Genomic DNA, 144,179 nt, shown 5'->3' on the forward strand with positions numbered 1-144,179 from the left:
CAGTGTTACAGGTTTTTTCATCTTTTTTCTCATGTTTGAAATTTTCTGAGCAGATCTTACATCTTCCAAAGTATGAAATAAATGTCTGCAGAAGTCATGCAATTCCTGAGCATGGTGGTGCATACCTGTAATCCTGGCACTCAGGAGGATTGTTGCAAATTAAATGCCAGCCTGTGCTACAAAGGAAAACCTTGTCTTAATAAACAAACAAACAAACAAACAAATAAACAAACTAGTGAATGAGTGGGGCTGGGAATTATAGATCAGTATGAAGGCCCTGTGGTTCAGCACTCAGTACCAGAGGGTTGGGGGCAAGTTGTAGAGTTTTTTTTTAATTTTTTTTTTATTTAAGGAGAAAAAGGGAAAAAAAGCAGAAAAAGGGTACAAGTTATACAGAATTTCATAAAAAAGATAAACAGTAGTAGATCACTAGTTCATGGATTACATATTGTCATCTTAGAAATATTTGTTCAAGTTACAAGATTAAAGCATATAAAGTGGACATTCAAACAGCGAGACTGTAAACAGCTCTGTTCAATGATCCAACAAAACTCAGTAATATCATTGTCTATCTTATACACTTAAATTTACATGCAGTCATACCATTTAGAGCACTTTCTTTTCCTTTCTTTTGTACAATGACTATTACACATTTTGGGTTTTATTGCTCCCACAGTTCTTATTGCTTTTTTTGGAAGAGAGTAAAACCAAATGTGACTTAACAGAACAGAATCAGTTAAATCAAAAGGGTGGACATAATAATGTAAAAACATAATACAAGGTGATCAACAATGGTTACCATAATGCCTCCTGCTATCTCTAATAGAACTGCCTATATCATTAGTTATAATAAAATTGAACAAAACAGTAAAGAACAAAACCAACAAAACCAAAACGTTGGAGACATTACAGGTCTTCAAAAGTAGATAATAGTCGACCAGTATGGGCGGCATAATGAATCCCACTATCTTCACAGCTGTTGCCTAAACTTTCGAACCTGGTACTATCAAGCAAAACAGAATAGAGGAACATCAGTCAAAACAAGATGGTGAGAGCAATACAGGGCTTCAAATCAAGTTAATAGAACATCAAAGTGGGTTACTATAATATATCCTGCTTTTTAAAATTTATTTTTCCTTTAATTAAAAGGATAAAAATAAAAAAGTAAATAATAAAATGGAGATTGAGATAAAAGAGGGCATAACAACTACACAGTGCAGATCAATATATAACCATTTAAGCAAATTAGTGTTTCACCACAAGATAATCCCGACATAAAAGTAGTTACCATATTGTCTCTTTCCTTGAGATCTTTGAGTATAACTTCGTATACTGTAGCATCAAATATATCAACACAATATATAACCATTCAAGAGAATGACAGTATTACAGGGTATTTAGAGTCAACTAACAGATAATGAACTATGGTTTCTGTATAATCTCCTTGTCTATAAAAGTTTTTGTTTATACTATCACATATAATAAAATCCAATAAGATACAACATGTTAAGACCTATGGAGACAGAAGAATAAAAGCTTGATGGGATTTCAAAACAAGATGGTACTAAATCAGCACTAGCGTATTATAATGTCTTGTTTTCTCCAAAATAGCTGTTCCTACCATCCAATCTTCTCTGCCTCATTTCTGTTGAGTTCTTTTCCTGTCATTAGTTGTCAGCTTGTCTTCTTTTTTTGTTTTCTGCTCCATTCATTGTGGCCTCTCTGCCACTATTTCTGGATTCTTCGTATTTTTCTTTTTTAGAATATCCTGCAGTATTCTCTGAGGAGTTGAATTGGTGGTTGCATATTCCCCTGGTTCCTCTTTATCCTGAAAGCACCTTGTTTTTCTATCAATTTCCAGGGATAGTTGTGCAGGATATCTCAGTCTTGGCTGGAGGTTATTATCTTTCAAAGCTTGAATTATTTCTCCCCATGCTCTTCGTGATTTGATGGTTTGTGCCGAGAAGTCTGTTGTAATTCTGATGGGTGTTCCCTTGTAAGTGATTTGTTTCTTGTCTCTGACAGCTTTTAATATTCTGTTCTTATATTGGATTTCTGGACTTTTGATTATTATATGCCTGGGTGTAGCTCTATTTGGGTTGTAGGTAGCTGGAGTCCTGTATGCCTCATATATCTGAGTATCTTTACCATTTGCTAAATTAAGGAAATTCTCTTGGATTATTTCTGTGAATAGCTCTTGTAGTCCATTTTTTTGTGTCCCCACTTCTTCTCTTATATTCTTAATTCTTAAGTTATAGATCCTCTTATCATCTTCTAGTTTTTGTATTGTGGCTGTTTTTTTTTTTGTTGTTGTTGTTATTTTTAAGAAGTTTTTCATTTCATGCTCCCATATTACAAATCTGCCCTCCAGTTCAGATAATCTGTCCTTAGTTTCTTTCAAGATGTTATGCCAGTTTTCGATAGAGTTTTTAGTTTCCTGGTAATCTCTTTGAACCTGCTTCACGTATTCTACGTGTTCTCTATTTTCTCCATCAAATAATTGTCCCCTCTTTTTCTGTTCTTCCATTCCACCATCTGCTTTTTCTTGGGTGATGCTTAGCATTTCTCTGACTATTCTGCTTATGTCTTGCTTCAGGTCATTAATAACTTCATTCCTGAACTCATCTATGAGGCTCTGGAGATAGCCTTTTATGTCTATTGTTGGCGTGTCTGCTATTGCCTGTTTCTCAGGATTGGGGGCCGAGGAGCCTTTCTTATTGCTCCCTCTTCCCATATTCTTTGTTCCTTATATATGCAAGTGTATATAGGAGGCCCAGCTTCCTTCCCTGTAGGCCACAGTCTGACTGAATTGTGCTGGCTAGGTGTTCCTGCCCGCTGCAGCACACCAGGGAGTTACGGACCAGGCAGCCTATGCGGGGCCGCCCCTCCAGGTCAACCTACCGAAAGGCCTCACTGCTAGGGTGCACCTTCAGGTGCTGGGATCTGGGTTGTGCTAGCTTACAGGGTCTCAGCCAGCAGCGTCACATAGGCTAGGCACTGCTCACCAATCCTGCTTGAGAGGGGGATATGTGACTGAAGTCACTGCAGCTCCCTCTTTCAGCAAGTCTGCCGGGTCCCAGAATGTCCTCTGGTGGCGCCTCCTAGACCGTGGGAGAGTCCCAGTTTCCCTCACTCACCGGTGGTCGATGCACGGCTCCCCGTCCGCCCACCTCTTAACTCCGTTCACCGATTCCTGTTCTCGGTGCTTTTGCACATCTCTCTCCCTGCCGAGCCGATTCAGATGCAGCCTCAGAGGCAGGAAACCCAAATCACAGCTTTCAATGGCATGGGCTCCAGCTTCCACACTCAGGCTTTATCTGTTCCTGTTATAGCACCAGATTGCATTCCCAGTTGGTATCTCTCAGCCCAGTTTGTTCTTGGGTCAGCAGGGTATATCTCCTCTTGGTTAGGATTCCTCCCTCCGCACCATTCCTGGATTCTAAGCTGGGTCTCGGAGAGAGCCTGCGTAGCTGCTGCTATCTGTCTGACATGTTCTCTGGATCAAGTTGTAGAGTTTCAAAAATAGATACATTTAAAATTTATACCATTAGTACACTATGATGGACCAGACTGAGAAATACCAAAAAATTAATCAAATTGTGTTGTCTTTGTCTCCTTTTTTTTTTTTTTTTTTGTCTTTTTCCTTTTTATTGGTACCGGGGATCGAACTCATGACTGCCTGCTTGCAAGGCAGGTGCTTATGCCGCTGAGCTAAACCTCCAGGCCCTGTCTTTGTCTCCTTTACAAAAGTATATTTAAGGGCTGGCCTTACATGTAGCCTAAGGGAAATAAGTGATCAGAATACTACTGTAGAGATAAATTTCACAAAAGGTAAAATCATAATAATTCATGCAAATAAGAGAACTAGTAATATGTTAAGTTGGTTCAAAGGAGAATCTGAAGACAGATTCTTACATAGGTAATTAGAAATGCTAACATGTAAAACTGGCCAATATCTACAGGACATAAAATGTAATATTTGTCACTTCTTTCACATGGTGGAATTGTGTTTCACTTAACAAAATTCTTTTGTCAGCATGCACAAGAATAATTTGCATTGTCATCAACTTTCTCTATTAACAAAGTTATAAATTAAACTGGATGTGATGAGTCATATCTGTAATCCCAGCACTCTGAGAGGCTGAGGCAAGAAGATTACAAATTTGAACCCAGCCTGGACAACACCTTGCCCCCTGCCCCCAAAAACCCTGAGGATGTGCAAAAATATTTTTGTTCATTTTGAAATTTTTTATATTATGTTCTGAGGATATAAAAATCTTCTTGGGCTGGGGTTGTGTCTCAGCAGCTGCACAGCACCTGCCTGGAAAGTGCAAGGTCCTTATTTCAATTCCTAGTAAAAACAAAACAAAACAAAACAGCCTTCTTATCAATATCTTACCTCTGACTTCCATCCCATTGAAAATTCTGGTTACAATGCAAATATATCTTGTAGTGGTAGCCCAATCTATAACATCAGCTATTTGGGAGGTTAAAGTGGGAAAACAAAAATTCAAACCAGCCAGGCATAGTAGTACATACTTGTAATCCCAGCACACTTGGAAGGCTGAGGCAGGAGAATTGCTATAGTGAAAGATCCTGTCTCAAAAAAAACAAGTTCAAGCCAGCTTGGGCAGTTTAGTGAAATGCTGTCACACACGTGTACACACAAAAGAGAGAAATAAGAAAGGGACCCTTCTCCACTGTTGGTGGGAATGCAGACAGGTGCAACCACTGTGCAAATGTGTGGAGATTCCTCAGAAAATGAGGACTAGAGGTCCTATTTAACTCAGCCATTCCTCTTCTGGGTAGCTTCCCAAAAGAATTAAAAACATCAAAGCGCAGTAATATGATCTGGCCTGCGGATCCATCCGTGGGGTGTACCTGGAGGTGGAACGGGGCTTAAAGACATAGGGGAGACAAAGAGAGATGGAAGCAAGTCGAGAGAATCCAATCAAGCCCCCAGTTTATTCTGGAAGTGATCACATCTTTTATAGGCCAAGGGCGGGAGGTGGGACAGGAAGAGGCTATGGGGATGAATACAACAGGGTCACCGTCACATCCGGGTATGTGATGTAAGCAGGAGAGGATTATGGTTAATGTAGGCAGACGCAGTGCCCATAGGAGAGAGGCAGGGAGGCAGCAATGGGCTGTCGCTCGGCTCCCTACAGTAATGTAAGTGTACCTGTGTTTATAGCAATACAATTTGTAATAGATCTTGGAAACCATCTAAATGCCCATCAACTGAGAATGAATAAAAAAGATGTGGTATTTTTATACAATGGAGTAACTCGGCCATAAATAAGGATAAACTGAACACTTTTATAGGTAAATGGATGCAATTTGAGAACATACTCATTAGTGAAATAAATAAGACACATGTGTAAACATCATATTGTTTCATTAGTGGGAGAAGCTGAGAGAAAAAACATGCATATATGTATATGTATATAAAAATAGTGAAGATAATTATGCTACTGATTTCTTTGAGTTTACTGAAGAGAAAGATTTGTGCTGGTATTGTTTGGACAATATGTCGTTCTGTGGGTGAATGATTTGGGGATGGCAATGTGCAGTATATGTACCATTGTTGCCCCATGTTTTGAAATTTTGTTGTAGTTTTTTTCTTCTTTCTGTTTCTTTTTATCCTTGAAATAAAATAGATTTGGAAAAAAATAAAAATGAATTAAAAAAATTTAAAGAAAAAGAAAAAGAAAACAAAAGAAAAAAAGCTGGGGCTGTGGTTTAGCAGATTCAGTCTCCACCTCCAAGTGGATGTGGTGGTACATGCAGGTGCACCACCACACTCTGGAGGCTGAAGCAGGAGGAGCCATGAGTTCGAGCCCAATTTGGTTTACATAGTTCAAGGCCATCCTGAACCATGTAGTGAGGGCCTGTCTCAAAAAACGAACAAAAATTTTTAGAAAAATTTTACGGGGCCGGGGATTTAGCTCAGTGGCATAAGAGCCTGCCTGGCAAATATAAGGTTGTGTGATCCCCGGTACAAAAAAAATTATGTTCTGGGGACTTTTTTTTCATTTTGTTTTCTGTTTTTGTGACAGATTTTTGCTATGTACTTCAGGTTGGCCTTGAACTTACTGTATAGCCCAAGCTGGCCTGGAACTCTTGGTAATCCTCTTGCCTCAGCCTCCCGAGTGGTAGATTTGTGCCACCACTCCTGAATCTAAAAGCATATTTATTTATTTATTTATATTGTGACTACTGGGGATTGAACTCAGGACTCATTTTCTCTCTCTCTCTCTCTCTCTCTCTCTCTCTCTCTCTTTCGTACTGGGGAGCAAACTCAAGACCTGGCGCTTGCCAGGTAAGTGCTTGTGCCACCGAACTATATGCTCAGGCCCAAAAAACATTTTTAAATTCAAATATATGTACAGAAAATAACAGGTCAATACTATCATTTGGATTATGTAACCAGATTAGCTTTATTTATTTATTCAGGTACCAGGAATTGAACTCACGGAACCAAGCAGGCACTTATGCCGCTGAGCTAAACTCCTAGCCAAATTAGCTTTATTTTTAATTAATTAATTAATTGGTATGGGGATTGAACTCATGACCTTGTGCTTGCCAGTCAGGTGCTTATGCCACTGAGCTAAATCCCTATTCTATTTATTTTTTTGAGCCAGGGTCTCATTGTACAGTTCAGACTATCCTTGAAGTCGCTATAGCCTAGGCTGAATTCAGCAATCCTTGTGCCTCAGCCTCTGGAGTGCAGGGATTAAACACACATGCCACCATGCCTAGAAACAAAATAGCTTTATAGTTATGCTGTGAAATGCTGGCCATGGGAAAGCCCTGAGAAATATCACAGAAAAGAAGAAATCTATTGTTATGTATCAGCCACTGTAACAGTGGTGTATTCTTTATTTAGGCTGGATTTCAATTTGTGAACCTTTTGCCTCAGCCTACCAGAGGGTTACAGGCATGTACTATTATGTCTGACTAAGCTAAGAAATTTCTTTTTGTCTTTTTGAGACAGGGTCTTGCTATGCAGTTCAGGCTGGCCTTGAGTTCATGTTGTAGCCCAGGCTGGTCTCGAACTTGCAACAATCCTCCTGCCTCAGCCTCCTGAGTGCTGGGATTACAGGCATGAGCCACCACACCCGGCTTTAAACTAAGAAATTTCAAATTCTGTTTCCAAATTCCAAATTCTGTTTAAAAATAATGCATTAGGGACAGTGACCCAGTTCAGTGGTAGCCTGAATGCTTAGTATGTACAGGCCCTTAGGTCTAGTCTGGTCACCACACAACAAATCAAAAACAGTATACAAAAGCTAAGATTGGTAAGGACATGATTTAAATTTTGTATTTACTCTTGACATATTTAAATTACTGAGTTTTAGATTACGAAGGATGAAGCTTAGAATAAAAAGAACATGTAGTTTGTTAAAAAAAAGTTAGCTTGGGGCTGGGGATTTAGCTCAGCGGCATAAGCACCTGCCTTGCAAGCAGGCAGTTGTGAGTTTGATCCCTGGTACCAATAAAAAAAAAAAAAAAAAAAAAAAAAAAGCTTAAAAAAAATTAGCTCAGTTTAGGGGAACAAATTATTCTGTTTGTAGCTGGGTGATGACAGTGATTATGAAAGACCTGAGATACTTGATCATTTGTTTGTTTTGGCTTTTTGTTTGCTTTGTTTTGACGTTTTGAGACATGGTCATCCTAGGTTCAGGCTGGTCTTCAAATCACTATATGGCCCAGGCTGTCCTTGAACTCTTTACAATCCTCCATCCTTAGCCGCCTGTGTGCTGGGATCACAGGTGTGCACCACCATACCTGGCATACCTGCGATACAAGAACAGAGGCCTGAGTGGAGCCATCTGGAGGTGAAATAGTCTGGCAGAGGAGACAGTAAACACAACTCTCCCGGCAAAATGGAGTCATGTGCTCAGTGTATAGTCATCCTCCCTTACCTGCAGGGATGTGTTCTGAGATCAAGGCCAGAAACTGTAGATAGCACCAAGCCTGCATATATTTCCCATACACATATGTGATAAACTTTATGGTTGGCATTGTGTGAACACCTATAATCTCAGCACAGGAGCTGCACAGAGAGTTTATAGCTGCACAGAGGCTCCACCACAGACCATCGGGAAGAGATTCAGCAAGAAGATAAACCAGCCTTTCTGTGAACATGATGCTTGTATTATTTGATTGATTTTGCAGGCCTGGGGCTGGTGGTTTGAGCATCTATTTGGAGGATGACAGTGTGCATTGTGGCAAGTGTGGGGGATTTCCTCCTGTCTTGTTTTTTTTTTTTTTTTTTCTTGGTACTGGGGATTGAACTCATGACCGCCTGCTTGCAAGGCAGATGCTTATGCCGCTGAGCTAAATCCTCAGCTCCTACTGTCTTATTTTTGAAATTCAATGTTTTATTCCATTTTACTGTTTTGGTTTATTCCTGTATCTGGTGACCTGAGCAATTATTTTGAGGACCACAGTGTACAATATAACAACTATTGTTAAATTCCTATCATCTTGAACATAGGTTATTTTTTGTTGTTATTGATGTTGTCATTTTGCTTTTGTTGTTTTTTAGGTTTGTTTGCTTCTTGATTCTTCTGGTTTTTCTTTTTTCTATATGTAAAAAAAAGACAGCCTGAACTGCATGGTGAGACCCTGCCTCAAAACAAAATAATGGGGGGCAGGGGATTCTGGATGACAGGTAACACAGACAGTAAAACCATAGAGAAAGGATATGTACAGCATTTGAGAAGTTCAGTGAACGTAGCTAGAGCCACAGCAAGAGAGGTGTACACAAAGATGAGACTACTTTGGTTTTTTGAGGGTTAAAGGTGACAGTAACAAGAGATGATTTAGGTATTAAACCAATCACTGGCTGCTGTGCCTAGGAAAGAGTTACAGTAGCAGCAGGAAAACCAATCAGGCTTCTACAATAGTTTGGGAGAGAGGTGAGAGAGTTTTAAACTAGATTGTAACAGCTATGGGGGAGGTTGAAAATGGCTGGGTGTGGAATCTCTTTTAGAATTTTGCTCTTGTGAGAATCGATGAGCATTTCAGTTTTGGCCTGAGCAACTGGATAAATGATAGCACCATAAATAGAGGTCTGAAGAAGGAGAATGGGGTAGAAACACGCATAGATTTTTGTTTGGGGCACATTATGTTCTATACAGACACCATTGAAAATTCTTACCAAGTCAGGCATGGTGGTGCACATACATAATCCCAGCACTTGGGAGGCTGAGATAGAAAGACTGCAAATCTGAGGCCAGCCTGGGCTACATGGCTCAAAAAAAAACCAAAAACAAACAAAAGCTTAATATCAATTGATGGATAAAAAACATGTGGTGTATCTATAGATGAATTATTATTTGGTAATAATACTTGTAAAAATTTGGTAAAAATTAAATGAAGTAAGAATATCTGCTGCAACATGAATCATCTTTGAAAACATGCCCACTGAAAGGAGCAGTCAGAGCCTAACGTGTGACTACATTTATGAAGTGTCCAGAACAGGGGTTTCTACAGAGACAGAATGTATGTTAGTATTTGCCTCAGGCTGGAGGGAAGGGGTTTCTGTCTGAGACTGTGGAATGACTGTGAGGCTAGCATAATCAAGGCTATGAGTATACTCAAAACCATTTGAATTATTTATCTTTTTGGGGGAGGTTTGAGATAGGATCTCACCATGCATTTCAGGTTGGCCTTGAACTCATTGTGTAGCCCAGGCTGATTCTGAATTCAGTGATCCTCTTGTCTCAGCCTCCTGAATGCTGAGTTGATAGGTGTGCACCACCACACCCAGTATGAATTATTTACCTTAAAAGGGCGTATTGCATGGCATATAGATTATATCTCAATAAATTTACTAGGAAATGGTTATCTATAACAATATATAGCTATAAAAGTACTGTGAAATTATTTTAATCTACTATAAATAAAAGGGAAAATCAAGTAGTCACCAGTGAAACACTTCTCTGTAAACAATGGGGAAACTGGCTATTTACATTGTGTGTTTAAATCGGGCAGGGTGGTATTCACCTTTAATCCCAGTGCTTGGGAGGGAGGCTAAGGCAAGATGATTGCCATGAATTTGAGGCCAGTCTGGGCCACATCATGAGTTTAAGGCCAGACTGAAATACAAAGGGAGGCCCTACCTCAAAAAACAAAACATAACAGTGCCCAAGGATTTAGCTCAGCAGAGTAAGTACCTGCCTGGCAGGTGCATAGTCATCAGTTAAGTCCCCAGTACCACAAAAACAAAACAGAAGTATATGTTTGTGTCAACATATCCCCATTAAATCTACTCTTCCATAATCTAAAATGTAAAGGAAAACCAACACAGTAAGGTGAGCTGATTTTTTAAAAAATGAATTTCTAAAAGAAAGATGGGAAAATTAAAAAGTGGGAAAAATGGTAACAAAAGCTTTTGTAGATAGGGAGGAGAGGTGGGGCTTCAGCCTTCAGGGAGGGTAGGCGAATGGGGAAAAAAAGAATCATGTTGTGTCATGTGCAGGTACAAATTTTCTATGGTAAATGTGATCATATATCCAAAATGTACCAATAAAATCTGATTAGAAAGAAAAGCAGATTTCTGACAACAAGAGAATCTTGTTTGGTTTGAATTGTATTCCTGATAATTTTACTGTTTTCTGGAAGAGAGACAGCTACCTCACTTATCAATTAGAAGTTATATGGGTCAGATTTAGGTCAGCAGCTCAAGTGTTCACCTGGTAAGCACAAGTTATGAGTTTGATCCCCGGCACACACACACAAAAAAGTATTAGATGTGGTGGTGCATGCCCGCAATCCCAGCATGTGAGAGGCTGAGGCATGAAGATTGCTGTGAGTTTGAGGCTAGGCTGGGCTACAAAATGAATTTAAGGTCAATCTGAACTACATAGTGAAACCTGTCTCAAAAAGATTAAAAAAAAAAAAAAATCAGGGGGCTGGAGGTTTAGCTCAGCGGCATAAGTGCCTGCCTTGCAAGCAGGCAGTCGTGAGTTCGATCCCTGGTACTGATAAAAAGGAAAAAAGACCAAAAAAAAAAAAAAAACTAATTATAAAAAAATTACCCAACCTATCTTTAGTTTCTTGATTTTGCAAAATAATACCAAGGGCTATGAGAATTAAGAAATATAATAAAGGGCTGGGGATTTAGCTCAGCAGCGTAAGCGCCTGCCTTGGAAGCAGGCAGTCGTGAGTTCGATCCCCAGTACCGATAAAAAAAAAGAAGAAGAAAAAAAAGTCAGTAAAAGAAGTTATATTTGGTCTATTTCTTTGCAAGTTACTAGGCAAACTGAACTGAGAAAAAGTAGTTCAAAGCCTTGAGATGACTTGGGAAAAGAATTAAAGATACATGCACACATGGAATATATAAAAATGTCAAAGACTGTTAACTTACTTCAGCATTAAAATAACTGATTTTCCTCTTTGGGGAGACATTTGTTTTGTGTTGGAGACCAGGCCATGTGACTGGGATCCCATTGCCACAAGGCCTGTGTGACCTGCTTTACAAACAGAGATGTATGCAAAAGGCTGTATGCTTCCTGGCTTCGCAGAGAAAGCTCCCAACTGTAGAGTGGGCAAGATAACATCTGCTGAGGACAGTGTAAAGAATGCAAGCACCCGAGTATGGAGAGGGATTTGTTCCTCATCTACTTAACTTGCTCTTTCATGAAAAGTACACTAACCTTTCCCTTGTGCTTCTTGCTTGCTAATAAAAGTGGGTCAACCTCGGAGATTGTCGAGTCTGTCCACCAGAGCCAAATTCCTCCTGGTCCCCTTGTATCTTGAAATTTGTTATCTTTTTTTATTTTCCATTTTTCCCTGGGCAGGTATCTGAGGATCTGATCTGCCCCCAGCAGTTTTGTTTTATTTTGTGACAGAGGCTGTCCTTGAATTTATGGCAGTCCTCTTGTCTTGGCCTCCTGACAGCTGGGATTACAGGTGTGGGCCACCACACCCAGTTGGAAAATACATCTTTAGAAATTATATGAATAAATAGTACGGTAGTACACCCCTATATCAGGAGCACTCCAGAGTCTGAGGCAGGAGGATCAGTACTTTAAGGTTGGTCTGGGTTATACAGTGTGTCTCATATGGTAAAACTCCTAAGAATATACACTCGTGGACATTTAGCTGTGTAGAAGAGGGGAAGAACAAATTTTATATCTGAGATTTTTTTTCTTTTGTATCGGTACTGGAGATGGAACTCACAACCACGCGCTTGCAAGGCAGGCGCTTATGCCGCTGAGCTAAATCCCCAGCCGTTTATCTGAGATTTAAGAGTCTTTTTTTTACAGGTTTTGTTAAAACTTGACATCAAAAAGTGTGTATTCACAGGCCGGGAATTTTGTTCAGTGGCTTAAATGCCTTCCTAGCAAGCATGAGTTCATGAATTTAATCCGTTTTTTAAAAAAATAGTGTAAAAAACATATATTCACAGGAGAGTACAAAAAGACAAAACAAACAATAACAAAACAAAAAGCTGGGCATAGTGGCTCACACCTGTAATCCCAGTGCTCAGGAGGCTGAGGCAGGAGAATCATTAGTGACCAGCCTGGGTTACAAAGTGAGCTCAAGGCCAGCCTGAACTGCATAGTGAGACCCTGTCTCAAAAAGACAAAAACAAAAGCAAAAAAAAAAAAAAAAGGAGAGTACAGTGAAATATAGTGTTGAGAGACAAAAACACCCTCCAATCTAGATTTCTGTATCCATTGAGATTTATCCTTGAAAAGTAAAAACCTTCTAGACAAAGAGAGGAATCTGTGTCCAGCAGACCTTCCCTGTAAGAAATGTTAAGTGGGTGCTTTTCTCAGAGTACGTGGTGGTGGTTAGTGTAGTTACGGCTAAGATTAAGGATCAGGATCTTTGTGGCAAGGAGGAACCAGCTGGAGGACCTAACGGTGGAGCTGATCCCACTGCACACTAGCAATGCAGCAGGCAGTACTGTGACCAAGCTCTCGGTCCGTTTGCACCAAGAGTCAAAGAAAACCTCAACCCAAGAAGACACGAGCCATGTGCCACCAGCTCAGCAAGTCTGTGGGGAGCTGAAGAGCAAGCAGCAGCATGGGAAGGCACAGTGCAGCTGTGCAATGGCAAGAAAATGCAAAACTAACAAGGCTAACAGAAGTTACTAAGGAAGAGGGAAATGTATCAGAAAGTGAGTTCTACAGAAATAAAAGCATCAGAAAAGGACAAATTAAGGTAAACAAAAAGATTTGAAACAACAACAACAAAAATGCAATTTTCCAGTCTGAGAAATCTTTGTTTGGCTTTGTTGTGGTGGTGGTACACCCCTGAGCCTTCGCTACTTGAGAGGCTGGGAAGGAAAACTATTTGAAGCTAAGATTTCAAGGCCAGCCTAGACAACACAATGAGATTGTGTGTCAAATAACAGCATATATGCCTGGCATGGTGGCACACGCCTGTAACCCCAGCACTTGGGTAGCTAAGCAGGAGGATCACCATGACTTTGAGGCCAGCCTGGGCTACATAGTGAGACCCTGTGTCAAAGAACAAAAACAAAACAAAGCAAAAAACACTAACATAACCAGATGCCTCTATTTAGGCTATAACTTGTATATTGCTTCAGACTATTTTCAGGATATACACAAAAGTATACATTTTCATGAAATTCTAGGATACAGCCAATTTTTAGCGGGGGGCTCTTTTGAGACAAGGTTTCCCTATGCAGTTCAGGCTGGTGTTGAGCTCATGTTGTAGCCCAGGCTGGTTTCAAAACTGCCGTCTCAAATGATCCTTCTGCCTCAGCTTCCCAAGTGCTAGGATTACAGTGCCACCATACCTGGCCAGCCAATTATTTTATACATATTATTTTCCTTTCCTTAAATACAGCTGTGACTCATTTTTTTCAGCCTTTAAGATCCTTTAAGACAAAGATCCTTTAAGACTCAGTTCAAATGGAGGTAGCAGAGTATTGTGGTTACAAGCCTGTATTGGAGCTGAAACTCTACAGTGAGTTTTCTGGCAAGCCTCATGACTTTTTTTTGGTACTAGGGATCAAACTCATGACCTTGCACTTGCCAGGCAAACGCTTATGCCACTGAGCTAAATCCCCAGCCCCAAAGTCTCATGACTTTCCTGAATTTTCTTTAAAGATCTTGTTTATAGTTTTATAGTACTGTGAGAAACAAATGAGATATAGTTTTTGTCATAGTACCTCACAAGAAAAGTGCTCAGTATATTATATGCCCCGTAAAGAAACATAATTCCTCAGTCTTCCCTAATAGTCCCAGGAAGAATGTTTCTGTTTGCATTCTTTTTGTCACTGGGGATCAAATCCAGGGGGTACTCTACCACTGAGCTACATCCAATTAGGGTTCTCTCCTTTTTGAGATAGGGTTTTGCTTAGTTGCCCTGTTCAGGCCTGGAAGTTGGAACCTCCTGCCTCAACCTGACTAGTTGAGATTATACATATATATTATTTTTGGTACCAGCGATCAAACTCACAATTGTGTACTTGCAAAGCAGGTGTTTATGCCGCTGAGCTAAATCCTTGGCCCTAGTTAGGATTATAGATGTAAGTCACCACACTTGGTTACTGCTTTCTTTCTTTCTTTCTTTCTTTCTTTCTTTCTTTCCTTTCTTTTTCTTTCTTTCTCCCTTCCTTCCTTTCTTTCTCTCTCTTTCTTTCTTCTTTTTCAAGACAGAGTCTTACTATGTAGTCCAGGCTAGCCTTGAAGTCACAATGATCCTCCTGTCTCAGCTTCTCAAATTCTGGGATTATTATGGTTTTTTTGGTACAGGGGATTGAACTCAGGACCTTGTGCTTGTCAAGCGGGTGTTTGTGCTGCTGAGCTAACCCCCCCAGCTCCTATTATTATTGTTTAATGCTTCCAAATATTAAGTTCATGTTTCTACTTGAGCATTTATCACAAAATATCTTGTTATTTAGTTTGTGGTCTTGGTAATTGAATTATGTCTTATACAATCTTTTGTCAGTACCTAGCAAGTATAATCCAATTGGTAAAGTACTTAATGGTTTTTAATGGATTATGGGCAATAAAATATAGAGTAATGTTTTCAAAATTTATCATGTAAACTTTTAGAGTTTGTTTAAAATGCAGCTTCTAGAATATTGAGCCTGTTGGTGTATGCCAGAACAAAAGAAACTGAGGCAGGAGGATCACTGAGAGTTCAAGGCCAGCCTGAACTACACAGAGGCATCCTGCTTAAAAAAAAAAAAAAAAAAAAGCTTGTGGAACTGGTTATGGTGGTGTGTGTCTCTAATGTCATCTCTAATTCCAGGAGACTGGCGAAGAAAGATTACACATTTGAATTCAAACTGAGCAATTTAGCAATTTAGCAAGACTTTCAAAATAAAAAAGGACTGGCCTGGTAACTCAGTGCAAAAGTTCAATCCCCAGTAACACCAAAAATAATAAAATAAAATAAAATGCAGCTTCCTAAATCCTAACTCCAGAAAGTGAGTTGGTGGGAATGTACATTTTGGCAAGGTACCTTCACACTACTCACAAGTTCAGGCAGGATGTAGAAATGCATCAAAGTACAAAGGTCTTCTTTGCAACATATTTTAACTTTTTTTGTTTTCTACCAGGAATCAAACTTAGGACCTCACTCTTGCCAGGCAGGCGCTATGCCACTGAGCTGCATCCCTTCTATAAGATTATTTAAAAAACATTGTATGGCTGAGGATTTAGCTCAGTGGCACAGTGCTGCCCGGCAAGTGTGAGATTCTGAGTTCAATTCCTGGTACCAACAAAAGAAAAGAAAAGAAAAGAAAAGAGAAAAACAAAAAACAAAAAAACACTGTATATGGGGCTGGGGATTTAGCTCAGCGGCATAAGCACCTGCCTTGCAAGTGTGTGGTCGTGAGTTCAATCCCTGGTACTGGGAAAAATACAACAAAACAAAACAAAACAAAACAAAAAAACCAAAAAAACACTGTATAAAGTGCATGATTTATGGGAACAGTGCTTTTGACTTTTTTTTTTTGTCTTTTTCCTTTTTATCAGTACCAGGGATCGAACCCACGACTGCCTGCTTCCAAGGCAGGTACTTATGCCACTGAGCTAAATCCCCAGCCCCTTGGCTTTTAAAATAAAGAACAGTGAAGTATAATCAACCCTTAGTAAATACATTTCTTATTCTTGTGCTATAGACATTCTAAAGAAAGAAGAATTCAACTATAAGCACAATATATTTTTAATTTTCTTGTTTGTTATTTGTTGAGGCAGGATCTCACTATGCAGTTCAGGCTGACCTTGAACTATGTAGCTCATACTGGCCTGGAACTCATGATGACTCCCTTGCCAGAGCCTCTTGAGTGCTAGGATTACCGGTGTGAACCACCATGCCTGGGTCTGTATTTTACCTGTTGCTAACTCTTACATTATTTACGCTGGTATAGTTAGGTATATGAATGGTTACCCACACTTGGAACTTAAGGTTTTCAGCTCTTAGGTACATTTAAGGTGTTGCTTGCAAGTAGATCTTAGGGAGGCGGACCACACTAATTATTTTCAGAGTAATATGGTATAACTGGGTAACTTATTTTGACAGAGATGAAGACAGAATTTAGATTTTATGACATTAGCTGGCATTTGGTTAGCATTGCTGTGTTCTGTCCCCCAGTTATCCATATGTGTTATAATGGTAGTTTTGTGGTTTTTTTTTTTTTTTTTTTTTGAGACAAGTTTTTGCTATGCCATTCAGGCTGGCCTTGAATTCACTTTGTAGCCCAGGCTGACCTTGAACTTGCAGTGATCCTCCTATCTCAGCCTCACCAGTGCTAGAAGCTGGAATTACATGTGTGTACTTCCAGTCTAATGATAGTATTTTTTTTTGGTCTTTTCCATTTTTATCAGTACCAGGGATCGAACTCACAACCGCCTGCTTGCAAGGCAGGTGCTTATGCCGCTGAGCTAAATCCCCAGCCCCCTAATGATAGTATTTTTACATGTTTCATTTTCTACATATGACAAAAAAGCAAAAGAAAAAAAGGCTGGTATGTTAGTGCAAGACAAGAGGCATTATCAGCCTTGGGTGAAAAGTTTTATCCTAATTAAAATAAATGCAGTTATAAAACTGCAGAGACAGTAACTGACTTTAGTATAGAGAATTATAAAGGGCATATGCATTGAATGAGACAGCAGATTTGGCATGAACATTATGTAGATTTAAAATGAAGACATCCTGCTGAGATACAATATACAAAATAAACATTGGGTAAGAGTTGCAAGAAATAACTCAACTTCTATCCCCCAGTCAAGTTGGAACACAGGAAAGCCTGGTTTCAACTCATGCCAGATTGTTTAAATGGAAAGAAAAGCAAAGTCTGGTAGAGACAACATATGGACTGGCTTTTGCACATTTAGAGAGCCAGATTGAAAATTTTTTGTTTTTGTTTTTTGAGATATCTCACTATGTTCAGATTGGCCTTGAACTCTTAGCAATCCTCCTGCTGCAGCCTCCCAAGTGCTGGGATTACAGGGATTGCCACCATGCCTGGCTAGACTGGATCTTTATTACCCCCACTTTTTTTTTTTTTTTTTTTTTTGGTTACTGGGGATTGAACTCATGACCTTGTGCTTGCCAGGCAGGCATCTATGCTACTGACCTAAATCCCCAGCCCATATTCTCTTTATTATAACTTTTTTTTCTTTGGAGACAGGATCTCACTATGTTGCCCAGGATGGCTTTGAACTTTCATTGATTCACCTGCTTTAGCCTTCTGAGTGCTGGGATTACAGGTATGTGCCACTATATCTGGCTTCTATTCATATCTTTGAAAAATCTGAAGTAAAGTATGTTCAGTTGAGAAATTTTTGTGGGGCTATGTAGTTTCAGGTGAGGATACAACATTATAATCATTTGATTTCTGATCTAGAGGTTTTGATATCAGATCTAAGTCATTTGTATTAGCCCTTTGACAACTTGTTTCTTTTTTTTTTTTTTGTCTTTTTCCTTTTTATTGGTACCGGGGATCGAGCTCACAACTGCCTGCTTCCAAGGCAGGTGCTTTTATGCTGCTGAGCTAAATCCCCAGCCCGACAACTTGTTTCATTGTAGTGGTCAACAGATATGAAAATATGACAGTTTGACTTTTTTTTTTTGGTCTTTATTTTTTAGGCTAGTCAAGTGAAGCAGTGGGAGTGGAGGAACAAAGAACTCTGTAACTAGTTGTGATCAATTAGTTGTAAACACCACTGCACTCAGACCAGCCTTTTTTTGTCTTTTTGAGACAGGGTCTCACTATGCAGTTCAGGCTGGCCTTGGGCTCACTTTGTAGCACAGGCTGGTCTCAAATTTGCCAAGATTCTTCTGCCTCAGCCTCCTAAGTGCTGGGATAACAGACGTGTGTCACCATGCCAGGCTTTCCTCTTTATATTCCACAGTTCTAGATTTTATATCAGTATGGTCTTGAAAATCAATTTGTTATACTATAAAGTCCTTAGCACAGGGACGATATGGCGTGTGGAAATACTGTCTGCACTCAGGGTGCTGATATCAGTGGGTGAAACTTAGTTTCCTCAATCCAGTCACAGCAGACATGTGAAGCAGTCTGGAAGAAACAGCACAGTTGTGTTAAAAGATGGAAATTTTTATGGTATCACCCTTCCTACAAGTTTTTATTTTTTTTGAGACAAGGTCTTACTATACAGTTCAGGCTGGCCTTGAGCTCACTTTGTAGCCCAGGCTGGTCTCAAACTCACAAAGATCCTCCCACCTCAGCCTCCCGAATGCTGGGATTACAGGCGTGAGCCACCACACCGAGCTCTTCGTACAAGTAATGTAGTCTGCATGAAGGAGGAAGTAAAAAAAAATATTTTTTTTCCATTTAGATTTTTAATGAGTAAGGGGACCAGGATCACATTAAGGAGTATAGAATATATACTGTGAAATCCCTATGAAAAAACCTCAGATGAGAGAATCATTAGCAGGATTTACAATTTCAGAGATTGCTTCAAAGATTAGCTTTAAGGGCCAGGGATTTAGCTCAGTGGCATATGTGCCTGCCTGACAAGTGTGAGGTCCTGAGTTCGATCTTTGGTACCAAAAATAAATAAATGAATAAATAAATAAAAATTAGATTCATTTTCATTGCTTCTCTTTTATTTATTTTTGGTACTGGGGATCAAACTCATGACCTCACACTTTTCAAGCAGGTGCTTATGCCACTGAGTTAAATCCCCAGCCCTGTTATTTTTATTTTCTAGAGTAGGGTTTCACTATGCAGTTCAGGCTGGCCTAGAATTTGCAGTGTGTGCTGGGATTACAGGTGTGTGCTGACATGTATGGCACACTGCTCTTTTTTAAAAAAATTTTTATTTTATTTTTTTATCGGTACTGGGGATCGAACTCGCGACCATGTGCTTGCAAGGCAGGTGCTTATGCTGCTGAGCTAAATCCCCAGCCCCTGCTTTTTTGAAAAGGATCGATTTTTCAAATTTTTTTTTTAGCAGAATATGAGAGATAAAGGCTATCAAACACATATTTTAGAAAACAAACTTAGAAAAATATAATAAATGGTTTGCTTTTCATCTCATTCACATACTATTACTTGCAAGCTCCAAATCTGTTATTCAGTTTCTCATTTATCCAAAAGCACACTGGAAGAACTAAAACAAGAAATGGGAGAAAATATTTATTGGGTGTGTGTGTGTATGGAGTGGAAGTACAGGAAGAAGTAAAGTCTGCTTATAATGGTTTCAAGGTCTTTGGAGAAGAACTAAAGTTGCTTTCCCCAAATGAGTCTGATTAAAAAGAAAGTTCAAAAACAAAGGAACAAGCAAACAAAAAATAAGAACAAAAACATAAAGATGAAATTTCATCACCTAAACCCAGTGATGGATGGATTTCTAACAGTCATCAGCCAGCAGGAGAAACACAGGACGTTACCTGCTGGCTCTAGGATTTATTAAAGGCTGCCAGTACAGCCCAGATCATCTCTGTGGCACTGTGCTTTGTCCCCTCTACTTCAGGGTCCAGTTCTACTAGGTCCTTGGCTCGATTCATTGCCACATCGTACTTGTCATCTGTCAGAGAGGAGAAGACATTCTCCAGCACATCGGAAGAGTGGGCCAGCACCAGGAGCGCCAGTGTTCGCTTGTCCATACGCTGAGGGTCATTGACCCACCGCTCCAGCACACTATCTTGAAGTTTTTTCACTAGTCGCTGTTTCTCTGTCATATTGGTCACTGGATGAGTAGTCATGTCAAACAGCAGGAAATTCTGCTTCTCAGTAGTTAGAATACCCTTCTCTACTAGGTTCTTTGCAATTCGCTCTCGAACATTTCTCAGCTGGTACTGTAATTTGAAGGGGTTCCAGGTCTCACCTATGGGGAAAAGAAATACGATATAATGAACAGAAAGAAAGAACAAAAAGACTAACCAATTTATTTGGAAACTTAAGTAGTTAAAATTTGAAAAGCATAGTCTCCATTCATAAAGGAATGATCTTTATTTATTCCTCAATCTATTTTATGCTTTTTATTTTTATTTTTTTGAGACAGAGTTTCACTATGTATTTCATGCTGGCCTTGAACTCACTGTGTCTGGCCTCTAACTGCTGGCTGTGATCCTTATGACTCAGCCCCCCAAGTGCTGGCAGTCCAGGTATATACTACTACACTTGACTTTTGCTTTTTTTTTTTTTTTAACTTTTTATTTTATTACATAATATTTTAGATATACATAATGGTAACATTCATCATAGGGAGTTTGTACCTGATACATCTTGCCTCTTGTTTTTTCCCATTCTCCTTCCTCCCTTTCCTCCCCTCCCTTCAATCCCTCTTTCCCTCTGTTATTATTATTTTTGTTTGTTTGTTTTTTGAGACAGGGTCTCAACCTGTAATTTAGACTGGTCTTCAATTCACTATGAGCTCAGCCTTGCCTCAAACTTGCAGTACTCCTCCTGTTTCAGCCTCCTGAGTCCTGGAATTGCAGGTGTCAGTTACCATGCCCAGCTATTTATTTTTTGTCTGTGTAGATGCCACTGATGAAATCAGAGGTGAAGAGGTAGCCACGATCACTCAAAACTACAATGAAACCAGAATGAAACAAGTTTTTCTTCGGCGAGAGCAAATCTGTAAAAAAGTTTGTGGGAGACAGGAGAGGCAGAGCCCAGGATGGGGAGCTGGGGATGACACAGGGACAGAGAGCCCTGTCAGGATTTGCTAAACCACCCCACCCAGCTCTCATTCCTCCCTCACCCAACCTGCAGACAGACTGATCCATAAATAATATAATGCATTAATAAATAAATAAATCAAAGTGTTCAGAGGAGGCAAGGGCCACTGTTTGGTATCCAGCTTCTGGGGTCTTGAGAAGGCTCATTTGCAGTCCCTGGGTCTGGTTAGAAGCTATATTGTAGTTTTGACTTCAGCCACATTTCCCATCAAACCACCTTCAAAAAATGTCAAGGATGCCAGGCAGACTGGGTGTGCCAGGGAAAGAACAAGTCAGCATCTCCCAAGATCCAGCCATGTTGGAACGTCAGGGGCTGAGCAGGAAAGCAGCGAGCCAGCCACCCTGGTAAGCAGCGGTGATGCACATGAGCAGCAGGCGTGCCAGGGAGACACAGGGCAGTGTCTCCCGTGAGAATCAAACATTTCTGCCCCCTACCTTTAGCACCTGGATGGTTTTGAGGTCAGCCGGAGTTGATAGCATTTATGGCACATAAAGCAACTAAATGCTTGCATTGTTTGGTTGATTATGCTGACCTGTGGCCAGAGGTCTGAGCATCTCTTGGGAAGATGACAATATGCAATACAGAAAATATGGTGGATTTCCTTCCATCTTCTCTTTGAAGGCAAGTATTGTTTTCACTGTTTTGCTTTGTTCTAATTAACTGTTTTGCTCTACTCAATGTTCTGTTTTGATAGGTTTTATATTGTTCTATTTTTAGTTTGATTTTGCTGTACCAGGGGCTGGGGATTTAGCTCAGTGGCATAAGTACCTGCCTTGCAAGCAGGCAGTTGTGAGTTCGATCCCTGGTACCGATAAAAAGGAAAAAGACAAAAAAAAAAAAAAAAAAAAAAAAAAAAAAAGAAACCTGATTTTGCTGTACCTGATTGAATGGACAACTATTATGAAGATAAAAAGATATGCTATGGTACCTAATACTGTTATCCCGGTATCCTGCTCTGAACTTCTGTACCAGTTTCACTACATTGTCTTGGCTTTGTTCTGTCTTGTTTTGTTGTATCTTACTACCTTTAAAAAAAAAAAAAAAAAAAAAAAAAAGGATGCTATGGTGGTGCACACTTGTAATTCCAGCATTTGCGAGGCTGCGGCAGGAGGACCGCTGCTAGACTGAGGCCAGCCTGAACTGCATAGTGAGACCCTGTCTCAAAAAAACCAAATCCAAAACCAGACAAAGAACACTAAGAAAATAATGTTATTTCGTAATGTTAATATTATTCGATTTTATTTCTGTTCTTGTAATGCCTTTTCTGTGATACTGTTTCTGTATCACTGTTCTGTGATACTTTCTGTGATACCATCCCCAGTATGGATGATTGAATCCAAGGTCTTTACACTGAGCTACATCCTTAGCCCCTTTTTATTTTGAGACAATATCTTGCTAAATCACTAAATTGCCCAGGCTGAATTTGAATTTAACAAATTCTGTCTCAATCTTTTTTTTTTTTTTTTTTGTCATTTTCGTTTTTATCGTACCAGGGATCGAACTCACGACTGCCTGCTTGCAAGGCAGGCGCTTATGCCGCTGAGCTAAATCCCCAGCCCCTCTGTCTCAATCTTTTAAAGTGCTGGGATTACAGGCCACCATGCCTGACTACTTTTGAGACAGGGTCTCATTATACGTAATTCAGGTTGGCCCTGAATTCAGTATGTAGCCCAGACTGTCCTCAAACTCTTGGTGATGCTCCTGCCTCAGCTTCCTGAGTGCTGGGATTAGAGGTTGAGCCTTCATGACAGTGTCAATCTTTTTTTTTTTTCTGTTTTTGAGAGACAGTCTCACTAAGTAATGCAGGCTGGTCTTGAAATCAGTGTGGCTGTGAACTCCTGGTGGTCTTCCTGGGTCAGTCTCTTGAGTGCAGGGATTACAGGTGTGCCACTATGTCCAGCTTTTCCAGTTTTTTGAGACAAAGTCTTGCTATATAGTTCAGGCCATCCTTGAACTCACTATGTAGCCCAGCCTCAAAGTTCCTCAGCCTTCTGAATGCTGGGATTACAGGTGTGCCACCAAGCCTGGCATATTCATGTATTTTTGAATTCTCTTCAGGACAGCAGTCTCTTCTGGATGATTTCTTTTCCAGATGTTCTATTTGGGTTGGGTGAAGCTGAGAAGACTGAAGTTCCTTTCTCCTAACAGAGCAGAAGATCTATTCTAGGGGTAATAGGCTGACAATGTTGGGGCTCTAATGGCTCCATTCCAACTCACTTGATGATTTTTGCCCTAGAACAGCCAAGCCAAAAAGACTGGGGGCTACTACCCTTACACGCCTAGCATCTGCTCATGGAGCGACGTGGTATCACTCCAGAAGTTGGCCACTGTCTCCTCCCTAGCTCCAGTGCAGTGCAGATTTTCTCAGGAGAAAGCCAGGCCTGAAAGATGAAGACTTCTGTTTTGACTTAGAAAACTGACTCTATCTGGAACAGTGTGTGGATTCTATGCCCAAGGGTGTTGTTGAAAACCATGGAGGTCTCCCTGCCCCCTTTTTTCGGTACCAGGGCACTAACTCACAATCTCACACTTGCCAGACAGGGGCTGTACTGCTGAGCTATATCCCCAGCCCAACCATGGAGATCTTGATTGTGAAGTCAGGAGGGTGTTGGTAGTTCCATGGTACTTGCAGCAAAAAGTGAAGGACAAAACTTTCTTAAAGAGGCACAACTAGAGAAACAAAGCCAGATAAACCTTCTTGGGATCATGGTCAATCCTGGGGGTTGGGAATGCTGTGTGTTTGCAGTAAGCTGTACCCATCAGGAATCAAGTAGAATACAAGCTCAACTTGAAAATATTCCCCTGGCCACACAAAGATCCATTAACAAAGGGTAGAAGCTTCCCTAGAATTAGACGATTAAGCACAACGTCCAGCCAAACACTGAATACAGTGATAAGCTACTCTAGGGTAAATTTTCAGGATGACAAGGTTAAAAATTAAAACTATGTACATCACTGGCACTCTGGCTCAAGGGTACTCTTTCTCAGAAGGAATTATAGAGGGAATTTCTAAGCTACCAGGCTGTTGCTGAATGTGAGGTAAAAATACAAGCTCCTTGACTGGACATGGTGCCCATGCCTGTAGTTACCGCTACAGGGAGACTGAAGCAGAAGGATCTCTGGCTAAGACCAAAAGTTCAAGGCCAGATTGGACAATATAGCAAGCCCCCAGCTTTAAAAACAAAAATGAAAGAAAAGGGGATAGATTTTTCTTAAATGGGAAGAGGAAACAAAATGAGAGGGAGGGAAAGGGGATGAAAAAAGGAATTAAAGTGTGTTAAAGCCAGAATGATGGTGCAAGCCTATAATTCTAGCACTTGGGAGGCTGAGGCAGGAAGATCACTATGAGTTTGAGGCCAGTCTGAATTATGATAGTGAGACCCTGTCTCCAAAAAAAGTTATGTACACAATATTTCTCCACAAAAGAAATGTAAACATTATGTACTAAAAGTATGTACTAAAAAAACCCCATCAAGGGGCTGGGGATTTAGCTCAGCGGCATAAGTACCTGCCTTGCAAGCAGGCGGTCGTGAGTTCAATCCCCGGTACCAATAAAAATGAAAAAGACAAAAAACAAAAAAAACAAAAACCCCATCAAAGGTAACAGGTTTTTTCTAATGTAGGCGCTGCCAGACAGCGCCCCCTTGTGTTAATTTCGCAAACCCGCAAGTCAACTCTTTTCTGATGTGCAGAGGCTCCTCCTACCGGCTGTCAGTGCGTCATTCGCCCACCCATTTAGCTCCGCCTCTGTTAGGTTCCAGATAAAAAGGCAGTGATTGTTACTGAGGATTTTGAAGGCTGCAGGCATCTCCTCAGCAGCCCTCTTGGACCCTCAATAAAGGCCTGTTTGCCTTCCTCTTGCTCTTTCTCGCGCACACAGCAAAAAACCAAACAGGTAAGCTGTCTGAATTTTGGTAGCTGCATCAAAGGTCATATATCATACATATCTAATAGTAAAGGGAAAAAAATTCTAATTGTTTAAAGGAGTTTTCCAGGGATAGTGGACACACCTATAATCCCAGTACTCTGGAGACTGCAGTAGAAGGATTGCCATGAGTTTGAGGCCAGCCTGGGGTACATAATGAGACCCTGTCTCAAAAACAAAAAACAAACAAAGAAGTGTAAGTACAACTATTTTCTCTGCTATGTAGTTCAGGCTGGCCTTGAACTTAGTATGTAGTCCAGGTTTGCCTCAAATTTGCTGTGATCCTCCTGCCTCAGCCTCCCAAGTGCTGGGATTACAGTTGTGCATGACCCAGCCCATGAAACACAACTTTTGACTAATAAAGTGGCAGCATACAAACTAAAACATAAAAGGATGAAAAACTCTGAGCAATGATGGTAGAAGTTGTACATTACAGGCTTTACAGACCTACTTCAGCTATCAAGCAATCACAACAACCCCTGAGTAAGGAGAAGGACTAGTATCCACTTATATATTATCTAAAATGCTGAAACATACAAAGAAGGAATAAGGCTGGCCATGGTGGTGCATACCTGTAAACCCAGCACTTGGGAGGCTGAGGCAGGAGGATTGTGGAAGTTCAAGGCCAGCCTGGGCTACATTAGTGAGTTCAAGGCCAGCATGCACTACACAGTAAGACCTAGCCTAAAAAGCAAATAAACAGGCAAACAAGGAGTAATTTTGATCCATGAAAAATAAGAAAACTGGCCCTGAATCAAGGCCGGCAGCTTTGTGATGCTGTTGGTTTCAAGCAGGAGCCTAAAGAGATGTCTTTCTATGATCTGTTGGCCATTTCAGAACTTGGGTAGTGAAATGGTCAATTCATTAGAAAGAAACAGCTTGAAACAACTCCTCCCTCATGGTGAGCAGCTGTGAGCATGGCAGGCTCCAGTGGCCCAGGACGGAGGCCTCCAGTACTTACTGGGACCTGGAGTGCTGGGGAACCCCCCCCCACCTGTTTTGTTTTGTTGAACTTCAATATACATGAAAGAATGGATAGCTATTTTGAAGAGAAGGAGAGACTCTCTGACAGCCATTAATGACTTCCCTATTGTCTGGTTTTGAAGATGCTTATACCACTGAGCCAAGTGCCTGGCCTAACCTAGAATCTTATACTTTGTCTTATACTGTCTTTCAAAAGCATCAGTACATTCCTGTAATCCCTGCATTTGGGAGGCTGAGGCAGGAGAATCATTTGCAAGTTTGAGACCAGCCTGGGCTACAAAGTGAGCCCAAGGCCAGCTTGAACTGCATAGTGACACCCTATCTCAAAAAACAAAAAAAAACACCCCCCCAAACAACAGTAGTACATGCCTGTAATCCTTACATTTTGGGAGGCTGAGGCAGGAGAACAAGAAGTTCAAGCTCAGTTTGGGCAATTAGTGAGGTCCCATCTCAAAAAGGGCTGGGAAGGACCTCAGTGCTACAGCCCTAGTCTCAATCCCAATAAAATACACACGCACTTATAATTCCAGCATTCGATGATGAATCAAATTCTTGAAGCCTGCCTCTACGATTATATGAGGCTTTGTGGAGACATGCAGACACAAATTACAGTGGGTAGCCTATATACAAGGGACAGAATGGATCTTCTCTCTGTACTCCTCCCTTTTTACTCTTTTTGCTTTTGCATGATCCTTTTCCACTGCCATGAACTGCTGCCTTCTGCCATGCCACCCTGCCTTGGAGCCAGCTAATTATAGACTGAAACCTCCATGAACAGTGAGCTAAATAAACATTTCCTTCCTTCATTTTGTGCGTCAGGTATTTTGTCTCAGCAATGAGAGGAAAAAGTAATCAACATATATACAAAGACATTTCTCAGATTAAAAGAAACGAAAGAAAAAAAAGCTGAGTTCACTGTTACAAGATTTGTTAAAAGAAATACTAAACTAATAGGAAATTATTAAGGATGACAGTGACACCACACAATTTAAATTCACAAGAACAAACTAAATATAATTACATAAGTAGCCAAAAGGACAGTTGTTGGAGACCACTACAAAGCGGCTCTGAGCAGTATTTAAAATTAACTAACTGGCTTTCTATGTTTATCTGTGAGTCTGTCCTAGGCCTCAGCCCCTTGCCTGGTGATGGGAGCTGATTCATAGTAAGTGAACCTCTATGAATCACTGGTCCTGGCTGAGGCCTGTAGTGGCCTGTGAGGCCAGAGATACCTCAAAGGGCAAGATGAGGCCACAGAGGAGGACACCTGGCTCCAACCCCGACTAAGTAGATAGAGACTGCAGCTGCAGGCATTCACTCCTGCAGTCTCACTCCTACCATAAATGTTATCTTGGAGATAAAGCAGTTCTCCAAAATTGGCATAATTTACCACTTGGAGAAGTGTTATAAGTGACTCCTAAAGTCCTGCTCATTTCCCCCTGCTTTTCTCAGTATCTCCGCATTTTGTTTGGAGATGGAATAAATGTGGGCAGCACAGAGCAGCTCTTTGTCCTAGCGCTCATCATAGCCACAGAGTCAAGAACTCTGCAAGAGGGTTTTGATCCTCCTGAATCCCTAGAAATCATACTGAGAAATCATTGTCTCGTTTATTTAAGCCTTCACCGTGCACTGGTTTGGGAGACTGGGGATCTAGGTCAGACCACAATAGATAATATAATTGAATACATCATTTGTTAATTGATTTATAAATCAATTGCATAAAAATATTTATGCAGTGTTATTTACAGGTACATAAATATTATAGAACACCCTGAAGGAGGGAGGTGGGGAAAAAGTTGTATTTGAATAAGGAAATGAAATCAAATGGTAACTTCAATCTATAGGAAGAAATGATGAAAATCAGAAATGACTGTTGTGAAGATTAATACAATTTAGCTCAGCGGGATAAGTGCCTGCCTTGCAAGCAGGCAGTCGTGAGTTCGATCCCTGGTACTGATAAAAAGGAAAAAGATTAATACAGCAAACTAGTTCTTGTGCTTTCTTCTCTTCTTTAATAATTATAGTAGTAAATCACTGAGTTTTTTTAGATGAGTTTTTAACATATGCAAAAAGGGAAAAGGCAATGCTATTCTCATGCTGGCTAATACAACATCCATTCTGCAGTCTATAGATGAAGGACTAATTTGGAATTTCAAGCCTTATTAGTTAAGGAATATATTTTTGGGGGGTTGGGACTTCAGACTACTGGTCGTGTGCTTGCCTAGCATGCAGGAACCCCTACGCTGGCTTCCCAGTGCTATAAACACAACAAAAATGCATTTCTTAAGACAATAGTTGCTATGACAGTTGTTTCTCTGATGATATGAGCAAAATAAATTGGAAAGTTTTTGGAAAAGATTCACTATCCTATATGCCGATAAGAATATTTGTGATTCAGGGTTGGGAATATAGCTCAATGGTGGAGTACTTTCCTGTCATACACAAGGTAGTAGGTTCAGTCCCCAGTACTGACAAAAACAAACAAACAAACAAACAAACAAAAAACCCAAAACCCAAAAAACCAAAACCCTAAAAACCAAAAACCTCAGTTTAGGATGTAAACTGCATTTGGTGGAAACAGCAAGAGAACTAGAATTAGAAGTATATCTGAAGATCTGACTGAATTACTAAGGAATAGCTGTCTGTCTGTCAGACATACAGTCTTATTATAATGAACAGTGCTTGAACTCCTAAGCGCCTGCCTGTCTTATCTACCAAATGGCTAGGACTTCAAGCATGTGTCACTATTCTCGGCAGAAAGTGCTTCCTTGAAATGGAGTCTACTTTTGGTAAAGCCACTGTGAACACTGTCAAAATGACAACAAGGCATTTAAAGTATTACCTAAACCTAGTTGATGAAGCAATAGCAGAGTTTGAGAGGACCTACTCCAATTTTGAAAAATCTGCTGTGAGTAAGTGCTATCACACAGCGTGACACATCACAGAGATCTTTTGTGAAGGAAGAGCAATAGTATCAATCATTCCAGCAAACTTGTTTTTTTGAGACAGGGTCTTGCCATGTAGGTCAAGTTGATCTTGAACTCACTGTGTAGCCCAGGCGGCCTCAATTCACAACAATTCTCCTACCTCAGCCTCCTGAGTACTGGGATTACAGGTATGAACCACCACCCCTCGCAGCAAACTTTCTATCTCTCAATCTCCTCTTTCTCTGTATCTGTCTGTCTCTTTCTCCTTTCTTCCTTCCCTCCCTCTCTCTCTCTCTCTAGAACTGGGGACTGAACTCTAAGCCTTATGCAAGCAAGGGAAGTGCTACACTATATCTCTAACCCATTGTCTTAAAAATTTGCCATAGCCACCCCAACCACCACCCTGATCAGCTAGTAGTCATCAACACTGAGGCAAGATCCTCCTCCAACAACATTAGGACTCACTGAAAGCTCAGCTTATCATTAGTAGTTTATAAACTACTTATTTTCTTTTTTTTTTGATGGAGGGCATAGGAAATTGAATGCAGGGTCTTGCACTGCTAGACAAGTGTTCTACTATTAAGCTACATCCCCAGGCTCATAAAATTTTTTTATTTATTTACTTTTTTTAGATAGGAGGTAACTATACAGCTCATGCTAACCTCTGACTCACTACGTAGCCCAGAATGGCCTTGAACTTACAAACCTTTTCCTCAGCCTCCTGAGTATTAGGATTATAGGGATCTATAATCCACATCTGATATCTCATACAGGATTTTTACATTTGTTATTTACTTCTTCTTAACATAATGGTACTGTACACTTAGCAAGCCACTGTACAGCACAAACATAGCTTTTTGTGTATGTGATGTCAGGACACGACCAGAGCCTTGTGCATGCTAAGCAAGTGCCCTTTCCTCTTCTTTCTTTCCTCCTATCACTGGCAGTGGAACCCAGGACCTTCACCCCAAGTTATAGCTCTAGCCCTGTTACATTTTTATTTTGAGGCAGGTCTTACTAAGTTGCTAAGTTACCCAGCTACCTTTAACTTGTGGATCCTCCTGCCTCAATCTCCCAGAGGGCTGGGATTATAGATATGCACCACCATTCCTGGTAATGTAACTTTCATTTGGGAAAGCAAATATTTTAACTTGTTTTACTAGGATATTCTATTCTCTGTGGTGATTGGAACAAAATCCACAATCTCACTGAGATATGCCTATACTAGAAAATCTATATTTAATACAAAGGCAGGCAGCAAAGGACAAATGCGAAAACAAAGACAGACGGCATATGTAAATTTAATCACCTCAGTAATAACAGAAAATACAAATAAGTTAAATAATCCAAGCAAAAAGGTGAGACTACAGAATGACAAAAGAAGACATAATTATATGCTATTTATAGGAAACACACTTTAGATCAAAGACATAAACAAGATGAAATTAAAAGGAGGTAAAAACATGCAAACAGCAACTATAAGAGAGCTGCAGTGGCTATTTTAATGTCAAACTACACAGAGTTTACAAAATGAGCCAGGTGCGGTGCTGCACAACTATAATCCCAGTTACTCAGGATCGCTGCAAGCTCGAGATGAGCCTAGGCTACAAAATGAGCTTAAGGCCAGCCTGAACTGTATAGCAAGACCCTGTCTCAAAAAGACAAAGAAAAGAAAACCAAAAAACCCAACCAACCAACCAAACAAAAAGCAAAACCAAAAAACCCACAAAAAAACACTGCTGGAAGCTAAGTATTATGATATATACCTGTAATCCTAGCACTCAGGAAGCTGAGGCAGGAGGATTGTGAGTTTGAGGCCAGCCCGGGCTACTTAGGGGCCAACATGAAGTGAGACCGTGTCCCAGAAAACATAAAAAACAATGCAATAAATAATTTTATTGCCAAAAAAAAAAAAAAGACTGGACGGGTGTAGTAGGTGTAGTAGTAGTGTCCCTAAGTTCAATTCTCAGTACTGAAAAAAAAAGTACAACGTTAGCATGAGGATAGACATATAGATCAATGTAAGTGAATATGAGTCTGATATTAACTCATATATATGGTTAACTGATTTGTTTTTTGTAAGCTGAACTCTTTCTCTGTTGCCCAGGTTTGACTTGAACTCCTGGATTCCAATAATTCTCAGCCTCCTGGGTAGCTGGTAATATATACCATTTTTTTTTGAGACAGGGTCTCACTGTGCAGTTCAGGCTGGCCTTGAGCTCACTTTGTAGCCCAGATTGGTCTTGAACTTGCAACGATCCTCTTGCTTTGGTCTCACCAGTGCATTAATTTTAGCACTCAGGAGGCCATGCCCGGCTTAGTAGCTGGTACTATAGAAGAGCACCATTACTCCTGGGTGGGTCAAATGATTTTTGCCAAAGGTGTCAAGACCATTCAAAGAGGAAAAATAGTTTTTTCCAACAAAAAGGTGACAGGAAATTAGCACCTAGCTAATTTCCACATGCAAAGGAATGGGGATGGCACTTTACCATATGAAAAAACAAACTGAAAATGGATGAGGTGATGTAGCTCAGAGGTGGAACAATGCTCAGGGATGTATAAGATACGGGCTTCAGTGCGTAGCACTAGAGAAAAAAAAGGATCAACGGTGTAAACTTAACTAAAAGGGGAAAACATGACACCAAAAGTGTAGAACACATAAAAAGAAAATTAAAAATTATACAATGGATAGAAATATTTAGAAATTATGTGTCTAAGGGATTAATATCCAGAATATATAAAGAACTTCTACAACTAAACAACACCAACAACAACAAAAGGAAAAAACAGCTCTTTGCTGCATCGCCCACAAGAATGCAGACTATTCTCAGCAATCAGACTGTCAACATTCCAGAAAATGTAGACATCACTCTGAAAGGACACACAGTTATCACGAAGGGCCCCAGAGGAACCCTGTGGAGGGACTTCAACCACATCAGTGTAGAGCTCAGTCTTCTTGGAAAGAAAAGGAAGAGGCTCTGGGTTGACAAATGGTGGGGAAACAGAAAGTAACATGATTACTGACATAATCATGCACAGAACGTGATCAGGAGTGTTACACTGGGCTTCTGTTACAAGATGAGATCTGTGTATGCTCACTTCCCCATCAACACTGTCATTCAGGAGAATGGGTCTCGTCAAAACTTGGAATTTCTTTGATGAAAAATACATTTGCCAAGTTCATTAGAGGGCAGGTGTTGCTTGCTCAGTATCTTAAGCCCAGAAGGATGAACTACTCTCTGAAGGAAATAACATTGAACTTGTTTTAATTTGGCTGCATTGACTCAGCAAGCCACAACAGTAAAAAATAAGGACATCAGAAAATTTTTGGATGGTTATCTACGTTTCTGAAAAGGGAACCATTCAGCAGCCAAATGAATAACATCCCAGAGTTATGTAAAAGAAACAAGCTTCTGGATTGTAAAACCAATCTGTGATATTTTAATGAGACATAAAAGATCTTTATTGAAAAAAAAAGGAAAAAGCAGCCAAGTGTGGTGGTGCATACCTATAATCAGAGCACTTAGGAGGCTGAGGCAGGAGGATCACTGAAAGTTCCAGGCCAGACTGGGCTACATAGTTCAAGGCCAGCCTGAACTACACAGTGAAACCCAGTTTCAAAAAACAAACAAACAAATAAAGAAACCATAATGAGATACCACTTCACACTTATTGGAATGAGTAAAATTTAAAAACAAAATAAAGCAAAACAAAACTAACTAGAAAAGAGAAAGTGTTGATGAGGATATAGAGAAATACATTTCTGGTGGAAATCTAAAATGGTACAGTCTCAGTGGAAAACAGTCTGGTGGTTTCCCAGCGATTCCACTGCTTGTATATATCCAAAAGAATTAGAAGCAAGGACTAAAATAGGTATTTCTATCAGTGTTCATGGCAGCATTTTTCACAACCAAAAGGTGAAAGCAATACAAGTGTCCATCAACAGATGAATGGATAAACAGAAGTGGGGAATACAATAGAAAAGAAATACTATTCAATATTAAAAAGAATAAAATTTTCACATATGTTTGATATTATACAGTCTTCAAAAACAATGCTTAGTGATATTAGCCTGCCATTGTAAGGACAAATATTGTATGATTCTACTTATACAGGTACCTGGAATAAATAAATGTATAGAAATAGAAAGTAGAATAGAGGTTGCCAGGGACCGGGGCAGGGGAGCAGGAAAGGAATTACCGTACAGTCATGCTTCAGTATCCAACTGCTTTAAAATTCATCAAGCTTGGTACTCTGACACATTTTGATATGAAAATTTTGTCCTGGTACTTGTTTGTTTGCTACTTGATACTCAAGCTTTAAATTGTCAGTGTTGACTGCTATCTTTTCCTTTTTTTTTACTTGCTACCTTTTCCAACCAAAACAATTTTTTTGGTGCTAGTCATTTTTGGTACCCATTGTGCCTCCTGGAACCAATTAGGATGAGTACTGAGTTATCACTGTTAAATGGTTATGATTTCTGTTGGTGATGATGACAAAGCTTTGAGTATAGCTAAAGGTGATGGTTATATAACACAACAAACACATTTAATGTCATTGAACTATAAGTTTACAAATGGCTAAAATAATATTACATGTATTTTAGTATAATAATCATTAATTTGCCATAATCCACTCTTAGTTACATATTTAAAAGAATAAAAACATGACCACATAAAAATTTGTCAATAAATACTTATAGTACCGTTATTCACAATAACCTAAAAGGGGAAATAACTCAGATGTTCACCAGCTGATGAATGGAAAAGCAATTATGGTACAACCATACAAAGAGATACTGGCAATGGAGAGGGTCAAGTTTAAAGTAGGAAGCTCAAGATTAGTGGATTGCATCAAGTCAACATTCTGACTGTCATCTCAATGAGGATGTTAGTTTTTGTGAAAAAACTGTTGAAGAGCTTTCAGAGTAGCATGGCAGGCAGAAGATAAGGCAAATCTTTGGAAAACTTGGTTATAACAATAGCTACCTTAACATGTTGAACTTCTCTTTCCAACCTTAATGATAGAACAAAGATAATGCAAGTGTGGAATTTGTGGATGATTTTGATCTTTTTTTGAGACAGGGTTTCACTATGTAGTTCAGGCTGGCTTTTGTGAATGATTTGGAGTCATCTTACCAGTGAGTAGTTCTATCCATGTTTGGACAGTTTCTGTGGGTTCAGTGGCTTTGATGTGTTTGAGAGTTTCATCCAGTAACACATCACCTGTTGGGCTTTCTGACTTCAGCAGTACCTTTGAGAAAAGAAAAAATAAAGGATCTTAATTTTTCACTTCATTCAAATTAAAATCTCTGTCTCTCTCTCTTCTTTGTCTCTCTTTCTCTCTTCTCTAGCTCTGTCTGTCTGTCTGTTTCTCTATCTATCTATGTATATATTACTGGCTAGGAGTTTTGAAGAACTGTAAAGAAGCATAACACATTGCTCTGTGCTGAACAAGTTTAAAATGTGGTATGAGGTGATAGTAGGAAGACAAAAGTAACAGTTGACATGGGCCCTGGTAACAAACTGGATATAAATAATAATGGAGGAATAAATTCAATAATTAACTCTGAATCTGAACAATCACCAGTGAAGCCATTAGTGTAGGCAGGAAAGACAGGACATGAAGCCAATTTTGGGGAAAAGTTGGTAAATTTGGTTTTAACTGATATAGGATAGCCACGTTGAAATGTTTAGTCAATTGTTAAATATATTCCTGGAGGCTGAAAAAAAGATATGCTTAAAAATTTTGGAGTTAATATTTTTCTCTCTTCTCTCTCTTGCCAGGGTCTTGGTATGTAATTTAGACTGGCCTTGAAGTCACTATGCAGCCCAGGCTCGCAATGAACTTGTGGCAATCCCCTTGGCTCAGCCTCGAGTGCTGGGATTACAGGTGTACACCACCACTCTCAGCTTTGGAGTTAATCTCATACAGGTGATAGATATGGCTGTAAAAGTAAACAGTACTTCTAAAAGGATAGAAAAATCACACAAAGACATAAAAAAGCTGAGACATTTAAAGGAAAGAAGTAAAGGAAATAGCATGCAGTTAGAGAAGCAAGAATAGATTATATGAAAAAGATCAAGAATGGAGAAAGTTTCAAGTAGGAAGCAGTTGTCAAAAACCACCTATAGGTTAAAAGACTGAAAAGAAGCTGATGATATCAAAAGATTGTAGTTGTGGTAGAGTACTTAAATAACGGAAGTTGTAGTGGAAAAAGTTAGTAAGAAAGTGGATACAGGAATATAGTTCACATGTTGGAAAGGATTTGTAGTAAAAGGAAGAAGAGACATTGAATAGTTATCAGAGCATAACCTGGGTTAAGCAAGGACTGACCTGACTCAGATGATTCATTCTACCTACTCTGTTTCATAAAGTTATAACTAAACATATAAAAGAAGAAATCAACAGCAATCTTACATGTAATTTTCTGCATTAAAAAAAAGACAAAACAATGATTCCTATGACTTTTCTTCCTCTGCCACAGGATAGTTAAGTTTATTTAGAGAATGGGATAGCCATTTATCTTCTATCACTATTCAGATCTCATTCTAAAATGTATTGTTGGTATTTGCCTTGCCAGAAGGTAGGAGGATGTCCACAGATAATGCTGTACCTTTCTGTCTAGTAGGCGCTTCTTTCGCAGGGTGGGGGGTTCCAGATAGATTCGGCCCCGCATAGCCAGTTCTATTAGGATGCCCCCTCGCAGGCCAGATGATATGCAGTCATTCCAGAAAGATGTGTAACCCTAGGAAAGGAGAAAAGAGAACAAAAAGAATGTTCTGAAAGGGGTACTGTTAGTCAGCACCCCTTAGGAATAAGATGTGATCTTTTTTTTTTTAACTGAGTATCAAACTCATGACTTTGCACTTGCCGGTCAGGTACTTAGGCCACAAGGTGTGATTTATTTCATATCACACCACATGAGCTCAAAGAGCAGATTAGAATGTTTCTTTAACCACCTTAACCTAACCCCCCAATACTATTTTCAAGCTCTTTAGTGAATTCTTGTGGCTTCACTATAAGTGGATAATTCATACACCAAATTTTGACTTTTGAGAAGAATTTTGGTTTTCTGAAATGTTTCTATGTCACTCTTAAATTTCAGAGTGGGATACAAATACGCTAAGTAGAAAAAAGTATGAACCATTTAGCTGCTCCCACCTGCTCACCATGGCAGTGCTGGCTGCTGAACCCAGGCCTTGTGTATGCGAGGCAGGCACTGCACCACTGCACTGCATTCCCAGCCCCACAAGCTGTTTTGGGAGGCACTGTAGAAGAAATCGACTGACTAGTTAAGTGCCTTGGGTATCTTACTTAACCTTTCTGAAATGAAATGTCCTCATCTGTAAAATGGGAACACTAATACCTATTTTCATAAGTTTGCTGTGAGGATGAAATGTGCAAGAAAACATTTAGCATAGTGCCTAAAAAAAATTAACACTTAAATCCTGTTTCCCTTCTCTACAGAGCTACAGGGAATATATAAAGATGTAAGAAAAGGCCATTGTCTTAAGAAGCTGCAAATCTAGCTAGAAAAACCATGTAAGCTTGATTGAAATTCTGCAATAATGTAAAGCTCAAATAAAAGTTTAACTGAAAAAGTTGTAGAAGAAATAGGCATAAATAGCTGTTACTAGGTTATCAGTCTTGAGCTGGGGTTTGAAAAGTAGATTGAATATGAAAGAAAGGAAGGATTTTCCAGGTGGAAGAAATTATCCCAATTCTATCTATTCTTCAAAATAGCATTCTGAGCACAAATGTCAAAGAAGGAGATGTTCAATATGTTTATAGAGCTCTAACTCAAAAGTTTTAAAGAAAATCATGACATCATATTTGTCTGGGGAAGGATGTAAAACCCTTGATGTTTTGAACTTTTATATGAAAGGCAAATAGTAAGGAGTAATGTGGCACACACCTGTAACCCCAGCACTCAGGAGGCCAAGGCAGTCAGCCTGAGCTACATAGTGAGGCCAGCCTGAACTACTTAGTGAGACCCTGCCTCAAAAAAAAAAAAAAAAGGGAAAGGCGAATAGTAGTACAACAATACAAGGAAGACCTATCAATGATCAGAACTGTTCAGTATTCATTAGCTGTATCTGGCTGTAGCTTTTTCTCTCACTGCTGAAGCTAGGTGAGCATGGCTTCACACATCAGTAAAGAGCTGAACTAAATAATCTCTATTAACAGTTGTAACATCTTTTATTAAATGTTTATTAGGTACTATATTTGTGCTTCTTTTTAATATTCATTATCTAATCTTATTTTTACAACCCTGTAAGACAGGTATTATTAACCACATGATAAAGATGATAAAACTAAAACTTACAGAGGTTATCAAGCATAATAGAGGTCAAAAATGAAATAGTGGCAAAATATCTAAATTTTTAAAACATTCATTTTCTCTTATTTGCTTAGAATTTATGCATTTATTTCTTTTAGAAGTGACCTCTTCAAATTTTCACTTGCATGAACATTAATTTAAAATCAATAAAGTCTAAATTATAAAAATAAGTATTTTTATCACCCTCCTGGTTACCCATACTTTTTAAAACTTCACAAATTCAATGTTAATGGTCATCATTAGTATGTTATAAAGATAGCACTTACAATTTGCTCAAATGCTTACCAATTTCTTTGCTCACCATTCCTTCTTGCATCTCAGACCTCCTTTCTCGTACCATTTTCCTTCTTCCTAATGTAGAATTTACTTAAGTCAAAGTCTGCTGGAGGCAAATTCTATTTTATCTAAAATATCTTTATGTCATCATCTTTTTTTTTTTTTTTGAAATGAGGTCACGCTTAGTAGTGCAGGCTGGCTTCAAACTGACTGTGTACCCCACGCTGGCCTTAAAACTCATGGTAATCCTCCTGCCTCAGTCTCCTGAATGCTGGGATTACAGGTGTCCATCACCATGCTTAGCTCCAACATCATTCTTGATAGTTTTCTGCATACAAAATTGAAATTTGGTAATTTTTTTTATCACATTAAAGATACTATGCCTCCTATTATATCTCCCATCATCACAGTGAGACTATCATTTCTATGGACTGTGGATTTTTAAAAAAATTTTGTAATTTTTTCAATTTTTTTTCTTTCTTTCTTTTGTACAGGAGATCAAACTCATGACCTCACACTTGCTAGGCAGGCCCTTGTGCCACTGAGCTAAACCCCTGCCCCACAGATGGTGGCTTTTTTGTTCATGTTTCATTTCTCTCTGGTTTCTCTCTCTTGGTGTTTTGCAGTCTAACAACATGACTGTGTAAGCTTATTTATCCTGTTTGGTGTATGCTGTGATTCCTGATCATATAGCCTACTTAGTTCTCAAAAATTCTCATCTTTTACTGTAATTAACAATTTTGGTTTCCTGTATTTCCCTTTTGAAAAAAAAATTTTTTTAAAGACAGGATCTCACTTTGTAGTGTAGGCTGGCCTTGAGTTCACCATGTAGCCTACGTTGACTGGAAACTTGCAGTGATCCTCCTGCCTTAGCCTCCATAGTGCTGTGATTATAGGCATGCTCCACCACACCAAGCAATTTTCTTTATTATTCCCAGGATTTCAGTCTTTCTTAAGACTCTGGTCTCACAGTTTCTGTTTACTCATTCTCTCTATTGCTTTCTATAGAGTTATTTTAGTTTTTTTTTTTTTTTTTTTTTTTGTGGCAAGGTCTCATTGTGTTGCCCATATTGGCCTCGAATTCCTTGTTAAAGAGATCTCAGCCTCCTGAGTAGGACTACAAGCACATCACTACTCAGGCTGGAGTTACATCACATCTGATGCCAGTTTACCACTGTGTCTTCTGTATCTACTCTTACAACTTTGGTTTCAACAATTCTTCATTTGTAAAAAGGTCTACTTAGTTATTTTTCATATTTGCTTCATTCTTTGTGGTAATTTCATATTGGTTTTCACTCTGTGATCCTTTTATTCCTTTAAAAATTTGAGTATTTCTGGGCATGGTAGCTCACACCTGTAATCGCAGCACTTGGGAGGCTAAGGCAGGAGGATTGTTGCAAGTTCGAGACCGGCCTAAGCTACAAAGTGAGCTCAAGGCCAGCCTGAACTGCATAGTGAGACCCTGTCTCAAAAAAAACAAAAAAAAATTTTTTTGAGTATCTATTATTATTGCTTCTGATTCTTAGAGCTGTTTCTATTTGATGATGTTTGATTAAAAGGTTTGCATTTAATTGGTATCAATCTGGGATTCTAGAGGACTAAAGTAAGCATATAAGGATGATCAAATTACATGAATGTTTAAATTAAAAAAAAAAAAAAAAGCCAGGTGTGATGGTAGATGCCGATGGCAGCACTTGGGAGGCTGAGGCAGAAGGATTGCCATGAATTCAAGGCCATCCTGGAACACAGAGCCAGGGCCTATCTCAAAAAAAGAAAATTATTACAGTAAAAGACACACTGCTATTAATCCCTCTAAAAATATTCCTGTCACTTTTAACACATTTATCTCTTTTTTTTTTTCTTTTTGAGATAGGGTCTTACTATATAGCTCAGACTGGCCTCAAACTTGAAATAATCCTCCTGCCTCATAAGATTACAGATGTATCTTACCTGGCATCATGCTTGGCTTTTTTTTTTTTTTTTTTTTTTTTGGTGTTTTTCATAACCTTATAATTTTATCATGCTTTAACTTAGATTTATGATTATTGTAACAAAACAATATGAGAAAAAGCAATTATAAACAATGGGCAAAGACAAAAGGAAAATTTGAAGCATAAAAATTTATTATCTAAATGTGTTCCAGTCCAGAGTCTATAAAACAAAGGCAAACTCTTACCTCCATTCAATGATGTTGGTGGAAAACCAAATGATATAAGGGAATGGAACTCCCAACCTACTATATGTCCAGTACAAGTTCATGTTCTCCAAAATTGAAGAATGAATTTTAGGAACAATGAAGGTTAAGAGGAGAATATATTTATTGAGGGAAAGAAAGCTTCTGTCTGAGACAGAGACAGAAGGAGTCCCAAAAGGGTTGCCTTTTTTTGGTGTTTTTGAGACAGGGTTTCACTACATAGTTCAGGCTGGCCTTGAATTCACTGTGTAAACCAGTTTTGGCCTTGGGCAAATACAGGTGTGCACCACCAGGCCTGGCTCTTTGTATTTTCTAAAGCAGGCATAAGCCCTCCTTACAAGATGTGATAAAAAACACAGTGAAAGCTACTGCTGAGTTCCACTGAACAAGAGGGAGGCTGGTAAAAATATTATGGGGTGTCTTGATTCACCTTACTCACTAGATATGGCACCTTGTGACTTCTGGCTCTTCTCCAAAGTCAAAATACCATGAAAAGTAAGTGACTTGAATAGATTCAGTACACTGAGGCACCATGACAGCATAACTAAAGATACTCATGAATAAGGACTTAGAATCATGAAGTATGTTTGAAATGAGGGGGGCTAATAGCAATATGTCTTTTACTATAATAAATTTAAAAAATTTTAAACATTCACCATTACTTTTCAATCATACCATGTTATCTTCCAGTAAAGAGGAGATATCTACATATTTGTTTCTTCTGAGAGCCAATATGGGGAAGCTGGGCAGTGCCACAAAGTTGGGATCACAAAATAAACCAAGGTTTTCCCATTTTACCTCAAACCCAACTTATTCCTGACCACCCAATTTCTGAATCTCAAAACTAGGTTTTTATTTGGTTACTATTCCAGAACAACTTTTTTTTTGTACTGGGAATTTGAACACACGGTTTTCCCCCACCCTCCTTTTTATGTTGGTCTTCCAATTCTATTAATCCCACAATAACCAAGATGATCTTTAATTCTAAGTGTAATTATATAACTCTCTTTCCCTATGGTTAAATGTCTTTTTTTTTTTACTACTGGGAATCAAACAGGCAGACACTGTACTGCTGAGTTGTATCCCGGAAGTTGACTCTGCTGACGCTCTTCCTAGCCTTTAGAACTGAAGTCTAAATGGCTTAGTATAGTAGTCAAACCAAATAGCAGCTTACTAGTCCCCTCTCTGGCTTCTTTTCACTAAAACATTATGCTCCGGTTTTCCTGAACTACTTTAAGTGCTCTTAATGCATCACTTTTGCCCAATTCTTCTTTGCACTTAAAAAAATTGTGTACAAGAGTCATACCTTTTCTAACATTTCACTCCCACCTTACCCTCTGGATTACATTCCTCACTTGGCTGTGTCTATAAATACTTCCCTCAAATCACTTGTTATAGCATATTGCAATCAACTATTCTTATTAGGCTTCACATTGCTTACAGAGAGAATTTTTTTTTTTTTTTTTTTTTTTGTCTTTTTCGTTTTTATCGGTACCAGGGATCGAACTCACGACTGCCTGCTTGCAAGGCAGGTGCTTATGCCGCTGAGCTAAATGCCCAGTCCCTGGAGAGAATTTTTTTGAGAATATCTCATAGTTGACAGTATTATCCGCTCAATAAATACATCTTTTTTGTTTTGCTTTTGTACCAGGGATTGAATTTACAGTCTCACACTTGCCAGGCAGGTGCTTATGCTGCTGAGCTAAATCCCCGGCCTAATAAATACTTCTTGAATATACAAATGTATGATTAAAAGTAAGTAGTTTAATAACATGGCAAAGCTCAGCGTGAGCTATAAATATCCATTTAAACTCTCCCAGCAAGTGTGGTAGTAAATTACACACTGAGTTCAAGGCCAACCTGAACTTCACAATGAGATCTTGTTTCAAAAAACAAAAACAAAAACTTTTCCAAATTTCTCAAGGGACTAATCTTGATTTAAGACTAAGTTTCCTCCCCTGTCTGCCTTATAGCTACTCCAAGAATCATAACTGTTTTTTCTTTCTTTCTTTTTTTTTTGAGGCAGTGTCTTACTACACAGCTCTGGCTGGCCCTGAATTAACCGTATTTTCCAGGCTGGCCTCCAATTTGTAGCAATTCTCCTGCCTTAGTATTCCACGTGCTGGGATTATTGGCATGCTCCACCTTGCTGAGCCTTTAAGAGTTATAACTGTGTCTCTTCTTTAAGAAAAGGAAAGACTTTTTTTGAGCTCAATATTTGACTTTATATAATTTAGCTTCCTAATTAAGATTAAATTATTACTTCAGAATACATAATTTATTTAAGTACAATTTATGTATAATCCTGGTAACTAAAAATCTCAACAGGTGCGCAAACATTTCAGACAATATTAAAGCAGTTGGAGGAAAATTTTTATTTGTTTTTAAATTTTTTCTGAACCATGTAAAACTTCTGTCTCAATGACAGTGATATCAGATTGCCAATAACTATAAATGAAAAGTACTACAAATAAAGCAACAATGGAGACAGGGTTCAGAAGCTATGCTTTTGAATATTACTTTTTCCTAGCATAGTATTTTAAATCATGTAAAACTCTTTGAGTTCATTTTTTAAAATTTTTATTTATTGGTTTTGTTGGTTTTGTTTTTTGAAATGAGGCCAGGCTAGCCCCAAATTCTCAGTGATCATTTTGCTGCAGCCCCCCAGGTACTAAAACTACAGGTGTGAGTTACTGTACTTGACTCTAAATTGAGTTGTTTTTTGTTTGTTTATTTTGTTTTTGTCTTTTTTGAGACAGGGTTTTGCTATGGAGTTTAGCCTGCCCTTGGACTTGTTTTGTAGCCTAGGCTGGTCTCAAACTCACAGCATTCCTCGTTCCTCAGTCTCCCAAGTACTGGGATTCCAGTGTGTGCCCAGCTTCAACTGAGTTTTTAAAACTTTTCTTTATTAAGTAGTAAACAACTCTAGGAAAAGTATAAAAACATTCATGTAGAACTTTAAACATAATTATTAAAGCAAAAACCTATACAAGAAAGACTAGATTCAGAAAAAGAGAATCACTGAAAGAGATGACAGTATATGTCCTCCATGTACTTTGGCTATTGATGACAAATGATAGACACATGATATTGTCGTTTAGAGCAATAGCTTATAATAGATTCATGAATAAAAATCCAGGTGTAGAATAGCCTGGGGATATTGAATTTTTTTTTCTTTTTTGGTACTGGGATGGAACTCACAATCTCCCATTTGCCAGGCAGGTGTTTGTGCCAATGAGCTAACTCCCCAGGTAACATTTCTACAGGCATTTTCTGTGTTCTGTCTAAATATATCTACATAGCTTGGTGATCTCAAGCCACTGATAATCAGGGTTTAGTGATAAAGAGCCAATGCTTTGTTACATGGGAACAGAAAGATCTGACACACACATAACAAAGATCACTATTCAATCACCAGAAGATGTGTAAAAGAAACTTTTAGGAATTACTAACAACAGACTGAGTCACATATACTGTCTTACAACCAAAGGAGAATCCTAGAGGATTCGTAGAATAAAATCTTTGGATAGTAGATTTTGTTTTGTCCTTCTTATAAAAATTTAATTGTAAAAAGAAAAAAATTACATTATAGAAATGATTACATTTCTATTATAGAAATGATTACATTTAAGAAGTGAAGGTGTCCTGGAATCTTATCCCTTTCAGATGACCTTAACAGTTTAGGGTATTTTTTCCTAAATTTTTTTTATATGTATTTGTTAATTATTATTTATATGTATTTGTTAATGTCACATAGAAATGGCATTATAATGAGCGGCAACTTCTTTAACTTACTCATATTTTGTATCTTTCCACGTCATACATAGATGCACCATATTTTAGATGTGCTATCAATAATCTACCCATTACTACTTACACTGACAGTTTTTTGTTATTACAAAAAATTGTATAAAGAAATATTCATTAAATATGCATTTCTGTTAAATTGATTCTTTTATTTATTTGGCTTTGTTGTTGTTTTGAGACAGGGTCTGGCATTGTAGTGCAGGTGCCATTGAACTATGTAGCCCAGGCTGGCCTCGAACTTGCATCAATCCTCCAGCCTCAGACTTCCAAGTTGTTGAATGAATTCTTAAAAGAAAATTTTGAGTTAAAGATTATATATATTTAAATTTAAATTACTAAGTAATGTCATTTTGTTCTTGTGAAAGGTTGGGAAGTGAGAGTTCAATAAATTCAGTTAACATTTAATGCAAAGTTTCCCCTTAGGTATTTACAGTGCCCTTCATTTTTAAACTCCTTGAGGACACATCTTAAAGTTAACAACTCTGAATGTTAAAGTTCTTAAAGTTGACTGCTTGGGAGAAAAAGAAAAATACACAAAGTATTGGTACATAGGGAAGAATATACTAATAGACAAAAGCCTGGCTTTACATACATTTAAGTGATAATATGACTCATGGCTTTGGGTGATTTCTACATGTGCTTTTTTCTTTTTTCTTTGAATGATTTTTGCTTTGTTGCCTAAGCTGGTTTCAAACTCCTGGGCTCATGCAATCCTCCTGTCTCAGACTCCTAAGTAATTGGGCTATGGCCAAAATGCTCCTATACCTGGCTTTAATATGTGCAATTTTAAAAATAAAATAATGAATACAGTTTTTCTGAAATTTAACACAAGAGGCTGGGGATTTAGCTCAGCAGCATAAGTGCCTGCCTGTCAGGTGCGAGGTTGTAAGTTTAATCCTTGGCACCAAAATAAATAAATAAATAAATAAATTTAGTAAAATAAAGTGAAACGGAAGGAATTACTAATTTTAAACCAACCTTCTGTTCTCTTCCCCCCTCTCTGTTTTCTTTCTCCTCTGCTCTCCCCTCCCACTCATCTCTTTTACCATACTAGGGGCTGGGTCCAGGGCTTTCACACTGAGCTGTATCTCTCTATTCCTTCTGTCTTCTAAGATAAGGTCTTGCTAAAATGCTGTGTGGGACTTGAATTTGTGATTCTCCTGCTTCACTCTCCTAAATAGTCATTCATATACCATCATGTCCTACTTCAAACATTAGTAGAAATATTTTCTATAAGATTCCTTTCCAAAATTAAGAAAAGAGTATTATGCAGTTGGGGTAATTTTTTAAATGTTTCAATACCTAATCAACTTTTTGTGACAAACATTAATATCCTTCCCATACTTTACCTTACTAATTCTAAAATTATACTTTTTATGTTAAGATTAAAATTATACAGCCTATTCTGTAAACACAATTCATCAGACCCACTGTATTCTATTTGAACTCATGCTTACGTAATCCTGGTTACATGGAAACTCATTATATTGCACTTTATTTTTATTTTTAGTGCTAGGGATGAAACGTATGGTTTTGTGCATGCTAAGGAGGCATTATACTGTTGAATTACATCCCCAGACTGGTTTTGTTTTCAAGACAGGATCTTGCTATGTAGTTCAGGTTGGCTACACAGTGAGACACTGTCTCAAAAAAAAAAAAAAAAAAAAAAAAAAAAAAGACCATAGATCTATTTTTCTGGGCTGATATAGCTCAGATATAGGCTAAGTAAAAGATGAAGGTCTTTGAGTAATAAAAGATAGAAAGGGTTGTAAAACAAAACAAAAAATAACTAGATTAGGCTGTCTTCTGGGAAACAGATTTTCTAGTATTCCTGTCTTGACATGAAGGTCAGGCCATGGTTGTTCAGTTTATAAGAGCTAATTCGAGTTAGCTTTTTTTTTTTCTTTTTGAGAAAGGGTCTCACTATGCAGTTCAGGCTGGCCTTGGGCTTATGTTGTAGCCCAGGCTGGTTTCAAATTTGCAAGGATCTTCCTCCCTCAGCCTCCTGAGTGCTGGGGTTACAGGAGTGTGCCACCATGCCTGGCTATTTTATTTTATTTTTCGTCTTTTTGAGACAGAGCCTTGCTCTATAATTCAGGATGCCGTTGGACTCACTATATAGCACAGACTGGTAGCAAACTAGCAATGATCTTCCTGTCTCAGCCTCCTGAGTGCTGAGATTATAGTTGTACGCTACCACGCCTAGCTCTTTTTTGAGACAGGGTTTTACCATGAAGGTTGGCTTAAATTAACTTTGTAGGCCAGGCTGGTCTTGAAATTGCAGTAATCTTCCTGCTTTAGCTTCCTTAGTAGTGGGATTATAGGTGTATGCCACCATACCTGTCATGAGCAATCATTTTCAACTCCAGTAAAAATGTACTGTCCACCTATTTTTTTTTCATTTTTATTGGTACCAGGGATCGAACTCACGACTGCCTGCTTGCAAGGCAGGTGCTTATGCCGCTGAGCTAAATCCCCAGTCCCTTACCGCCCACCTATTAAAACCTCTAATCCTTCGATTCAGTATTTTTCTTTTCTTTTTTTTGGGTCAGGGTCTTACCATGCAGTTTAGACTACCCTTGAGCTCATTATATAGCTCAGGCCGGTCTCAAACTCATGGTGATCTTTTTGCCTTAGCCTCCCAAGAGCTGAGTATGTTTTTCTATTTGCCATTCTCACTTTAAACCTTTTGTACAACTGTGAATACAGGTGAGGGAAAAAAGAGAAAACAAAGAATAGCCGTTAAGGAATTTCTTCCTCTTCAATGGCACTTTTCTTAAACTTTTCTCACAGCACTTATAGTATATATTTAATTTACAGTATGGTTATTATATACATATCTTTTCTCCCCTATAAGATCTTTATATTCCTTGAAGGGTGAGAACCACATTTTAATTACTTCTGACTTTATTTTTCTCAATGCATGAAGAAAGAGGTACTCAATAAATGTTAACTTGCTCAATCTGGAAGAAGAAATCACATATTTATATGATTGTTTTTGAGACAGGGTCTCACTATATTGCCCAGTGTAGCCTCAAACTCTTAGACTCAGGGACTCCTGTTGTTTCAGCCTCTTGAATAGCTTGCATTACAGATGCCTGCCAGCACATCCAGCTCTCATTATACTATTTTAATGATGCTTCTTATGGGTAAACTGTGCTTCAAGTGGACATAAGTAAATTAATATGCAAATATCTCCAAAACTTCCTAAATCATTGTTATGGGCTGAATTATTTCACTTCAAGTTTCATTTGTTAAATCTGTAACACTCAATATCCTCAGAATGTCACTGTGTTTGGAGAGAGGATCTTTAAAAAGGTAAGTTAAAATGAGGCTAACATTAAAGCGGGCCCTAACCTCACTTGATGGATTTTCTTACAAAGGTGGAAGTTGGACACACAGAAACATGAGGGAGGTACCTGAGACAAAAACTTTGCATAGCAAAAAGGGTCTCAGAAGATATTAAACTTGTCAACACTGATATAGCCTCCAGAAATGAAAGAAAATGAATTTCTTCTTTTTAAACCACCAAACCTGTGGTATTCAGTCATAGGAAATTAATATAATCACATTCCCACTCCCTCAAAAAATACAGAAGAAGCCCATCTATTCATTTGGTCTTAAGGTTGAAGATGTAAGAGAACAAAAATACTACCGGGGCTGGGGATTTAGCTCAGCGGCATAAGCACCTGCCTTGCAAGCAGGCAGTCGTGAGTTCGATCCCTGGTACCAATAAAAATGAAAAAGACAAAAAAAAAAAAAAAAAAAAAAAATACTACCTTACCTTACTCTTTTTTTTTTTCCCTCCTGAGACAAGATCTTGCTATGTTATATCTTAAACTGACATCAGTCAGTTACTAGTCAGTTGACTAGTAATCAGGCCTGCCTCAGCCTATTGAGTGCTGGGTTCAGTGGTTACAAACAAAACTCAAATCTAAGTAAGAGGAAGCCCAAATTTTCAAACAATGTAAATTAGAGAGTTGGGTGAACAAAGGAGGATCTCAAATATTTTAAACTGTATTTTCCTACTGTTAAAAGAGGACTTTGTTCTCCCAAGTTATTTCCTTTTATTCAACAGTAAATAATTCTTTGAGTTATATCACTAGTATAATAAAGAACAAAACAAATAAGCTTTTTGTTTTCTTAACAAAAAAAAACCTGACAAACGAGTCTTGATACCCTTGCCAGGGATGTAGCTCAGTGGCACAGTGCCAGTCTTACAAGCATGTGGCTCTGAGTTTTATTCCCAGTAAACATCCTCAATTTTTTTCTAAAATTGAAATAATCCCCACCAAGTATTAATATTTAGTTTCTAAAGATCCACAGAAGACAATAAAGCAGTTACTTCTGTTACAAGAAATCTACATCATTTATTTCTGGAAGATAGTTAACTGAAAGTTTTCCGCATGATAAAAGACAGAATATAAAGTAAAAATAGCTTTTACTCCAAAGACATGGAGAGAACTCCATGGACGCTGGCGGCCTGGCTTTCTCTGCCAGAACGTGGGGTAGGGAAATATATATATAAAATTTCCCACCCGAGTGGTGCTTAGGGCGGGCAGTGATGACGCGCTGGAAGCTGATTGGAATTTTCTGTGCCCACAAACAGGAAGGGGAGTTGCAATTATGGCTGAGGAAGAAGCAGGAAGTGGTCCGCGTTTCCGCTTTGGCCTTTTGGCCATGTTAGACCAGCGCTATAATTTCTACTAAGGCGAGAACCTTCCGTTAATCACATATACTTCCTGTCGTTTCTTTAAAACTTTCATCCCAAAGCTGAAAAGACTTCAGTGTATCGGACCTATTTCTTATTTTAATGAGAGGTTATTATTTCACCATCAAACTGACTTGGGAAACTACAAACACAAAACTTTACACTGTTATCCTCTCCTGTGTCCTGTATAATTTTGCAATTACATTATGCTTCAAGTAATTATACTTCTTGATTGTACTCTCCCGAGTATCAGCTACCCTCCCAGATTCTTCCCCAAAATGGCCTCATGTTAGGCCAGGTGTGGTGGCACACGCCTGTAATTCCAGCCTTTAAGAGGCTGAGGCAGGAGGATTACTGTGAGTTTCAGGCCAGCCTGAACTGCATAGTGAAACTCTGTCTCAGAAAGACAAAATAAATAAAGTCACTTTAGCATTACAAAAATATTCCATCAGATTATGTTCAAAACATTCCAATATTTGGGTTTTTGAGACAGCCTAGCAAACCTAACTGCGTTACCTCTTTATCTTTTAGTCCCAGAAGCAATACTTCTTCCATAAGAGTGAGGCGGATGTCCTTTGAGTCTCCAGAATCTTCATTATCTAGACTCCTCTCTTGATTAGTGTTTTCCTCACTTTCTACCTTCTTTTCAGAATTCTTGCTTAGTTCTGTGCGCCGGGTCCGGTGAGTTAATGTGGTCATTCTCACCTGTTTCTGAAGGAAGTGTTAAAAAAAATATACTTATATGTGCTTACGTAAATACAGAAGAGGAAGTATTTACAAACTTAAATATATTAAGGAAGAACTGATAACCAGGGGGGTGGGGATATATAGCTCAGTGGTAGAGTACTTGCCTAATATACACAAATTCCTAGAGTTGGTCTCTAGTACCAAAATAAATCATTAATGACTAGTATCATTCTCAAGTACAACAGTGAAACACCACAAATGGCAATGACAAGCGACCAAAATCAGTAATTTTAACAACCAGTAGAAACGATCATCTTTTAAGAATGGTGATTTCTTGCATATAATCTATAATGGAGGAATAAATGTCCTCTGTTGTTACTTCTGTTTCACAAAATGGACTGCCAAGTTATGTAAGATGAAACAGCGAAAAACTATGGGGACACAATGTGTACAACATGTAAATTCCATAATATTCAATGATATTACATTATGAGACACACAAAGAGGTGAAGTACTGTTTGCCAGTGAGCACAAAGCCCTGAGTTCAATCCCTAACACTATAAAAAATAAAAATTTAAAATACACAAAATATAGAAGATAAAAAAGAACAAGAAAAACTAAACAGAAATACACGTTTTATTATTTTCTTCCCATACTTAGGGGCTGCTCGTATTGGAGATCACTATCCTATAGAATAACACTAAGAAAACTTAGTAATCCTGTATAGTATACTTAGCATCTCTCACCCTGGCTAGTCATCTTGTGAATATACAAATAGCTGCCAACAAAAAAAACTAGCAAGATGTTAAAAGATTAGCAAATTCTTTCTCAATTAAAAAAAGGCTGGGAGGGGCTGTGGATTTAGCTCAGCGGCATAAGTGTTCCTGCCTTGCATGCAGGCAGTCGTGAGTTCAATCCCCGGTACTGGTAAAAATGAAAAAGACAAAAAAAAAAAAAAGGCTGGGAGTATAGCTCAGTAATAGAGTATATGCTGAGTATGTGAAAGGCCTGGGGCACATCTCAAGCATTGAAAGAAAAAGAAAAAAAATCAAAACACGATTTTATATTGTGGACCACAGTTGTTTAAAAGTTCTAAATAATTGGTGATAAAGTTTAAAGTTAGCACATTTTATACAAATCCAGATGTCCATTTTAAAAACATACAACAAATATAAATCAGTAATTATGTAAAAGACTACCTTTGAAATCAAGGCCCTTAAGTGATCAAGTACCTTAAGTGATCAAGTACCTTAAGTAATCAAGTACCTTAAGTGATTCTCCGACTAAACCTGGTTCTGTCTTCTAACAATATTTTCCATTACTCCCAATATGTACTGATATTATTTTTTTAAACATGTCTTTTCTTTCTGCCACTGCTTCTTTCCATTTGATAAGGGTTATCCACCTTTTACCTTCTTGTCTAAATTTCACTTTTCTTCAAAGATATATATATATATATATATATATATATATATATATATATATATATAATCTACCAAAGACCCATCACCTGTTTGCCCTATGGCCAGAATTAGTTTCTCCTTTAGCTGTACCTTCCCAAAACTTTATACTTACTTCCTTGAAAGTATTTATTACAGTCTCTCTTTTGCTATAGCTGTCTCTCAACTATAAATTTCTTTGTGGGCAAAAGTATTGTCTCCTTGGGTTTTATATCCCCCATAGTAACTAGCATAATGCCTTTAATGCTGTAATTGCTTAATACATAGATTAAAATGAATACTCAGAAATGCATGTGAATATTTAACAAATACAAATGAAGTGTCTTTATTTCAAATACAGTGTTTTATTTCAAATACAGTATAATTTTTGGTGAGAGGCAAGAAAAATGAAGGAGGAACAGAACTACAAAATTAATGCTTTAGGACACTACCCTATGTGGCACTGAATTGGGATTATTTACTAACCCAGTCCAAGAAACTTTAAACCTTTGGGGCGGGGGGAATAAAAATTTTTCTTTCAGGAATTATCTTCCTCTGGATATCTTCCAATTAAAATTTCTATTTGATAAAGCAAATGGCTAAGAATTAGTAAATAAAACCCGACTTTTCTCAATTAAAAAAGTGTTTTTTCCTTTTTGACATTAGGAAATCTAATTTTCCCGTTGCTTACCTGAGCTCACTCCTGGGTTATGGCTGGAGGCAGGCTGCAGCTTGCGCTCTATTTTAGAAGGACACCTGTTCCTTCCACCTCACCCTGTCCGATTAGGTGAAAAACTTCTCAGCCACGAATAGAGCACAAACTTCCTGATCCTTAGATTGCAAGAGGAATAACACATCAGCTTCCTTAGGATCACTAGGCAACCTACCTTGGTGTTTCTTCTTAGGACCAATCAAAAACGACTAAGACTGAGTTCAGCCAATCGGAGGTTATAAGGGGAGGCTCTTCCTCCAGCTATTGTGTTGCGATCCAGACAAACATCACCAAAGAGGCAGGTTTAGGTTTAACATGACAGCTGATCAATCCAATAAGAGAGCCTTAGTGGAAGAGAGAAAAGTGGGCTGTGCTCTCCACCCCCATTAAATTGGCCTTTCTAAGTGTCCAGTGAGCCAAAGGCTTAAGGCTTCTGTTGATCAATTTCACACAGTAGCAAGTGTGTACTGTAGCAGTATGTACTGGAGAAACATGGTAAGAAGTGTTGGGATTCAAGATAAGACTTAACATTTTAAAGTTGGTTGTTTCTGACAGCCAGTTTAATCGGTTTCAGAAAAACCTGATCTGAGCCAGTTTGTGGACATTTACTTGGTTTACATTGAACAGCATAGGTACGTCTTTACCGTCGAATACAGACCATCATTTCCTAGGTAGTGCTTGTTACTGATAAGCACATGGCTAATGTAAATGGGGTATGGCTGCTGAAACTACTATAGGCAAATAGAAGTAGTTTTAAGCCTTTTTCTAAAGCAAAGGAAAAAGGAAATAGGCTGGCATGCCCTAGGTCCTACGTTTATCATTAAAAATGCTGTCTCTTTCACACTCCCACATCAAAGCATTCCTTTTTTTTTTTTTTTGTACCGAGGATTGAACCCACACCTTTACACTGAGATACATCCCCAACCTGTGCCCTCCTCCTTTTATTTTATACTTACAAAATTTGAGACAGTGTCTCACCAAGTTATTAAATTGTCAGACTAAGCGGGCTTGGACTTCTCAAGTGGGCAAAATTCATATCTAAATAGGTGTGATGGCGAGCTTCTGCAGTACCACCACACAGGATACTGGGCAGGAAGATTGCCACAGGTTCATGGCCAGCTTGGGCTACACAGTGAGTTCAAGGTCAGTCTGAACTATATAGTGAGATCCTGTCTCAAAAAACCAAAAACCTCCCACAAAAACCAAAACTCAAAAGCACACTTAAAAACTTTCTGCTAATTAAATAAAAATTAGAAGCCATGAAAACCTCCAAACTGAACATTTTATTTTGTCTTTAAAAAACTAGTCATCTTTTTTGTCCTGTAGTAAAAAAAGTTTAAAAAAGATAGGTACCAATTTTTAAATTGTACATTATATATGTTAATACAATAGATCAATATATTGAAAGAACATTGTCTTAATAACACAGTGACAGCTAGTTACATAATACAGTTTTAACAAAAGAAAAAAATGAATCCTACAAAGTTTTAATATCAAAATAAACATTATTTCAAAAAGTGGTTTGTATTATAGGGTCTTAATACATACGTAAAGAAACTGTCCACGAAAATGGAAAATAGATGGATATGGAATAGAAATTGAACAACATCAATTACTACATTTATGCTTTTGGTTTTGTCTCAAAATTCTCTTGGATTTATCTTAGATAAAATTAAGGACCACAATATAATGGTCGAAAACTTCATTTTAATGTATAAACTGCTTAAAACTGCATATAAATTTTCAGAGCTACAGAAGAACACACCTTAAAATAGTAATAGAGCATTTACTTTAACCAATGAGAATTTTCCAAATATGCAGAAGAAAAAGTAATTTCACATAGGTTCTTTTGGTTCACTGAATTTTCTCCTTTTTGGCACAGACTCTTGACTAGAAAAATCGAAGTGATGGAAGACCTGGTAAAAGAAAACAGTTACTAAGAACAGGTTCTTGTGAATTTACCTTTTATTTTGCACCTTTTAAAAATTTTCTAAGGTTTCTTTCTGGTTTTAAAAATTATAAAAGTGTAACTATTTCCTATTAAGACAGGACACTTAAATTCTTTAAAAGTAAGGATAAAACATTATTATTGAAATGTACATCTTTTGATAGCTGTTAAAAATATAGGAAATATGATGGCATAAAGTTTTAGAAAAACTTATTATAGTACAAAATCACTGTCATTAATCCCTCTCAAAAAATACTTCCTTCCTTTTACACCCCCTTGTCCCATGATTCTTCCCATTTTATGACACAGTTCTGGAAGTTCTCTTTCAGAAATGTCTTTAGCTGTGCTGCTGTAGATGCCTCAACATTCTGAATTGATTCAAGATGTTTATCTTTCACAGTCATTTTGACTTTAAGGAATATCCAGAAGTCAGATGGTACCAGATTTGATGAAGAAGGTGGATAACATTTTTACAAGCAAGATTTTTCTGTCAGATGGGACCCAGGAGCAGCATTCACTGTAATTTTTATCACACCTTGTATAACCATGACTTTTTTTTTTAAGTACTGGGGATCAAACTCACGACCTTGCACTTGCCAGTCAGGCACTTATGACACTGAGCTAAATCTGGCTCTATCACACCTTGTAAAGACACTCAGAAAAGAAGGCTTCTACAACTGTTTCCTAAGGTGTCAAAAATGACATAAGAAGTGTATTTCAAATAAAGGGCAGTATTTTGAGGAATTAATGACAATGTGTCTTTTACTGTAATAAAATTTTATTTGAGATGAGGATCTCACTATGTAGTCTACACTAGCCTTAAACTGACTATGTAGGCCGGGCTGGCTTCAAACTCTTGGTGATCTTCCTAACTTAGCCTCCCAAGTGCTGGGATTACAGTTGTGTGTGGCCCAGCTTTAATGTAACAAAAAATTTTTTTTTTTGGACAGGGTCTCACTGTATAATTTAGGTTGGCCTTGAACTCACTATGTAGCCCAGGCTGCCCTCAAACTCTGTTGATCCTCCTGCTTTAGCCTTTCGAGTGCTAAGATCACAGACATGTGCCTCCATGCCCAGTTCCAACTACATATTTGAGATCACCATTTTAATACTCGATTTTTGAAAATGGTATATAGTTTTCAGTTCCCCTATCTTAAAGTAATATAATTCTAGTTGAGCAATGTAAGTATCTCAAAAATATATTATCTGATTTGATAAAGAGTTCCAAATATAAAACAACCATACAAGTTAGGTCAGGAAAAGTTAGCACTCTCCTAAAATACCAGGAGGAGATGCTATTTTTAACAAACACAAAGCTTTTTTTTGGTTCTACTTTGTTTTCTAGAAAACTCATATTAATTTTGGGCTCAATTTTAATTCCATACAAATAAAGTACCCTGAATATTCTTGTAATGTTTTCACATTCTACCGATATTTTTCCTGACACTGGATTTTTTCTTTTATAAATTTCTCTAATAACTAAATTGTTCATGGAATGAGACAAGTATTTGTTTATAGAGAAAAATTAATAAACATTTAATTTTATTTCAAAGTCAACTCTTTCAAGAGCAAAATATATCTGAATAAGATTTGAGTATTACAGTTCTGAGGTACACTCAGATATGATCAAATTTTTTATAATCTACAACTATATTATGAGACTTGTCATTTTACTCAACTACATTATTATATAACTTACTGTTTTCTCAGATGCAGGTTGAGTTCTCTTCCGAGATTCTTTAGAAGATTTAACTGGCTGGTTTCCATGTGTCTCCACAAAGAGAGAATAATTAGTTGATTATTTCTTAAAGAACAGTCAACAGTTGATTTTTCAACCTTATACATCTACATGTAGGTTTTTAAAAAATCTTTACTGTGATATAATTTGAATCCTATATGATTTACCTATTTAGAAGTATACAATTCAATGATTTTAATTATATTCAGAGTCGTACAACTTATCGCCTGTCAATCTTAGAACATTTTCACTGCCCCAGAAAGAAGCTCTGTATCCTTTAGCAATTCTCTCACCATCCCTAAGTTTTCCTCAATGGCCTTTCCAATTCTGAGCTTTACATGGGTGGAATCATATGATATGTGGAGTTTTGTGACTAGCTTCTTTCAATTAGCATATTTCCAAGGTTCATCCAGTTTTACTGCAAGAATAATTCACTTATGGCTGACCATCTGTGCGGATATCTGCAATTTGTTTATCCATTCATCTACTGATGGACATTTCAATTTTCCTACCTTTTGACTATTATGAGTAATGTCTATGTGATTATTAAAATGAAGATTAGGAGGCAAATTATTGTTAGTATATTACTATTCTCTAAAAGGCGATACTGTATGTCCTACACTTGAAATATCCTTTCCAACAACTTCCTTAGTAAATATATTACTCTCCTTTTTTCCTTCCCTTTTCTTTTCTTCCTTTCCATCTTTTTTTTTCCTTTTTCTTTCCTTCTTTCCTTCCTTCCCTCCCTATCTCTCTCTTTCTTCCCTTCCCTTCCCTCCCTCCCTTCTTTTCTTCTTTCCTTCCATCCTTCTAGACAGGGTTTTATTATAGAGATCAGGCTGTCTTGAACTCACTTTATAGCCCAGATTGGCCTGCAACTTCCAGCAGTTCTCCTATTTCAGCCTTCCCAGTGCTGGGATTACAGGCGTGTGCCACCATGCCCGACCTGAATATTTTCATTCTTGACCTTTCCTAGCCATAGCTCATTCATAATTCACTGAGCTCTTTTTTTCTGTCTTTTTCCTTTTTATCGGTACCGGGGATCGAACTCACGACTGCCTGCTTCCAAGGCAGGCGCTTATGCCGCTGAGCTAAATCCCCAGCCCCTCATTCATAATTCACAAAACCAAGAGTACTCTGGCTGAGGGTTCATATGCAAAAGGTGAAATTTCAGAAATAAATCTGTGTCCCCAAAGCACTTTTTAAATCTTTTTTTTCTTGCCAGTATTGGGGATTGAATCTAGAGCATCACAGTTAGCTCTATCTCTAGCACTTTTTTCTTAATTTTGAGATAGAATCTTGCTAAATTGTCCAGATTGATCTTCAATTTGTGATCTATACACCTAGCCTCTCAAGTAGTGAGGTTGTATTATTATAACAACGCTAAAGCATCTTAACGTTACAAGGAAATTTTCCTAATTATTAAGATGTTTGCTTTTCCCTATATCCCAGTAAAGAAAACTCGCCCTATTGGAAGCTAGCTAAAAAGAACTTTTTACTGTTAGAAACAGTAATTCTTTATGTTTATTTACTACTTGCTTTTACTATTATACTAATCTAAATGCTACTTTCTGCCAGTTCGAACTACCCAGAGATTGTAAGGAGAAAAAGACCAAAAATGGCATTATAATAAGCAGCATTCTGATAAATGTTTCACAACCAGTTCTGTGAGAGAAACATACCCCAAAGCATTTGTTGATTTCTGTCTTGTGAGTACCATGTCCAATTTCAACCTATCAACATGATGTTATTGAATGAAGATTTGGAAAGAAATGTTTTAGTATATCACTGACAGAGTGAGATACTGGTTTCTTAATGCTGTTTATTCACCCCTGAACCTTTAAGAGAACTTAAAAAGTCTAAAACATGAATTTCTATGTAGTATAATATCAAAAACTAATGTAATTTTTACTTAAGAACATGAAATTCACTTTATGCATGATATATATAAAAAATTAATTTGTGGGGCTGGGGATTTAGCTCAGTGGCATAGGTGCCTGCCTTGCAGGCAGGCAGTAGTGAGTTTGATCCCTGGTACCAATAAAAAGGAAAAAGACAAAAAAAATTAATTTGTAATGTCTTATTAAAATAATCAAGAAGACAATATTCTGTTATTCTAGGAAATGTGTTCAAGAATCTATAAATATTCTCTCTTCTCAAAGCTTTTTGTGCACTCCTCTAATACACATCCACTAAATTATTCTTTAATTTGTGCCATGTCACTGCTTTTTAAAAGGTTACTGGAACATTTTAGACATAATGATCATAATCATCATAGGGAATTTGTACCTGTGTTGATTTATCTTGATTGCTTCTTTTCCCATTCCCTTCCCCTCCCTTCAAACCCCCTTCCCCTCATTTACAAAGTTTTGTTTCCATTTTATACTTTTTTTCTTTCCTCCCTCCCCCACAGTTCCCCTTCCCTTTTGAACAATTTCTTCATATTTCACAATTTGTATTATACATTTTTTCTTTAAAAAATTTTACACTTTTATTTTCTTACAGCAAAGAGATAATGCAATATTTACATGTGTGCCCAATTTATATCACTTCAGAGTATGATTCTCAAGGTCTATCCATTTAGCTAGAAGTGGCTCAAATTTATCACTCTTTAAAAATGGCTGAAAAGTACTTCACTGTATTAAAAACCACATTTAAAAAAATCCATTCATCAGTTGATGGGCATCTGTTTGTTTCCAAGATTTAGTTATTACAAACTGTGCCACTATAAACATGAGTTTGCATATATCACTGTGGTGTGGTGCCTTTAATTCTTTCCAGAAGATACCCAGAAGGGGTAGCTGGATCAAATGGGACTTCTAGCCCTATATTTTAAAGGAATCTCCACAATGATTTCCACAGTGGTTATACCAGTCCACACTCCCATCAACAGTGGAGAAAGATTCCTTTTTCTCCAAAGCCCCTCCAGCATTTGTTATTGATTGACTCCTTGATAAGTCATTCTTTCTAGGGTAAGAAGGAATCTCAGCATTATTTTAATTCCTTGAATGACTACTAAGATTGAACATTTTTTCATGTATTTATTTGCTGTGCTTCATCTGAGAAGTATTTATCCCAGATATCCATTTTTGGATTGGGTCTAACTGTTTTGAGTTCTTTAATGTATTATAGATACGATTCCTCTGAGGAACAGCTAGAAAAAATTTTTTCCTACTCTGTGGGTGCTCTCTTCACTCTGTTGATTATTTCTTTTGCTGTGCAAAAACTTTTTTGTCTTTTTGAGACAGGGTCTCACTATGTAGTTCAGGCTAGCCTTGAGCTCACTTTGTAGTTCTCAAATTTGCAGCAATCCCCCTGCCTAAGCCTCACAAGTCCTGGGATTACAGGTGTGTGCCACCACAGCTGGCACAAAAGCTTTTTAAATAAATTGTTGATTAACTGCTTGTTCACTTTTGGTTACCAAACTTTTAGTCAAGATCAAGAGCTACGTGTTAAAAGATTATATCCTCAGCACCTAGTAAAGTACCTAATATGTAATAGGACTTAATTATTAGTTCAATAAGTGAAGTACTAAAATAAACTCAATACAGAACGTAATTATAAAGTTATAATGGAAAACAAACCTAAGCGATATTTACCATTTTATTCTGAAAAATTTTTCCACTTCGTGTTTTGCTTTCAGATACATCAAGTTCAGATGTTTTATTGACTAACTGTTCAACCTAGGAAAGATATATAAAACCATATAGTAACACTTTCCCACAATGTAACAAATGGGGTTTAAAATTAAATCACACAGCTGGGTGTGATGGGACATCCCTGTAATCTTAGCATTCAGAAGGCTGAGGCAGGAGGATCACTATGAGTTCAAGGCCAGCCTAGGCTATGTAATGGACCAGCCTGAGCTACATAGCAAGATCCTGTCTCAAAACACACAAAAAATTAAATCACACAAAATTTAGGATCTTCTTATATTAAGTTAATAAAAACCAGTAATTTTGAGTTGGTTTTCATATTGTCACAAAAAAGCACAAAAGTAAAGACACCAAAACTGACACTGTACACAGCTGACTACTCACTGAACTGAGACACAAATGATCACTAGGAATTACCCTTCTAGAAGATACAATGTGTATGTATATGTATATGTACATAAAAAAGTTAAGATAGTTATACTACTGATTTCTCCCAGTTCACTGAAGAGAAAGGTTTGTGCTGGTATTGTTCGGACAACTGAATGCAGATGTCTTGTGCTCTGGGAAAATGATTTGTGGACGACAACGCGCAATGTAAGTACTGCTGTCGCTCCCTGATTGACATGTTTTGAAATTTTTAGTTTTATTTTTCTTCTTTTTCTCCTTGAAATAAAATGGATTAGAAAAAAAAAAGATACAAACATCAGCTTACTCCCATGTGAGAAAGGGGCAGGCAGAGGAATGTGGTCAATCAATCAGCAATTTATTGTTTCCAAGTTTACACTCTCTTATTTCAATAATTTTATTGTGTTGTACATGTAAAACAAAACAATATTCGCTTCCATGGCAACAAAAATGTATTATAAACCACATTTGTAAATATGAAGCAGGGTGGAGTAAGTAATTGTGTAAGATTCTACTAAGCCCGAAAATTCTGAGATTCTAGGAATAGTATTTAGGTTATCATTAAACAAATTTGCAATAATATGCTCAAAATTTTTCTAAATATAGCGGCCAGTTTTGTTGATAATAAACATTCCAAATACTTAATTTTATTCTGAAAGATCTAGAATAAAAAATCCAAAAACTAAATAATCATAGAAAAAAGTTCAAAGTCAGATCGAGGTATTAAGTTTATACCTGAAAATGAGAAGTTGAAAAATTTGGACTTTCTTTACACCTCATAATTTCATCTTCCTCAATAATGAAATTTGGTTCTGTAGGGGGAAACAAAAGTTAAAATGGTACAAAACTGAACTGGTAGTTAATCTATGTTTTTGTAGACTTTTTCTTACCTCCAATTTTAGAAGCTCCAGGATTTTTTTTCTGTTCTTCCATTTTAGTTTCAAAGTCAAAATCATCCTAATTAGGTTAAGAAAACAAAAAATGGACGTTTAAAAAAATCAAAGGTAGAAGTATTTATGAATGAATTTATGTGAAGCTTAAATATAAAACTACAATTATTTGATGCTTGTCAGACTTAAAAATAGTCCTAGAATTACTATCATGACAGAACTTATTTATTCAGATAAAATATAATATCTATTTTCCTTCCCTTGTAGGGTTATTTTAAAGACAAATAATAAAAATATTCAACTTTTTCTAAAATGCAGGACAATTCTAAGAATCCTTAGATATTACTATTGTCTAGACATGTTAATACAACAAACTATCACTTCTTTATTTTTTGTTTGTTTCTGAGACAGGGTCTTACTATATATATAGCTCAGGCTGATCTTGAATTCACTATGTAGCCAATGCTGGCCTCAAATTCACATCTGGCTACCACTTCTTTTTCTTCTTTTTTTTTTTGGTCTTTTTCCTTTTTATCGGTACCGGGGATCGAACTTGAACTCACGACTGCCTGCTTGCAAGGCAGGCGCTTATGCTGCTGAGCTAAATCCCCAGCCCCCCCCCTTTTTTGATACTACTTCTTTATCACTACTTTTTGGGAGTGCTAGGAGTCAAACTCTGGGGCAAGTACATTTTGGGCAAGTGCTGTGTCACTGAGATACATCCGCTACCCACAAACTACCACTTTTATAGTTCTGGAATTTGTGTGTGTTAGCACACAGTCTGATTATGCTGCATTCCTCATCAGAAGTTAATGATGGATAGGCTCAGGCATGGTAGGGTAGAAATAGCAAGAGATATAAATCTAAATTATAATTTATCATTGCCTTCGTGACGTTACTTGTATGTGAAGGAGATTCAAATAAAGAATGTTACAAGCTGGGTGTGGTGGTGCACACCTGTAATCCCAGCACTTGGGAGGCTGAGGCAAGAGTATCACTGTGAGTTCAAGACTAGCCTGGCTACATAGTGAGACTCTGTCTCCACAAATAAAACAAAGCAATCCTACAAAACTCCCAGCTAGGGAATGGGGCAGAACAAAAAAAAAAAACAAAAAAAAACAAACAAAAACAAACAAACAAACCAAAAAAACCCCTCCCAGCTAAGCTGGAGATACAGCTGAGTAGTACAGCACCTGCCTGGCAAAAGTCCAGGCATGAAGTCCTGAGTTCGATTTCTGATTTTAAAAAATCACAGCTATATTTGTTTATAAAGGCTATGCTTTAGATTTTAGGCAAAAGTTTTCTCTGAATTGGCTGAATATTGAATTTTCTATTTGTAAAAAAGAGCCTAGTTCAGAATAGTGAACTTCTCTATACAGACTATCTGATTTAGAATAAGATAAAACAAAAAAGTGAGGTTAAAGAGATATAATGTTAAAGCTGAAAGATTAAAACAATGACTTTCACATTTGCTATGAATGAGGGAACCAAACTTCTGTTCACCCACTTACTAATAATGAGACTACGAATTAAATCTAAGTGCTAGACACAGCAGGATTATAAATTGAATAAGATATTTTTCCTGCCTTCTAGAAACTTCCAGGCTGCTTCAGAAATGTGACTTTCCAGAACCTGAGGAAATTCATGCACAACTTGTACAAGCATTTTTTTGTTTTGTCTTTGAGACAGGGTTTTGCTATGCAGTTCAGACTGGCCTTGAGCAAGAGATATAAGTGCTGGGAATACAGGTGTGCACCACCATGCCCGGCTTATACAAGCATTTTTTTAAAAGTTTATTTTATTTATTTATTTTGGTACCAGGAATTGAACTCAGGACCTTTTGCTTGCCTGAGAGTCACTTTGCCACTGAGTTATATCCCCAGCCCCTCAACAAGCATTTGTTAGGGCAGTGTACAACAGATTCCATCATTAGTTGGAGAACTGTACTAGACCAGTGGTACTCAAATTACGCCCGACAGTCTTTTGGATTTCTTCAGGGTCCACTGTGAGGGTAGGTAAACTGTGGCTAGCTTTCTAGGACCATTCCTTGCTTCAGTAAGTATGGCTGTGCTTTTAAACTCTGAGTATAATATTGTTTCAACGAAAGTAAAAAGTTTTAAAACCAAGAGTCTAGACTTTAAGGTCCTTTCCAACCTTGAGTTCATGATTAGAATGTAGTATTTACACAAATATTAAGAAGAGTTATTAAGGTCCTCAGAATTAAACATTTGTTACAAAGTTATTTTATAACTCTTTAAATAGACTCACACTTATATAATGTTCCTGCTCATCTTCTACATCATCTTTGTCCACCAGAATTTTCTGAAGTGGTGTTTTTAATTGTTTAGGTAACAGTATACAGGAATCGATATTTTCCATTCGTTCTTTCTCAGTGGTCACTTTTACTTTAAAGGTATGAAAAGGTGTTGGGACTTCTCCCACATTTAAGTACATAGGCTCCCCTTCAAATATGACTCCTTCACAATCACCATCCTTAAAACCAGGAGGCTGGTAATTTGGTGGTGTAACTGCAAAAAAGCAAGTACAAATTGTGCTATTATAAAACTGAAGAACTATTTTAAAAACACATGCAGATTAAATGTCAGAGTATACAAGTATATTAACTGAAAAATAAGAATTGCCCTCCTTCTGCCTCATGGTCCCCATTTTATTCAATAAAGGTAATCTTTGTTTTTCTTCAGTGGCTGGGTGATGTTGAGAAAATTATTATTTTTTGTTGTTTCCAAGACAGTCTTCTTACTATTTAGTTTAGGCTGTTCTTGAACTCTCTATGTAGATCAGGCTGGCCTCGACTCAGGGTAACCCTCTTACCTCAGCCTCCTAAGTGCTGGAATTACAGGTATGTGCCACCACACCTGGCTCCAGCAAATTATTTAGCATCCATGTTAAATGGGCAAAGTAATATTTACCCTCACAGGGTTATTGTGGGTGAAAGTTGAATTAAATTGTAAAATGTTCAAAACAAAACTGGCAGCCAGGTGTGGTGGTACACTCCTGTACTAGGGAAGCTAAATCAGGAGGATTGTGCTAAGTTTGAGGCCAGCCTGGGCTACACCTAGTGTTCAAGGCCAGACTGAACCACACATATCAAGATTCTGTCTCAAAACAAAACAAAGCAAAGCAAAACCAAAAATGGCATACACCAAGTATTTGATAAATCATAGTTATTACTGTCATTGTTTTATGTTCTAGAAAGTGTTTTGCAAGTAATAAAAGGTATAATGTTACATATATATGTGAAGAGAAATCTATATGTTCTTAAAAAAAAACTTTTATGAAATCATGCCATTCTGTACCTAGTTACTCTTAACTTGTAAAATCTCTTGGACAATTTATCACCATTTTTTTAACCACTTGCATAGTATTCTGTTATACTGATGCATCATCATGTATTTACTCAATCCCCAAGAAAGGAAACTTAACCCATCCATTATAGCTAATGCTATAATAAAAAGTTTTACAAATATGATTTTTTTGGCAAGTGTATATTCAACATTGTTTTCTAGCAATATAATATCTGGGTTAAAATTTAAGATTTAAAATGCTGCACTTGGAGTGAAAAGAAAGACTTCAAGGAAGAAGGCAGTAGTCGATAGCACCTTCACCCTGAGAGGGTAATCAGTGCTTGAGAGGAGCTGTTGGAACCTGGGGACACATACTCATAGTGACGGTGTCAGATGGCAACCCTGGAGGCCTCTGCAGAGAGACAAGGCAGTGGAGAGGAGCCATGCACATAGAGGACTGCATGGCTGGCAGTGTGTGCAGAGGACTTAATCCTCCCACAAGGAGAGACTGATTAGCTGGGAGCCATTTTGGAGACTGGCCAGCTGAGCTCAGAACCCAGAACTGCTGCTGGCTTCCTCCAAGAGCTCCCAGCTGGGCATAGACCTGTGGAAACTGCTTGGACTGCAGCAAGCCCAATGAGTCTGGTCTTGGGGCAAGCCTGCTGAGATTATTCACTACTCAGCCAAAAAACAACTACTGGCTTGCTGGGATAGACTGGAATGATTTGGGACTGTCTCCAGACTGTCTGCTAGTGAACCCAGAGAGAATTCTGGAAGTGGACTGCTTGCTTTCCTTTTTCTTTTCTTTTTCATTTTTTTCTTCTCTCTTTCTCTTTCATTGTTTTTATATGAGTGTGAATGTGGTTCCTAAGCTCTTTATGGGTGTGGATCTGTTCTGGCCTTTCTTTTATCTCTCCCATTTCTCTTTTTCTTCAGTCTTCTGCACCAGTATTCCCAAGATGCCCTGATCCCTCTTCGTTCTCCAACCGTCTAATCTCTTTCTCTTCTTCCACTTCTCTATTTTCTCCTTAATTTTAAATTTTAACCCGAGGGCAAAATTGACACATTACAGACATATATTGCATGTAATTATTTGGTTTTACATTTTGTTATATAATCACAAATCTGGTTCGTACAGTTAAAAGTTGCAAATTAAGGGTTAGCTCAATTTGTTATTTTCTAGGCTGTGTTTGATGCTATTGGTACCACTATAGCCAAAACTGATGTAATTGCTTTAACAGCTGTTGGTCCTGATAATCCATGACTGACTAAAGGTCACAGAAAATATGGTGGCACAGTGCCAAAGAACCAGAGAGTAGGCCAAACAACCAACATCTTCTCATATCCAACAAACTCAAGAGATAAGATCTTCCAACAGACTCAAAACCTAAAAACCTGTGGGCAGCCAGTGCCAGCAAGTAGACGCAGCCAGATCCACCCCTTCACGCTGCTGCCACCATCAGAAGGTTTGCTTCCTGCAGGCAGGCAACCAGCACAAGAAGGGGGACACAGTCAGATATGCCCCATGCACCTGCAGGCCTCCATTGGAAACCCTTGCTTCCTTCAGGCAGCCAGCGTGGGCAGGAAGATGTAGCCAGATCTGCCCGTGTGCCCACCTCTGCCATCAGAAGGCTTACTTCCTGCAGGTAGCCAGTGGCCACTGGGAAAATCAGACAAACACATGTATGTGTGCCTAACACCAGTGGGGGAGTCTTGGTTTAAGACATGCAGTTTGAGAGAAGCAGGAGCTGAGCCACCATGCACCCCTGGCCACGGGGGAAGCCTCAGTGTGGCTCATAGGTCTGGAGAAGCCTGCCCCCTGCCCTGCTACCTCCCTTGGAACCTGGGGTCAGAGAAACCCAGGTGCTGGTCCCATTCCCCTACATCACGGACAGGTAGCCAAAGTGGGAAGTGCCTGCCAGTTTGTTGGGAGGAACCCAGGAAAATGTCAAGACGAAAGAACAAAAGGCAATCTCAGATTTCCAGCCCACACAGAACAAGTCTGGGAGATATAGTCATGGAAGCAAATGGAAGTCACACACCTGAAATCTCGGAAAGGATAGCAACTGAAGTAAAGAAACAATTTTATGAAACTATAAAAGTAATCAGATCAGAAGTAATGTCTCAGGTAAATGGAATCACAAATAATGAAAGAATTACTGAGCATATCTAAAAAAATAAATAAAAAGTAGGAGCATAGGAAAATGATGGAAACTTTGAATGAACAACATAGGAAAAAATTATACTACAAGAAACAGATTCAAAGAGATATCCAGGAAATTAAAAAGTTGACCTAAAGCTGGAAAAACTACTTAAAGAGACTTTCTGAAGATAAGACTTTCAAACATTGAAGACAGGATTGCAGCTGGCAATTAAAAAAGGAAAGATCTCTTTAAAATAACAAGAACCACCAGGGATTTGCTCAGCAGCATAAGCACCTGCCTGGCAAGCGCAAGCTTGTGAGTTCAATCCCCGGTACCCAACCCTCTAAAAGTAAAAAATAACAAGAACCCCCACTGTCACAAAAAGACAGAATAACCAGATTAAAAAAATCAATAATGAAATATTAGAACTAAATCAAACTTTTGAATAATTGGACCTAGTATATGATGAGTGTTCCACCCTACATCAGGATACACATTCTTCTTAGCTGCACATAGCACATTCTTCAAAATAGACCATATACTGTTTCATAGAACATGCTTAAGTAAATATAAAGGAATTGAAATTATCCCGTGCTTACTATCAGACCACAGTGCAATGAAATTGGAAATCCATGCCAAAGGAAACAACAAGAACTCTGAAACACTTAGAAATTAAATAGCACCCTACTGAACAACCAATGGTGACAGATGAAATTAAAGAAGAAAATAGACTTTTTTTATAATTGAACAATAACAACAATACAACATACTGGAGCTTGTGAGACACAATGAAAGCAGTCTTAGGGAAATTTATAGCAGTAAATGCATATAAACAACTTAATGTTGAACCTCAAACTTTTAGAAAAAAGAAGAGCAGGTGAATCCAAAAGCTCGTACAATTATAAAGATCAGAGCAGAAATTAACACACTGGAGACTAAAAAATAATACAAAGAATCAATGAATTGAAAAGTTGGTTTTTTGAAAGATTAAATAAAATTGACAAACCCTTAACCAACCTTATCAAAAAAGGAAAAAAAAAGACTCAAATCCATGCAATTAGGAATAAAAAGGGCAAAATCACAACAGACACTGCAGAAAATCCAGAAAAATTATCTATACCTACGTTGAAAACTTATATTCTAGTAAGATGGAAAATACAAAAGACACGGACAGATTCCTAGATACATATGAATTACCAAAGCTGAATTAAGAAGATACAAAAATCTTGAATAACCCAATACCAATCAATGAAATTAAAGATGTAATTAAAAACCTATCAACAGAGAAAAGCCCAACCCTGATAAATTCACTGCTGAATTCTACAAGAAATTTAGAGAAGCCCTAATACCACTACTTCTCAAACTCTTTAATGAAATTGAACAGGAAACAATACTTCCAAATGCATTTCTGAAAGCAAGTATTACCCTGACACCAAAACCAGAGAAGAACCCAACTAAGAAAAACAATTACAGGCCAATCTTCCTAATGAACATTGATGCAAAAATCCTCAATAACATATTGACAAAAAGACTGCAGCAAATCATCAAGAAGATTGTACACCACGACCAAGTGGGATTCATTCCAGGGGTGTAGGATAAATCCATCAATGTAATATACTAACACCCAGACATATCAACATAAGAACAGAATATTAAAAGCTGTTAGAGAAAAGAAACAGATCATCTATAAAGGAAAACTCATTAGAATTATGACAGACTTCTTGACACAAATCATTAAATCAAGAAGAGCTTGGGGTGACGTGTTTCAAATCCTGAAAGAAAACAACTTCCAATCCAGACTGATGTACCCTGAAAAACTAACAACTGAAAAATTCACAACCACCAAACCAACCCTACAAAAAAATATTGAAGGGCATTCTAAAGAAAAAAAAAAGACCATGGTTTCAGGAACAGTGGCAGAGGGGGCTCACCAAGCGGTGAGGACAATGGGATGAAGGGAAAAAGTAGGCAACCAACAGCAGGAAAATAGCATGGCAGAGATGAGGCAGAGAATGTTGGCCATAATCACTAATACAGATAGCCTCAATTCACCAATAAAAAGTAACACAGGCAGAGTGATCAGAAGATAGGGTCCATCAATATGCTTTATACATTTAACCCAAAAGAGTTTTTATAGACTGAAAGTTAAAGGTCAGAAAACAATGATCTACGCGACAGGGAACCAGAAAAAAAGGGTGGGGGTAGCTCGCCCATCAGCTGCAAACTGGTTAGAAAGCCATGGCATTTTTACACAATGGAAAGCTACTCAGCTATAAAGAAAGATAACCTTGAGGCTCTTGTAGGTAAATGGATACAACTTGAGATCATGCTCAGGGGTAAAAAGATTCAGAGTCACTTAGGTGAATATTGTGTTGCCTCTCTAGTATAAAAACTAAAGGAATTAGTAGGATCCAAAATGTATAATATATTCTGTGAAAGTGAAAGGGAAGAAAACAAACTTCCCTAAAACAACTGTCTAAAAAGGGAAGGCAGTGGCCACTATTCATCTATTATCATGATTTGAAATCCATATTGTTTTCATTGTTCTGTTTAGTTTGGTTTTATTCTGTTTCAGTTTGTCTAATCGTATTATATTTGATGGCATGAACAGCTATTTCAAAGATAACAAAATACATATGGTAACCATTTTTTATTTCCTATTAGCTTGATTTGAAGCCCTGTATTGTTTTCATTTGACTGATTTTATTGTATGTTGTTTTGTTTGATATCATTGTCTGATGGTATAGGCAACTACTTTGAAGACAAGAAGATGCATTATGATACATATTGTGGTTTACTATTATCTTCTTTTGAAGTCCTATACTGTTTCCATTGTTTCGTTTTTATTGGTTTTATTCTGTTCTATTTTGTTTGATTCTATTATGCCTGATGGTATGCGAAATTCTTTTGAAGATAACAGGAGGCATTATGGTAGTCATTGTTGATCTCCTTGTATTTTGTTTTTAAGTCATGTGGCATGTTCATCCTTTTGTTTTGATTGACTCTATTCTGTTTTGTTTCATTTGGTTTTATTTTCTTGAAAATAAAAAATAAAAATTCCATATATGTAATACAAAATATTAACAGAGCCAAGGATGATAAAAAAAATCCTACAGAAATTGGAATAGATTGTCTTTATCTCAATCTGATAAAAGCTATCTATGACAAACCAATAGCCAACATCATATGATTATCTTATATGTAGAAAAACTTTTGATAAAGTCCAGTACCCATTCATGATAAAAACCCAAAGAAAATTGGACTTTTATCTCAATTTGATAAAAGCCATCTATGATAAACCTACAGCCAACATCATACTAAATGGACAAAAACTGAAAGCTTTCACTCTACAATCAGGAACAAGACAAGGATGTCTACTATGTCTATTCTTATTCAATATAGTCCTGAAAACTTTAGCTGGGGCAATAAGACAAGAAAAAGAAATACAAGGGGCAAAGATAGGAAAGGAAGATGTTAAACTATCATTATTTGCAGATGACATGATATTCTACTTAGGAGACCCCACAAACTCCACCAAAAGACTTCTAGATTTAATAAGCGAATTTAATAATGTAGCTGGAAACAAAGTCAACACTCAAAAATCAATAGTCTTCCTGTACACGAATACAAGCTCGTTGATAAAAATCAGGGAAACAATACCTTTTACAACCCTCCCCCCAAATAAAGAAAAGAAATAGCTAGAATCAGTCTAGCAAAAGATGTAAAAGACCTCTACATTGAAAAGAACAATACTCTGAAAAAGAAGACTGAAGAGGATATTAGAAAATGGAAAGATATCCCATGCTCTTGGGTAAAAAGAACCAATATAGTGAAAATGGCCATACTTCCACAACTGTTATACAGATTCAATGCAATCCCAATCAAAATTCCAATAGCATATTTCACAGAGAAGACAATCCTAAATTTCATCTGGAACTAGAAGAGACCTAGAATAGCAAAGGCAATCCAGGGCCACAAACAAAGATAGAGGGCATCACAATCCCTGACTTGAAATTATACTATAAAGCTATTGTCATAAAAATAGTGTGGTATTGGCAAAAAAAAAAAGACCCAAAGATCAATGGAATAGATTAGGAGATGCATAAACAATTGCAGACACACTAAACCACCTTATCTTTGACAAAGTGCCAAATATATTTACTGGGAGAGTGATAGCCTCTTTAATAAATGGCCCCAGAAAAACTGGCTCTACACATGCCAAAGATTAAAAACTGGACTCATAATTTTCTATGGGTCCAGTTTCCAATGTACTAATCTAAAATCAGAATGGATCCAAGATCTTAATATTAAAACAGAAACATTAAATCTGCTGGAAGACGAGTAGATAAAACTGCTGAAAACATTGGGATAGGCAAAGACTTTATGAGCAAAACCCTGATCACATTGACAAAGAATCAACAACTGGGATCTCACCCTACTGAAAAGCGTTTTCACAACAAAAGACACTACCAACAGAGTGAAGAGACAACCCATAACGTGGGAGAAAATGTTTGCCAGCTGTTCCTCAAAGGATTAAAATCGAGAACATATATAAAGAACTCAAAAAAATTGGTCCTCCCAGATTTAAAGACATAATCCAAAAATGGGCATCTGAGGTACATATACACTTCTCAGATGAAGAAATACAAACAGCAAATAAATATGTGAAAAAATGTTCAACATCACTGGTCATTTGAGAGATGCAAATTAAAACAACACTGAGATTCCACCTCACCCCAGAAAGAATGGCTACTACCAAGAAATCAAGAAGTGACAAATGCTGGAGGAGCCAGGAACCCCTCTTCACTGTTGGTGGGAATGCAGACTGGTGCAATCACTGTGGAAATCAATGTGGAGATTCCACAAAAAACTAGGGATTATAGGTTCCATTCAACCCAGCTATCCCCCTTCTGGGAATCTTTCAAAAAATATTAAAAACATCATACCACAGCAATATATGTGCACCCATGTTTATAGCAGCACAACTGTAATATCTTGGAAACAACCTAAATGTTCATTGACTAAGGAATGGATAAAAAGATATGGTATTTTTATACAGTGGAGTACTACTCAGCCATAAAGGTGGATAAACTGGAGGCTATAAGTAAAGGGATGCAACTTGAGACTATATTCATTAATGAAATAAATAAGACTTCTATGTGTAAACTTTGTATTGTCTCACTAGTGAGAAACTGAAAGAAACCATATATGTATATGTGTGTATATATATATGTATATAAAAATAGTTAAGATAGTTATACTACTGATTTCTCTGAGTTCATTGAAGAGAAAGATTTGTGTTGGTATTTTTTGGATACTTGAATGTAGATGTCTTATACTCTGGGTGAATGATTTGTGGATGACAATGCTCAATGTTGCCCCCGAATGATGTGTTTTGAAATTTTAATTTTTCTTTTATCCTTCAAATAAAATGGATTTGGGGAAAAAATAAAAAGTTGCACTTATACATATTCCATCAAGAATATAGCTGGGAGCAGTGGCACATGCCTGTAATCTCAGCACTCTGGGAAGCTGAGACAGGAGGATCTCAAATTCAGGTCATGCCTGGGCAACTTAGTGAGACCGTGTCTCTAATTTGAAAATTAAAAAAGGGGCTGGGTATATCTCAGTCGTACAGTACCCTGGATTGAATACTCAGAAGTATATAATGGGGGCTGCCTTTCTATATCCTGCCAATAAATTTACAAGTTTCACCAAACTGAAAAGTGAAAATTGGTGTTTTTTAATTATGAGTAAAGTTATACTTCACATGGAAATGTTCTCCAGCACAGAAATATATCTTTTAAAAGTCTTGCAAATCTTTCTTTTTTTTCAAATACATGATCCTTTAAAAGTGCTAAACAAAAAATATTTGGGCTTTTTCATCTGGGAAACACCAAATGGCAGATGACGCCACCAGTGCAGCAGAGGGACTTGGAGGCCCTGGGGGCCCAGGCCAAGGCCACAGCATTTGCAGCATTAATGCTGAGGACAATAAGATTCCTATGACCAAACTGGGATGGCTGTTCAAGGACATGAAGATCAAGTCTCTGGAGGAAATGTACCACTTCTCCTTACCCATGAAGGAGAGAAACTGTTCACCAAGTTCCTTACCAGGAATTTACTGATCAATTTGTGAAAACCCACACCAGAATCTCTCCCGAAGACTCAAGCTCTAGCAGTAGCTACAACATAAAGCATTTTATGTAAGGAACACAAAATGAATGAAATCTGTCAAACATTTGGACTGGAAATCAACTGTTTCAATAATAAAAACACAAGTATCAATTAAAATAAGATATATTGCAAACAGTACCTTCATCATAGTAAAAAAGTTTCATGGTTAAACAAACATCATTTGGTAAAGGTCCCAGATTTTGCATTAGAATATAAATCTTTCGAATGAGGAGAATACTTGCTTTCTTGGTGTCAACAGATGACCTGCTAGATTCACTGCTTTGATTTTTACTAGAAGAGAATCAGACAATTTCTTTCATAAAAAATGATTACCTTTTTTTAATCTTTTTTTTTTTTGTACCGAGAATTGAACTCATTACCTTGCACTTGCCAGGTAGGCACTGTGCCAATGAGCTATATCCCCAGTCCAAAAAGTCACTTTTAATACCTAAATGTTACACTTTGAGATTCTTATTACAGCATTAAATTGTTACCATAAATTGTGCTTTAAATTACCACTATAAACATTTAGTATCACTATTAATATACATTATTATATTATAAACCCAAATTTAATTTTATAGAAATAAAATTAATGTACTTATATAAGGTGTTTTAAAAAAACCAAATAATAGGTTTTTGTTTCTAATCACTTAAGTCCTTTTCCACAATTAAAATAGTATATAATTAGCCACAGAATCGTATTTTGTAGTTACTCCAAGGCACTACTCTATTTTGACAGCTACATCTTGATGGCTGATTGGAGGTCTGAGAAATTTCACAATTAATCGTGAAGTTGGCTAGGCATGGTGTTACACAGCTGTAAAACCAGCTACTTAGGAAGCTGAGACAAGAGGATCACAAGTTGAAGGTCAGCTACACAGCTTACCAAGACTCTCAAAAAATAAAGTAGGATTGAGCATGTAGCTCAATGATAATGTACTTGCCTATTATATGTAAGGTTTTAGGTTCAATCCCCAGTGCCCAGCTCTTCACAATTAATACTGAAGTTTAACAACATAGCATTAATGAATAAATGGTAGTGTGTGTGTGTGTGTGTGTGTGTGTGTGTGTGTGTATATAATACGAACAGAAAATTATAAAACAATACCTTATAAAGTCCATGATTGGTCCATTTTTTGTGTACTTGAATTTAAACTGGTAACATTCTGAAATTGTCTTAAAAAAACATTGCAATTATGTAATTAATATATCATTCTTCCTGGTAAGTAGTTATTTTACTGTTTTTCTATGAGTCAACATTTTGTCAATAGTTTTTCTGACATGTTAATTCCTATTGGCCCAATGATACTTATAAATCTCAACTAATTCCCATAATCTGGGCTTTAGAATTTAATTACAGAGAGATCTTTATTCTCTCACTCATTGCAAAGCATGTTGTATGTATAAAATGTTAAGAACTTCTTAGTAGGCAGGTGAGGAAAACAGCAGATCTCAGAAGAATGATTAAGTGATATGGCTTGAATGTCTCCCCCAAAATTCATGTGTTGAAAATCTCCAATGCAACAGTGTTTAGAGTGGTACCTTCAAGAAGTAATTAGGTCAAGAGGACATAACTGGATTATGCTGGTATCATGGGAATGAGTCAGTAATGGTGGTGTGGGTTCCTGATAAAAGGATGAAGTTGACTACCACATTCCCCCATGATGCAGCAAGAAGACCCTCATCAGATGCCAACACCCTCTAGATCACAGACCTCCCAGCATCGAGAAGTCTAGGAAATAACACATTTCCTAATTTCAGGTATCTGTTATAGCAGCATAAAACGTATTAAGACACTGAAATTGTTTCAATGTTCTTACCAAAATTCAACTTGAAATTTAATTCCCATTATAGATAGTAAGCAGTGAAATTACATTACACTTAAATTACATTAATTTCCCTTTTTTTCTTATCCACCCTTACTTGTTAACAGGAATAACCTTTAAGAAGGGATTAGATCATGAAGTCTCTGCCCTCATGAACAGATTGATCTATTCACAGATTTATGGTTTAATGGGTAATCTCAAGAATGGATCTGTTGTAAAAATCAGTTTGACTCTGACTTCCTCTCTTTTGTTTTTTTCTTTTTGAGACAGGGTTTCATGATGCAGTTCAGGCTGGCCTTGAACTCATTTTGCTGGTTTGGAACTCACAGTAATCATCCTGCCTGGGCCTCTTAAATGCTGGGATTTCAGGCATGCAACACCTTAACTCTGTTTCTTGCATGCATGCCTTTGCTCAAATAAGCAACTTTGTCACTTGGTCATATATTTGCTGGTATGAGTATCAAAGAGAGGACACATTTCTAGCCCTCCTGAAACCTAGAATACTTTGCTTTCTTTTACATATTAGTGCTCATGTGGGGATAGAATCAGTTTCTTTCTATCTTTAAAATCAGTTTAAATCTGCTTCTTCATAATTGAGTGAAATATTATATTGCACAACATGTAACATAATGGTTAAGAACCTAAATGGTGACATGGCTTCCTCGGTTGAAATCCTGATTCTGCTACTTCTACCAAAGAAGCTACTTAGCTTAGCAGAACCTGCTTCTGTTACTTTTTTTTTTTAGGCAGGGTTTCATGATCTGGTTTAGATAGGCCTTGAACTCACTTTGTAGCTCAGGCTAGCCTCAAACTCAAGGAATCTTCCTGCCTCAGCCCTGCCCTGAGTGCTGGGATTACAGGCATGTGCCATTCTGCCTGGCTATTTCTATTTTTTGTCGTAGACAAAAAACCTTGTGTCTAGATTTTCTAATCTGGAAAATGGGTAGGACAATGGTAATTGCTTCATAAAGGCTGTGGTGAATAAATTAGTGATAACAGATTTATAGCCCCTAAGAAAGTAGCCTAATAGAGTACAAGCACACAATATATCCCCCCCGCCCTGTTTCTTGCCTTCTGGTTTTCCCTTTTTTTCTTATCCACCCTTACTTGTTAATTGTCAGGTGAACAAGTATAGGTATCTGGATTGGAATGAAAATTTAACGTTTAAGAATGAGGTTATTTTTCCTAAACTCAAGTCCTTTCATAATTCTGGATAAAGAATATTTTAACAAACCACAGTTAGACAATTTATTTCTAATAGCCTGTATATTTTGTGAGTTAAAATCAGTTATGTAATCTCATATAGTAAGTGAATTTATCTGCTTAAATATAATAATATAATTATACTCAGAATCGTTTTACAAGACTTAAACATGAAATCAAGTGAAAATACACTGATTAAAAGCACAATTAAAAAGAATGCAATATTGGGGCTGGGGATTTAGCTCAGCGGCATAAGCGCCTGCCTTGGAAGCAGGCAGTCGTGAGTTTGATCCCTAGTACCGATAAAAAGGAAAAAGACAAAAAAAAAAAAAAAAAAAAAAGAAAGAATGCAATATCAATACATTTTTATTTTTAGATATTAACAGCATTATTTCTTTGCTAATTCAACCACTCTTACCTGAGGGTCTTCTGGATTGGTGTACACCTATTTAAAATAATTTATAATTGAGTTACTAAGGTTAAGAACTCGGGAAGAACTAAATTGGAATTTCTAGACTAATGTATTAAGTAAATTCAGCAAAACAAAACAAAAATAAAGTAACCTCCCAAGATATTAGATTACTATCTTTTCCCCATTGAATAGATCAACTGTTTGAATAGTGACATAATCAATTGATAGTTTCATTATCATTTAATGAAGAAAGGCTGAATTTAATAGTCTTTAGAAATTCATACAGTTTTAAAAGTACTTACAGCTAGAACGACCATCCTTAGCTGAAATAAAACAAAGAACAAAAATCTTGTATTCTATAAAAGTTTTTCACTATGAGTCAAAAAATTATTTGTCCTACTTTAGGGGGTATAGATGTAGCTCAATGACAGAACACATGCCTAGCATATATAGAGCCCTTGGTTCAATCCCTTGTACCCCTCCAAAAAGAATTCTTGGTCCATTCTCAACATTTATTCTTAATAACAAATAATCATTATAGAGAACAGACTTTTCAATATTGCCTATAGTCAATACTTCACATATAATTTCCTATTCCTCCAAATATCAATTATCCTTGACTTGGTAATGTCTGAAATTCACAACAGCAATTTCTTTGACTTAAATAAAGAGCATTATTAACAATTTTGAGAAAAACATATTGTGAAGTAACACATTAAGTATTACCAATATTAGACATGGTTTTGAAAGAAGAAAAAGTAAGGTGCACAGGACACTATGTATTTAACAAAAGAGGCTTTGAGACTAGAGGAACAGAAAATCATTCACTTAAGTGACCTGCCAAAAATCTGGAGTCATCCTTGAAGTTCAATTTTTTCCCCTTAAATCCCACAACCAGCATGTCAACAAATCCAATCATTTCTACTCTCAAGTCTATCCTGAATCTCACCTCTACCATCATGCTCTTAACCTATCACTACTTTTCAGGACTTGAGAGTAATGACTTAAGTATTAGTACTCTTATTTTCAATCTTATTTTGCTTACATAGTACATTCTCTATATAGCAGTGAAAGTGATTTTTAAAAATTTTAAAACATAAGGGCTGGGGATTTATCTCAGTGGTATAAAGGCCTGCCTGGCAAGCACAAGGTTGTGAGTTTGATCCCTTGGTACCAAAAACAAAAAACATTTAAAACATAAATAAAATGGTTTTCTACTTATAACCTTCAAATGGTTTTTCTTTGCACCTGAAATAAAATCCAAGCTCCTTACCTACACAGCATTGAATATTCTGGCACTGCCTATCTCCCCATGCTCACCTGATGCCGTTGCACACCTGTACAACTGCTTTCAAAGTGTATTAGCCTTAGTTAGGTTTCCAGAACTCTAAATTCTCTACAATTCTGATGCTCTACTGGGAATACTCTTTCCCTAAACTGGGAAAGAATGACTGGTTGGTTTCTTCTCACTCAGGTTTCAGCTTAAATATCATCTTTTTAGAGAATCTGCTTTGACTATCTCATGTAAAATTAACCCAGCATTGCATATATCACATAGTTTTCCTACAAATTTTAACAGTGTCTAAAACTACTAGGAAATATCCAATTGTTTTACTGACTATTTTCTTCCATTAGATGGGACTTCCTTTGTTCTACTGATCACTGTTAACATACCCTGCTCCTACCTGGAGTATGTGCTAAGCACATAGCAGGCATTCAGTATGTACTATGCCTTCAAATAAGGAAGATTAACCATGGATAAAGATTCATCTTTACAACTTTGCTAGAACTGGACTTCTTTATACATGTATGAAATTATACTAAGTATGAAAAAGGCTCATAGTCTATTATAAAACCTTCTTTGTTTCACTAATTCAGAATTTGTGAAAATTTAACCTAGACTACATAGAAATTTATTTTTGAATCCCAATTAAAAATAATTTATTAAATTATAATACAAAGAAGATTAGAGAAGGCATGTAAAACTAATAGATGAAGCTTTTTTTTTTTTGAGACAGGGGTCTCCATATGTAGCTCAGGTTGGTCTTGAATTTGTGGTGACCCTCAGCCTTCCCAATGCTGAGATTATGGGTGTGTACCACCATGTCTGGATGGATGAACTATTTTTAAAGACTTTCTGATTCATTATTTTTAAAAATCTATACATGCTATCAATATCAGTGAGCAAAAGCCCTTCCCCCTGAAAAAAACCCAATGAACATTAACAAAAACTAGCATGGTGAGTTTGAGGCTAGCCTGTATTACACAGTGAGTTCAAGGGCAGCCTGAGCCTCATGGTGAGATCCTGTCTCAAAAATCCAACCACTCCCTGCCCAAGAAAAAAAGCCATACTTAGCTTGGCAAGTTTATTTAGTACTGACTCCAATAGCTTTAAGTGAGTGGAAGATTAGTCTTTAAAATATTCAAATGTTTAGACTTCTCAGTAACTCAAACTGGCTGATCTCCATGTTAGTTTAAATGCTTTACTGCATGTTAATCAGGCTTACAGAATATAAGGTACAGAAAAAAAGAAAGTAACTTACATATTTTTTCTGTAAGGCATCATAGCATCCTAGCATCCTAAAAAAAATCAGATTCATTTTTATTATTTGTCTTTTTGAGACAAGGCTTTGCTTTGCAGTTCAGACTGGCTTTGAACTCACTTTGTAGTCCACACTGGCCTCTAAATCACAGCAATCCTCCTGTCTCCAAAGTGCTGGGATTATAGGCATGCACCACCATTCCAGCCAAGATTCTTTTTTTTTGTATTGGGGATCAAACTCATGACTTTGCATTTGCCAGGCAGGGGTTTGTGTTGCTGAGCTAAATTCCCTGCCTACAAAGATTCATTTTCAAATTGAATGGATTCCAGAAAAGTTTTCATAAATCTCATTACCAAATAATACTAAAATTTCTTACTAAAGCATTTTTCTTATTAACTACTTAGAAAACAAGACAAACCATGTGTCTCAGTGGTACAGTGTTTGCCTTGTACAGTGAAGGCCCTAGGTTCAATAATCAGCATTATAAAAACAGAAGCAGAAAGGGGAAGGGGGATAGAGAAAGGCAAAAAAGGAATAAGGGGGGGGGAGGGAAGGAAGGGAAAGAGAGAGCGGGGTAGAGAAAGAGGAAAACGGAAAAAAGAAACATGTTGGGATGATGATGCAAGCCTATAATCCTAGCACTCTAGGAGGTTAAGGCAGGAAGATCATGAGTTTGAGCCCAAATTGACAGTTTAGTGATTTAACAAAATCCTGTCTCAAAATAAAAAATTAAAAAGGCTGGGAATATAGTTCAGTGGTAGAGTACTCTGGGGTTTAATCCCTAGTACAGCAGAAAAAAGAAGAAAAGAGAAACAAGCAACATGGCAGAAATACAAAATGACATAAGGGATAGGAGGATGAAGTAAAGGAAAATTTTAATACAAAAATTCAAAGATCTACAAGACTAGTGTCTAGTCCTAAATGGTAAATCACTAAAACTTGGTTAAATGTTGAAAAGCATCTAATGTATAAAATTATTTGATTTAGAAATATAATCTTCTATTTTTAAGTATTTTTTCTTACCACTTCACTAACTGTGTAGATCCTGGACAATTTTTATCTTCTCTCAGAATTTTGACACAAAGATCTAAAAAAAATTATGAAACAGATATGGAGTTATTTAAGAATAGTAAACAATTAGAAATTTTAAATAAAGATTTTATCTTCATCTTTGTATTGTAGGTATATTGTTAATGTGAGGAACTTCCAAATGATTGGTATTATTAATGTAATGAAAGAAAGAAAGGTTATATGGAAAGTCTTTTTATCCTTTTTAAAAAAATCATAATAGAATTATATTGATAAGTAGAAAAATTTTCACTTAAAAAATTATAGGATACACAACATTAGACATAATGATTTTATACTATTGTTATACAAGAGTCTTAGAATATTTCTGTTACTCCAGTGAAATACTTATAATTGCCAAGAAGTTAATTGGCTTTCAAAGAACCCTGCAAAGAAGCAACATGTTATGCCATGGAAAAGACAGAGAGCATCTTTCCACCTCAAATTCCTTATTTCAATTTGAATTAACAAGACAGTGTCCAAAACATGGTACTTAGCAAATTACCCAGTACATAGTTCATGTAGTATTATGCATATATTATATGCTGAAAAATAAAGTATTATAGTATAAACCAGCTGTATAACATTATTTCCTTAAAACAGTCCAAAAACAAATACTGCCACTGTACAAAGTCATAAATAACAGAATATTTGTATCTGTTTAATCATTAAAAGCATAATGTCAGGTAAAATTATACTTGAGAGACAATTTACAATAAGTAAATCCAAAAGTATTAAATTTTTTGTATTTCTTTATTTAGTAGTATTAGAGATTAAACACAGGGCCCTTTACACTGATATACAGTGTAAAAAATTTATTTTGAGACAAGATCTTTCTAAGTCACTACATTGCCTAGGCTCAATGCAGTTCTCCTGCCTCAGCCTCCCAAAGTGCTAGGATTACAAACCTGTGCCAGTACATTCAGCCAAATATCTTTTTTTAAAAATGTAGACTTAAAGATGTAACTCACTGGTAGTGCTTACCTAGGATGCAATCCCTAGCATCTCAAAAAAATTTTTAGATGCCCAAAAACTTAAGCACAAATGTGAAATTATATATATAAAAAAGTAGAAACAGCCCAAATGCTCATCAACTGTACAGTCACACAACAGAACATTATTACATGATGAAAACTGATGGAGCCAGACATGGTGGTGCATGTCTGTAATGTCAGCACTTGGGAGGCTGAAGCAGGAGGATCATTGTGACTTCAGGGCCAGCTTGGGCTACATAGTGCGTTCAAGACCACTCTTCACTATAAAACAAGACCCTGTCTCAAAAAAATGGAAAAAAAGATGGAGTACTAATCCATGTTCTAACATGAAGGAACCCTGACAACTTTATGCTATGTAAAAGAAGCCAGTCAAAAAAATCCTCATATCCTATACAATTCCATTTACATAAAATGTCCAGAATAACTAAATGTATAGAAACAGAAAGTAGACTGGTGTTTGCCTAGGACTGGGAAGGTTAGGGGGGAATGAATGGTGACCTAAGTGATATACAGTTTCCTTTTAGGGTGATGGAAATGTAAAAAATTGACTGCAGTGGTAGTTGCACAACTCTGAACATACTAAAAATCATTGAACTATACATTTTAAATGAATGGACTGCCAGAAATATATCAACATTATAGTATTAATAGTGTATACTATTGATAAAGTTGCTATTAAAAACCAAGCTCACTTAGTTTTAAAGCAAGCAAAAAAAAAACCTCCCAAAAATCTTAAACATTACTTTACCATCTAGATATCTTGTTCCATAAGCACATTCTGGAAATATTCCTCTCAAATACGTGATGCAGGATACCGAAACTGCTAGGAGCCTCTTCACTAACACCAAAGACTGCTGCTCAGTTGATATCTTACTGGGAAATACTAATGCACTCTGAAATTCAAAAGAAATTAAAAATTCTATTTATGTTTATTAAAAATAAAATTTCCCTGGACTCAAAGTAGATCCATTTTTTCATAGACATGGCACTCTCCCAAAGAATTCTTTCCCTAGTGGTTAGTAATTCCCAGAAAAGCATAATGTTTTGTAAAATGTGAAGGTGTTTCTAAGGAGTAATAGCATAAAGGTTATGTGCAAAAAGTGCTTAAGAATCTCACAGATTAACTATAAATACATAAAAAATGGACAGATAACACTGATTTTCTCTTTAATTACTGACAAGGAAATTTTGTTTGTTTTTTCTTGAGTCAAGATCTCATTATGTAGTTCAGGCTGGCCTTGAACTAGTGATATCTTCCAGCCTCAGTCTGCCAAGTGCTGGAATTACAGTGTGTGCCACTACACCTGATTCATCACTGGCTAGGTTTAATACAGGCGAATTGTAATGCAAGATCAAACACCACAATTTTATCTATCTCTGAATCTTGAATGTTTTTCAAAGGTACACTGCTAATAACTTCATCCAAGCAATGGAACAATATATTTTTTTTTTTTTTTTTTTTTTTTTTTTGTTAATCGATACCAGGGATTGAACTCGCAACTGCCTGCTTGCAAGGCAGGTGCTTATGCCGCTGAGCTAAATCCCCAGCCCCCGCAATGGAACAATATTAATACCTAATGTAAATTAAATTTGGAACTGCAATTTAATGTAGTATTCCAAACATCCAACAGACTTCTCTATTCATTAAAAATTTAACAAATACTTTTTCTTAAAACACGAAGTTTGTGTTATCATTAAATAAACAACTGACTCCAACTCTCAAAAATATAATTGATGGGCCTGGGAATTTAGCTCAGCAGCTCAATTACTTGCTTGGTAAATGTGAAGTTGTGAGTTTGATCCTCGGTTCCAAATAAAAAAAATCAATAAGTAATAATTGACACTTTAAGAAATATTAAAATCACATAAATTTACACATATTAAATACAAGAAATCATACCATGGAAGTCCTCTGCAACTGTGCAGTGGCCATCTTCTTCCGATAAAGTGTTTTCTTTTATCAAACCTTATGACAAATACAAGCTTTAACTTTAGATCTTTAAAAAAATATAACATTCTAGTTCATTAAAGTCAGAATTATGTCTGAATTTTAAAAAAAGATTTCCTTGAATTTATTATTATAATAATTATTATTATTTTTGGTTTTTGATACAGGGTCTCACCATGTAGCTTATGTTGGCCTCGAACTCACGGTGATCCTTCTGCCTCAACCTCTTGAGTGCTCGGATTACAGGTGTGTATCACCACACCTGGATGAACAAATTTGAGAATTTTTTTACTTGAACTCATCAAAAATGTAGAGGTCCATATTGCTATGCCACTATTTTGAATTAAGGGTTTAATTTAAAGTCATTTGACAACTGATTTCACATAAATTAGTTAAGATTTTTTTTGTGAGGGTGTTGGTGATTGAATACAGGACCTTCTGCATGCTAAGCATATGTTCAACCACAAGGCTATAGAACCCCTGCCCAAGAAAATAGATTTAAAAATATTTCTTTGAAGACAGAGTGAAGCTCCATACTCCTGAGCTAAAGGGGTACTCCAGTCCTTCCCCCGCAATTTTGAGATTTCCAGCTTGTCTGGAACTAGAGGTTTTTTTGCCTCAGCCTCCCGAGAAGGTGGAATTGAAAGTGCGTGACACTACAACACACTGTAAAAAGAACTTTTAATTTGAAAATGGTCAATGTCAAAGAATCCAAATTGGGCGACTTTCCTCTGCCAAGGTTCTAGATACTGTCAGTGGTACAGCTATTTAAAAAAAAAATGTATAAACAGAACATACATTATTCCAAAACTTTATAACCTGAATGTTAAAAACTGATTTCCTAGGGGCTGGGGATTTAGCTCAGCGGCATAAATGCCTGCCTTGAAAGCACGCAGTCGTTCGAGTTCGATCCCCGGTACCGAAAAAAAGGAAAAAAACAAAAAACAAAAAAAACCACCCCTGATTTCCTGATGTTTCAATCTATTTGGTCCCAATTTAATTTCTTTAGCAAACATAATCAAACTTCATAGAAGGGTCTAGTTATTGGATGCATTTAAATTTATCCCGATAAATTTTAGGCCAGCCGACCCGACTAATCCCATCTCAGGAAGTCTTGTGAAAAGTCAGTCAGTCTACATTTTTTCCTCAAATATCTTGCCCATAAGAAAGTTAAGAGTGGTCAGGAGGCAACAGAAAAAGATTAAAATGTAAAAGGCAGAAATAATAACCCAAAACTAATAACCCAAATACATTACGTAAAGTATGAGGCAGAGCCGGCGACGAGGCAAACTGCACTCCACCGCACGCTATTTCCCTGAAGCGCATGCGCCTTCCTTCAACGGTCGCCGGTGGCTGGCGCAACTGTGGCCTTTGACCCCTGGAGGAGGTCACTTTTCCCGCCAAAACTGCGCAAGGCATGCCGGGAGTCCGCCAGACACGAGGCAATAAGGGCAACTACGCAGCTGTGGGAATGACGGATGGTGGAGGAGAATTTTAAGTAATTGGATGTGCAAATCCTTCTCCATGTACATTACTTTCCTATACTGATTGAAGTGTTAATTCGTGTCAATTTCTGATTGTTTTCTGATTGGTTTGATTTTATAATCGGAGCTGACACGCGTTACATTCCCACTTTCTGGTCTCCTGTGTCTTCAGGAAACCAATTACTCTAGTGCTCTACACCCCTGGGGGAACAATGTATAGCCGTGAAAATAATCTGCACTTTTTTTAAGAAACAAAATCAGAGTGGGTAGGTAGGTGAAAATTTTCCAGAAGTACAAGCTTACTTTACAGATTGTTATATATCCAAATAAATTGTATGCATAGTGTAAATAAATAAATGTTATTCATAAGCTTCGGTATCTTCTATACAGAGAAAATGGCTACACCAGACATAAAAAGATTGACCTCGAATTATTCAATTAGGAGAAGAATGCGGACTGAATCCTTATTTTCAATTTAAAAAATAGTGAAATAATTATTTTGCCTTCTTTCACCAACACCCTCACAAAAAAAATCTTAACTAATTTATGTGAAATCAGTTAAGTCAAATGACTTTAAATTAAACCCTTATTTAAAATAGTGGCATAGCAATATGGACCTCTACATTTTTGATGAGTTCAAGTAAAAAAATTCTCAAATTTGTTCATCCAGGTGTGGTGATACACACCTGTAATCCGAGCACTCAAGAGGTTGAGGCAGAAGGATCACCGTGAGTTCGAGGCCAACATAAGGGCTTTCATGTTCACTATCTTATTTTGCTTCCTACAAGAATTTTGTGGGGAACATAGATATTATGTATTTCAGTTCTGAGGATTGAACCTTTATTCTAGAAATGAGAAAAGAGACGAGACTCAGGCAAAGTTGGTTTCCCAAGATCACAATAGATTTCAGCAGTAGAGCGCCGCTAGGCTCTCTCTTGAGAGAGCATTCATTAAAGGGTACGCGTGCGTGTGTGTGTGTGTGTGTGTGTGTGTGTGTGTGTGTGTGTACGTGGTAGGGTTTCAATTCTCCTGCCTCATCTTCCCAAGTGCTGGGATTCCAGGTGTGTGCCATCATGTCCAGCTTTTTTTTTTTTTTTTTTTTTTTGAGACATGGTCTTGCTATGTAGTCCAGGATGACCATGAAGTCATTATGTAACCAGGCTGGTTTCGAACTTGCAAAACCTCTCCTGCCTCAGCTTCCCAGGTGCTGGGATTACTGGAGTGCACTTCCACACCCAGTTCTGGCTATTTTCTATGAAAAATTAAAAGGAAACAGTTCACCTGTTATTCATAATCATAATAATGAAAACCCTAGTTACTGATTTCTGTATCAGCTATACTTTTTGAAGATGGAACTGGAGAAATGAGTAGTGTTGATACAAGGAACCAAAACCTCGGTTATCATAATCATATGTCTATATGTACTTTCTAAAAGTCATTAAATTGGATAGTGGCAAAAGAAGTGGCATTGATTTAAAAATATTACTGATTTTTAAAATATTGAGTAAAAGAATGGGATATTAGGCTTTGTAAAAAAATTCACCATAGAACAAATAAGTCTTGATATTAGATATTAATCATAATGCCATATCAAATGTTCCTCTGAATTGTTTAATATTGGCGATTAAGTACTATAGAAAAGAACATAACATTTTTGATGTCTCGGAATCAAATTTTTTACCATACATATAAGCACTGCCAAAATACGTATATCTATAAACTATAGATCAATTTTATGTAATTTTTCATTTGCTGTTTGAAATTAGTGCTACTGTGTAACATATTTTATAATTTACTTGTATATGCATAAGAAAAAACTTGGGTTTTTTTTTTTTGTTTTGTTTTGTTTTGTTTTTTGAGACACGATCTTGCCATGTATCTCAGGCTGGCCTTGAGTTCACTATGTAACATAGGCTAGCCTCAAACTCAGAGCAATCCTGCTTCAGCTTCTCAAGTGCTGGGATTACAGGTGTGTGCCACTATGTCCAGTTTGCATAAACAATTCCAGAAAGATATGTAAGACACTGAGTGATTAACCCCATTACATATACCCACAACTGGGAATTGAGCACAAGGCCTTCACACCAAACTCCATTCCCAGTGCTTTTTTTAAAAAATTTTATTTAAAAGGAAAAAGAGAAAAACACAAAACAAAACAAAGCGGTGTAAGGGTACACGTAATACAGAACTACAAAAAAAAAAAAAAAAACAGTAAGAAATCACCTGTTAATAGATTACATATTATCTTAGAAATAGTTGCTCAAATCACAGTATCAAAGAATACAAAGTGGACATTCAAACAGTGAGACTGCAAACAGCTGTGTTCAATGATCCAAAAACATTAATATAGTCAGCTATTTAACACCCCTAAACACACTTGCTGTTATATCCGTTAGAGCTCTTTTTTTCCCCCTTCTCTTTTTTACAACAAAATTTACACATTTTGGATTTTATTACTCCTTAGTTCTTATTACTTTTTTTGGGGGGGGGGAGAGAATAAAGTCAAATATGGCAAAACAAAGCTGTCAGTCAAAACCAAGGATAGACATAGCACAGGTTGCAAAACAGAGTACAAGGTTATCAACAATGGCTATCAACGATGTCTCTTGTTTCCTTAAAAAGAATTTTCTATCTCATTAGATATTATAAAGTTGAACAAAACAGTAGAGAACAAGACCAATAAAACTTAGGCATTGTAAACATTACAGGACTTCCAAAGGAGACAATAGTCAAACCAGAATGGGCTTCTTAGTGAATCTTATTGCCTTCAAAGTAGTTGCCTATACCCTCAAACTTGATACTATCATACAAAATGGAACAGAGTCTAATCAGTCAAAACAAGATCTTGGGTGTATTGCAGGACTTCAGAACAAGTTTCCCAGTGCTTTTTAAATTTTTCATTTTAACGGTTTCACTAATTGCTAGATTGTGCAGGCTGGTCTCTAACTTGCAGTCCTCCTGCCTCAGCCTTCCAGAGTTCTGGGGTTATAAGCATGCACCAACATGCCTAATTTAAGAGATTTCTTCTTAGAAGGAGGGCTCTGAGCCTATAGGGGAAAGGAGTGGGATAGAACGTTTCACTGTTTCTTGTATGCAGACAAACACACAATCTTCATTCACAAATCTCAGAACTCTTATTTGTGAATTTGCCCCATTACTAAGTTTTCATAACCCTCAAAAATGGCTTTTGAAGTCATTTGCAGACATGCACAGAACAGCAAAAATTTTGAGATAGAAGAAGGAGGAGGAAAGGGGATGTAAAAAGAATTAAGATGTGTTATGTATATGTCCCCATGGCAAATATAATCAGTGTGTACTGCAAACATGCACTAATAAAAATTAAAATTCAAACAATAAAATGTCAGTGTCTCTACATGTTTTCATACAATTCAAGGTTGAACAAAATGACACTTTGCCTTCTTATTTTGGTTCTTGTAATCAAATGGGGTTTGTTTGTTTGTTTTGGTACTGGGGATTGTTTGAATCTAGGGTCTTCACAGGAAGCTACTTCCCCAATCCTTTTAAGTTTTTTTTACAGGGTCTCACTAAATTGCTGAGTTACCCGGAGTTGGCTCAAACTTCAATCCTCCTGCCTCAGCCTCCCAAAATGCTGAGATTACAGGCATTCACCATCATGTCCAGCTAGCAAACGTCCATTCTGAAGTTGTTGGTGTCACATTTTTGTATCTTTGTGTTTCGTATGTGTGATTTTGCTGTTTAAAATGGATGTGTTTAAGTGCTGCCTTGTTTCCTTATGAAGATACCAGTGTTACATAAACTTGCTTCAGGCAGGGATTATAGCACTATTGAGCATGAGGTCAACGTAGGTGAATAAACAGTATGTATTAAATAAGTTGTCTTAAACAAACATACAAAATAAGTTTGTATTGATTTGTTGATGAAAATGTGACCAAAACTTCATAGGAACCTAACTGTATTTTTCCTACTATTTGCTAATTCAATTTTCATAGCAATTTTATAGAATATAACTACTGTAAGTAATGACAATTGTTAGTTTTATTGTTTATTTTATTTTTTAAACAGTGCTAAGTATCAAACCCAGGAATACCTAGGTAAGCACTATCTGTCACAGACTTACATCTCAAGCTGAGAGAAGTGTTTTGAATAATAAAAAGAAATCTAAGAAATCTGAGAAAGAACTATTAGGACATATTTTTATTTCTGACACACAATGTGCTAGACATTTACTTTCATTCATCCCACATTCACTTATTCTTTCAGTGAACAATGATGAAAGCCTTTCTGACAGGCATTATGTTATAATTCTAGGCACAAGATAATAGGCAAACATCATGATTTCTGCCCTTCTGATTTTGCAGTTTATTAAGGAGATGTTATACAAATACATAAATGAAAAATTACAACTTGATGTAGTTGGGAAAAAAGCATCAGATTCAATGAGTGTCGAAGACCCTCCAGGAGCAATGGCATTTGCATTAACAAGCAGAAGGGTGACCAGGAATAATCAGAATAATGTGGCTGAGTGGACAGGATGGGACACAGGAATGTTCTGGGCAGAGAGAACAACACTTGAAAAGCCCTCAAAGAAGGAAGTGTTCCAAAAACTGAAGGAAGGCCTATATGTTTAGATCATAGAAAATATGGAATGGGAAAGTCGGGATGTACAATTGATGGAGGTCTTTAAATATTTTATAATTTTACCTGTTAGTTCAGGTGACCTTGCATTTACCAGATGGGTGCTTATGCTGCTGAGCTAAACTCCCGGCCCTAGTTCAGGTGTTCTTTACCTGGGGTACATACTCCTAAGGGCTCTATAAATAGAATTCGGGGAATTTGTGAATAGAAAAAAATTGTATTTTTATTTTTATATTAATGAAAGAGAAGGAAAAATATATTTCTATCCCAGATTCATAGCTGAGGTTACTACAACAAAAGACAGATAAACTAAAGAAATGAATGCAAATTTATTTAATAAACATTTTCCATGGCAAAGAAGATTTCATGCAAAAAAGAAGACCTTATGAAACAGTTCAAATGGAGTGTTTTTTATGTCATACTTCTGGTGATGAAGGCCTGTTTGGGCCTCTGCGTTCCCCTTTTTTTGGAGCTCAGGCTGTTCTTTCCAGGTATGGAGCTGGAGCCTCTTGCTTGTGAGTCTTGTGGTCCTCCCTGCTCAGTGAGGAAGAATAAAGATACTGTCACAGTGACCTTTCTGCTTCTGTGTTGTCTCAGATGTCTTCAGCTTAAAATATCCCTTATGCCAAAGGGATATTTCTGTAGTAGCGTGACCAGAACCTTGTCAACAATCTCCACTTGAAAGCAAGCATTTTCTTAATTCTGAAAATAGCTTGTACACTACAGTGACTTTAGCAATAGCTGTGATTTGTTTTGTTTTGTTTCTCAGGGATTGAACACAGGGATGCTCTACCACTGAGCTGCATCAACAGTCCTTTAAAACATTTTTTAAAAATTTTTGAGACAGGGTCTCACTTAGTTGTCCAGGTTCACCTCAAACTGTAATCTTACAATGTCTGTGATTTTATCATTGAAAGAAAATCTAGATATTTTCATGCCACATTACAATTTTTTTTTTTTTTTGGTACCCAGGATCGAATTCATGACTGTGCACTTGCAAGGCAGGCGCTTGCACTGCCAAGCTAAATCCCCAACCCCAACATTACAATTTTTGGAGTTTTCAAGTATCATACTCACAACTTCAAATTTAGGATGACTATTAACTCTTGTTATTTAATGCATTTATAAAGAAACATGTATATTATTGTTATAAATTTATATTTCAGAATTTAATAACTGCATTCAATTGGTTGCCTTTATAACTTATGTACTTTATTTTATGCAATTTTTTTCTGAAAAGACATCCATCTACTACTAGATTACTAAAAATTAAGAACTGATGCTTTTATTATAGTACTTACAAACAAAACTGTTAAAATGAAAGAAAAATAACTATTTTTAATTGTAACATTTCTTCACACTTTTAATGATTATTATGACCATATTTTTGCTTTTTAAAGGATTTCACTATGCAGTTCAGGGTGTCCTTAAACTCACTTTGTAGCCTAGGCTGTCCTGGAGCTTGCAATGATCTCCTGCTTCATCTCTCCTGAGTGCTGCAATTATGTGCATATGCCACCACTCCCAACATGACTATGTTTTTATATTTGGCAGTTCTTTCTTTTACTTTTGAAAAAGGGTCTTGCTATATGTAGTTCAGGCTGGCCTTGAACTCATGGCAATCCTCGTGCCTCAGCCTCCTCAGTGCTAAGATTATAGGCATGCACCACAACCAGCTGTGTTTGTTGATTCTTATTCCTTAGAATGTTATTTATTTATTTATTTATTTATTTTTGGGTACCAGGGATGAAACTCATGACCTTGTGCTTACTAGGCAAGTGCTTGAGCAATTGAGCTAAATTCCTGGCCCCTAAAATGTGTTTTATGAATAGAAAACAAAGTAAATTAGTTTAAGGACAGTTTAATATATAGTAATGAGATTATCCTATACATTTTTCGTGTGATAAGCTTGAATTTTTTTTTTTTGGTCTTTTTGAGACAGGGTCTCACTATGCAGTTCAGGCTGGCCTTGAGCTCACTTTGTAGCCCAGGCAGGTGTCGAACTCGCAATGATCCTCCTGTCTCAGCCTCCCGAGTGCTGGGATTACAGGCACGAGCCAGCACGTCTGGTGATAAGCTTGAATTTATAAAATTTACAATTCCTGTTGCCTGTTCACAACTTATCTACTAATTTGGAGCAATTATGAGGAAGATCGATTAGAATTAGACAAAAACATAAGTACTATAGTGGAATATTTTAGAAGAAATATTTATTTGAGTCGATTCAATTATTTGCCCAAAAAAGACCCTGGTCAACTTGTTGATGATTCAGTGAAAGTAATTTGAACTAGTATATTAAAGTGTTGATTATTAAAATAATCCTTCCAGGGCTAGGGTTGTAGCTCAGTTTTGGAGTATTTGCCTAGTAAGGAAAAGATCTTGGGTTTGATTTTCAGCTATGCAGAGATAAACAAAAATAATTCTTCCAAAGTGTTTGAAAACAGCTTAACTTCTAAATATTTGTGTAATGGAGACCACCACAAAGCAGTTCTGAGCAAGAGTTAAAATTAACCAATTGGCTTCCCATGTTTACTCATGAGTCTGTCCCTTGTCTAAACCCCTTGCAGGAGATGGACAGCAGATTCATAGTAAGTGAACCTCTATGAATCACTGGTTCTGAGGGAGGTCTGTAGTGACCTGTGATGTGTATCTCAAAGAATGAGATAAGGCAACAGCTGAAGACACCTGTCTACAACCCCAGTTAACTACCTAGAGACTGAAGCTGCAAGCATCTCACTTCTGCTGTCTCAGTCTTGCCATAAATGTCAACCTGGAGATAAGACAGTTCTCCTAAATTAGCATAATTTACTACTCGGAGAACTGACTCCCTCTCAGTTCCCAAGTTTTCCTCAGTATACCCTCCCTTTGTTTGAAAACCAAATAAATACAGGCTGCCCAGAAAAGTTCTTTGTCTCAGCCCCTAGAAAATTCTGCTGGAGGGTTTTGATTCTCCTGGAGCCTTAAAATCATACCACTTGTCTCTTTTATTTAAGCCTTCTCCATCCACTCATGTGGGAGGTTGTGGGCCTGATCAGTGTACTATTTGTGTACTATATTTTAACATGATTTAATCTAAAAATATTTCTTGGAGACCACTATGAAGTGGCTCTGAGCAGGATTTAAATTGTACTAATTGGCTTTCTATGTTTATCTGTGAGTCTGCTGTAGGCCTAGGCCCCTTGCTTGGCGATGGGAGCTGATTCAGATTCATAGTAAGTGAACCTCTATGAATCACTGGTCCTGGCTGAGGCCTGTAGTGGCCTGTGAGGCCAGAGATACCTCAAAGGACAAAATAAGGCCACAGCTGCAGACACTCTAGCTCCAACCCCAATTAACAAGGTAGAGACTGCAGCTGCAAAGATTACTCCTACAGTTTCACTTCTACCCTGTCTTCATGATAAGACAGTGCTACTAATTGACTTGATTCATGACTTAGAGACATCTTTGAAGTGACTCCCAAGGTCCTGCTCATTGCCTGCACTTTCCTCAGTTTCTCTGCCCTTTGTCCTTGGTCCTAATATAAGTGGACTGATCCAGAGAATCTTTTGTCTTTACCCTGGAAACCTCGACCTTAAAAGGGTTTGACTCTCCTGGAGCCCTAAAAGTCATACAATTTATCTCTTTTTATTTAACCTCCGCCATACACTCATTTGGGAGTTCAGGGATCTAGGTCAGAACCCAATAAATATTTATTGAATCCTATGAGCAATGATGCAGTATGCACTCTCCAGACATTTATAACCTACTTTCTATGACTGTTTCCATAACTCATCAGTAGTGTACCATAACTAACATTTTTATGAGAGAGTCTAATAGTTAACAAAAAATAACTTGAACATGTAACAATGTGAGAAATTTGGAGTGATAGATTTATTGAGCTCTCTTAGGCCAGCCAGTTATAAAAAGTTACAAATTAATTTTCATATCGATAGCACATTATTAATTTATTATTTTGCAAACTTGTTTTAGAGATATGCAATGTTATAAAGTGAAGAAGCAAACTATTTTCTAATAAGTATGATAAATATACACTGATCATTACACTTATTTCTGGATACAGCAAATAAAATTAACGGAGAGTTTTCATCTTCTTGACTTGTAAAATGAAGAGATCTGCCATAGATATAGCTCAGCAGCACAACCACCTGCCTGGAAAGTGCAGGGTCCTAAATTCAATTCCTGGTACCAAAAAATATAAAATAAAATGAAGAGTTCATCTAGATTTCTGGGTAAGAACTATAACTAGCAATCCCACAATGATTTCCCCTGTTTCTTGCCATCCGAATATATCCTTGATCACCAAAGTAGAGGCCCCAGCTGTAGAAAAAGAAATAACCCAAAATTAGAAGCAAATACAATCAAATAACATTATTATCTTTTTCTCTTTTTTTTCCAAAGCTATAAAGCATATTTAGGATGAAATAATATAATAACTTCCCCAGGGATTTTAGGCAATTTTCAATTTCCAAAGGATAGTTTGGAAGGCTTTAGTTCTATGTTGTTGAATAGACTTAGTAACTAAGGAGAACAATCTCAAGTCCATCCTAGCCTTTTAATTCTCTTACTTTGTAAACATGCCTTCTACAGGGAAAGAGTGTTATATGCCATCATTAAAAGTTTTTGTATAAAAGGATTGTGGGTGATGAGTTTCTAACAAACTTAAAATTTCTTTAAAGAATGTCTCTTAAGAAATTTATGAGTGATTACTATGAAAACTTTATAGGGCAGGGGATTCTAAAGTGAAGGATAAGTACTTGTGCAGATCTGAAAGAGCTTGCTGATGTGGACTTAGATGAGACTTTCGTCAAAAAAAGGGCGGGGGGGGATGTACCACCTGTGAAGATAAGGGATCCCTGGCACTGGACGTGTTCAAGCACAGCCTTTCTGCATAATTTGTTATGAATGTTGTGGAGAGAATTCATGGGTTAGATAGTGGTTAGAGGAAATCAATGGTTTGCTCACTTTTTTATTCCACGGAAGAGAGGATTTAAAAACGTTTTAGATTGAAATAAAGTTACCAGTTTTTAAATTAGCATTTATGAACATCAAACTGTTTAGTATCACCATCATGTCAGAAAAGAGAAGGCATTTTGCATCAAAAACAATAACCAGAGGTTATATTCTCTAAGGATAATCTTTTGAGTCAAATAAGTTTAGATTATGGAAAAGTCACCAAAATATTTTTTTTCATTTTATCACAAACTTATGAAAAATTGACAAAATCCTTTTAAGAGAAATGGTTCCTGAAGTTCTAAGGTTTTGTCATTATAGTTATATGAATAATTATTACATGAGGCAGAATTAATTGCTATATTAGGATACAAATAAAAGCATGAAATTGAAAAATGCCTAGTGTGTTTGAATAACAAGGAGAAATTTAGTTGATCCCACAAAACTGGTTATCTGTAGTGGAATGGCTGGAAAAAAAAGAACATTGTTTTGGGGCCATGTTGTAAAGAGTTGAAAATACCAAGCTGAGGAACTTATACTTTTAATTTCATAGGCAAGGGAACCTGTTGTATAAAGTTTTGCTCAGGGACTTAAAGGAAGTTCGCATATTTTCTTGCAATGAAGAAATTGAGAAGTGCAGACTTATTGCTAGAAAGCAAGTGGGATAATATAAGGGGCTGTGCTTTAAGGAGCCTTGAACATGTCATGTATCAGTCCTCATTGGATACTACCCCAGTCTTTATCTCTTTGTACAATTTAACACCTAACCCTGTTGAGATGTATATAGAGAAGGAATTTTTTAGAATTACTGAGTGTGAGATTCCAAGTGCATGTTGTGAGTATTTGTAGGGTGAGTAGGTGGAAAGTTTAGATTTTTTCAAGCAGAGATTCTAAATGGGAAGCTGGTGAGAGAAGTATGTTACTGAGAAGTCATTTTAAGAGATTGAAAACTGGAAATAATCCATATCCAATAGTTGGGATTTATGGAGCAATTCTAACATCCATCACTACCATGCTGTGTATGAGCTCAGAACTTTTATGTTATAGTTGAAAGTCTGTACATTTTGGTCCACCTCTCATCATTTCTCCTAACCTCTGATCCTTTGCAACCACTGTTCTAATTTGTTTCTGTGAGTTTGACTGCTTTAGATCCACATGTAAGATCATTCGTTTCCCTACCTTTTTCCCCCTGACCGTTATATTTCTTTCTTTATGAATTATGTAGATGTCAATTCAGTACGTATACTAAAGAGTCAGTAAGTACCATTTGTATTGTGCTGAAACTAAAAGATGAGGCACAATCTCTACCCTAACTGTATATGCAATGTATTGGGATGGTGGATAGATAAATATACATAGTAAGACCCTGCCTCCAAAAAAACCCCAAAAATAAAATACAAAAGAAATACAATGCATAAAATGCTGTGATCCAGTATATGTACAAACTTTTTGCCGCATAGGAAAAAGGTATTTTCCTTAGCCAAAGGATTCAGAGATTTTCTGAAATTAGATAATGCCTGAGTTGCTTTTGAAAGAAAAGGAGGAATAAGCCAAATGAGGAAGAAGTTTGTTTTAGACAGAGGGAAAACATAACTAAGATATGAAGACATAGGAAAATGTATGGGTGGGAACTACAACTTTGTATATTTGTACTCTTATCTATATTTATAGTTCAGCATAACTAGAATGGAAAGTATGAAACAACAAATACTAAGATTTGAAGCTGGCAAGGCAGGTAAAGACTACAACATCGAAGAATTGTCTGCTTAATTAGGAAACATTAATTTTGCACCGAATGATTAGAATTATAAGCCCAGGATCACTCATATACATATTTTCTGAGGTGGATTCTCACTATTTCATACTGACCTTGAACTCACTATGTAGCCCAGTCTAGCCTCAAATTTGTAGGGATTCTCCTGCATCAGCCTCCTGAGTGCTGGGATTAAAAGCTACATAGACAGGAAGATTGCTGCCAGTTCAAGGCCATTGTGGGCTATATAGTGAGTTCAAGACCAGCCTGAACTACAGAGCAAGTCCTTGTCCCAAAAAAGGAGTGATGAGGAGGGAGAGTGAAGGGAGTAATGACTAAGATGGAACCCTGGAGTAACTAACCAACATATGCAGACTAAGCGGAGGAACACATATTCATAAGAGGGACCAAACAAAAATAGAGAAGTATCGGGGCTGGGGATTTAGCTCAGTGGCATAAGCACCTGCCTTACAAGCACACAGTTGTGAGTTCGATCCCCAGTATCAAGAAAAAAAAAAAAGAGAGAGAGAGAAGTATAGTAGAAGATAAATCTTAAAAACAAAGAGAAAGGCAGAATAGAAAGTAGAAAATAGGGCATTGAGTAATTTACAATGTCACTTTGCAGGAAGCAGTCAGTGTTTATCATTGTCAGCACCCTGATCGTCTTCACAGAGCACACTTGATTTTATTAATGATACATTAGTATGAAGATATTACCTGTTTTTCACAAGCCAGTAGTCTTTTCCATCAAGGTTACCATAGCCAACCACTACTACCCCGTGATTTACATTCTGAGTACAGGAGGGGTCATAGTAGACACCTGAGGATAAAATAAGGGTGAAAAAATGGAAAAAACAGCAATAAAACAAAGCAAAGAAAAAAACCAAATAAATGAAAAAGAGAATGAATGTATGGGTGAGGAAAAAGAGTGAATACTGTAAGAAAATATAGAACATTTTGCTTTTAGAATTTTCATGAAACTTGATTTTTCTGTCATGTGCTTTTTTTCTTTTATTGGTACATTTTAGATATACATAATGATCACACTCATCATAGTCCAGCACCATTTTATAAAGAGGCTATTTTTCTTCCAGTGAAGATGTTTGGTTCTTTTGCCAAAGATAAAGTGGCTGAGTATATTTGGAGTTGTTTCTGCATCTCCAATCTGTATATATATTTTTTGGTCTTTTCAAGACAGAGTCTCACTATGCAGTTCAGGCTGCCCTTTGGCTAACTTTGTAGCTCAGCAGGCTGGTCTCGAACTTGCAACGATCCTCCTGCCTCAGCCTCCCAAGTACTGGTATTATAGCAGTGCACCACTACACCTGGCCTTTTGTTTTGTTTTGTACAAGGGATCAAACTCACAGCCTCATACTTGCCAGGCAGACACTTACACCACTGAGCTAAATCCATGGCCCTGTAGTATATTTTGAATTCAGGTGGCTTCCTTTTGTTTTTTCTTCTTTTTTTATTTTTTATTTTTTGCGACAGAGTCTTGATATATAATGCAGCTGGCCTTGAACTCTTTACAACTCTATCTTTTTGCACAAGATAGCTTTTGCTTGTGTGTGTGCGTGTGTGTTTCCATAAAACTTTTGGGATATTTTTTCTAGCTCTGTGAAGATATCAGTGGTATTTTGATAGGAATTGTAGTAAACCTGTAATTCACTCTGAGTAGCTTAGACATTTTAACAATATAGATTCTTCTAATCTATGGACGCAAAATATCTTTCCATTTTTTTGTGTGTGTCCTTTTCAGTTTCTTTCATCAATGTGTCATAATTTTCATTATGGATATTTTTCACCTCTGGCTCAATTTATTCTTAGGATTTTTTGTTTTTGGTAGCCCTTGTAAATTGGATTTCTTTCTTGATTTTTACCTTAGATACTTGGCTATTGTATTTTAAAAGTAACTTATTTTTTTCTTTTTTATAACAACTGATTATTGTATGTTGATTTTGTATTTTATAACTTTATTGAATTTGCTTAAGGTAAGTAGTTTTTAATCTCAGCTCAATCACTTTTAGGTTGTGTGATTTCAGGCCAGATAATCCCTATAGTGTGTTTTTCCATCTGCAAATTAAAGTCATTGGAAGATTAAATAAGATAATTCACATAAAGACTGAACATAGTACCTGACATTTAGTGTTAGTAAACTTTCATAAGTACAACTTTCCTAATTAGACCTGGGTATAAAACACTTAAATGAAATGAGAGATTCTAACCTATCTAGGCACTTGGATGGAGTGATGAAGAAGGATACTATTCTTTCTTTGTGCAAGGTCAGGATGTAGCAAGAAGTTCACATATCTGTTTTACCACTTTTGTAGAGGAAGAACGAAGCATGACTTGCATCAATAGCAACAGATACTGGTCCTTTATTTGCCACGGCTTCTTTCAGAGCTTCTTCACTGCCAAAGGGAAGTTGTGTGTAACTTGAACATGTGGCAGCACGATTTTTTGAATCATAATGACATTTTTCATCCTGCCAAAAATATATATATATACAATAGATGAAGTATATATTTCAATTGCCTTTATAAATCACCAATATCCTAAACCTGAATTTTAAATATATTTTTCCCTCACTTTAACATTTTCAAGTAGCTAAGACTCCTGTTTTGTTTCTTTTTTATTTTTTGCAACAGAGTCTTGATATATAATGCAGGCTGGCCTTGAACTCTTTACAATCTTGCTTTTGCCCCCAAATGCTGGGATTATAGGCATGCACCATCACACCCAGCTCAGACTCCATCCTTTTAAAGAAAGAATAATCAGACTATCCAAAATCATCAGTTCCAGATTTCATCAATACCAAAGGAAATACAGAACTATTCTATTGCTTTAAATTCTAAATATCTTTATATGCAAAACTTGCCAGGAGCTGGGCATGATGATACTCAAGGGTATACAGAGGCAGGAGAATCACTGCAAGTTCTCAGCCAACTTGAGTTACAAAGTAAGTTCAAGGCCAGCCTGAAGAATATAGTAAGACCCTGTCTCAAAAACTAACTAACAAGAAAACAAAAATAAAACTTGTCAGGACAATAGGTGAGGTATACTGCAGGGGAATACTACACAGAAGTCAGAAACTCTTGACTAGAACTTTAAATTTAGTTCTATGATGTCATGAGTGTAAGATGTTTGCAGTTAAAATGATAGTTTAGAAGCTGAGTGTTGTGGTTCAGTCCTTGCACTCTGGAAGGTTGAAGCAGAAAGATAACAAATTCAAGCCCAGTCTAGGAAATTCAGCAGTTTAATGAAATCTTATCAAAAGTTTTAGGCATGTAGAAGATACTAAGTTAGCTCCCCAGTATTAAAAAAAAAAAGGATACTTTGTAAAGACTATTCATATTCATATCAGGTATGGTAGCATATGCCTGTAATCTCAGCACTTAGGAGAAAGACCCTATCTCAAAAAAAAAAAAGGCCATACAATGTGGAAAACGCATATTAGTATATGTCTGGTGGAAAGAAGACGATTATAAATCCATGTTTATGTAAGATACATGTTAGAAATTCATGTATATGCAACTGTATTTTTAGAAAATGCTTAACAGGAAAAGACCATGGGAGAAATAAAGTAAAACAGTAGAGGTATTTGAGTATTTTGTTTGGAGACAAGTTCTCAAAGACAGGGTCTCTGAGAGTTTCATACTGGCCTTGAACTCACTAGGTAGCCCAGGCTGGCCCGAACTCAAAGTGATACTTTTGCATCACCTGCCAAATCCTGGGATTATACGTGTTATCACCATCCTCAGGTTGTGGTATTTTTTATCTTTTCTAAATTTTCTGTAAGATGGACATATTATGTGATAATGTAACAAAATGTGTAGTAAACTTGCAAGGAAAAGAACTTTTTTAATATGTGGAAGAATAACCTTGTTGATGGTCTGAAAGTAAGGTTGAATGTGGGAGGCTGCAGAACCAAAAAGCTTAAATCTTAGGCAGCTATTCAGAAAGAATTTTGAGAATATTTCCTTAAGTATGACTGGTATTCATTTGTTTAAAAACAACACGACTTCTGAAGCAACTGGCTTGGTGGTGAGCCCTGTGAGGTCCATGGACTACAGGAGGTTTGCTTGTGACCTACCACAGCTTTGTAGGGATAGGAAGTTTCTGAGTCAATGCCGTTATTATCGATGATATACTGGAAAGCCTCGGTCATGAAGCCACCATTGCAACCTTTATTTCCATATTTTTCAGTTGAACAGTCTACAAGGTTCTGTGCACTGAGAGACACCAGCTTTCCTGTTTTCAGCTTCACCTGTGCTTCCAAGGCTCCCACGGCACTGAAAGCCCAGCAGGCACCACAGGAACCCTACAAGAGACAGTCACAAAGGTGCTCAGTAAGCATGGCTTCCATCACACCAACAGGGTGGTACCAGGGCACAGCTTCTCTGTCCCTAATTCTGGGGAAGGGCTCCCCTACTAGTTTCTTTCTCTGTTAGACAGTGGGATTGAGGACTAAATATTTGATTGTTCTCCAGGCAGAGTCCATCTCATGGAGACTTGCAAATGGCCAGAGCTTAGACCATAATGGACATATTCAAGTCAATTAAGAAACGACACTCACTGAGCAAGCACCAAATTCGACCTGTCTTTCCCTCAAGCAAAGAGAGATGGATGTGTATAGTAAGGGATTTTGAATGAGGAAAAAAAATGATTTCTTTGTTCAGATGTTGCTTTCCTCCTGCCAAATGATGCTCTAAACCTAAGAGCTTTAATTATAAGTTAATATTTTTCAAACATTATTGTCCTTAGCTTATCTTATCAAAAGATATTTTATAAGAAACCAAAATGAACAGAAAACACAGAGCTGATTTAGTTAAAAAAAAAAACATTCAGAGTGTAGAGAGCCCCATCCTCCCTGCTCGTCTCTCCCTCTCCTATTTTCTCCTCTCCTCCTACCTCATAAATTTTTCAGAATTAATACTTAAATATGCAGTTGATTGGGCCTTCCCAAACTTTTATTTTACAGAGACTTGAGTAAGAAACCTAATATTAGTTTGGGGGCAAAAAATATATAAGTGAGAAGGAATAAGAGATTAGCAGTGCCATTCACTTCTTAATAAATTTTGATCGCATGGGACAGCTGCTCAGAATGCTCTGATTCTTCTCCCTTACCAGAGTAACATGTGTGTTTTATCCTAAGTCATTGCTAACTTGTTTAGGATATTTTTTAGTTTTTTTTTAAAAAACAAAACAGTAAAGGAAAACACAACATAGGAACCTTTTTAGTCAAGGGTTATGTGGAGAAAAATTACAATCATAACATATGTAGTTTATAATATTGTTTTTATGATGGTCACCCAGAGTTAACACAAGAAACTGCAGGAATCTATCCAGTACACAAAAGACACAGAATATTTAGCCAAGGACCTGAATCCCATAGCAATGTCCCACTTGAGTCCAGATGAAAACCCAGAGCTCATGACAATGCCTCCCACAAGTCCAACTGGAGGTCCAGAGCCCACAAGGACTCACACCAGTCTTTTTTACGGATCCATGCTGGGAAGGCCCAAAGGTCAGCGGTGGAAGCCAGGAAGTCCATGCCAGTAGGGTGAAGGAGCTGTGCTGGTGGGTTGAGGGTTCTATGCTAGAGCCGAGAAGCGACACTCACAATAAAGACCAGGGTTGTCCTGAAAGGCACCACAGCCATCCTCAGTGACACGGAAGCCCCAAACTCCTCCTCTGACAAGCATAGTCAAGTACATGCCAGGAAGCCAGGGTGATGAGTTCATCCTGGAGACCAAGTGGCTCATGTCTTCCCCTCCAGAGCCAGGAAGCAACGCTCAATGTAAGGATGAGAGCTTCTCCAGGAGAACCAACGGCTCAAAAGGCAACTCGTAGGAGAACCCACAACACCTCAATGCCTCAACGCAATAGCTTCTCCTTCTCCACCTCTCTATTTATGCTAGTAACTTTCCTCAGGTGGAGCATCTATGCTCAGCGCCATGCTGATGTAATCCAGCTGGCGTTAAATTGATCACCAGTTCTTAATCCATAACAGGAACACTTTTGCAAAGTATACATTTCTTACTCCAACAATGCAAACTTAGCTGTATGTTAACTTGACTGGCAATGGCCACTGTAGCTCTAGGTTTTTCCTCTCCTACCACTTTGATATTTGTAAGTTAAATAGAGAGAGAAACTTCCTGATCAGACTTCCCTCACACTGGACACTGCTTCTCAAGCAACTGGCATGATGGACGGTCCAGTGTTGTCAATGGATGACATGAGCACTAACATTGTTTTTTGTAAACCTGATGACATGGGTTACAGTTTTTGTCTAGAATGGCTGCATTGCCACTGATATTCTAAGCACCGTGGGAACAATAAATAGTGTCATGTGTGAGCTTTACCCTCAGGCAGCTTAGTTGAGAAGACAAGAATAACCGTTATGTAAGCAGTGATAGGAAGAGAGAGCTCTGCTGTGGGGAGAGGACTGGGATGATTTGCTCACCTGGTATTTCACTTCAGTGACGCAGCCCCTTTCTCTCCAGTCCATAGAATCTGGCAGTTTCTGATTAGGGTCTGATTTGTAAGTGACATTTCTGGGCCATTCGCTGGGAACTCTCAGGGAACTCATCAAAGACAGCACTTCTTCACTGGTCTGCAAAGCAAAGATACATTCCCTTTCCCTCAAATCCTTCTTTAAACTTCCTAATAGCTATAAATGTGAATTTATTTTAAAATGAAGAAAAACCAGTGAGAGTTGTGACTAGGATAGGAACTGTTGAATGGTAGAGTGAATTGTCCAAGTCTTTTTATTCTTCCACATTAACTGCTTCTCAGTTACCCAAGCGCCCTCACCAAGGAGGGGAAAACGAAAATGGTAACAACTGATAATTATAGAGAGGCAGAGGCAAGCCATGCCATAAGTGGGCCAAATTGGTTTTCTTTGTGAAAATTACAGAGGAAATTTCTGCATTTAAGTAGAAATTTGATCTTCCAGGAGTATCACCTTCCAAATAGTACCACAATTCTTGATTTGGGCGACAGTAGTACAGTGGGATAGAGTATAACTAATATGAGGGCCAGGGATGCAACTCAGTAGAAGAATGCCTCCTTAGGGTGCCCAAATCCCCAATACCACACACACACACACACACACACACACACACCGCCCACATGGGAGATTATGATATCCTGTATCAAAGTATGTGGGCCTGCTTGCCAATTTATACTTAAATAAATATAGTAATTTACTATAAAAGACTATAAGCAGCCTTCAGAAAGTTCTTCCTGGAATTCATATAAAAATGAAAGCGATAGTAAGCCTGTGAGTTTAAAATTTCCACTGAAGAAGAAACTTGTGAAGGTCAGTGGTTAGAGTAGGAATTTAAGGACAAATTCTTATCTCCTTAAATTTCACTGTTTTCTCACTTTGTATGCATATGGCTACCTGCTCTTTTTTGTTCCTTTTGGTGGTGCTGTTGAAGATTGAATCAAGGCCTCTTGCATGACAGGCAAGTGCTTTATAGAAACCAAATTTTGCCAAATACTTCTGTTTGTTACCCAAACTGTTTACAAACAGAAGCACTTATGAACTTAGATACCACTGTATGTGTAATTTGCCTACCATGTCTCCTAAATGGTTCATGCCTACATCGTACGAATGCATTCCCATTGAATGTTCTAGGTTGTGAAGCGTCACAAACTTTAGGTTCTTCTCCCAGATGAGCCGCCGGACTTCTTCTTCATTCTAACATACAGGGTAGGAGAAGAGCGTTATATTTCATTCTGGACAAATTCATATTCAATAATGAAAATAGCACTGTATGAAAATCAGTGTAGTTATGTCAGGGCATACAAATAAATGAATATATCCAATATAACTGTTAAAATCACATTCTAATTATAATTCTTACCAATATCTGCTTTGGTAGATATTAATAATATGTTATATACACAATGAATTTCCTTCAACTAATGTGAAAGTTGTTTTTAGAAACTATTGTTTATTGAAGTATATCCTTTATAGGTATAAATTCAATCTTTATGGATTGTCATAAAATGTCTTTTTACTCTTTCTTGAAAAACAATTTAGCTGATTTTAAATTTCTAGCTATTTTTCTTTAGCTATTTAAAGATGTTTATCCGCATCTTCTGATAGCTATTGTTGTGCATGAGAGGTATATTATCAGTTTAATTATTGTGTCTCTGTTTGTAGCCCTAGGAGCATAAGACTCATTTTGTCATCAAGAATATTTCTATTGATGAATTATTAATTTTAATTTTATGAGTTTTATTGTATTAAACATTGAGTTTTAATGTTTCAATGTATTAAACATTGAGTATTAAACAGGAAAAAAGATCACAAAAATAAAGTATTGAGTTTTTAATATTTGAGTGTTTATAAAAAAAGCATCAAAATTTTCAACATTGATGGGTTTTTGGTGTACAGTCTAAAAAAAGAACATAAGCAATAAATTCCTATATGAACTATAATGAAAATATCCATAACACTCTTTTTACTTCAGTTATCACACCTAAGGCAGTCTGCACACATGACAATTGTCTGTTCCATACACATGTATCACTTATACTGACAGCACATATTTCTTGCATTCCTGGCCTTTTTGTAGGGCATACTTAACATCTCAGTGGTCTTACTGTTTTGTCAGGGGTTCTTACTATATTACACAGTATGTAGTTAACAGAAACATAAAATATCAATAAAATAATTATATTCTTAATATGTATTGTGCATTAGAATAGCATCAACATTTTTCACATCAGCTATGTACTTGCTTACAGTGTTTAAAAGATAACATCAGAAATAAAAACCTATGTGAACTGCAAAGTAAGCACCAATGAAAGTCTACTACAGAAATAAGTTTTGCTTCACTTGTCACACTCAAGTCTTCATACATGAAACTACACATTCCATGCATGCATTTCACACTGACAGGACATGCGCTGAGTTTTTCTTTCCTATGTGGCAGTCTTGTCACCTCTCTTCCTGTTTTGTCAGGAGCTTCCTACTATATTGTACAACATGCATTTAGCAGGGAAATAAGATATCAACAAAATAAAACATCAAGTATGTAATGAGTGCTTAGAATAGACACCAACATACTCACATCAGCTGTTTACTTGCTCACAAAACCTTGAAATAAAGGGAGAGAACAATGGCAGCACCAGCAAACAAACCCAGTCTGGGAACCAGCGCCATGTGTGGGCCACTGCTGGACTGGGAGGGACGGCACACATCCCCTTCTGGCATGGGCTGGCAAACAAGAAGTACACCAAACTCCCCCACCCCACCCCAAGCAACAGGCTTCTCCAGGGAAACACAGGCTCTGATGATAGCTATTGAGATGAAATGCAATGGGATGGCTGTGGAGTTTGGTGTTTCACTAACACTGCAGGTCTAGGGCCGTGGTCTGATCATAGGTTCAGAGGACAGCGGTACACAGTGAGGCATCTAGGGGGGATCTCCTTCTGAGGGATGTAGTCATTGTTGACTCCTGTGATCTTATTTTGAGGTTTTATGTCATTTCCATTGTTTTGTTGGGTTGAGTTTTATTCTCTTTTGTCTTGTCTGATTATGTTAAATCCAATGGCAGAAGTAGCTATTTCAAAGATAGCAAGATACATTATTGGTAGCAATTTTGGATTTAGTATTGGTTTGTTTTGAAATCCCATATTGCATTCATTGTTTCATTTTTACTGTTTCTGTTCTACTCTGTTCTGTTTGATTTTTACTGTGTCCAAAGTTATCTACACCTATTTTGAAGACATCAAAAGGACTTATGGTAACTATTGTTGATTTCATAATGTTTTGAAGGCCTGTATCTCTTACACTGGTTTGTTTTGATTGGCTTTATTCTGTTTTATCCTTTTTAAAATAAAAAAATATGTAAACTACAGGGTAAACACAAACAAAAGTCTACCAGAGAAATAAACTTTGCTTCTACTGTCACCCCCCCAAGGCAGTCTTCACACATGATAACTGCATATTCCATACACAAATATCACTTATACTGGTAACATGTATGTTTTGCTTTCCTGTCCTTTCTTGCAGAGCACAGTTGACATCTTTTTGATTTTCCTGTTGTGGTTGTAGGTCTTTGTGATGCTGTGCCTGCGTGTTTACCTGTCAGCTTACCAGTGGTTGCCACAATTTTTTTGCATAGTTCCCTGGCCAGAAACATTTTGTTTTCCTTCTGTTGTAAATGATCTCTTATGAGCTCCAGTCATAATCCTTCAAGAAAATTTCTCCGTTAGGTTTTGCACTTGTTATTTTTTTAAAATTATAAAATATTTATATCACACATATTTAGAATCAAGTGAAACACAACCATTGGCCAATGCTTTGCATTTCAAGTGACATCATGGTTGCTGCATAACTCATCAACAACACCGACTCCACCTTTGGTTTTGTTGTAGTAAATTTCTGTTTCAGGCTTCCTTTTTGTTGAGGCTTCCCTATCAATGTTTCTATCATGGTGAAATGTTGACATTTGCAGTACCAGTTTGCTTTTCTTTGCCATATAAGAGGCCAATTTGATATATTGTATTACATAATTCTCTATTTTGAAATTGTGACATTTCATTTGGAATTTCTGCTTTGTTCCTGTGTACTGGTCACCTTATGCTCTGTTAGCAAAGGTAACATCAACTGGAAACTGGAAACCAATTGTCAGATGTCACATTCTGATTAGTTTGGGAAATGGGAGCAACAAGTCTGTTCACAACATCATTCAGTTTGTTACTGTGTGAATAAGGACGTGATGGTTGAGTTCTAGGATAAATGCCTAAATTGAAAAAGAAATGACTTTTAATCAGCAAGGACATAAATTTTTATGCCATATTTTGACTCATCTCTTTTCTCCAAGTCTTTTAGATTCCTGAGATCACCCTGAGAAATCTGTGCGAAGTACAGCAGAACATAAATCTGTGCTAAGGCTTTCAGTTTAGCTCGCAAGATGTCATAATAAATACATTTTTGAATATGACTTTTGGTGCATAGATTTTGTTTTACTTGCATTTTAGCATTTTGTATTTCATGGCATCTTGAAGCATTTCATCTGTTACAATTTCCAACATTTAATGGCAATGCTGGCATTCTGTCCAGTATGTTTCACCCCTGCTAAGAAATTCATTGTATTTTCTTTCTTTCTTGGTACTGGGGATCAAACTCACTGACTGCACACTTGCATGGCAGGCGCTTATGCCACTGAGCTAAATCCCCAGCAATTCATTGTATTTTCAAATCTAGTTCTAACATTGGATCATTCCATTTGGTTGCATGGCCATTCTGTAAGATTTCAACTAATCATATATGTACTCACATTGCTTTTTTCTACATTATCTGAAAGAAGGAGGGCCGCATTCCCTGTGTCTGTATCAGTTGATAAGTCAATTCTGGTTCCATTGCACTGTCACAGAACTTTGACTCACATGGCTAACACTGAAGTCATCATTGGCATCCTCATCATGATGAGCATCATCATGATCCACCCACACAACTCTTCTGTTATGAAAGCATGTATTTTACCATAATGAATTATCATCATCCATGCACAAATAACCTAATCATTCACTTTTGACTTCTTCCAAAACTTGCAGATGTTTTTTCATCTGTCATTATATTGAAGTAAGCATTTCTACCAGAAAAATCAAAAGAAAACTTTTAAAAAATAAATCTCAGAGTGGTGTGGGTTTATTGGATCTTCTGTGATGCTTGAGTAAACATACGCAAAACCAGTTAGATGGAGCATAAAGTGTCAAATTCCATTTTGACACTTTTGTACCCATGCACACTCCTTGCTGTTCATCATACCAAGTGGATAAACTTGGTATTGGATTGCTTCTCGTATCCTTCAGGGAAAAGTACTGAAATATACAGTTTGCCACTATTTCACTAAAGTACAAATCTGCAGTAGAACACTAATGAATGGGCCTGCTGAATGTAGTCTTATGTTCTAAGGGCTTTAACTCTGGTAGATTTTCTTTTTTATTTCACATTCTATAGTTTCTGACTATTTACCTTCGGTTGGTTGCTCTATGTGTATAGGTGTTGCGGGATTGAGCCCAGGTCTGTCTTCACATTGAACTATATCCCTGGCCCTTTTTCATTTTTTATTTTTAGACAGGGTCTCACTAAGTTGCCCAGATTGTGCTTGAATTTGCCATCCTCCTGACTTAGCCTCCTAAAGTTCTGGGATTACAGGTGTGTGCCACCATGCTTAGCTATGCTGGGCACTCTTGACTGGGTAATTCAGAACTTTTCTCATATTTGGAAATTTTTAAACAGGATTGTCTCATATATTGCTTCTCCAACATTCCATCTCATTTTATCCTTTAGAAAGGCCTATGAAATGTGTTTTGGAATCTGAAGCACTTTTTCGTCTCTTACTTGCATTGCAAGGATTTTTCTTTTTCTTTCGTCTTGTCTTTTTTTTTTTTTTTTTTTTTTTTTGGAGACAGAGTTAATGCAGTTCAGACCAGCTTTGAACTCACTTTGCATCCCAGGCTGGCCTCGAACTTGCAGTGTTCCATCCTCTTGAGTGCTGGGATTCCAGGCGGGCACCACCACGCATATCTTTCTTTTTCTTTTGGTTGATTTATTTATTTATTTGTTATTTATTTATTGGTACTGGGGGTCAAACTCATAATCTCAGGCTTGCCAGGCAGGCACTTGTGCCACTGAACTATATCCCCACCCCCCTATTATTTTCACATGTTATATTCTGGGTTAGTGCCTCAGCACTGTCTTCCAGATGACTGCTTCTAGCCAGTTGTTTTGGAATTTATCATGCTGATCAAATTTTTGTTTCAGTGGGAATTCTTTTATTTCCAAGATTTCTAATTTATTTCACAAATTTAATGTTTATTGCTGTGTTTTTATGTTTAAGGTCATCTTTGGTTCTATTACTTTAATTTTATCCAGAGCAAATTTGTATTTACTTGTCTTCTGGGACAGGCATTACAGAATATAACATGATGTACCTGGTATGTCCCATAATAGCTGACATCTCCTACCACCACCAAGGCCAGAATGAGCTGTAGGCCCCAAGAGCTCTCAGCAACCCCTGTTTAGCCTCTTTTCATTGAGCGTGAGAGGCCAGGCCTAGAACCTGTTCTCAAGAAATCTTACAGATATAGCCTCCTCTCTTTGGGAGCAAATTTTACGGTTACCTAGTCATGGACATCATGGGCTTGTATGGTGGACATATGTCCATACCACTAGAGAAGAAAAAGATGAAATAAATGAAAATAACTCTAACAAAGCATGAGAAAGGAAAAAAAGGAGGGAGGGATGGGGATGTAGCTCAGTGGCACGTGCCTACCTGGCAAGCATGAGGTAGTAAATACCAAAGAAAGAAAGAAAGAGAGAGAGAGAGGACTGAAGATAAATTATCAAGGTAAGATACTATTCAAAACTCATGATCATTCCTCCTGAGGGACTGGAACTGGAAATAGAGGGATAGCATTTACTTAATCCTATAGGGATTATAATTGTGCATTTAACTCTAGCTAACTCTGAAATTAGGGACCTGGTCCTAGACTGGAGTGGGTAACAGTAGAACTCACCACCACTATGAAGACCACGTGATCATCTCTGTGGATGGAAAGAAAACACTGGACAAAACAGTAAAAACTCTCAACATGTTAGAAGAATGCTCCTCAATACAACAAAGGCCGTGTGTGACAAACCCAAGTGACACCATACTCAACCAGGAAAAGTTGAAGGCTTTCTTCTTGGATGTGAAAAAGAAAAGGACATCTCCTCTCACTACTTCTATCCAGCATAAAAGTCTTAGAGTAAGTAGGCAAGAAAAACAAAGAAAAAGCATCCATATAGGAAAAGAAAAAATGAAATTGCTTCTGTTTGTTGAAGGGATGCTTTTATATATAGATAACCCTAAAGACTCCACAAAAGACTGTTAGGACAAATTTGGAAAATTCTCAGGAGACAAAATTAACATATAAACTGGGTGTGTAGACATACATCTGTAATTCCAGCACTCAGGAGCCTGAGGCTCTAGGCCAGGCTGGGCTACAAAGTGAATTCAAGGCCAGCTTGAGCTATATAGTAAGATCAGGTCTCAAGAAAATAACAGCAAAAGTTTATATACAAAAATCAATAGTATTTGTATACGCAGACAGAAAACTATCTGAAAAGAGATTAAGAAAACAATTGCATTTACAATAACATGAAAAAATACTTCAGAGTAAATTTAATGTAAGTGAAAGGTCTATATAATTGTCCTTCAGGATCCACAAAGGATTGGTACAAAGATCGCATCTCAGGGATAACAAATCTGAGGATGCTCAAATTCCTTGTATAAAATTGTGTTAGCCAGACACGGTGGCACAATATTTAGCGCCAGCTTCTCAGAAGGTGAAGGCGGAGAGATCACAAGTTTGAAGCTAGACTGGGCAACTTAAAGAAACCTGTATCAAAAAAAAAAATTTAAAGGTCTAAGGAGCTGGGTGCAGTAATATATATGCTAGTAATCTCAGTGCTCTGGGAGGTTGAGGCAGGAAGACTGCAAGTTTGAGTCTGGTGTGAGCAACTTAGTGCCTTAGTAAGAACTTGTCTCAAAAAGAAAAAAATAAAAAGGTCTGGAGATTTAGCTCAGTAAAAGGCTCTGGGTTCAATTCCCAACACAAAAAAATCACTAATCCTGGCTGGAGATTTTGCTTAGCGGCATAAGAGCCTGCCTGGCAAGTACAAGGTTATGAGTTCAATCCCTAGTACCCCCCAAAAATCACTAATCCAGTGAATGTAACATATGCTATATACAATAATAGAGCTATTATATGGTTACACAGTTGTAGGATTTAGTTGTGTGAAACAAGAAAGTTAGAATTTTTAAATCATTTAACATGTATGCTTTAAAATAAAAATCAAAGTGGGAAGTGAGAATCCAGTTTCACAGCCTAGCAGCTGCTGTCTGTGCAAAGGCTGTCATGACAACTTTTTGTTCCTTAAACACGCCAAATCTTCTCTTCCTTGTATTCCTTTGGCCTGGGACTTTTACTCCATCATTATTTTGCTTGCTTCCTTGCTTCTACCAGTTCCCTGCTCAGCTCTCTGTTGGCGCTTTTGACACAACTATACCACGGGTATGGATTCTCACTGTTACTGTCCATGGCCCTATCAGTTCCTCATTGTAATCAAGGCTTTATTTTTCTGTACTGCCCTCCCCACCATCCAACATACTGCATATATCTGTTTGTTTACTTATTAACTTACTTTCGCCACAGTAACAGGAACTTTGTTTTGTTTCCTGCTGTACCGTACCCACAACAATAAATAAGCGCGTACTATTTCTAGAAAATACCGCTTTTAAGAACACAGGTTTGAGAGTGAGAAAATGGGATGGTACTGGTGTAAAAGCATATTGCCCAAGTGCTAACCCTGTCTACCTTTTCTTGATATTGTTTTCCATAGGTTTTTTTCCAGAGGTGCCAGTGGTGATCCAGGGTAGGATCCCTGTGCAGTTGTGCCATTGCCAAAGAGAACGCCGCAAACACATACGCCAACCACTTCATCCTGTTGGAGGAAGGTAACACAGGAAGCGGAGCTCTTAGTGCATATCATGTGGCCATGTATTTTCAAAACATAACACGTCAATATAAAGTCTATCAAAGGAACATACTCTTACAAATAAATCAGAATTAGAAAAATAACTCCTTGAAATATCTAGTCACAGGGTAAAAGTGCAGAACTGTGTCTGAAATACAACTTCTAATACTTAGTAACACTTTATTTATTATTATTATTATTATTATTTGGTACTGGGGATCAAACTCATGACTTTACATTTCCCAACCAAGCACTTCTGCCACTGAGCTAAACCCCCAGCCTTATTTATTTATTATTTTAAAACTTTAAATTTTTTTTGAGACACTGTCTCATTCTGTAGTTAGCCTGGACTTAAACTCACTGTGTGGCCCAGGATGGCTTCACAATAATTCTTCTGCCTCAGCCCAGCTAGCAAAACTTTTAAAAAGTGATTTCAGGGCCAGGGATATAGCGTGGTGGCACAGTGCCTGCCTGGGAAGCCTGAGGTCAGGAGTTCCATTCCCAGTATGAAAAAAAAAATAAAAAAAGTAATTTCAGAAACTTTCTAATACCTAGTAAACTGAACACACTGAGAGTTAAAAAAAAAAAAGTAGGGACTTTCCAGGATATACCAACAAATGTAATTTTAAAAAATCATTTTTCCACCTTTCTAAATAGAAATCACTCTTAGAAGGCATACCTTTGACAACTTATCTTCTGAATTAATACATGAACTTGTCTTATTAGCTGATCTATTTAAATGTGCAGAGCCTAGCACACACATGTGTGGAAATATACATGATGCCACACCAAAGTATACAATTTTCTGTTTCTATGTATCAGTTAAAAAATAACTTTATTTTTTAAAATACCTGGGCCTGGTGGCATCTGCCTATAAACCCAGCTACTCTGAAGTCTCAGACTAGTTCAAGCAACTTAGCAAGACCCTGTCCCCAGATAATAAAAAGGACTGGTGATGCAGCTCTGTGGTAGAGGGCTTCCCTCACCTAAGTTTGATCCCCAGTAACACCCTCTACGCCTATACACAAAGAAATGAAAGCCAAATGTGGGGGCAAGTGCCTGCAGTCCCAGCTGCTCAGTGGGCTGAGGCAGAAGGATCACTTGAACCCTGGAGTTGGAGGCCAGCTTGGGTAATACAGTAAGATTCATCTCAAAAATGAATAAACAGGGCTGAGGATAGAGTGAAACTTTCTAATATCTTAGTAAACTGAACACACTGAGAGTTCCAGAGGTGCCAGTGGTGATCCAGGGTAGGATCCCTGTGCAGTTGTGCCATTGCCAAAGAGAATTGTACTTGCCTGACATGGACAAGGTTCTGGGTTCAACCCCAATACTGCAAAAGATTAATTTTAAAATAAAATATTTATATAACCTCTAAAGATACTTAAAAGCCAACTCCCAGGGCTGAGTATTTAGCTCAGCGGCATAAGTGCCTGCCTTGCAAGCAGGTAGTCGTGAGTTCAATCCCTGGTACCGGTAAAAACGAAAAAGACAAAAAAAAAAAAAAAAAAAAAAGCCAACTCCCATCTGTTAGTTTTTTGGTTTTTTTCCTTTTGGAGAACTGTGAATTGAAGCCAGGGGTTTTCACATTAAACTACATTCCCAGCTCTTTTATAATTTCTTATTTTAAGACAAGATCATGCTAATTGCCCAGGCTAGGCTCAAACTTTCAATCCTCTTGACTCAGCCTTCCAGAATGTTGGAATTATTTCTTTTAACTTTTTTCAACAATAAAGTATCTATTTCAAAGGTAATTAACTACTTTCCAAAACACATTTTCTGTATTCAATTCAAAGAGACTTCTACCGAAATTCATTAACTGCCCCAGACTACATTCTACTTTCTTCTTCATTTCTTTTTAATTCAAAACAACTGGAATTTTAACCATATAAATCTTCAAATTGTATTTCAAAGAAAGCTAGGTTTCAGCCACAAGTTTAGACGTTCAAGCAGACACTAAGCTTTCAAAAATAAATTCTTTAAAGTGATGTGATTTTTTTTATTGTTGTTTACTTCCTGGAACCAAAGTTTTAAAAATCTGGCAGGAAGAGCAAGCTAAAAACAGAAGCAGAGTATTTAAAGACCAAACGCAAGACAAGCAACAGAAAGTACGTACGTGATAAAGCCAGCAGGTGCTCCAATAATGAGTCCTTGAATTGGTGCAGAGCCTCCAAAGATTTCAAAGTAAAGAGGCTTCAGTAGAATTAACTTTAAAAGGGAATTTAGACTTTGTCACATGAGTATCCACTATGAGGAAGTGAACTTTAATTTCAGTTTCATTTGCAATCTTACAAGCAGCTAGCTCTAGCCTTCTCCCTATGGTCTTGGGAACAAAGTAGATTTAGTGAACCATCAGGAAGCATTGTGATCAGGAGAGCAAACTCAGCAACAGAGGAGGAGTATAAATTTACCGTTCAGTTCTGCAATCTTTTGGTAATTTTTTTTTCTTATCAGATTTTATTGGTACATTTTAGATATACATAATAAACATATCCATCATACAGAATTTGTACCTGTACATGACATAACTTGTTCTTTTTTCCCCATTCCCCTACCTTCCCTTCTGCCCCACCTTCCCACCCTTTATCTTTGTTTCCATTTTTCCTCCTTTCCTTATTTTTTTACTTTTTTTTGTTCTTTCTTTTCTTCTCTTCCTCCCTACCAAATTCCTTGCTCTCTTCCCAATTTGAACATTTTCTTACTATTTCACCATACCTATTATGCATTTTGTTTCTTTATTGACACTTTCGGTTTCTTACACCAGAGAAACTATGTGGTATTTACACATGTGTGTCTGATTTATCTCACATAAGAGTATGGTCTAATCCGGGCAAGGTGATACATGCCTGTAATCCCAGCACTTGGGAGGCTGAGGCAGGAAGACAACCCATGAGTTTGAGGATAGTCTGGGCTACACCGTGAGTTCAAGGCCAGCCTGAACCATATAGTGAGACCACCAGCTTAAAAAAAAAAATGAAAGAAAGAAAAGAAAGAAGAATACGGTTTCAAGGTGAAACCATTTACCTAGATATGTCATAAACTTTTTTTTATGGCAGAGTAATACTCATTATACAAAAACACCACATCTTCTTTATCCGTTCACCAGTTGATGGGCGTTTGGGCTGTTTCCAAGATTTGGCTATTACAAACTATGATGTTATAAACATGGGTGTGCATATATTGCTGTAGTATGATGTTTTTAATTTTGGGGGGAAAATATCAAGAAGTGGAATAGCTGGGCTGAATGGAACCTCTAGTCCTATTTTTCTGAGTAATGTCCAAGTTGATCTCCATTGTGGGTACACCAGCCCACACTTCCACCAACAGTAGAAAAGGGTTCCTTTTCCCCACAGCCTCACCAGCATTGTTTGTTGATTTCTTTAGAATAACTATTCTTTCTGAGTGAGATAAAGTCTCAGTATTGTTTTAATTTGCATCCCAGAGTCTGGGGGGTTTTGTTGGTAGGTTTTTAATTACATACTCAATTTCATTGACTGATACTGGTTTATTAGGTTTTTTATGTCTTCTTGATTCAGTTTTGGTAATTCATATATACCTAGGAATCTGTCCATTTTCCACCTTATTAGAGTACAAGTTCTTGGAGTAGGTATAGAAGATCTTATGGATTTCTGCAGTATCCATTGTGATTTCACCCTTTTCATTCCTAATTACATAGATTTGAGTATTTCTTTTTTTTGATAACATTGGCTAAGTCTGTTGATTTTAATTTTTCAAAGACCAACTGTTTAATTCTTTGATTTTTTGGTATCACTTTCTTAGCCTCCATTGCATTAAATTTTGCTCTGATCTTTATAATTTCCTCCCTCATGTGAACTTTGGGTTGGCCTGCTCTTCTGTTTCTAGAAGCTTGAGGTTCAACAGTCAGTTGTCTATATGAGCTTACCCTGTTTTCCTGATATAGGTATTCACTGCTAAAAATTTCCCTCATTGGACTGCTTTTATTATGTTCTATAAGTTCTGGTATGTTATATTGGCATTATTGTTCAATTGTAGAAACTGCTTAATTTCTTCTTTAATATCCATGACCCATTGGTTGTTCAGGAGGGTGTTATATAATTTCCATGTGTTCATGAACTTCTTGTGGTTTATTTTGCCATGGATTTCCAATTTCTTTGCACTGTGGTTTAATAACATGCATGGGAAATTTTCATTTCCTTTGCATTTACTTAAGCATACTCTGTAAGCTAGTATGTGATCTATTTTGGGGAACATCCTATATGTTGCTGAGAAGAATCTATAGTCTGATATTTTGGGGTGAAATACTTTATAGAAATCTACTAAGTCCATTTGTTCAAAAGTTTAGTTCACTTCTAATATTTCATTGTTGATTTTTTTCGTGTAGTTGATCTGTCTATTTGTGACAGTGGGGTATTGAGATCCTGCAATACAAGTGTATTAGTACTTATTGATTTTTCATGTCTGTTAATATTTATTTTATATAGTTGGGTGTGCTGATATTTGGTGTATATATATTTTTATTGTTATCTTTTCCTCTTAGATTATTCCCTTTACAAGGATGTAGTGACCTTTTTTGTCTCTCTTAATCAATCTTGGCTTGAAATCTACTTCGTCCGCAAATAGAATAGCTACTCCTGCTTTTTTCCAAGTTTCTGTCACATGGAATATTGTTTTCCATCTTTTAACTTTCAGTGCATGGATTTCTTTTTTAATTAAATGTGTTTCTTGTATGTAGATATTATATGCAGCATCTTGATTCATTCTGCCAATCTGTTTCTTTTAATTGGTGAATTGAGATCATTTGCATTGATGGTTATCACCGATATATACTGATTTATCCTTGTCATATTATTTTGCTGTTGTTGGCTCCCTTTTTTTCTCTCTCTACTTAATTGTTTGCTTTGCCTGGTACATTCACTCTGTTGGGGTTCATGGAGTTATAGTCCCCACTATCTTTCTAGAATTCCCTTTGGAACATTTTGGGGTGCAAGTTTGGTGTTCATGAATTTCTTCCAGTGTTCTTTGTCATGAAAATATCTTATTTGGAGAGGAGCATGAAGATGGCAGATCAATAAGTAGCAGAGTGGAGAGCTTCTCTGAGAGAAACAGCTCAGATGCTGGAATTTAAAACTATGGAGAAGACCAGATGAAGGGAGAGGGATTCTCACAACCCAGAAAGAAACTAAGGAAAAAGAAAAAGAAAAAAAAAAAAAGGAAAAGAAAAACATGGATGGATGGCTGGAGCCAGATGTGCTATCACCAGAGCTGGTCCCATGGTATACAAGACCCTGCTGCTGGAATCTGATGACTCACAGTTGCACTGATGCTGGAGATTGGCGAGACCAAGGACCTTGGCAAGAAGGACGCATCTCAATTGAGACGAGCTGGTGTGGAGATCTACACTGGCCCGCAGTGAGTGATTTGAATTTGGTCCTCCCGTGGGAGGGGGTGACCAGCCTGGTAACATACTGGAACTGGGCAAGATGGGCCTGAACCTGGAACCATAGCAGCTTCAAGTAACCACTTTTGGTGCAGAGCAGCTTGGTGGGAACTGCTTGGCTAGATCCTGCCCCTGGCCAGGCCCCTGGGCAGAACCCAATAGCCAGGGACGAGGTTGCCCATGAAGCTGTCCCAAACCAGTTCTGTCCCATCTTGTACTTCAGTGATCAGCAGCAAACTGGACAGGGCAGCAATACCTAGCTAGCATGCTTCAGAGTAACCATAACAAATACACAAAAGGCCTGGGACCCACACTATACACCTGTCTCGAAGAAACCAGAAACATGACAAGAGAAACAAACAAACAAAAAAATCTCCAGCCACCAGCCCAGGCAATATGGGTCCAGGAGAGGTAAACACAGAAGAGATCAAGGGTGGCAAACCTACAGTATCCAAAGCAGCATCAGCTGACATAAAGAAACATTATCATGACAATATAGAAGAGAAACCCTATATACTAATACAAATAAAGCAAGATATAAGATTAATAAAAGAAATGCTAAGCACCTCTCAAGAAGACACAGATGGAAGAACGGAGGAGCACAGAAAAAGGAGGGAAACCTTTGATGAAGAATATTTTTAAAATCTAGAATACATGAAGCAGATTCAAAGAGATTATCAGGACATTAAAAATTCCATTGAAAGCTGGCAAAATTGCTTGAAAGAAACTAAAGGTAGACTATCAAAGTTGAAGACAGGTTTGCAATGTGTGATCACAAAAGGAAAGATCTCTTAAAAATAACAAGGAACCAGGAAGTAACAATACAAAGGCTAGAAGACAAGAGTAACTTAAGAATAAAAAATGTGAGTGAAGAAGCAGGGGTAAACACAAATGAAATACAAAGGCTATTTACAGAAATAATTAAGGAAAACTTCCCAACCATAGGAAAAAGAAATGGTATTCAGATAAATGAGGCATACAAAACTTCAGCCAGCTACAACCAAAACAGATATATACCCAGACATAGAATAATCAAGATCCCAGAAATTCATCACAAGAACAGAATATTAAAAGCTGTCAGAAAAAAACAAACAGATTACATATAAAGGAAAGCCCATCAAAATCACAACAGACTTCTTGACACAAAACATCAAATCAAGAAGAGCTTGGAGTGAAGTATTCCAAGCCCTAACGGAAAATGTCCTCCAACCCAGATGGATATTCCCTGCAAAACTTTCTCTCAAAATCAATGGAGAAACAAGATGCTTCCATGACAAAGAGGAACTGGGGTAGTTCATGATCCCCAATCCAACCCTACAAAAAATACTGAAGGACATTCTAGAGAGAGAAAAAAATCACCAAGGTTTTAGTAACAGTGACAGAGAGGCCTCAATGAATGGGGCAGACAGTGGAATGAAAGGCAAAAGTAGACAACCAATAGCAGAAAAATAGCATAGCAGAGATGAGACAGAGAAGGTTGGCTATAATCTCTAACACAGATGACCTTGATACACTAACAAAAAGAAGCACAGGCAGAGTAGATCAGGATAGGGTCCATCGAGATGCTCTGTATAGGGAATATAATCAACCTGAAAGAGGGTTTATGGACTGAAAGTCAAAGATGAGAAAATAATTCTCTATGTGACAGGGAACCAGAGAGAAATAGGGGTAGCTCGTTCAGCAGCTGCAGTTGGTTGGAAAAACATGGCACTTCTGTGCAATGGAGAACTATTCAGCTATAAGAAGGGAAAACCTTGAGGCTATTGTAGGTAAAGGAATACAGCTGAAGTTCAGGCTCAGGGGTGAAGAGGTTCAGAACCACTTAGGTAAATAGTAGGTTGCTCCTCTAATCTAAAAACTAAAGGAGTTCATGGGACCCAGAATGTACAGTGCACCCTGTGAAAGGGAAAGGGATAGGAATTGTCTAAAAAAGGAAGGAATAGGACATTGTTAATAGTGTTATGAGGATTTAAAAATCCACATTATTTTCATTGCTCTGTTTAGTTTGGTTATATTCTGTTCCAATCTGTCTACTTGTACTAGATTTGAGGGCACAGACAGCTATTCCCAAAATAGCAGGATATGCTATGGTAACCATCCTTAATTTCCTATTAACTTAATCTGAAGCCCTGTATTACTTACACTGTCTTATTATGACTGATCTTATTTGAATCTGGTTTATTAGATCACTGTCTTATCTTGACTGATTTTATTTGAATGTTATGTTTGATAGTATCAAGTCTGAGAGTACAGGCAACTACTCTGAAGATGATAAGATTCACTAGGTTACCCATTCTGGTTTTACCTGCTTTTGAAGTCCTAAAATGTCTCCAGTGTTTTGTTTTTATTGATATTATTATACATGGCTAAGTTCAATTTTACTATGCTTAATGATATAGACAATTCTATTGAAGATAACAAGAGACATCATAATAACCACTGTAGATCACCTAGTATTGTGGTTTTAATCACGTGCTATGTCCATCCTTTTGTTTTGAATGACTCTGTTTTGTTTTCGTTCTCATTTGGTTTTGTTCTTTTCAAAATAAAATTTTAAAAAATATTACAGGGAGAGAAGAGAAAGAAAGAAAGAAAGAAAAAAAGAAAGAAAGAAAGACAGACTTTTGGCAGATTATATGCATTCATCCTGATGTAACTGCCCTCGTCTTGAGACATAACCACCATGATTGATTCAGAGTAGCTCTAGTTGATTTTTCCCACATTATTTCCCTGCACGTAATCATAGAAACTTTCAGCAAACTCTAAAAATCATTAGAGTAGTCTGCAGTGTAAATAGCCCTCCTCTGACTCAGACTTCGTGACCCAGCTGGTTTCCCTGCTGCTGCCCAGAACTGTTTCCATCAGTAAGCCCCCTAATCGCACTTCGTCCATCTCTGGATCTCTCTGTCACTTTTTGTTTTCATGGGACCTTAATGCTGGTTTACATAACTAGTGCCAGGTTGTTTAGAGCACAGAAATAATTAAGCTAAGGAGCTCAAGATCATTCTGGGGTATCCAGGTTTGTCCAAAACTGAATGACAGATACCCTTATGAGAAAACAGACACGCATGTGAAGATTATGAGTCACAAACTAGAGACTGTCTGAACCTACCAGGAGCCAGAAGTGTCTGGAAAGGGTTCTCCCTCAGTGGGTTGGGAAATAGGGTGCCCTAACTATGTGAGGATAAATGTCTATAATTGTAATCCTTCTTGTTTGTGTAATTTTTATACAGTGGCGCAAAGAAATGAATATACCCAAACTGATACTCTCAGTCTGATATCTTTCTGAACAGAGTTTATATTGTAGAATGATTTTTCATTGTAATTTGTAGGAAGTCAGCTGCCTGTATGATGTTTCATACAAACTCAGCAGGGTGAATGTCTCAGCATGCATCAGATAAATCAAGGGTTGCATATATTTCTTGATAATTGTGGATAGCATTTTCTGTTCTCTAAAACTTTCCTGTTTGAAGGGAAATCACATAATATTATTGTAATATTTTGTATTTCAAAAGCATCTTAAAGGACATTATCTCTTAGTCTTCCAGCATATGCCACTATCATTGCCATTCTCCAGAGGATGAAACAGAGCAAAAATAGAAAAGTGACATCCATAAAAACAGAATATATAAGACTGGAACAAGAATCTGAATCTCATCTACTGTAAAAAATTCAATAAAGCACATAGTTAAAAGAAAGAAAGAAAAGAAAGTATCTTATTTCTCCCTCAATTTTGGAAGATAGTTTTGCAGGGCACATCAATCTGAGTTGGATGTTGTTTTCTGTTAGGGCTGGAAATACTTTAAGTTTTCCTTGACTTGAGGGTTTGTGGTGAGAAGCCTGCTGTGATTCTGATGGGCTTTGCTTTATAGATGACTTGTTTCTTTTCTCTAACAGCTTGCTTTTACTATTCTGCTCTTCTGTTGAATTTCTGAAATCTTGACTATGATATGCCTTGCTGTTGCTTTTTTAAAATCATTGCTAATGGAGTTCTGTATGCCTCACTTATCTGCATGTCAAATTCTTTTTTCCTGTCAAGGAAGTTTTCTGCCATGATGTCTGTGAACAGGTTGTTTCTATCATTTGTACTATCTTCTGCTTTTTCAGTGATTCCCCTCAAGGTTATGTTTTTCTTCTTTGCATCATCTGGCAGCTGCTAGGTTGATTTCTCATAGTTCTTTACTATTTTTATTTGTTTATTTTGAAAACCATTCTTTTTAATTTTTATTATGCATACTGAATACGTTTGCAGTACATAATAGTTACATTCACTGTGTGAATTGGTAAATGTACACAATTCATCTCATTTCTTTTATTTTTCCCTTCCTTCCCAGTCCCTCCTCCCCCTTTGGCCAGAATCAGACTCATTTATCTTAAAAATCTATCAAGTTGACTATTATACACATAGATTAATAGGCTAACAGGCCAAAAAGCATATAAACACATATTACAATTATGCTAAATAAAGGTATACTTTTAGATACATTGTCTATGCTGTTTTATAATAACTTTCCCTCCCTTTCCTATTTTATTTATATATTGAGTTTCTCAATAAAAAAAAAACTGGTGTAGCAGCATAATTTGTAACAGCTAAATCTTAGAAACAACCAAAATGCCATCAACCTCAGAGTAGATTAAAAAGATATGGTATTTTTATACAACAGAATATTAGCTATAAAAAAGGATGATCTTGAGGCCTTTTTAGGTAAATGGAAGCAACTTGAGGCTATCCTCATTAGTGAAATAAATAAGAATCATATTTATAAATATCACATTGTGTCTCTAGTGTAAAAGGTAATAAGAACTGTAGGAGTAATAAAACCCAAAATGTGTAATTGCTATTGTAAAAAGAGGGCAAGAAAGTGCTCTAAAGGATATAACTGCATGTATGTTTAAGTGTGTAGGATAGATGACCATACTACTAAGGTTTTGTTAGATCGTTGAACAGAACTGCTTGTACTCTCACTGTTTGAATGTCTACTTTTTTTTTAGTTCACAATTTTTTTAAATTTAAACAGAAAAAGAAAAAAACAGAAAAAGGGTACCAGTAATACAAAATTTAAAAAATAAACGTAAGAAATCACTAGTTAATAGATTACATATTCTCATCTTAGAAATAGTTGTTCAAGTTACAAAATTGAAGCATATAAAGTGGACTTTCAAACAGTGAGAGTGTAAACAGTTTTGTTCAATGATCCAAAAAAACCTCAGTAATATGGTTATCTATCTTATACACTTAAACATATATGCAGTTATAAACTTTCGAGCACTTTCTTTTCTTTTCTTTTGTACAATGACAATTACACATTTTGGGTTTTATTACTCCCACAGTTCTTATTACTTTTTTTGAAGAGAGTAAAACCAAATGCGACATATCAGAACAGAGTCAGTCAAATCAAAAGGATGGACATAATAGATAATGTAAAAACAAAATACAAGGTGATCAACAATGGCTACCATACTGCCTCTTGCTATTTTAAGAAGAATTGCCAGTTATAATAAAATTGAACAAAACAGTAAAGAATAAAACCAAAACATTGGAGACATTACAGGACTTTAAAAGAAGATAATAGTCAACCGGAATGGGCGTCATAATGAATCTTATTGTCTTCACAGTTGTTGCCTATACTTCCGAACTTGATACTATCAAGCAAGCAGAATAGAGGAAAATCAGTCAAAACAAGATGGTGAAGGCAATACAGGATTTCAAATCAAGTTAATAGAAAATCAAAGTAGGTTACTGTAATGTATCCTGCTATTTGAATGTCAGTCACTTTTTATGTTTTAATTTTGTAACCTGGACAACTAAGATGACAATATGTAATTTGTCAACTAGAGATTTCTTAGTGTTTATTTTTTTTGAAATTCTGTATTATTTCTACCCTTTTTTGTTTTGCTTTTTTCTCTCTACATAAAATTTTTTAAAAATTAAAAAAAGAAACTATGTGATATGTTAAGTGTTCATTTCTGACTTCATTGAACATTAAGGTCTCAAGGTACATCTGTTTTCCTACAAATGACTCAGAAGTTTATTGTTTACACAATACTCCATTGTGTATAAATACCACATTTTCGTTATCCATTCATCTGTTGATGGACATTTAGGCTGCTTCCAAGATTTGGATATTATGAATTGTGCTGCTATAAACATGGATATGCATACATCACTGTGGCATTGTTATAGCCTGTGTTTAGCCCCTCAAATCCTCATGTGATCATAGATGAGGTTTCTCAGAGACGGTTGGATCTAAGTGTGTGATGCTAGAATTAAGAGTGTTTGATTACTAAATTAGCCCACCAGGTGGTACAGTATAGTTCTGTGTGTGGAAATGGGAACTGAGTAGGCCCATTGTAGGTGTGGGTGCTACCTTTGCTTAAGCACATATAGGCTGGATAGACTATAAGGGACAGAAACAGGACTGCTATTATCACTTGTTGCCATCTGCCTCCCCTGCTTTGCCATGAACTGTTTCTCCTCTGTGATGCTTCTCTGTGATGCCCCTCTGCCATTCCACTCTGCCTAACTATGGAGGCAGCTAACTATGTACTGAAACCTCTAAAAACTATGAGCCAAATAAACCTCTCCTCCTTTAGCTTTGGGTGTTGCATATTTTGTCTCAGCAATAGGAAGAGTTACTAAGACAGGCATTATATGTTTATCTCTTTTGGGAAGCTTTCTAGAAGGGGAAAATCTGAGTCAAATGCAATTTCTAATTTTAGCTTTTTGAGGAATCCCATACTAATTTCTATGAAGTGTTCCCTTTCCCCCTGCAGGTTTGCTATTTTTAAGAAATCTTTCTTTTGATGGTCACTAACCACAAACCTGTCTTCTATGTCTGAGATTCTGTTCTCACATTGGTTTATTCTGCTGCGGACAGTTTCAATAAAATTTTTAGTCTGCTGGATAACTGTAGGAATCTGTTTATTATAGATTCCATTTCTTTCCTATGTTGGGCACTTATGGTTTCCATCATTTTCCTAAGCTCCTCTATTTTTTTAATATGTGTCTATTGTAGAGTAACTAAGCATGTTTTCATTGTGGTTACCATCTCTGTAATTATCTGAAAAATTATTTCTGATTTGATTTTTTTCTAGAGCCTTGTTCATTTGCTTTATTGTTTTCTAAGCCAGGTGGGTGGCTTTCAGACTGCCCCACTTTATTGCCCCCTGCATTTGCCCTTGGTGGATTGGATGTCTGGAGTTGTATTTGTTTAAGTGTCTTCTCATTTTCTATTTTTCAGTTTAATTCCTGTGTTGATGCTTTTAAATTTCCTTTGGCACATAACTCTATTGCTAGTATTTAAAGCCCTTAGTAAATGACTACTTCTCAGAGATGTCTTCCAGGTGTAGCTGGCTTTTGGTTTGAGTCTGTTGCAAGATCCTATGTCTTCAATTTATTGGGGATGAGAAGTTGCTGCCTACTTGGCCTGAACCCTGGTTCTTTGGCACTTGTTTACAGAATTTTTGATGACCTCAAGGCAATCTTAGTCTTGGTATACCAGGAAAAACAGCTGGTTAGAGTAGTAAATCAGCATTAACAACAGAATCAAACACAGTCTAGAAAATGACAAATTGAGGTAACCATTAATTTGCCACTTTTAGCAATATGAGTTAGATTTGTGGTTATATAACAAAATTTAAAACAAATCAGAAAATTGTATGCAGTACATAAGCCCTCAGAATATGAACTTTACTTACAGGGGAGACATTTTCAAAGGGATTAGGGGGAAAATAGAGAAATAGAAGAAGAGGAAGAGATTAGAAAGATTAGCGATTAGAGAAAAAAGGAGGATTGTGCAAACTTTGAAAAACTGGCACAGAAGCAGGATAGAAAGAGAAGGAAGAAATAAAAGAAAGAATGGAATAACAATCATAAAAATCCCTAGAAATTATATTCACTCTCATATATAAACAAGGTTAAACAATAAAATAAACCAAGAAAAGAGAGACAGTATAAAGAAAAAAATGTTCATTTAATGGTTTGTCTCTGCTGTCACTGGTACATGATGTGTGAAGACAGAGTCTAGATCTGTGTTGATTTATGCCAGCAAGCCATCAGTAGCTTTATGGTGGGGGCAGTGAGCCTGCACATTTATTTCCTGGAACTTCTGGCTTGTTTCTGATAATGCAGCTGGAACCAGATCCATTCAGCCTACAGCAATCAGCGCATCTTCTGCAGACGCAAACTCAGCTGGGCGCCACTAGTTATAGTTGGCAGTTATTGTGAGTTCTAGGCTCAGCTGGCCTCTCTCCAGGATGATTCTGAGCCAATCACTCTCTCTCATGGGGCAGCTAAATCCGTTCCACTCAACAGCCAGCATAGCCCATGGCATCCACTCCTCTGTCGCGCTGCTGCATCTCTCCATAGCGGCCTTTGGGGTTGCCAGCAGTCACAGTATGTCTGCAGATTTGAACAGCTGCTGCCAAGCAGCATGTCCTAACTCAGGGAGAAGTACTGTCTACCACCTCCTTCGTTGATGTTTTTCTCTTTGCTCTCCCCAGGGGCTTCAGTTCTTCAGATCCTTCTTGGGTGCAGGAGACCCACTTCCCTCCTTTGTTTCCTCATGCTCTATAATCCAGCTCTGGACAAAAATCTCAGAGAGGCTCTTTCTCTGCTGCATACCACTCCACCACATTCCCAGAAGTCTTGTTGGACAATATTCTGTATATCACTCTTAGTAAAGTCTCTGAAGGCCACAGTGATCAGACAGCCTAATCTCCTAAGTGTTCACATTGCAGGGAGTCAATGGCAGGTGAAGGCAGGGCTGGAGGACGGGATAAGGACTATCATTTACATTCTGTGTTGAGCAATACCATGCTACTTTATTTTTCTCAAAGTGGGTGCAAAATTCACTATCACAATCTTCTGGAGGAAGCAGCATTACCAAATTCAGCTCATTCTGTGCAAGATCAAGAACTGCCTCTAGGTATACAGACTTGCTCATGCCTGGGTCTTTCTGCTTTGGTTCTGGATAATTCACTTTCTCAAAAGCACCAATTTTGAGATTAAAAAAAAAAAAAAAACTTCGTTATGAATGGATTATGATTAAGCTCCTCCAATCCTGGTTCCTTCTGATACTAGTCTTGAGGGCTCTCTGTCTCAGTTGATAATAGAAATTAGAACTGAGTCAAAGGACACAAACCCCGTACAAAGCTTTGACTCAGAAGGAAGAGGAAATGGGAAAGGAGCTTCAGTTTGAAGGGACCAAAAGCTGTAGAGGACAAAATCTTGCTAAAAAATCAGGCCGATCAGCTACCAGAGCAAGAGGCAGCTTGGGCCATTGGGTGGTCTCCTCGTGATGCATCATTCTCACAGTTCTGAGTTGCGAGGGTTGCACCAGAAGAGTCTGTCTCCTGAGGGGCAATCCTGTCTCAGGAGAGCATGAAATATGATCACAGGATGATCTGTCTGTAGAGGCCCTGCTGGAATCAGGGCCCTAACAGCAGACTTCTGGAGCTGCTGTGTAAAAGACTCCTGTGAGATACCACCCATCAGCACCCACAGTGGGGCTGACCTTCTGGCATTTAGCACCCGGGGTCATCCATACAGATTCCAGTGTTTAACAAGGGTAACTTTGCTTTAATGATAATGAAAATTAAAACTAAAGCACTGAGTTTTCAGGAGAAATCTTTAAAAGAGAAAACAAAGGGGCTGGTAGCTTTCATAGAGATCAAGCCAGTCCCCTAATAAGGAAAGTAATACAGATATGCAAAATACCACAGTTTGAGCAGCTTCAGGAGCTCATGCAGGGCACAGACGGCTCATCCACAAAAGGAGGAGACCAGCATCTAAGAATGAGCTGAGGTGGGGCAGGGTCCAGCTAATTATGATCTCAGCTGTGGTTTAATAGCTCTAGAGGAATCCTCGAGGTGTGCTGTACACTAGCAAAAAGAGCTTCATTATGTTTGTGTTAAGCCTAAGTTATATGACCAAAGTACCTGTAATGCTGCCATACTGTTCTGTATGCATCATTTTTTCTGGGTGACCTAATTGATATGTTAATCAATGCTCCCCTCTGTAAAGAATTGTAACTCCATGGGAACCTGACCTAATTGATATGTTAACCATTGCTGCCCTCTGCAAACCACAGATGTTATCTAAAATTGAATGCTAAAAAAAGTTGACAAAGGATTGTTAATTTCTGCTAGACTTCTCTGTCCTCTGCAATGGGAAACAAAGGTCTTTCTCATTCCTTAGCAGATTTCCTGATCCATGCCCATAACCCCTAACTTTGTAATCCATGCTTTGTATAAAAAGTCTAAAATGTTTTGAGGGAAATGCACAGCTTTTGCAAACTCCAACTGCACTGTGTGGCTGGGCCCAGGATAAAATAAATCAGTGCTGCTTTTTTAAAAATGTCTTGCCCCATTTTTGGGTTCAAGGTAGGGGGCTTTGGGGGTTCATTTGTGGATTACAAGAGTGTGAGAGGTGATTTCCTTTCCAGAAAATAGTTTCTGCTTGAGGCAGTTTGACTCATACAAGTTTCTGCTTTTCTTGGAATCTAGCTGATCATGGGTTTAGGGCAATGGCTGCAGTTTTTAAAGCATGGCTCCAAAAAGGGCCTTTGGAAAGGGATTTGAGAAGCTGGTAATCAGGTGTCCCTGTGAACACTGACATTACTTTATTTTCATCTTAGTGTTTTCCATCTTGAAAGGAGGTGAAATAGGCTAAGGGGTTATGTTGGTAACATAATCCCTGAGCCTTTCTGAATCTGGCTGATGGAGTTCAGAGTCTTCCACAATTTTAAAAGAACTTATAGAACCTGAAATGTTCTTCCCCTGGTATAAATTACTGTACAGTTATGGCAATGGTCTAAAATGGTGGAAGGCCAAAGCGAGAACACTTGCCCTGAGGGCCACTCCCTTCTTCTGCTTCAGCCCAAATTGTTATTCTCCTACTTATGAGTAAAGACAATTCCAATCAGTCCCTCACATATCATCAATGCCCGCCCCATGGGCCACTTCCTGATAGAACTGTGGGGGACTGGCAGCGGCTGAAAAGATAAGAAATATGAAATATAAATGACCCTAAGGGCTGGGGAATAAGCTCAGCGGCATAAGTGCCTGCCTTGCAAGCAGGCAGTCGTGAGTTCGATCGCTGGTACCAATAAAAACGAAAAAGACAAAAAAAAGAATTATAAATGACCTTTATTTTGAGAATGTGGGGAGAGCACCCCCGACCCCCTGGGGTGCGGCATCTCTCCCCTGGGGTCAGTGATCTCTCCGTGGAACATGTGGAATGGGGGCATATAAGTAGCCTAGGTTTGGGGGTGGACTCTAAGGGGCATTAGTGATACACAGGTAGCCATTGGTATTTTGGCACCATAGGTAAATTCCTAGGGGTGGAGGAGATGGAGCTCCTTGGTTCCACCTGAGGCTTTACCAGCTACAGTGTCCTGTCTGGGCCAAAACTCTTTCATATGCCCTCTTATGATTATTATTATGAAAAGGGGTGAAGATTTCTTTCTTTAACTGCTTCCAGCTGGAAGAGGGCACTGTACTGGGATCTAGGGGAGTCAACAGGATGACAGTTGATGCCCATGTAGAAGCTGATGCCAGGTGTTTTAGCCAGGACAACTTCACTGGTGAATGCACGTATGTTAGACTGGAAAAACAGAGACAAGATGTTATGAGGAGGCATGGCACTGTCATATTTAAGGACCCAGGTGAGGTAAAAGGAAAGGTGCCTTTGATTTTGATATGTCATTATATCGGGACCATGTTGAGGTAGAAACATTGTCACGGTGAGGTAGAATTCTGAAAAATAAGTGTGGGGTTAGGAGGAGTGAAGTTATGAGAGGTGATTACTCCCCCATCTGAAAGCGTAAAAGTTAAGAGAGTAGGTGGGTCTCTAGTCCAGGAGTTGAACTGGAAAAAATAGAAGGAGCAGGGAAGGCGGTGGCTGTACCAGTATAGGGAAGGTAAGGGGCTAGGCTTTCAGGGATGTCACGTTTAACCAAACACTGAGGGTAGAAAGAACTAAGACAGTTGTCACATAGAACGTTATGAAGATGATCTTATGCAGGATGTGGGAGTCTTTAGGAAAGACTGTCAAGAGTCCTGCTGTAAAAATGATCATTAATAGAACGTAAGAAATTAGGAACCAAAGTGGATAACAAAACATGACAACCTGAGAGCTGTGGTTTTGGGGTCTTCGTAAGGCAGAGATGAGTAGGCAACAGGATGGTTCTAAGGCTGGAGGTGCACCATTTAGCCTGAGTGATGTGAAATCAGGATGGCAGTCTAGCAACTTTGATCACTGTTGAGGTTGCCAAGAATACCAGGTATGGGTCGCTGTAACCTAAGTTGTAGTCCTTGGAATGGTTTGCTGTAACAGGACTTTAGTTAAGTATATCACCAGTTTCCCTGGTTGTGTGAAAGGCTTTTATGTATCCTGAAAAAGTATAAACAAAGGTGAGAAGACAAAATGCATCTGTCAGTCTTGACCAGGGTTGTCTGAGAAATTGGTGAATAAGAAAGGAAGGAGGTGGTCTTATATCACTGAGGAGAGGTTTACTAGCAATAACAGGTATAAGCTGTTGAGGCCTCAGTGTCTGGGTCTGCCTGTATAAACACAAGGGAATAAAAGGCATTTTTAAGATTTAGGACTGTTGGGGGCTGGGGATTTAGCTCAACGGCATCAGCGCCTACCTTGTAAGCAGGCAGTCATGAGTTTGATACCCGGTACCGATAAAAAGGAGAAAGAAAAAAAAAAAGATTTAGGACTGTAGAGTGAGTGGTGCAGGGAAGATTTGGCACCACTGGGTGGATTGGGAAGAATCAGTCTGGGACCTGCACGAAATAGGCCCTGTTTGTAAATGGCATAGGTTGACCTTTAATATCTCTTAGAGATTGAGGACTTAATATAGCAGCCTGGAAACTCAGGAAGAACTCTGTATATATGGCCTCTATGTCCACAAATATAGCAAATGTCTTACCTGAGACTTTTAGTGGGACCTGGACTCTGAAACGGACACCCATAAAGGGGGCTGTTGTTGGCCCCGAGCCCCGTCAGTCTTTCGCAGCAAGTTTAAGCAGATCTGTCTGCAATGAATCTGGCAGTGTTGGCATTTCCTGTGAGAGCTATAATTTAGGATGGCTTACCCACTCTGTGGTGGCTAGGACAGTCCAGTAGCCCTGGGGTAAGGTCCCAAAGGAACACCAGGATGGGGCACTCTCTTGCCCAATGTCTTCTGCTGCATTTGAGGCATGGTCCATGGGGGGGGGGGAGGCCCAGGCAGCTCCACCTTGTGTCAGTTTACCTGTCTCAGAACTCCAAGTGTCACAAGTGTTATTGTTATCTCTGTTGTTGAAAACATAAAAAGCCACATTAAAGTCTCTATGAGGTTTGAAAGTCAAGTTTTGCCTTTTTGTTTGGGATCTGGACTATAGTAGAATGTATCTGTAAAATTAAGTAAGTATGCAGGAGTTAAATATAATCAACAAGGTATTTATAATTTTAGTAATGGTTTCTCATAAGGAGGACAGGTCCAGAGAATTTTAGGAACTGACATGTTATTTATGTCATATATATGAGTATCTCTTTATGTTATTAAAATGTCTAATGCCATCTGCATCTGATTTTTAGAGGATGGCCTGTTTAATTAATTTTTACCTTTTTATTTAGGAGAGAAATCAGCTACAGTGTTATTTAATATCAGTCGAATATAGTTAATTATGGCACGGTGGAGAAAAGAATTCATAAATACCTCTTAATTTTAGTTGTTAAACAGGAGATTGGTGCCAATACAGTATAATAGGCAGTTTTGCTGCCTGTTGGTTATAAGACTGGAAGCAAATACATACCCCTGGCCCACTTGCCCTCTGCACATGAATAGTCCAGAAACACTGAGGTCGTGGCAGCTAAACAGTGAAGATACCAGTCACAGAATTCATTTTAATCTTTCTCCAAAAGTGCTTCCAATTAATTGTTCTCTTTGCAGAACAAAATGCTAATGAAGTACTTAGTGTCAAGGTAGATGGTCATGGGCCAGGTGTGGCAGCTCACACCTGCTCTGCACTGTGGAAAGCTGAGGTAACAGGATCACAGGTTCAAACCCAGGTAGGCAAATTAGCACTCTAGTGAGACCCTCTCTCAAAATATAAAATAAAACTGAAGGTCTGGGAATGTAAGTCAGCATGAATATTCAATTCCCAGTTCCAGAAAAAAAGAGAGAAAAAGATGGTTATGAACAACTGCTACCATCCTTTGTCATATTTATTTAAAATAAGATAAAATAAAATATAAAAATGCTCCTGGTACTCATTTATCATTCCATTTGGCATCATTATTATCTTTGCAAGAGAGAGAGAGAGAGAGAGATCTAAGTATTAACAAAAGCAACAAATGTTTTCTTGGAGGTAAAAAATCCTGTTCAAGAGTTGTGATCACCTATGTTCTTTTTTGGCATTGTTTCTGTGCTGTGGAAAGCACAGTACTGGTTAGAGGTATACCTTCAGCACAAGGGACTGGTGGCACCAGAGCTCAGCAGATTTATTGATTTCTCGGGGCTGAGGTCTTATCCCCACATTTTCCCCCAGTTATCTTGGAATCTTGCTCTCTGGGTTATGCAAAACGCAGGAAGGGGTATAAGGAAATAAATCGTTCTGGGCCCTGAACATAGGGAATGTGGTTAAAGTGTGAGATGTATATTGGATTCTGTTAGAGTTTAGCTCCAACAGAGCTTATGTCCCCAGAAGGCCCAGAGTGTCAAAGACTTGGTCACCATCCTCCAGTGCTACTGGGCAGCAACTGACCCTTTAGGAAATGGGTGTGGTGAGAAGTCAGGTCAATGCAGGATATGCCCTGGCTGGATTTTGGCCCCTGGCCCTTGCTCTGTCTGTTTCCTGGTTGCCCGGAGCAATGTTTGTCATGTGAAACATTGCCATATCATGGACTCAAAACAAAGGGGCTGATTCACTGTGGACTGAAAATTCCAAAACTGTGAGCCAAAATAAACTTCTCTTCTGGGCATGATGGCACATATTTGTAATCCCAACATTTAGGAGGCTGAGGAAAGAGGATCAATGTGAGTTTGAGGTTAGCTTGGGCTACATAGTGAGTTTAAGGCCACCCTGAACTACACAGCAGGACCCTATATCAAAAAAACAAAACAACAAAACCCTCTTCTTTTTAAGTTGATTTTCCCAGGTATTTTGTCACAATGATGTTAAACTGACTAGCACAGATTCCAGTAAGTCAAACATATAATTCCTATGATAATCACTACAAAAGTATTGAAAAGATGTATAATTGATAGGCTAACAGGGAAGGAAAATGAAGTAATAAAAATATGTAACAAGTGAGGCACGAGGAGCTAGGGATTTAGCTCAGCGGCATAAGCGCCTGCCTTGCAAGCAGGTAGTCGTGAGTTTGATCCCAGGTACCGATAAAAAGGAAAAAGACAAAAAAAAAAAAAAAAAAAAAAACCACAAGCGAGGCACGGTAGCACACACCTGTGATATCAGTATTTAAAAGGCTAAGGTAGGAGGATTGTCACAAATTCAAGGCCAGCCTGTGGTGCACAGTGAGCTCAAGATCAGCTTGGATTACATAGCAAGACCTTGTTTCAAAAACCTAAAATAAATAAATAACTTAAAGTAAAAAAGTGAAAACACAAAGATATCTTTCTTGCAGAACAAGGAAGTAGAATTAACCAAGATCAACATAGAAAAAATTAACAAACTTGTGCTAATTGAGATATATAAAATATTTACCAAAATTAGTCATACCTGGGCTGGCCCACAGAGTATTGAAATTATTCAGAATGCGTTCTCTGACCAACATGGAATTAAGCTTGGTAACAGAATGGTAGTCAGGAAATATCCCTTTAACTGATTCACTTTTTTCTTTGTGGCAGCGGTGGTGATGCCAGTAGTTAAACCCAGGTTTTTGCTCTCAGCCATATCCCTAGCCCATTACATTTTTAAAATTTTGAGACACGGTCTCATTAAACTGCTGAATTGCCCAAGTTGGGCTTGAACTTTCAATTGTCCTTCCTCAGCCTCCTAGAGTGCTGGATGACAGACTTGTGCCACCCCAACCAGCATGATACATTTCTCATTTTTTTTGTTACCGGGCATCTAACTCATGACCTAGTCCTTGCTAGACAGGCGCTTATGCCGCTGAGCCAAATCCCTACCCCTCATTTCTTAATAACTCATATGTCAAAGAAAAAATCACAACTGCAATTAGAAAATACTTTTTTATTCGTACCAGGGATTGAACCCATACCTCCTCCTTGTGAGGCAGGTGCTTGTGCCACTGAGCTAAACTGTTGGCCCTAGAGAGTACTTTAAATTTATTTTTAGCTGGGGCTTTAGCTCAGTGGGCTAAATGCCTGCCTGGCAAGCAAAAGGTTGTGAGTTCAATCCCTGGTACCAAAAAAAAATTTTTTTAAATTGACACATAAAAATACAGAAATTGTACATATTTATAGAGTACCACATGATGTTTTAATACATGTATGCAGTATATTAATGTTTGAGTTAGGGTAAATATATCTATTTCCTTATCATCTTTTTTATGATAAGTGAAAGAGTTGCTGGCTCAGACCGAACACTGTAACCAGGAAAGGCTGCAGCTAAACTCCTCCCCCCCCTGCCCTCTATGGACTTGATTGTAACCCCATATCCCCATCCTTGAGAACCTGTGTGCCAATGAGATACCTGTGCATCTCTAATGGCCTTAGGGCGCTGCCCTAAGCTTAGGCTATTTAGATTCCCCCACGCCACGTGTCAGAGAGAGTTCGCCAGAGAGAGAGATCGTCAAAGGGAGATCACCGGATTCCAGCGGCCAGCGCGCCAGTCTCCTCTCCCCGTGTTCCCGGAGAGACCACCGGCCCCGGGTGCAGCAGAGATGCTGCGCCCCGGGGCCGGCGGCGGGGGGGGGGGGGGGGGGGGCCCTCCCCGCATTCCCGGAATAAAGCCACCGCTGCCCACTACTTTCACGGCCGTCCACTCCGCTCCACTCCTTCCACTGACCTCAGACCTCTACTTCGACCTCTCTCCCTCTCTCTCCTCCTCTCCCTTCTCTCAGACCTAACAATAAGAACATTCAAAATCCTTTTTGAAATATACATTACATTATCATTGGAAAATATTTAGAGCTGAACAATAATAAAAATACAACATATCAAAATGTGTGGGATGAAGCAGTGCCTAGAAATGTATTGCTTTCCGGCACAGCTGCAGAAAAGAAAGACTCTGGATATCAGTGGTTGGTTCCTGCCACCACAGAAAGCAGAAGGAAGAACAGCGGAGGGTTCTCTGTTTTTTTGAACTAAGTAAAGGCTGGTCTGGTAGTACTGCAGAAAAGCACTTGCACGCTGGATTTGGCGGTATGTGCTTGTAATAACAGCACTCTGGGAGGCTGAGGCAGGACTGTCAAGCCCAGTCTTGGCAGCTTAGAAACTTAGCAAGAGCTCGTCTCAAAATAAAAAATAAAAAAGAGCAGAGTGTGTAGCTCAGATCCTGGGTTTAATCTTCAGTACTGAGAAAAGGAAGGGAAGAGAAGAAGGAAGGAAGGAAGGAAGGAAGGAAGGAGAGAGAGAAAGGAAGAAAGAAAAAATTTTGCCTTTAAATTTCCAACAGTTAGTTTTTCTCCAAATAGGAAGTTTCCAGTAAAAAATAGGAAACAGGAAGTGTGAGAAAGAATACATTTTTTAAATGAGTGACAGAAATCATGAATCTCCTATACAGGCAGTGTCCGGGGACCTAAGCTCTTTCCAGTCCATTGCCTCCATTGAGCCTCACAACGACCACTGAGGTAGTGGCAGTCGCAGCAGTAACCCTGTTCTGTGAATGAAGAAGCAAGGATTTAGAGAGCCTTAAGCAAGATTATTGTGGAAGGAAGTGGTGGAAATGTGGGCGTTGGGCCACAAACGTTAGAAACAAGATGTATGAGCACAGAGCCCCCATCCTGAGGGATGAACTCTTCTTTAAACCATTTCTCCTTTTCACATTGCACCATACCTGGTTGATTAGACTTGTGTGTTGGGTGAGGTGCTTGTTACTAATGACAGTAAAGGAAAAGGCAGAGGATGTGAAGGTACTTAAGGTGGTATTAAGGCTGAAGATGGATGTAGGTTGCTTCATTTTATTTGTGAACTTCAAATGCCAGAGCAATTATACTTTTCTGTAACTCAGTGTATTTTAGGTCCTAAACACAGAAGCAGTTTCCAGTTTCTCAAAAGATTGCACTCTGAAAGATCTTGTAAAGGGACTGTCGAGCATCAGGAATGCACTGTCCTGAAGAGGTATCATGAAGTGGTGGTTTGTTTCTTAGATATGTCAATTAAGGCCGGTTTAACCCATAATTTAGCTCAAACAAACTGTGCTTATATAATGGAGAACAGTACATGAAATACTACTGTCAGTGAAACAGACTTGACATCAGTTATGTGATCCAGCAGCTCCTGAGATTGGGCTTCTATGAATTCTGCCTTGAATATGAATTTCATTCCTGCAAATATCGGTGGCAGCAGACTCATAAAAACAGCAGACACTGTGGCTGGGCACTGTTCTACACATTTAACATACATGAACTTACTTAATCATCACAGAAATGCTACGAGTTAGGCATTGTTTTCCTTGTTGGATAAACTTTGAACGGTACCCCAGAGGACCCTGCTAGTAACTGGAAGACGCAGGATGAAAAATCCAGGCCAAATGTCACCTGAGTTCATGGCCTTAGGCACTATCTTATGTCATCTTTTGCTAAACTATAGTTGGCCTTTTTCTCTATTCTTTTTAAAAATTTTTTCATTTTAAAGATAATTAAGCCCAACAAAACAAAACAGAATACAGCTAATCAAAACAAAGCAGTGCAACTGGTATAGAACTTTGAATAATAGGATAATAGGAAAACAACACTGGCTACCATAGTATGTAGCTCATTATCTGCACAATAGTTGTCTATTCTATCAGATATAGCAAAATCAAAGCAAACAAACAGATTAAAATCAATCAAAACAGAACATTAAATAAAGAAAAACAATCAGAACAAAACAGTGAAAACAGTATTAGACCTCAAAAACAAGAGAGGAGAAAATTCCCCATATTTGCTATACTGCACACTGTGCTCCTCCAAGAGATGCTCAGACCGCTGGTCTCAGGCCTGCAAAGCCAACCAAACAATAGAAGCATTCGGTTGCTTTTTGTATCTCAGTTGCTATTAACTCGAGATTGTCCTCCAAAGCAGCTGAATGCTTACAGGGTGGGGTAGAGGTAGTTCTTGATTTTTAGCCCACGTGCTGGTAGGAGGAGCTGTTCGACTTCTCTCTTCCTGGGCCCCACGTGGTTTGTGCGGTTTACCAGAAAGGTTGGCTAGTTGGCTTGTTGGTGGGTTTCTCTCAGTCTCAGTCTTTTCCCCTATTCTTTTCAGGACAGGGGATTGAACTGAGAGTCTTTGCACTGAGTTGCATTCCCAACCCATTTAAAAATTTATTTATTTATTTATATTTTGAGACAGGATCTCGCTAAATCACTAAGTCAGGTTGGGCTTAAACTCTCAATCCTTCTGGCTCAGCTTCCCAGAGTGCTGAGACTATAGGTGTGGTCCATCACATTCAGTATATAATTGGCTTTTATCCTATTCAGCCTTCAATTCAACTGAGAGGAGAAGAAAAGTGGTTGACTTCTGAGGTGCTGGTGTGGCAGGCAGGTAGCCTGTTATAGAGGAGATACTCGATACATTTTTGAATGAATGCAAGTGATAAATTATTATTTTGAGTGATGGGACTCTTAGGAATTTGGCTTTGTAAATTTCCAGTAACTACAGTGAAAAACTGTTGTACAGAAAGATTCACATGAGAATTGCTGTTGGATATAGGGAGGCCCTAGGCTTTCTCTTATTATGTAAATATTTCATTATTTTTCTTCAAAACTGCAGTATCACTCAAGCTTTTAACCTGTTCTGGTTAGTCCTTATTACGCTTTTTTAGGTCTCTGAGAGCTGCTTTTTTGTTTTGTTTCGTTTTGTCTTTTTGAGACAGGGTCTCACTATACAGTTCAGTCTGGCCTTTATAGCCCAGGTTGGTCTCAAACTTGCAGTGATCCTCCTGATTACAGGCAAGTGCCATCATGCCCAGCTGAGAGCTTTTTTTTTTTTTTTTTTTTTTTTAACATGTATTTTTCCCGGTTTTCTGCTTGACTTCAGCAGATGGGTAGGCTTGAATAACCTATTTCACCTACTATAAGTTCAAACCTGTGATTGATGAGTAATACCTCTAGAACAGTGCTGACTGTAGAAATATAAGCCAATTTTAAGCCTTTTAACTTTTTATCTATGTGAACAGTTTTTAAAAAGACAAAAAAGGTAAAACTACGGTGCACACTTGTAATTCCAGTACTTAGGAGGCAGGAGAATCACTATGAATTCAAGGTCAGCCTTAGTTACAAAGTGATTTAAAGGCCAACCTGAAATGCATAGTAAAACCCTGGCTCAGAAAGACCAAAAAAAAAGTATTTTGGGGGCTGGGGATTTAGCTCAGCGGCATAAGTGCCTGCCTTACAAGAAGGCAGTCATGAGTTCGATCCCTGGTCCCGGTAAAAACGAAAAACGAAAACGAAAAAGACAAAAAGTATTTTGTGCCTCTAAAATCTTTAATGACTTCATATTGCTTACCAATTCAAGAGCAAAATCCTTTTTTTGAGTATTTTGGGTTCTATAATGAAAAAAATAAAATTATCACTGTATCTTTATAGTTATAATGAGCAAGCCTTACCCTCAAAGCACCACATTTTCTCCATGTTCCCAACCACCCACGCCCTTGTTACCCACCACATGATCACGATGCCCCACCATTTGTTGGATACCAGTGACACCATGGAGGACACTTTGTTTATTGTTGTTTGACAGTCACAGAGCCATGAGGTAGAGACAATTGCTATCCTCACTTTACAGAGGAGAAATAAAGTTCTGAGAGATTATTTAACTTGTCCGAGAAAATAGCTGGGTTTGAGCCTAGCTTTTGGAGGAATGCTTTCTCAACAGTGTTGTTTGGCCTCACACTCTGGAATTTCCTTCTCTCATCTCTGCTTCTTAAATCCTGCTTCTCCTTCATGGTCTGGCTCAGAGAATCCCTCTTTCAAAACAAAAACAAAATCCTTATCTCCACTAGATGTAACCTTTGAGCCTCTGTAGTGCCTCAAGAGTTTCTTTCGCAATGGACTCTGAGAATGGAAAGATTTTCTGACAATGCTACAGTTATTCAGGCCATTTATCTACCTGTCCTGTCAGCCCCGTAGAGCACTAGAGGTTGCAGTCTCTTGTCCTCAGTCATCTCTGTCACCACCGCAGAGAATGCAGTGACACTGTAGGCCCTCAGTAAATACTTGTTGACTTGATTTAAATTATTGTAACATCCTTCAGTTTTCCTAATTATAATACTCTACATGCTTTATCCTTACCTCCAATTCATTGCCATGGGCAGTGGCTTTCAGAACTCTCAGCCATATGATTCCCTTCTTCTTTTCATCTCCTAGTGTGTGAAAGTCTGGAAACTATAAATAGAGGACCTGAATGACTCCATTAGGGAACATACCATTAGACAAACTGTCCTTGTGTCCATTTAATGTATTTTATCAATTTAAAAAGCATCTTGCACCACCCTGAAGCTTAAATTATGCTTTTGTGCAGTAAATTCCCCTGGAGGGAGGCACACTTGTGATTCCAAATTTATTTAACTAGAGAAATGAAAAATCTAAGCAAGGCATGTCTCCGATAGCATGAGTTTCATTCTCATCAGAACCCATTTCCTGACTAATGTGAAAAAGGGAAATGAAAGCCAAACAAGGAAGTTCATGCCTACTGTGACAGTTACGCTTTCTCCAACTTTTTTTTTTTTTTTTTTTTTTTGAGACAGGGTCTTCCTCTGTAGCTCAGGCTCTGGACTCACTATTCAGCTCAGGTTGGCCTCGAATTTGTAGTGATCCTGTTGCCTCAGCCTCCCAAATGCTGGAATTACACCACCATGCCCAGCTTCTCCAACTTTTGAAGCCACTGTCTTTTATTTCTATGTATCCAGCAAGTCAGCTGCTTCAAGTTTCTCTGAAAAATTATCTTACTTAGTTTTAAAGAAAAAGACTGAATTTTAGGATGATATTGACATTTTATTCTGTTAACCTACATGTGTGCTAGGAATTTAATAACAGACATTATTTTCCTAGTAAAATAGCTCATTTATTACTAACCCTTCTCCTAAGAAATACACAAAGATAAGGTAAAGACTTAACAGATTTAGGAGACTAGGGGACTTGTATAATTTTTTCCCCAGACATGGTCATGTATCTCTGTAACGCCAGGTAGATGCAGAAGAATCACAAGTTCAGCCTATCTTGGGCAATAATAGAGCAACTTAGCGAGACTGTCTCAATTTTGTTTTGTTTTCTTCTGATTCAGACATGTTCTCACTATATAGTACAGGCTGTCCTTAAACTCACTATGTAGCCCAAGTGAGCCTCTTGCCTCAGTGCTAGGATGACAGAGCTCCTGTCTCAAAATCCAAAAAGGGGAGGCTGAGGATGTCATGCAGTTTAAAGGCTCTGAGTGCAATACCACTATCACACACACACACACACACACACACACACACACAAGATAATTTTAACATGAAGTTAACTGAAGCGAAAGACAGCCCTCTGAATAAACTTCATGTTAAAATTAGGCAGTTAATATTTTTTCTGAAGAAAGAGAATTAAGTCACTGGGAAAAATAGGAATGTACTAAGTTGAAAATGTACCTCATTTTTATACTCTCTGTGTAGCTTATCTGTGTAGTTCATTATTTGTTGGAAATAGCTGACCTGCAGATGTATTCTATTGTCCAGGGCACTTCCCACTGTCATGTGACAATGTGCCCTACAAGAAGGAAGGGTGGGGCCAGGGATTTAGTTCAGTTGGTTCAAATGCTTGCCTAGTAAATGTGAGGTCATGAGTTCAATCCCCGGTACCAAAAAAAAAAGAAAAGAAGAGTGATTTTACATAACTAGGGAACTCGTGGGAAGCCAGAGATGAAACCTATCCCACAACAAGTGAATAACTATATGTTGTAGCTTGGCATAACTGATGCCATCTTGAGCCCTGCATTTAACCAGTGCCCTGTATTTGACCCAAGAAAATGGAAAATTACTCAAGGTACAAATCCCATGAGAAAAGCAGAATGAGCTGTACCCTCAGGAGAAGAATTAACCTGCTCAATAAAAGCAGCAGGACGCAGGTGTCAACCAAAAATTAATGTAAGATTCTTGCTACATTGTTTCCAACAATTTGTGGTTCTCGGTTTTAAAAGCTTTGTAATTTCCCAGTTCAGGACCACTCGGTGAGGCTCTGAAATGGGTTCACATGAGTAGCTGCTGAGCTCAGCTAATTAAATTCCAAATTTATCAGTTTGGCTGCTTGGATTCCTATATTGTTTACGAACCTACTTCACTATGGTTGTGACACACTTGGTATGTTACAGTCAACTGCAACGTAAGTCTCAGAAAATGTCACTAATCAGTACCAAAATGTGAAAGTGATGCATGTAATAAAGATTAACTAGGGGAAATTTGGGTTATCCCTGTAGCAATATTACACTGATCTATGCAGATTCCAGTTCTTTCTGGGAGAGGAAAGGCGGGTATTTGTGGATAGCTATCAGACAGTGGTATGTGTTCCCATGAAAATGCATCACATATATTACCATCTGTCCTTCTTGTAGTAATAGGGGAAAATTGCAAGTAGCTGAAGTATATATCTGAAGTATGTATGTTTGCCACCAAGGTTCCAGTTCACTGTCTATGGTAATCACGCTCTGACTTTAAGATGGAAACAAGCTGAATGTGGTGGTGCATGTCTGTGACCCCAGTACTGAGGAGGCTGAGGCAGGAGGACTGCTTTGAGTTTGAAACCAGCCTGGGCTAGTGAGTTCAAGGCCAGTCTGAACTATATAGCAAGACTGTCTTAAAAACAAAAAAACACACAAAGGTGCTTTTTTGCCTAAAACCTGCAATATAAAATCCCCTATAGTCTGATAGGGTAGAAAAAGCACTGTCTACACTCCCACCTTGTCTCACAGCTAAAGTTGAGTGGTCCTCAGAAAGGGCATTTCGCCATGCCCACCTCTGGCATAGTCACGGAGAATAAGGGATAAATCAGACTCACTAGTAGGAAGAATTAGCATCCTAGTGCATAAAAAGAGGTCGCATGGTGCCACATACTTGTCATCCCAGCACTCTTTGAAAAGAGCTAGGGCAGGAAGACTACAAGTTTGAGCCCAAACTAGGCAACATGATGGGAACTTGTCTCAAAATAAAAAATAAAAATTAGGGGGGTGAGGATGGAGCCCACTGTGGGAACCAAAGACATAGCCTCTAGTCCCTGGTGGGGTCGGCATGGGGCTCCCCCCCGAGGGTAAAGCCGGCTACCCTGGCAAGCCAAGGTGCTCACTCTGCTGCCAGGAGTATAAATATATCCGGGATAATACGTGGCCCAAATCAATAATAATTGTGTTCTACGTCCATTCTTCCTTTTCTAGAATTAGCTGCCATTGTGATTATTTCTTCTCCATTACTTTTAAGACATTGGATATAGATAAGTTAAATTTTAATCAGGTCTCTAGGTCTCAAAGTGCCATCTCCACCCTGGAGGAAGATCACACACGAAGCAGAAACCTGGCCTTAGCTGAGCGCCATTCCTAAAGGAAGCCTATGTCGTTGCTCATGGGGGAGGAGGTATGGTAAGCACTCTTTCAAGTGGGCACAAGCTTAAACAACAACTGTTTTCCCCTTACTTCTCACCTGACAGAATTCTAAGTTTGTTTCCATCACTACTCTCCACAGGACCCTAGCTGACAGTAAGTCAGAGAGGTGGCTTGGACCAGAATTTTGTATCACGCTGCAGATTCCCCAAAAAAGCAGCTCCCTGGCTCGTGGATTTTTGTCACTACTAATTCAGAAGAGCCTTAGAACACACTAAGTGGTAAACACATGTTAAATGAATGGAAGGGATAACAGAAGGCTTTGAGAGGGGGTTGCTGGGAAATCTTCAGCAGAGAGCACACTGTAGTGTGGTACACACCATGGGAGAAGGTCAGGGGGAGGTGACAGAGACCCAGACTACATATTCAGGGTACAAGTAGAAAAGAACCAGACACATGCTTATACTGTGAACAACAGAGCGGCTCTCTTAATCTAGACCATAAGAGAAATTAAAAAAAAAAAATTCTGAGACTTCTGCCAAATGAAAAAAAAAATACAGTGATGGATAACATTTGACTCAAAATCATGTGGTTGGATAAGAGTTTAAAATACTTATTAGAAATTCTCTTTTTTATTTTCAAAGTTTACATTGTGGTAAAATACACAAAATATAAAATTTACCATTTTAATCACTTGTAAGTGTAAAACTCAGTTGTATTAGGTGTACTCATGATGTTGTAAAACCATAATCATTCTTTTAAAATAGACATTTTAAGAGCAGGCTTTGTCTCATAGGAAAAGAAAATAAGCAGAAAGTACAGAGTTCAGCTATACTTCCTACCCTTCACACACCCAAATCTCCCCTATTTTAGAATGTTTTCATCACCCCAAAGAGAAACTGTGCCTATTAAGTAATAACTAAATTCCACCATTCCCCCAACCTGACATCTATTTTATTTCCTACCTCTATGAATTGTCTATATTAAATACTTCATCACTTTTACAAAGGTGCTGTCTTCCTTTTTCCTCATTGCTGACACAAAATACCCAATGATCAAAGTTAATGGAGGAAAATTTTATTTCAGCTCAATTTGTAGAGTCAGCTGGCTGTAAGGCAAGATGGTATGACACAGAGGCATGACAAAGGAGAGACAATCCATGGCAAGCAACAAGATATAGGAGAAGCAGCAGGAGCAGCAGCAGCAAAACAGAAGTCTCTCTTTGATCCCTTCTAGATTGCCTGCATTTTGGGCAGTGCCATCCACACTCATGGGGGGTCTTCCTATCATCCATACCCAGAACTATGCTTAGTCATCAATCAGTGGACTAATTTAGAAATCACTCACCTGTTTTGTTTGTTTATTTGTTGAGAGATAATCTTGCTATGTAGTTCAGGCAGGCCTGGCTTCACTATGGAGCCCAGGCTGGCATCAAATTTGCAGTGATCCTCCTGTCTCAGCCTCTCAAGTGCTGGGATTCCAGATATGTGCCACCATGCCCAGAAATCACACACCTTTAATGCCAGTATCACACAAGAAAACACAGGTGAAACACTGGAAGCCATAGACTCAACTCAGGACTTCCTCAGGACTCCCAGAGCACAGAATAGCAAGAATCAACAAGAAGGACTACAGCAAAGTAGTCTTTCTGTCCAGCAAAGGAAACAACCAAGAGAGTGAAGAAAGCCTACAGAATGGGAAAGAAGCTTTGCCAGCTACTCATTAAACAGAAGATTAATATTTAGAATATATAAAGAACTCAAACATTTACCACTAAAAGTCAAAAAGCATAATCAATTTACCACTAAAAGTCAAAAAGCAAATGAATTGAACAGGTATTTCTCAAGAGAAGTTCAAATGACAAATAGGCATATGAAAAGCATTCAACCTTTTTAACCATTAGGGAAATGTAAATCAAAACTATATTGAGATTCTTACCCCTTTTATTTCTTTCCCCGTCCCTCCCTTATCCCATCCTTTGTTCCCTTTCCCATTTGAACATGTTCTTCCTACTTCCAGTATCTATCTTCCAGGATATTCCTGGCTTACTCTTCGTGTTTCTCACAGAAGACAAACTATGTGATATTTAAACTTGTATGTCTGATTTATTTCACTTAACATTATAGTCTCAATCTACATCCATTTTCCTGAAATGACTCAAGTTTATCTTTCTTTATGGCAGAGTAGTAGCCCACTGTAAGGAAATACCACATGTTTTTTATCCATTCATCTGCTGATGGGTAAAAGGGCTGTTTCCAAGACTTAGTCAATATAAATTGTGCTGCTGTAAACATGTGTATACATATATCATTACAGTATGATGTTTTTTTAACTATTTCAGAAAAATACCTAGCAGGGCAACAGCTGGTTCAAATGGAACCTATAGTTTTAGATTTTTGAGGAGTCTGCATACTGATTTTTATAGAGATTTTACCAGTTTACCTTGCCACTAATAGTGAAAAAGAGTTCCTTTTTCCCCACAACCCACTGACATTTGTTACTGGTTGATTTCTTGATGACAGTCATTTTTTCTGGAATGAGATGAAACCTCAATGTATTTTTTTTTTCTTGTCTTTTTCCTTTTTATCAGTACCAGGGATCGAACTCACGACTGCCTGCTTTACAAGGCAGGCGCTTATGCTGCTAAACTAAATCCCCAGCCCCAATGTGTTTTGTTTTTTTTTTTTTTTTAATTTGCATTTCTTGAATGACCAGTGATGTCGAGCATTTTTTCATATATTTATTTGCTCTTTATACTTCATCTTTTGAGAAATAGGTATTCATTTTATATGTCCATTTTGGGATTGGGACTTTAAATTTGGGGGCTTTTCTGGTTCTTTACATAATCTAGATATTAGTCCTTTGTCTGAGGAACAGCTGACAACATTTTTTTTCCATTCTGTAGGTTATCTTTTCACTCTGTTGGTGGTTTCTTTTGTTCTGCAGAAGTTTTTTAATTTGATATGACTCCAGTTATTAACTATATCATGTCCTGTTCATAGTCTTTGCCTACACTTACGTCTTCAAGAGTTTTACCTATCCTATATTTCAGCAGATTGTTTTGATTTTAATATTTAAATATTTGTTCCATTTCAATTTAAACTTAGTGGATAGTAAAAGATATGGGGCTAGGTCCAATTTTTGGAATCTGGAAAGCCAGTTTTTCCGGTATCTATTAAAGCAACTATCTTTATTCAAGTGAAGGTGTTTGGCCCTTTGTCAAAGATAAGGCACCTGAGTGTGCTTGGAGATGTTTCTAAATCTTCTGTGTTTTATTGATCCTTAGATCTGGTTTTTTGTTTTGCTTTGTTTTTTGCCAGTACCGTGCTGTTTTTAATCATGGTAGCTTTGTAGTATAACTTCAAATCAGGAATTGTGATTTTCTCTACCTTGCCTTTGTTGTCCAGAACTGGCTTTGCTATTCTAGTTCTTTTCTGGTTCCAAATGAATTTTAGGATCATTTTCTCTAATCCTGTGAGATATGCTGTTGGAATTTTGATTGGGATTGCATTAAATCTGAATGATGATTTTGGAAGCATTGCCATTTTCACTATATGGTTCTATATACCTAAGAATAGAGGATATCTTTCCATTTTCTGCTATCTTCTTTGATCTTCTTTTTCAGAATACCTCTCTGTGTGTGTGTGTGTGTGTCTCCCTCTCTCTCTCTTATTGTCTCTCTCTCTTCTATAGTTTCATTGTATAGGTCTTTCACTTTCTTTGTTAGACTGATTCCTAAGTATTTCATTTTTCTTGATGTTGTTGTAAAAAATGTTGTTTCCTAATTTCCCTCTCAGTGAAATTGTTATTCATGTATAAGAATACCATTGATTTTTGAGTGTCAGCTTTGTATGCTATGCTGCTGAATTTGCTTATTAATTCTAGGAGTCTTTTGGTGGAGTCTTTGGGAGTCTTCTGTTTAGAATATTATGTCACTAACAAATAATGATAATTTAACTTCTGCCTTTCTGTTATGGATTAAAAACTGGTGGTCAATTTAACACTAGCTGAATTAAATCAGCATGGTGCTGAATGTAGATGGCCTGAAGGAAGTTGCCAGCATAAAAGAGACGTGGAGAGGAAGACCATTGGCCTTGTGTGTTCTCCTAAGTGTTGTTTGGAGCTGTTGGTTTTCCTGGAGGTGTTTGTCATGGCTAGCTTCTCCAATATGAATTTGGCCGTTATCATTGGAAGAGCTCTGGTCCTTACTTTGAGCATAGCTTCCTGCCTCTGGGGAGGTGTTTGCTATTTAATCTCTAGGAGAGGTTTGTCACACTGGCTTCCTGGTATGTACTTGACTATT

At 37.7% G+C, this 144,179-nt stretch overlaps 3 protein-coding genes, 1 non-coding gene and 1 pseudogene across 5 annotated transcripts; 2 read left to right on the plus strand and 3 right to left on the minus strand.

The window, feature by feature from the left end:
• Positions 1-19,596: 19,596 nt before the first annotated feature.
• Golph3l (golgi phosphoprotein 3 like) lies at positions 19,597-51,345 on the minus strand. 2 transcript variants are annotated; one of them, XM_003478886.5, is made up of 5 exons: positions 51,143-51,345; positions 48,842-49,036; positions 35,610-35,741; positions 34,132-34,246; positions 19,597-20,300 (listed from the first exon to the last, which is right to left on the minus strand). In XM_003478886.5, the coding sequence occupies exons 2-5, from the start codon at positions 49,022-49,024 to the stop codon at positions 19,873-19,875; spliced, it is 858 nt and encodes a 285-aa protein (XP_003478934.2). In that variant the 5' UTR covers positions 49,025-49,036; positions 51,143-51,345; the 3' UTR covers positions 19,597-19,872. The 2 variants fall into 2 exon arrangements, with proteins under 2 accessions (XP_003478934.2, XP_063108941.1); XM_063252871.1 differs by lacking the exon at positions 51,143-51,345 and adding an exon at positions 37,623-37,688 and having other exon boundaries at positions 48,842-49,014.
• On the plus strand, positions 25,826-25,962 carry LOC111754328 (small nucleolar RNA SNORA2/SNORA34 family). The gene has a single exon (XR_002789031.1). It is a non-coding gene; the product is annotated as a small nucleolar RNA SNORA2/SNORA34 family (small nucleolar RNA).
• LOC100716034 (large ribosomal subunit protein uL6-like) lies at positions 31,808-32,375 on the plus strand (annotated as a pseudogene).
• A 1,082-nt stretch (positions 51,346-52,427) lies between the features above and the next one.
• On the minus strand, positions 52,428-82,778 carry Hormad1 (HORMA domain containing 1). The gene is made up of 16 exons (XM_003478887.2): positions 82,681-82,778; positions 81,600-81,686; positions 81,377-81,442; positions 80,225-80,369; positions 78,437-78,500; positions 77,414-77,450; positions 75,173-75,193; positions 74,877-74,903; positions 72,538-72,605; positions 71,566-71,717; positions 62,069-62,328; positions 59,801-59,867; positions 59,646-59,722; positions 58,449-58,532; positions 54,811-54,882; positions 52,428-53,079 (listed from the first exon to the last, which is right to left on the minus strand). The coding sequence occupies exons 3-16, from the start codon at positions 81,407-81,409 to the stop codon at positions 52,999-53,001; spliced, it is 1,188 nt and encodes a 395-aa protein (XP_003478935.1). The 5' UTR covers positions 81,410-81,442; positions 81,600-81,686; positions 82,681-82,778; the 3' UTR covers positions 52,428-52,998.
• An 8,598-nt stretch (positions 82,779-91,376) lies between these two features.
• On the minus strand, positions 91,377-112,083 carry Ctss (cathepsin S). The gene is made up of 8 exons (XM_063252884.1): positions 111,895-112,083; positions 109,619-109,745; positions 101,814-101,936; positions 100,695-100,844; positions 98,322-98,549; positions 96,548-96,713; positions 94,946-95,048; positions 91,377-91,842 (listed from the first exon to the last, which is right to left on the minus strand). The coding sequence occupies exons 2-8, from the start codon at positions 109,742-109,744 to the stop codon at positions 91,743-91,745; spliced, it is 996 nt and encodes a 331-aa protein (XP_063108954.1). The 5' UTR covers position 109,745; positions 111,895-112,083; the 3' UTR covers positions 91,377-91,742.
• Between the last annotated feature and the right edge of the window lie 32,096 nt (positions 112,084-144,179).

The sequence above is a fragment of the Cavia porcellus genome, unplaced genomic scaffold, assembly GCF_034190915.1.
Source record: "Cavia porcellus strain 051 isolate PalLab524CR breed Dunkin Hartley unplaced genomic scaffold, mCavPor4.1 scaffold_1, whole genome shotgun sequence".
NCBI lineage: Eukaryota > Metazoa > Chordata > Mammalia > Rodentia > Caviidae > Cavia > Cavia porcellus.

Bases quoted from the DNA above. Each gene is read 5' to 3' on its own strand.
- Golph3l (XM_003478886.5), bottom strand. From the start codon at position 49,024: ATGACCACATTAACTCACCGGACCCGGCGCACAGAACTAAGCAAGAAT. The intron at 35,742-48,841 runs GTAACGCAGTTA...CTCCTTTCCTAG, and splicing joins TGGGACTAAAAGATAAAGAG to GGTTACACATCTTTCTGGAA. The intron at 20,301-34,131 runs GTAAGATGACTC...TTTTCCCCATAG, and splicing joins ATGGATAGAACTACTCACTG to GTGAGACCTGGAACCCCTTC.
- Hormad1 (XM_003478887.2), bottom strand. From the start codon at position 81,409: ATGGCCACTGCACAGTTGCAGAGGACTTCCATG. The intron at 77,451-78,436 runs GTAAGAAAAAAT...GATTTTTTTTAG, and splicing joins TCTACACAGTTAGTGAAGTG to GATGCTAGGATGCTATGATG. The intron at 54,883-58,448 runs GTAAATATCGCT...CTCTTTGTGGAG, and splicing joins AAATTTTTCAGAATAAAATG to ACACATGGAAACCAGCCAGT.
- Ctss (XM_063252884.1), bottom strand. From the start codon at position 109,744: ATGAAGTGGTTGGCGTATGTGTTTGCGGCGTTCTCTTTGGCAATGGCA. The intron at 100,845-101,813 runs GTAGGCAAATTA...TTTGCTTTGCAG, and splicing joins TGAACCATTTAGGAGACATG to ACCAGTGAAGAAGTGCTGTC. The intron at 95,049-96,547 runs GTAAAACAGATA...TTTTATCCTCAG, and splicing joins GTTCTTCCTCTACAAAAGTG to GTGTCTACTATGACCCCTCC.